At 41.6% G+C, this 126,067-nt stretch overlaps 6 protein-coding genes and 1 long non-coding RNA gene across 19 annotated transcripts; 3 read left to right on the forward strand and 4 right to left on the reverse strand.

Annotated features, from left to right (window-relative positions):
* Positions 1-427: 427 nt before the first annotated feature.
* cdan1 (codanin 1) lies at positions 428-12,689 on the reverse strand. 2 transcript variants are annotated; one of them, XM_040137923.1, is made up of 28 exons: positions 12,533-12,689; positions 11,321-12,039; positions 11,032-11,232; positions 10,418-10,608; positions 9,958-10,074; positions 9,774-9,852; positions 9,495-9,615; positions 9,091-9,200; positions 8,809-8,898; positions 8,587-8,662; positions 8,167-8,372; positions 7,645-7,777; positions 7,287-7,430; positions 6,895-7,061; positions 6,269-6,350; positions 5,990-6,079; positions 5,845-5,899; positions 5,468-5,604; positions 5,249-5,352; positions 4,658-4,807; positions 4,408-4,471; positions 4,137-4,215; positions 3,105-3,331; positions 2,669-2,776; positions 2,498-2,561; positions 2,085-2,266; positions 1,552-1,659; positions 428-1,422 (listed from the first exon to the last, which is right to left on the reverse strand). In XM_040137923.1, the coding sequence occupies exons 1-28, from the start codon at positions 12,608-12,610 to the stop codon at positions 1,300-1,302; spliced, it is 4,005 nt and encodes a 1,334-aa protein (XP_039993857.1). In that variant the 5' UTR covers positions 12,611-12,689; the 3' UTR covers positions 428-1,299. The 2 variants fall into 2 exon arrangements, with proteins under 2 accessions (XP_039993857.1, XP_039993856.1); XM_040137922.1 differs by having other exon boundaries at positions 9,774-9,858.
* A 51-nt stretch (positions 12,690-12,740) lies between these two features.
* LOC120795776 lies at positions 12,741-13,632 on the forward strand. Its single transcript, XR_005708278.1, has 2 exons — positions 12,741-13,091; positions 13,533-13,632. It is a non-coding gene; the product is annotated as an uncharacterized LOC120795776 (long non-coding RNA).
* A 335-nt stretch (positions 13,633-13,967) lies between these two features.
* ttbk2a (tau tubulin kinase 2a) lies at positions 13,968-36,570 on the reverse strand. Of its 2 annotated transcripts, XM_040138039.1 has the most exons (16): positions 36,322-36,570; positions 30,152-30,298; positions 28,167-28,314; positions 26,667-26,740; positions 25,010-25,150; positions 24,480-24,584; positions 23,569-23,634; positions 23,304-23,396; positions 23,069-23,194; positions 22,622-22,779; positions 22,241-22,448; positions 21,876-22,099; positions 21,215-21,767; positions 20,003-20,341; positions 18,270-19,222; positions 13,968-18,065 (listed from the first exon to the last, which is right to left on the reverse strand). In XM_040138039.1, the coding sequence occupies exons 2-16, from the start codon at positions 30,218-30,220 to the stop codon at positions 17,618-17,620; spliced, it is 3,705 nt and encodes a 1,234-aa protein (XP_039993973.1). In that variant the 5' UTR covers positions 30,221-30,298; positions 36,322-36,570; the 3' UTR covers positions 13,968-17,617. The 2 variants fall into 2 exon arrangements, with proteins under 2 accessions (XP_039993973.1, XP_039993974.1); XM_040138040.1 differs by lacking the exon at positions 20,003-20,341.
* A 3,957-nt stretch (positions 36,571-40,527) lies between these two features.
* Positions 40,528-49,741, forward strand: tmem62 (transmembrane protein 62). The gene is made up of 14 exons (XM_040137627.1): positions 40,528-40,643; positions 40,772-41,011; positions 41,423-41,534; positions 41,717-41,854; positions 42,354-42,399; positions 42,884-43,025; positions 43,440-43,564; positions 43,792-43,914; positions 44,052-44,207; positions 44,844-45,003; positions 45,279-45,477; positions 45,680-45,775; positions 46,098-46,216; positions 47,030-49,741. Exons 1-14 carry the CDS (start codon positions 40,626-40,628, stop codon positions 47,348-47,350), a joined length of 1,995 nt encoding a protein of 664 aa, XP_039993561.1. The 5' UTR covers positions 40,528-40,625; the 3' UTR covers positions 47,351-49,741.
* An 88-nt stretch (positions 49,742-49,829) lies between these two features.
* Positions 49,830-54,393, reverse strand: ptgr2 (prostaglandin reductase 2). 4 transcript variants are annotated; one of them, XM_040137629.1, is made up of 9 exons: positions 54,040-54,391; positions 53,850-53,900; positions 53,598-53,716; positions 53,063-53,254; positions 52,665-52,835; positions 52,083-52,292; positions 51,627-51,836; positions 51,461-51,500; positions 49,830-51,352 (listed from the first exon to the last, which is right to left on the reverse strand). In XM_040137629.1, the coding sequence occupies exons 2-9, from the start codon at positions 53,884-53,886 to the stop codon at positions 51,288-51,290; spliced, it is 1,044 nt and encodes a 347-aa protein (XP_039993563.1). In that variant the 5' UTR covers positions 53,887-53,900; positions 54,040-54,391; the 3' UTR covers positions 49,830-51,287. The 4 variants fall into 4 exon arrangements, 3 of the variants coding, with proteins under 3 accessions (XP_039993563.1, XP_039993562.1, XP_039993564.1); XM_040137628.1 differs by having other exon boundaries at positions 53,850-54,390; XM_040137630.1 differs by lacking the exons at positions 53,598-53,716; positions 53,850-53,900.
* mideasb (mitotic deacetylase associated SANT domain protein b) lies at positions 54,387-84,324 on the forward strand. 8 transcript variants are annotated; one of them, XM_040137620.1, is made up of 13 exons: positions 54,387-54,838; positions 60,929-62,783; positions 64,992-65,264; positions 65,952-66,300; positions 66,620-66,686; positions 69,093-69,235; positions 69,873-69,976; positions 73,464-73,539; positions 74,605-74,693; positions 75,590-75,733; positions 76,324-76,443; positions 79,170-79,369; positions 80,714-84,324. In XM_040137620.1, the coding sequence occupies exons 2-13, from the start codon at positions 61,200-61,202 to the stop codon at positions 80,949-80,951; spliced, it is 3,387 nt and encodes a 1,128-aa protein (XP_039993554.1). In that variant the 5' UTR covers positions 54,387-54,838; positions 60,929-61,199; the 3' UTR covers positions 80,952-84,324. The 8 variants fall into 8 exon arrangements, with proteins under 8 accessions (XP_039993554.1, XP_039993558.1, XP_039993552.1 ...); XM_040137624.1 differs by having other exon boundaries at positions 54,431-54,465; XM_040137618.1 differs by lacking the exon at positions 54,387-54,838 and adding an exon at positions 58,233-58,296.
* Positions 84,325-91,591: 7,267 nt separating this feature from the next.
* crip1 (cysteine-rich protein 1) lies at positions 91,592-97,905 on the reverse strand. The gene is made up of 5 exons (XM_040137588.1): positions 97,720-97,905; positions 93,958-94,052; positions 92,566-92,623; positions 92,054-92,098; positions 91,592-91,883 (listed from the first exon to the last, which is right to left on the reverse strand). Exons 1-4 carry the CDS (start codon positions 97,757-97,759, stop codon positions 92,058-92,060), a joined length of 234 nt encoding a protein of 77 aa, XP_039993522.1. The 5' UTR covers positions 97,760-97,905; the 3' UTR covers positions 91,592-91,883; positions 92,054-92,057.
* Positions 97,906-126,067: the final 28,162 nt, after the last annotated feature.

Consider the following 126,067-nt stretch of genomic DNA (forward strand, 5'->3'; position numbering starts at 1 on the left):
TAATTAAGTACAATTCTGAGGTATATGTACTTGAGTATTCCATTTTATGCTTCTGTACACTTTTACTCCTTTACCTTTCAGAGGAAAATATTTTACTTTTCACTAGTTGCTAGTTGCTTTTCAAGCAGCTTGAACTTGCTTACTCACTGATGCATCAATATTAACATTCTAATATATAATAATATATCAATCACAGGAACCAAGTACTTTTACTTTAGATGCTTTAATTACATTTTGCTGATAATGCAAATGTACTTTTTTGTACTTTCTTAAGTAAAATTTTAAATGCAGGACTTTCACTTGTAGTAGAGTATTTTTTGATCATTGTATTGGTACATCTAGTTAAGTAAAGGATGTGAGTCTTTCTTCCACCACTGATGACAACCCATGACAAACACTTAAACCAGAATAGGTCTTTATTATTATTTTATTACATTTTCAACTTTATGGCAACATAAAAATATTTCAATTTGAAAGCAGCAGAGAATACAGCGCTCATTTAACATGAACAAAAAAATCACAAATGCAGTCTTGCATTCATGAAATAAGCATGCAATTCACTAGTAGTGGCGGTCAAAGGCAGTGTGTGAAAGTGCTATACTAAAATAAAAGACAAAAGATGTTCTCCGGTGGGTCTAGAAACTAACAAAAAAAAATTAAATTTTTCAGTCAATTTTTTAGAAAAAGTCTAACATCATGCTGGTTGACCTTCGTGTGTCAAAATTAGAAATATACAGTATTTGTTGTACATTTTAATGAGCCAATGCCTTTATGGGACAGCAATGTTACTTAGTTTACATTTTCTGCTGCAAAAACGTACAAATTCCCATCTTGGGCACCCTTCTCCTGTGTTTGCTAATACACTGCTATGGTCTGGACTGTTTGAAATGCTTGATCTACTGGTATTTCCCTTTGGATACAATCGTATCTCCAGGTTTGCTTGCAGAAAGGTTCCATGGATCTAAGGAAAGAGTTGGCGTGGTCCCTAGCTACTACCACCGACTGGCAGGGCTTTCTGGCTCTCACCAGCACCTTAGCAAAAGAGCAGAGGGATTCATGAAAGCCTGCTGTCACTTAAACAGGTAAAGAACAAATGTCTGAAGCTTGCAAAGTCTGTGCAGAAGCTGACTGTGGAGCAGCTCTGATGGGCTGTGCAGAAGTAGCAAACGTAAAAATGATACACATTCAGAAGTCACCCAGAACTGTCTCTCCATTCAAAAAGACACTGAAAGATTTGACTTAAAACACTGTGGCGATCACACAAAAGATGCTTTGGGACATTTGGTAGTATTACTGTTGTCACGTAGTGCCCTCTACTGTCTGTTGGGAGACCTGCAGCATGTCCATGTGACTTTGTAACTCAGCCAGAGGCAAGGAGGGTTTAATACTCTGTGACTGCAGCTGAAATTTCTCTATCAGCTCCTGAAATGAGACAGAAATGAGAGAATAAAGTGAGCATGAAAGAGCGGAAAAGAGTCAAAGAAGGTCGAATCACAAGTAAAAGAAATACTTTCTAAGGAATGCATCATGATAAAAGCAGTGAACCCTCACCGCTGGCAAGGCCAAGTTTGTTAGCTTCTTCCAATGAGATATGACCTCTTCCTCGCTCAAGATTCCTCTGTCAACCAGCTTTCTAACCAGGAACAGGTAGTTGTTCCACTAAAACGACAAAGGAATTCTTTACAACACATTAAAGACCACAGAGTCAGTCGTCGAAAAGGTCAGATTCAACAACAAATGTCACCATAACTCTGTCGGATCACTAGAGTGCCAAATATCTGTGAAAAAGCCTTCAGAGTTTCATATGTAATTATTTTGTACACAGAAATTGCAATCATTACCTCTGCCAAGGAGGGTATGTTTTCACCTGTGTCTGTCTGTTAGTTTGTTAGTTTATTTGTCAGCAGGATTAAGTCTTTTACTCAGTTTGAAATTAGTGAAAGGTAATTTGCACATCTGTATGTATGCACATACAGCATGTGGTCAGGTACGTGAGAGGAATACCCTATAAAGATACAGATATAAAGGTAGAGGTAGTTGTAGTAGCATCATTAATAGTTCTATATCAGCAGTAGTTAACGTACCTCAGTGTCGCTGGCCTTCAGCACAGCAGTGACCATAAGGGGGGCGAACAGCAGGTGGAGGGGGGCAGAGGAGCAGCAGTCTCTCTCCCACAGCTCAGCAAGCTGCTCCAGCAGCGATCTGACAGGGGGCTCACCACCTCCGCTGCACCCCGACAGAGACAGTACCGGCAGCTCAGCAGACACTGAGCGGAAACAGACAACGGGCGCTCAGATCTGTTTCAATACAGTACATTGGCTAGACTAAGTTGCTTCCATTTCAGCAGCACAGGGCAAAATAAATAACAAATAAGATTGATTGTGAAGCTGTGGCACTTAAGGAAATGAACCAGTTTACACTTTAACAATTAACACATGTCATAAAGAGATTGTTTTCCTGTAATTAAGAGTTTATCATTCAAAGCCTGGACTCTTACCCATTTTGCAGGCCAGTAAGACAGTAGAGTTCAGAAGCATCTGCTCTGACACCACAGTTGAAAACTAAGTGAAGAGATAAGAGGAACAAAAGTATGTATGAAGTGAGTATGAACAAAAATCAGTAAATCCAGCACAAGTGTTGTTTTCTTGCACTTGTGTGTCTCATGTACTTTTCTGCAGGTCAGTGTGTCTCCCACTCTCTGTAGCAGTGTTTTGAGCTGAGAGTCGGTTGGCAGCTCCTCATCAGTCCTGGGGCCTACTGCGATGCTCAACAGCTCCTACATAAAAAAAAAAACAAAAACAAAAACAGTAACAGACAGAAATCTTTCACTTTTACTTAAATGAGAAGTAAGGTTGGAGTTCATATTTCACATAACCTATCAAGATAATTGAAAATCCAACACCAAACCTCATTAAGAAAAAATGAATTTTAACCAAATAGTCTGTTTTTGCTGAATACGAACTTAAACTGGGAAATTCCTTGCAATTGCCCTTCAGTTGTAGCAACTACAACATATCATCAAATGAAATAGTGATAAACAAAAATCACAACAATTACCCCAATACCTTAGTAAAATGCTAAAATATCCTGTAACGCAAACCTACCTTCATCTCAATGAGAATGTCTGATGGCAGCGGAGCCCTGTGTTTGCAATGTGGAGGGCAGGAGAACACTCGCTCACTTCCTTGTTTTCTCTTGGGAGTAGTCGACTGCTCCTGGGTGACCAAATCAACAACATGCCGCTCCACCTCCCCCAAGGCTGCAGCCACCGGGCTACCCAGAGCCTTCATCACACGATCATATCTGCTCTTCCACTCTCGCCTTATGAGCGCTGACGGTGAGAAGACAGAATGGAAATTTTCCATGGATGGGGAAACTTAAGTCACAGCACTGGCTTCTTTCTTTTTTCATCTACAATGGAAATATGTTCTTTAACATGACTCAGGCAGCACTAAGAGCTTTACGTTTCAGCTCTTTTAAAGATCATACCAGTATATTTGCATGTTTCACTAAATATCATGTATCCTTAAATAGTTTTAGTGAGAAGTAAAACAGAAGTCACTATTTAATCCCTCTAGTACAATAAGCCTGCAAAAATCTTTTTTTTTTCCTTTGGTCACTTTCTTATCAAATTCAGTGTTCCTGCTATCAGTCACGGCAGGCCAGGGCAATCACTGGCCTCATGTTCCCTTACATAGAAAAGACTCCGAATCAAATTTGGGGAACAGAGAGCACTGGCATCCGATTTTGCACATTGGTATAAGCAGATATCCTAAGTCGATGTATTGGAATCAGGAGAAAAAAAATTGGACCCGTGCCTCCCTGCAGTTAAGTTGCGTGACATACAGTACATGATTCATCACACTGGTTATTACAGTATATCTAACTTCAAATTATAAACTACATTTTGGAAAAGAAATAACAAGCAAACATGGACTCTATACAATTCTCAAGGACGTTTCATTTTTCTAATATCGGACTGAAAGGAATGAGATAAACATGGCAGACTGAAGTAGAAGGTAAGCAAAAACACTCTGTGTTGGAAAATAGTTGGAATCAATGTAAAGTGTACATCATAGGTATTTAACAGGGTAAAAAAAATGCAAAGACACAGGTATGGTGCTTTAACTAGCTACCTGTAATGTTGGCCGAGAGCCAGCTACAGGCTTTTTCTGTTGCAAGACGTATGGTGATGTTTTCAGATGTGGTCAGGACCTGCAGAGAGATAGTGAGTCGTAAACATGGGAGCAGCCCACAGGTTCCTACTGTGTTTTCTTTTTCCTGTTATAGATAAAAATAGACTCGAAAAAAAAGGTTTGGTTTGCTCTGTAACTTAATATGTGAGAATTGTTTTTTCGGCAGGACATCATGTCATCAGTTTGCCTTGGGGATTTTCACAGGACTTACAGCAGGGGAGGTCTCCTCAGGAAGCAGCATTCTTATGGCTTCAGGACTCTTCTCACAACAAAATCTGAAAATCACATAAGACAGAGATTGCCGTGAAGAAAAGATTACCCACCAGAAGTGAAATACCTACGATGTGTTACCTAAAAATAAACAATCTTTTTCCAACCATCAAATGGCCTTTCAAGTCTACAAATCTATGGACTTGGACAAAGACAGTTATGCTCGCTGCTTGTAAAAGAGGGTTTTGTACCTCGTGGCTCTTGCCAGGGCCTCCAATCCCGCATCACACAGCTGAGCACAGATGGAGTCATTCAGTTTTGAAGGATTTGAGTTTGGCAGCTCCAATCCATCTCTTAGCATCTTCTCTCCTCTCTCCACCAACTCATTCACTAATGTAGCCCTGAAGAAAATCCCAAAATAAACGTTAACAGACAAGTACACATGTGCGTGACAAAAATCAAATACATAATCTACAGTTCAGTTTTTAGTGATGCTGAAAATAAGAATTTTGGTACTCATGTCAATAAAATACATCTACACCGGGTGGTGGATTCACATCAGCCCCCACCTAAATGCTGATAAATTTGGACTGTATATAGGTCACTAGCCTCTTAGGTAGGAAACCAACCAAAGTTGCAGGCTGATTACCGGCTACTCTGAAAGTCCTTTTCAATTCTAAAAACTAATTGGGTGGAAGGCTGGTCAAAGTAAAATAAAAATAAAAAAACTGTAAAAGATGCAGCTGATTTACAAATGTATGACTTGGAAAATTTCTAAGTCTGCTTATGTAAAGTGCTCAGGCCCAACAACAACCCCCCGCCTCCAGATCTGTGATACTAACTTCATATGCTTGACGCCATTGGATCCAATTCTCTCAGCTACAAACTCCACAGTGCGACGCAACGATGGAGGCTGGTTGTGAAAGAAGGCTTGCTCGAGGTCCACCTGTCACATTTGAGTGATTGGTTTAAATACGCTCACACAGGCAATCCATTGATGTCATCTCAAATTTCTTTTTACAACCTCTCCAGTTGTAGAAAGAAATTTTTTTACAACCCACCTGTAGTTTCTGCTGCGACCTGTTGGCACTTGGCGTATCCCTGAGCTCAGCAGAAGTGGGAGTAATCTTGCGGATAATTCCTCCACTTTTGGCTGTGCTTCCAGACACAAAGGCAGCTAGGAGCTTACGAAACTCACCTGGACCGATAGAAAAAAGCAAGGAACATCAATCCACAGCTTAAACAAGTGCATGTTACTTCGTGGCCCATTTGTTGTGAACATATATAGACCAAATGCCATCTAAGCTCTCCAGCTCCCAATTAACAGCATTTTACCTCTTCTACAGAGAACACTGTAACACCACTGCTACAAATATACATGTAAAAAAATGTAAAAATGTGCCCGTAATCCTCAAAAGATTAAGAAATTTCCACTCACCAAGAAATGGACAACATGTATAGAGAAGCTGCTGATCCACAAGGGAAATGCAGTCCTGAAAATAACAAGAGAATCTTCAGTATGATTGAAACAACAGCAGTGAGCATTTTATACACAAACATCCATAAAAAAATATTTTACTTACAAGTCCTGCACCACTTGTGTTGCTGTCCTCCAGTTTAGTGACCTCAGTGAACTGACTGGTGAAGAAAATGTCCTCAGGAATCACTGGGATCTACACAAGTTAAACACAACCAGTTCAAGTACATGTATCTGTTGTGTAAAAGTAAAAAAAAGTAATATGATTCTGAGAAAAATGCAAAAGTGAGCTCTGTAGGTTTTTAAACTGCAACCAATCATATTCTACTACTCACTTTATGCTATAATAGATAAAAACAAATAATATCTACAAGTTTTGTCTCACCTGGAAAAGCCATCCTAATACAGACACCATTAGTAGCTTGTTCAGGTAACACATGTCTTCGCATCTGCCCAGCAGCATTCTCCTACAAGCGCACAAAAGTCATATTTAACCTAACTTTCCAAGAATCGCAACTGGAGGTCAAACATCAACGAAAGCACAGAAGAAAGTGTCTGTTTGCTGTTTTGTAAATACTTGTTTAGGGTTTTTTTCTTTATCAGTCTCAGAAATGTTTTCAGATTCAAATTTATTTTCTGCAAAAATACCACTAAGAACCATTAATAGCGAATGTTGTGATACATTACGTGAGTCTATTTGAGCAATAGTTTATATTTTTTATTGATACTTAACAGGTAAATAAACAAACACTATTGAAGCAAAGACTACGCATGGAAACATATTATTTTAAAAAAAATATTTAGTATTTAAAAATTATTAGTTGCACTTTAGAAATTATTTTCCAATTTACTGTGGCAATCTTATGTACTGGATTTCTTATGAGTTTATTAGACATTTTACAATGGCGCTGACTATGACTTGGCCAATCAAAGCTGCAAATATTTAACTAATAATTTTTTCCAACAAATGTTGAAGGTGTTCATGCGGACGATTCAAAGATGGAGACAGACCTGTACAGGAGAAGCAGTGTGCCTAACGCAGTCCTGTAGCAGAGCAGCAGAGGACTGATAAAGTCCAACATGGAGAGGAACTCCACAAGCCAGGGGACAGTCAGAATGGTGCGCCTCCTTTTCATGCTGTTACTCAACACGGCACACACATCTAGCACCGGAACACTCTGAGGGGCCGAGAGGAGAAGGTTTTTTTAATAAAGTTAAAGGCCTGGCAGAAAATATGCCAGGTCTCGACTACAAAGAGGAACATTTTAGAGTTTCCTTAATGAGATAAAACTCACTCATCTAGACGACAATAATCCTTTAGCTTGGCATGTACCTGGTCTATCTGAAACAGGCCTCGATGAATTCCCTCATTACGTCCTAAATATTCACTGTTTTTTCCTCACCTTGCTGCGCAGGGCTATAGCTGCCTCCTGAATCTCTCTGGATGGTCTCTCGGATGTTTGGTAAGGTAGGAAAGAAATAAATCCAAGAAACTTAGCCAGAAGACGAGCGAGGAGCAGCACTGAGGTGAACCGCTGCTTCTCATCCTGTTCGGGACGAACAGCATGTCAGTCAGATTATGCTTTTCAAAATCTGGCATGTTTGTAATTATACAGACTGTCCATGCTGAAATCTACTGCCTACTGTTTGAAATAAAAAAAATTAAAAAAAAATAAACTCGTTATAAAAGTAGCTTGATCCAAACTGACATGGCACTTGAAACAATCAATTATATCTCTCTCTCTGATTCTGATGTTATACCTGCTGCTCCATGTCCCCATCTCCCTCCTCCTCTCCCTCCCCAGTGGAAGCAGGGGGGCTCAGGATGAACACCTCATCCAGCTGGAGGAGCTGCTGACACAGGCTGTCCTGCAGGTGCTGGTTCAGCTGGCAGCTGGTACACAGTATGTAAGACATGTTAGATCACGGAACAAAAGTCAAGGAAAATTGTTTAATTTGGATCAAAAAGGACATCGGCCAAATGAAAACGACTAGCTCAGAAAGTCAACTTACTGCCTTACTGCTGAAAATTAAGCCCATAATGAGTTTACACCTCCATGCAATTTTTGACCATTGCTTATATGAATATATATGATAAATGTGGGGTAAATGACATATTTTAAAATAATTAAAACTTTCTTGAAACTTGAGGTTGGACCCAAACCAGCCTGTCCGGTTTATTAGCTCTGAATCAAATTCAATCTGTCCTGAGAAAATGTTATATTATAATGATATAGTTCAGCAGAGTAACTGCTGGCATTTGCTTGGACGTATTTATCTCACCAGCTAGCTGTCTGTAGGAAGTCTCTGAAGAACTCCTGGTACCCAGGGAAGGATGGAGGAGGACAGGGACTGACAACTCCATGAGGCTGTATGAGACGCTCCTCAAGACGCTTCAGACGCCCCAAGCTGTCAGCTCCCAGCATACCTAGCAGGTCAGTGTCAGGGGTATCCCCAGGAGAGCTGTTCACACGGGGGCCTTTACACATCTAAGAAGATATTTTTATGGATTTGGGACCTTCCAGTTATACAAAGTACAGTATGTTGAGGGGAAGGGAAGATAAAGAAGAAAACTGCTGGGGTGTTTGTATTCTTATATATTATTTTTATCAGGGTGTATGTTATCACTTTAGACATTTGATGTAGATAAAATTACTTTAAAAAGATCCATCATGTAAATGTGGATGAGGTGCCACAGTCTACCTGAACAAGCTGCTTCAGGAACAGACGGGCAAAATGGGAATGATTTCCTGCTGAGGTCAGTTGACTCATCATTCCTCTAAAAAAAAAAAAAAGACGATGGGACAATGAAAGGCATGGAGCAAAAGCAGATCAGATAAATGGATTACATAGAAACAATTTCTGCATTGTTAAATTACACCTGGTCCATAAGCTAATAAGAAAAAAAAAATTCCTTGGACTTGCCTTATCCTACTCCCTAAAGCAGCATCAAAGTTCCATCCTTGTTCACTGTGAAAGTCCTCCCATTCTCTCAGCACCTCATAAAAAATATCTCTGAAAAACAAGCAAAAATATCAAATGCAAAAGTGTAACTGATGGTGTCTAACTCAGCAGTTACTTAAAGTGCTTAAAGTGCCAGTTGATAACCATAAAAAATCCAAGTCTGGTAGTATTACCCCATCTGCTACACACTTAATCTGTCATAAAAGCAGTTTTTACTGGACATAAGAAGTAACTGTGATATACCTTTGTTTTTTAAAGGTGTGGAAGGCCTTGTCACTACCAAAATTGGACCTGTTGTCCGTAGCAGGACGAAACGGGACTGAGTGGACGAAAGTGGAAACTGATGGAGAAAGCTGGAGCAGAAAAGGAAGAACACAAAAAAAACCATCAACCTAACAAATAGTACAGAACAGCTTTAAGTTGTGTGAAATTTTTAAAGACAGATTATGAACACCTTTAGTGTGGAGCAAACAAGGATTCTAATAACATAAGCCAACTGCATGTTCAATGTATTTATTAAACCATGATAAAACTATCTATTAAAAAGATATAAATAGCGTCTTAAAAAAACACCATGGAGTACTGGGACCAAGATAAGAATTTATACAATAACACTTAGACTAGTCAAAAAAGTACAAGTGGTTTACCTTTGCTGTGCTTCTGTCCTGGGCTTGAGTGAGACGTTCCCTGAGATCTGGAGAGAAAGACGACACCCTCTCGTTCTCTGCCAGCAGACGCAATGTACACTTGTCCAAATGAGCTACCAACCTTACAGGTGACAAAAGAAGATGCTTATGAATCAACTCAGAGATCAACTGCAGGAGCAATGTCACTTAGTTAGGGAAAGACTGTGAACTGATATAGTCCTGTTAGTGAACAGGAGAGAACTGAGGAAAACTGTGACACGAGAAAATTAGCAGACTCACTGAAACTGATTCTCCAGAACCTTTACTGCAAAATATACACAGTTGTGTACTTGTCTTAGGTAACATCTCTCCAGAACATCTGAAAATACGAAAAAAGAGGATCAATTTCAATTCAAACAAAAGTTGAAAAACCACATTATTTTGAAGTTATGGGACTAAAGTGAAATAAAAATTAATTACACACCTGAATTTACAGCACACAAGCTTCCCTGTTCATCATCATCATGAGTGTGAGGGGACCGAGACGTTAGCAACTGCATCACAAAGAAAAGCTCCAGGAAAATGTTTGGCACTAGGTTTTCTGTAAGAAATGAAAACACAAACACAGTCATTTCCATCATCTTTGGAGTTTTAATAGATTTAAAATCACCTAAAATTATTTTATTTGCAGGTATTTATATGGCGTTACATTTTTTTTTAAATACATGGTGTATTCATTTCCAAAGAATGTTAATTCTAAAATGATTTCTTGTCATGTTTTAGGTCTGACTTCTTAATAATTAATTTTGTGTCATTTATTTTTGCTTTACTGTCTGTAAATGTCTAATTGTCTTAAGATTTGAAAATTAAATGTAAAAGTACTCTTTTTGTTATCTTCCAGTTACTTTTGATTAGCACAATTACAACACCTTGTGGCCATTTACCAGAAATGCAGGTACAATACAGCTCTACCAGGAGATCCAGTTCCAAGGAGAAGGTGACTTTGGATGGTTCAGGACAAGGTGTCTGCAGGTCAGGTGTGACTTTAGATCCCGTCCTAAGCCCTGACTTGGTGGGGGTGCAAGGGTCCAGAGAGGATGGCACAGGAGAGCCCGCCTGCTGGGCACGCTTTGTCCTAAAAACAAGAAATTCCTGATCATGAAAGAGCAGAGACAAACTAAAGCGAAGACTAAGTGATGCTGCAGTCGGACCAAAACATCAAAAGTTGTTAACAATAATGATGGTAAAATAAAGAAATGAGACATTGTGATATATATATATATATGTAGAAATCTGTAAAGCTTAGCAATATCACAATGAGTTTATAGATTATTAATTACAAAGTCTAGTTTACATTTCCACAACTCCCTGTAGAATACAGTAAGGCACTACCACATTTATAATGCAGAATGGAAAACAGTACAAGGCGTTTAGAACTGACCAGGTGAAAAGAAGAAACAAACGTATCTGTGTCACTCTTTCCTCCACTACTTCATACTAGAGTAAGAGACCAACTTTTGTGTCAGAGAGAGTAGAGTCATTCTGCATGGACACTTACTTCTCCCTCTTAAGTAGTTCCCTCTCTTCCTGCAAGCTCAGAGGACTGCCCACTGCCATCGACCCGTGGAGCGCCTCTGCCCCCGACGGGGGGCTAGAGGGCTTCCTGAATGGGGTGGAGGTGAAGCAGGTCTTTGGTTTGGAGTGTGGGCGCTCTGCACTGACCGGTGTTGGGTTTATTCTTCTAGATGGTTTGGATGCCCTGAAGGAAAATGTAAACTGTTAGACAAATCCGAAAAATTGATGGTGGAGTCAGAGTAGACTTTTGACTGAGAGTTGCGAGAACTCACACTGGTGAAACCGGTGATGAACCAACAGGAGGGAAATCCTCCAAGTTGTTGAAGTTGAGCTGCCCTACAGATGGAGGTGAAACCTGCTCGCTTATCCTACTGTACCCTCCTCCTCCTCCTCCTCCTCTACCGGACCTCCTACCCCCACTGTCACACCGTCCATTCTCATCACTGTGATGTCCTCCACGACCTCCTCCGTGTCTTCCTTGTCCAGCCATGCCACCACCGCTCCTCTTGCGACCCTTCTGTGACTGGAGGTTGGGGCTGTTCTGGGGGTCCGGGGGTGAAACCATGTAGTCCCCCAGACTGATCCTCTGGCCAGGCCGGCGCTCGGAGCCTGAGGGCCTGTTGGCGGGGCTCCATATTGTACTAAAGGAGGGGCTGCTGAAGGCGCTGACCCCGCTCAGACAGTGGGACTCTGACGGACCAGCAGCATCCTGCTCAGTTCCGGGGGAAACAGATGTGGCCGGAGAAAACAGCTGGACCCGACTGGCACTCCGTGAACCAGCTCCACTGCCAGCAGACCTGCAACTCCTCCTGTCAGTGAAGCCTTGGGACTGTGCAGCAGGCCTGGGACGGCTGGGGGTCTTGGCCGGTGTGGCAGGGCCATTGGTTAGTGCTTGACTGCTCTGCTCTCTCAAGAAGTTTAAAAGAAAAGGGACAAATTCTTGTTTGTGAACTGTCACCCCGAGTTTACCGAATGACAGCTTGTCGCAGTCCTGTTGAAAAAAGAAACATAACTGTTGGAAAACGGATTGCTACAAATGAGGCGTTTAAGAAGCTGAAATAGCACAAACGATCAACGCAGTGTAATCCATGATGAGGCAAAGATGGAGAGTAGCTAGGTCAATAAATGTTTTTCTGGACAGCTTCAGGACATTTCTACAGAAAATAACCAGTTGACCTTGCTAACAACGCGCTGGCTAACATCTGCTAAACTGCACAGCCATCTTCGGACGGTAACAATAATAACAGACGCAAGCAACAGTGGTGAATTATGATCGGTTTTAACGCGAAACGTTCTCTTGACTGGAAGGAAGCCTTTGGTCTGGAGTCCATACCATCCAGGGTGCATTAGCTCGCTAGCCCAGCAGCTAAAAGTTTTGTTTACACTCACTCGTGAGCCATGTCATCTCCCAAAAACACGCCATACAAAGGGCAAGCGCGCATCGCGTGTCTCGCCCATTCGGCTCGGAATTACTTCAGACTTACCTCCAGATTTTTCAGCCAGTCTACGACCGTATTAATATCCGCTTTCTTCGACAGAAGAGATTCCAAAAGAGCCGCCATCCTGCCCGGGAGCTGCGCGGCTGCGGGACTGAAAAGGAGGGGGGCGGGGTCAGCGTCTGCGTAGGCACGTAGTGCGAGTGACGTGCACCGACCACGTGCGCGGCTGGCAGCAGGCGGCAGCCCTCCCGCGTCGCCCTGCTACCTACACCCACGAGCGCCACTGGCAAGGTCGCTCGTTTCCTAGCGGGGGGGGGGGCGCTGCCTCTTCAGCACTTACAGAAAAATACTCCATTGTTGTCTGAAGCCTGATAACTGCTCCCTTCCCCTCTCCTCCCGCCTGAAGCTGTCGAACCGCTCTGCGAGGCGCAGCAGAGGGGATGCCGAGGTTGTGCTCTCGGGGGGTTGCTTCGTCCTCGCAGGTGGGGCCGAGAGCAGTCACATTAACCTCCCCCAAAGAATAATCAGCCCTCCACCTCTCTCGACTGTGTGTGATCCAGGTCAAAGCTGTCTCGTGATTTCGAAATAGACATTTTGGTGACAGGTACTTTGCACTGTGGATCAGAGTAGTGTTAACTGAATCAAAGAATGAAGTGTTTCTATGGAAAAGCTGCATGAATGTTAAATGTGAAAAAGAAGTTTAAAAAAAAAAATGCATTTATGAAACATTTGAGAAAGATCAAACTGGTGAAGATAAAAAAAAATCGGTTTGTTGCCAAATCTGACAATAAATTCGGAACATGAGAGAGGGCCTGTGAAATTGTCTTCTGGGTCCGATCTGGCCCTGGGGCCAGTAGTTTGAGACCCCTGATTTAGAGAAATATTTAAGTCATTTAGCTTACACCATACAATTAAGCAGTAAAACCTTTCCAAACTTTGACTTTGATCTCTTCGCTCCAAAAGGTATGAATAATTTCATGATACTGTTGGGTAATTTCAACATGCATAGATAAAAAATCTGTTGTTTGGATTATCTCATTGCAAGGATTAACCTGAAGAAGTCACCTTTAAAACGGCCGAGAGAGTCTGAAACACATGGAAATTGTACTGCCAAAGATCATATGAAGTCTCTTTAGCTTTTAATTAAAAAAAAAAAAGTTTATTTTTTGTTTTATGTTTTGCAGTATTTTGGATGTATCTGATGTATTTATTTTAAATCGGATATTTAATTTCCCCAACTTTTGGTAAATCTGTAATGTCTCATTGATACAAATTGGTTTTGTTAATAAATATAAAAAAAAAAAAACCTGGAAGTCCAGTGCATTATTAAATACACACACAATTGCATATAATTATAATTTTTGTGTCCTCATCTGGTGCCCAACACAGTTCAGGATTAAAAACAGGAACCTTTCACACCATTCTGTCTGCATGCGGAATGAGTATTTTATTTATAACCAGTTTATAAAAATAAAATACAAAATAATTTTAAAACAAAAAAGAAAAAAAAAACACTGTACAAGGCATTGATATGATACAAATGATAGAATAAACATAAATAATTACAGTTATATACAATGCAAAACTCCCACTTGTTACATTCTTTCCTTGAGACTGTACAGTTACATTTCAAAACCAAGACATACATTACAACACAAAAAATATCAACCATTAAAAAATCCCAACAACTGAAGTCAAAATGATGGATGGGCAAATTAGCAAATGTCACAATAAATAATTTCTGTCAAGTATTTATAAGTTATAAACAAGTAATCCGATGTTATGACATGAGAAGTGTACCAGTGCACACCAAAGCTTTCGTCCTACCTTTCAAAATAAAAGAAAACAGCTGGGTTTGTTCTCATTGGCCTATGGGTATCCGTAACCACAAATACCGGCAAGCTACAATAAATATGACACCTTCGACAGCAGGCCACTTTAAAAAGTGGCCAAGAAAATCTCATCTGAAAGGTAACACTAGTAGTACAACTACACACCACATATGTGCAATAATAATAATAAAAAAAGCATGAGAAGAAATCTGATTATCTGTAAAACCAGCAGCACTGTTTAGTGTCTGTTCTTCCCTTTCAGTGAAGCTTGTTAGCATATAAGTTATGGTTTTCCAATAATGATTTTATTTAAATAATTATTTGAATATTTTACAGGTATATATTAAAAGTCTGCACAACATCGTTCTGAACTTTGACAGCTTGAAATATCTTGAAATCTGTTAGCCTGAAATAAGGAGTTGAAAGAGGCTTGAATTCAAAGATTGGCTGCTGGCGACATGTAGAAATTGCACGCCCCTGTTTGAGAGCATACATTTATCACACGAACAAGCCCACCGTGAACACCGCAACCCGAAATGCTTCCATTTCCACCGGTCAATCGATAAATGGCCCACGCACTCTCACGGAAAAGCGGGGGGCTCTCCAGTAGAAGCGGCGCTTTGTAAGCACAAGAGTCTGACAGCACTGACTTCGGTGGTGACACACCGAGCACGCTGACGGGGCATGGCAGCACGTGCAGTTTACAGACAGGAGATAAGTGGCAGGAAGGCTTGGCTTGGCCCTAATGGTGGAATGATCTCCAAAACAGACAAGGCTCAGTCATCCCTCGCTGTGCACAGAGGGGCAGAGAAGAGACATTAAGGCAGCTGACTGACTGAACGCTGTCTGCCTTCAGGATGAGTCATCATAGCTGCTCTGTGAGGCTAGCGTAGGTACTTGCGAGATCTGCGTGAGTCAAACCAAACCGCACATTTTATATCTACAAAGCAACGTGCCCATTCGACCTCTATACACTCCCGTAGTTATAATATCTCAAATCAAACCACATCTGCAAAAATTTGTCAAAATATTTGGCAATGGGATTTTCCTCTTGGTTCATACGTGCAGCCATGTCTTATAGAGGCTGCCATTAATCTTTCAACTTGTACGTTTTTCCTACGATACAAATGCTCGAAACACAGCGAAGTCTGTTCTCCTCTCTTTTTTTCTGGTAATCCATTTGTGCATCATGTCCTAAGCTAGTTGCACTGATAAAAATACAGCATCATTATCCAGCAACACAATCATCCCAAGTCAGTGTAGGAAGCGCAGAAAACTAGTGTCATACATCAGGTGGGAGGAGGAAAATGAGAAAAATTAAACAATTTAAATTTGCTCACCCAACAGGTAATGGATACCCTGTTGGGTTAAAAATCTTCACAAGATGAATGCCCTGCAATGGGAAGGGCAATGCAGCTTTTTACTCAGTAGTTGATTCCGATTTTTTTTTTTTCTTTTCTGCCTTTTCTCTGTCGAGCATGCAAAGAGTAGCAGTGGAGGGAAGCTGGAGTTATTTTACAGTATCTTACAAGCAGAGGAGTGGGAAGAGGTTGCGGAGGAGAGTTTCAGTGAGGAACCCTGACTAAATTAAACACAAACAAATACTCTGAGTCCTTTGCCTTGTGCACAAACGCACCGTATGTCATTATATAAAAAGACATTCTCCGGCGCAGGAGGAACAAAACAGAAAAAAGAAAACATTCTCCATCATTTTGGTGTGAGAAATATATGTACATATGGCCTCCATTTTCAGTAACATTTGACAAAATGTTGTTTGAGGTCTGAAATTCACATTTGTTCAAAGTTTTATCTCAAACGCTGACCTGGTACATACAGGCCAGCTAAAGCGGGTTTCAATCGAAATATTTCCTTTAGTCATTACAAATAACAGCTACTCTTTCCCCAAGTAAACTGCTGCTCAAATCGTGTTCGATTTACAAACAATTGTGTTGCTACCTTTTCTACATAAAAAGAATACTGGTGAAAAGGGTCGTCTTCTAACCGGTGGCACAAGTCTGTTTTTTGGCTCTTTTTTTTTTTTTTTTCTAATTACAGACACACCAGTGTGAATCCTCAAGCTGCCCAAAGTGCCAAGGCACATGCTGAGACAAAGATCCGCATCCGAACATTACTCATCGGTAGTGTACCTTGTGTTCAATAAACTTGCTACTGCTACCACAACTACTACTACTGGAAACACGTGTTCCACGAATGCCTTCAGCTCTAAAAGGAGTTCCACTATTCTAACCTGTAATTCCTTCAAATTCCCTCATAGCAACACAGTAGGCACAAAGAGGTGTGTGTCCTCACGCACTTTACATGATTGATTGTATAGCGGATCACTACGGAGTAATCCCTTCGATTAAACGTTTAAAACTAATCCGAGTGACAGAAAACCACACATCCACGATCACACACAAGAGGGTAGGAGTCATAAGCATAGCTAAGCATCAAAATAAATATCTCAATAAATACAACTATACACAAATTCTGGCTTTATGCATTCACACATAGCATAAATTAAATATTATACCCTTCCTGAAGTCAGATAACTGAGTCAACCCCAGGCCAATATTTCATTGAACTGTGATATTCCATCAGTGCATCAATACTGGGGATAAATAAGTTACTATATATTATGGTGCAGGATGGTTTAAAATTGAATAAGCAGAAAACGGATTTATTTACGTGCCCACAGGCTAAACTAACTATCGATTTATGTATTATAGAACGTCCTGCATTGGGAAAGAACTGTTTAATTTTGCAGCTTCACTATTTTGCTCTACAACATTTCTAACAAATATAAAATGAGGACCCTGACATGTTGATATAGTTTGTCTGATAAATGATCATAAAGGGGCACTCCAACAATTTTACATATGAAGTTCAGTTTACTCATATTGAGGAGCCAGGGGAATGTAAGGAGAAGCATTTTTGGAGCTTATCAGACTAAAAGTCAGGCCACCTCAGCCTCTGCTGCACAGATTTTGACCATTCTTTCTCAAATCTAACTCTAGCAGGTCCCACAACCTTTTGGAAATTCATTACTAAAATCGCTGGAGCACCCTTTTAAAGCCGGGCACATAAATGAATGACAAACCCTGTGTGCAAATCGAAGAAATGAAGAGAATAGCGGGAAGCGACGAGACAATGGCAAGGTTAAGACTGACAGCAAAAAACAGGGAAACAAGATTTTTTTTTTTTCTAATCATAGAGGAAGACTCAGGTGACTGGTGTCTACTCTATCATAGTATGAGTCTTCCCATCCTCTGCTGTGGCAGCGCAACCTGGTGGGCAACTATCTGCTCAGCTTGCTGGAGCACTTGCCCTCTCTGCTGCAGCCTTTTCCCCTGGACAGGTGGAAGGGGCCGGTGCGTGCCTGCCGGCTGCAGCAGGTCTCCTGGTGGTGGGGGTAGAAGCGGCGGGGAGGCGGCGAGCCGGAGAAGCTGGGAGGCGAGCGGCTGCGGCCAAGGCAGCCCCCTCCCCCGGCGCCACGGTGCTCGTGGCGGGAGGGCGAGGAGCTGACGGAGCGCTGCAGGGAGGAGGAGCTGCGTGGCGAGGCGCTGGAGCTGCGGTGGTGGTGCGGCGAGCTCGTCAGGCTGCAGATGCCCATCCTGGAGCCGGCGTGCTGGGCTGAGGAGCGGTGTTGGAGGGGGGAGCCACGGGAGCCATGCACCAGCTGAGCAAGGCATGTCAGGAGGTCCGAGTCACTGGTACTGCCAGCTCGGATGCGGTAACGCCTCAGCCTAAGTGGGTACAAAAAGCAGGGCAGAGTCGGAATTACATGTCCAGTCATATATTTTAAAACAAACCAGGAAACAGTGGGATAAATAATATTTCTTGTCGAGAGTTAGATGAGACTTCATGCACCTTCTTTCATGATGTTCATAATAAATACTTTGAGAACAATAATGGGTGGGTTCATTATTGGAGGCAGATGAGCAAATTACCTGCCCTCCACTGTGGGGCGGCAAGGTGGCTTTCCAGGGGGCGGGCGCGGTAGGAATTGGGCAGCCAGCTGCTCAGCAGAAGAGGCTGAATGAACAGGGCGAGGGATCCTACTCTTGCGCGACAGAGGGCTGGAGGAGGAGGAGAGGGATGGAGCATCGTCTCCCTGGCGGTCAGAACGGGAGCCCATAAGAGAGTCCTCGTCCTGGGAGCGGTCAGAGGTGGAGGACAGCGGGTCCCTTGCAAGGGAGGCCATTGTGGGGCCACGCCTATCAGAGAGGGACGGCGAGGCAGTGGGAGAGGGGACCGGGCCCTGGTGGTTGGCTTTCTTCTGCAGGAGTTTCTCCTTGGCAGAACCAGGAGGGGGGAGCTCCAGCAGGCTGGAGGGCTCCAGGACTGGGATGCGACTTTGCCTGCGGCTTGGGTCCCTGCGGGGGGCAGCCAGGGAGGAGGAGCCTGGGCTGCTAGTCTGATCTTGGGCCGGGTTCACCTTTCCACTCTCCTCACCTCTTAGCTGAGGCTCTGTGGCGCAGGGAATAGGGCCAGAATAATTTTCAGGGTCTTTCAGCTTGGGGAAAGCGCCATTACTTAAATCCCTTTGGCCAGCAATGTGAGGCGAGAAGTGGCCATTGGCAAAAACAGGACTGCGAGGGGAGCGAGGAGAGCAGGGCGAGCGCGGAGGAGGCGAGCGAGGAGAACGGGGGGAGAGCGGGGAAGACACACGGCTTGGCACAGGGCTTTGAACTTTGGTGTGACTGTCTCCATTGGCCAGCATCTCTGCCAGGGGGTCTGGATGGGTCGGCATATGGTCCCGGGGGGAGGTGATGTCCACTGTGCGCTCCTGGACCTGGTGAGTTTCAGTCTCAGCTTCAACACGCCTCTCCAGCAGGAGGCACTGTGGAGCACTGTCCGATCCTGACTGGGAGGACAGCCCAGAGGGACGCTGAGCTGTCAACTGAAGGGGAGGGGGAGGTGAGGACATGGGAGGGAAGAGAAAGACACGTACGTGTTATTTAAAAAATAACCACACTAAAACATTGGAATAATAATCTAATTGTAAAAAGGCCTGTTGCTGATAGACTACAACATGTTGAGTTGTGCTGTAGTTCTGTAGCAAGAGCCTGATGCAGATGTGTGAAAAGAGAAGAATTTTACAATATGGGGTAAATAAATGATGATTAGTTTGGCAATAGCATGCAATACCATAGCTACCATTATCAGACCGAAACACACAAGTGCTATGGCAGTGTCAGTCAAGCTGTGAGTACTAAACCGGCAAGTAGGACAGGAAACGTTCACGCAACTTCGCAGGGGGCTTCAGCGAAGAGAGAGTGAGGAACAAATACAGGGAGAGAGAGAGAAAGAGAAAGATAGAGAGGACAAAGACGATCTGAAACAAAAGAGATCATGCAACCTGTAGTCATGACTCGACATTCCAAACACACATGCCACAAACAGACAAACACACACCCCTATTCAGATCACAAGAACACATGTCCAGACACAAGGACACATCTGACCCATGCTCTGCCTGGCCTGCACAATACCCTTCATGGTCTCTGGAGAGAGCTGCCTGACAACGACACAATAAGCAAACCAACTGAACAAAGAAGCCAAAACAAGCAACTTAAACAAAAAAGAAAATGAAAGAACAAAAATGTTGACAGCCAGTGTGGTGCTACTGACGTAGAGGAAGCTGAATGGAGGTCTGTTTGTAGCGTGATGGGCTCATCACCTGCTGAAGCTGGGCACGTGTGATGCGAATGACAGAGGGAAACTTGGCGTTGGCAGCACCCGCCGGGATGGCAGGAAGCTTCCTACGACTGGGCGAGCGGGTGCCGGGGGCAGGGTTTGGTGGTAGAGGAAGGGAGGCATGGCAGGAGGAGGAAGAAGAGGGGCGCTCCTGCTGCTGCTGGTCGGCAGACTGGCTGCGCCTCATGCCCGGTGGGTGGCGCAGGTGCAGCGGGTCCGACAAGGTGGTCAGGAGGGTGTGAGGGCTGGGAGAGCGCAGTGGGATGGGGCTGGATGTCCGGACCGCGACTTCCTCAGGCAGGGACGGAGGAGAGGTGGGGAGCTAAGAGAGGGGAAGGAGAGAAGTGGGAGGTAGAGAGAGGAGGGGTTGTGAGATTGGTGAGGGAGTGAAAAGATGGAGGAAATACGGTGGGAATTACTGTGAGGCGGGTCTAGCAGGTTGAACCAGTGGGGAGCACGACGCAGAGCTTTGTTTTACAGGTAAAGTGACGGGAGGATCATAGAGATAAGTCTGTGGATGATTTTAGGCTAACAAAAGAAGGAGGAGGCGAGGAAGGTAGTTCTTGGGAAGGCAGTGTACATTTTCCTCTTGGAAGTAGTAGTTCTGGTTGTAGGAGAGAGTGACGGGACAGTTATTCCTCTCGTAGTGAAAAAAGCACATCTGCAATTTCAGTAAAAGCAGTTTATGTTGAACCCGTAGATTGAGCAGGATTTTGGAACTCGACTCAGTGGGCTAGTGGAAGGTAATGAAAAGCAAAGGAGCAAAAAAGTAATTTAAACTGAGCAAACCAAAGTATGTTTTGGAAAGAAATCATTACATTTGTAAAGTAAAGAAAACCAACCAAAAACACTGCAAATGTCTCCAAATAAGATAAAATTGTGCACGACATCAAAAGCAAATCAAAGCGCATTTCAAAGCCATAAGCTCTCCTTTTCCTCATGCTGCTGTGTCACAAATATCTTCTAGTGACAGATATACACAAGTGAAGAAGCAAACAAACATAAAGCAGGAACATTTAGCTTCAAACTACAGCAAGGTGCAGCTGGCAGAACTCTGATTGTTGTATGATATTAGCATTAAAGTTCTATAGCCAGAACTCTGACTCTGTGCAGCTTTTTAACTTTGTAAAATGCTGAATACAGTCAGTATCATGTATGCCATGTTGTGAGATGGCCTTCAAATAAAAGGGCTTACCTGAGTGAGAACTCCCTCAGCCAGAGCTTCAGCTGGGCTGGTTGGAGTGACGGGAGGCAGAGCCCCTACGGGGCCTACACTAAGCTCCAACTTGTCCACTTTTGCACTTCCCTTGGAGGAAGACATGCTTTCTTGTTTAGCTTTGCCAGAGCTAGGGCCTGGGTTGCCCTTTTCCCATCTGGGAGACTTTTCCGCAGGCTGGAGCACCTCCGGCTCCTCTTCCTCTTCTGAGGGGCTGGTGGTAGCCTTGGCTCCTGGGGAGCCACTCGGCCGCTCCACCATTACCCACTCCCTTGAGTCAATGTCCTGCCTCCCAGAGCTCAAATTGAGGGCCACAAAGCCCCCGCTGCTGGCTGCCCCCTCTCCCTGCTCCAGAGATCCAGGGGATGCTGGCTTAGGTGAACCACCACCAGACAGGAACTCCTCATCATAGTGCCAGACCCTATCGGGACGCTCCCCGGCAGGTACAGTTTGACCCTGAGTTACTGGGATGATTGCAGCTCCGTTAGCCTCCTTCTCCTGATGTGGGGAGCCAGGCTGCTGCTTCGCTGAGCTGAACAGAGACAAGAAAGATACAAACAATCAAGGAAATTTTTGAAAAAAAAAAAAAAGTTCAAAAACTGATTTTAATATAGATAGAGTGGTTACTTGATAGACCTACCAGGCCTCCAGGAAGCGGTCTGGACTGGGCTTGGACTCTAGGGCAAGCCTCCTCTCCAGCTCAAAGCTGTGGATGTTGCGGAGCTTCCTCAGCAGAGGGCCGTCACGGTCTGAACCCATCACCTCAGACTGCAGTTTGACTGGGGAACCCAGACTTGGCCCAGCGTAGGGGCTCTGGTTTCCTTGGTTGCCCTGGTTGTTGCTGTGCTCCTCCTCCATCGCCACCTGTGGGAGCCAGTATGTTTTTGTAACATATTTACCAAAGAAATAGTTGACTTTCCCCCGAGGTACCGACTCCCTTGACAGCACCCAAGGTTATGAAACCCCCATTTTACATGTTAGTTTGTGTGTTCACATGTAGTCTACCTTCCAGACAGCCGTCCTGATGCGGTTACGATTGCGGTCCAGCTCCTCCCAGACATCAGCCTCCTGGTTGCGTTGCGGATGGAGGGGAGAGCCAGGCAGGCGCTCAGGAACAGGGTTGTTCTCCACGTCGCTGAGCTGCTCATCCTGCAAAACCTCGTCCGTGTTTTCCCTCAGCAGGTCGCCCGGTATCAGGGAGGCATTCGCCATGCTGGGACAACAAAAAGTACGCACATTATTTCATATTTGAGGCTATAAAAAAGGTGGAGTTAGGTAATTTAATTAAGAAAATATAAAACCTATAAAAAAAAAAAATTTCTCAAGCGCTATGATGTTTAATAAAAAAAAAAAATTAAAAATCACTCCTGAATTAACTTAACATACCCCATATGTGCCGGGGTGAGGCGGGTGTGGTGTTGTGGTGTTGTGGCACTGGCACTGATTGTCAAGGTGCCATCTGTGCCAGTCCGCTCCCAGTCATAGGGGTCATTCTCCACTACATTGTAGGTTTTCATGCTGTTGTCAAACACTGACATCAGCAACTGTAACAAGACAACAATACACAATTATCCTTTTTGTGATTATTTTTTTAAACACTTGTTGTACCTCAAGACAGGCACATCTTGGGGTGCTCTCTTGTGTGTATCCGATTTACCAGACCTTTACCAGACCTTTCTAGGTCATGTACTGCACACTTCGCTTTGTTTTAAAATATAAAACAAAGCGAAGTGTGTAATATAACATTACATTATCAGTTGCTGAAACCAGCACTTCTATGTAGTCAGAAAAACCTCCACTCTTTATTAAGCCCAAATTAGTCCCCTGTGCCACCTGGTAGTCAGGCTTGGTGAAGTAGTCCAGGCTGGAGATGTGGTCCAAAAACACATTGAACTCTGCCGGCAGATGTTTGAGCATCAGACGATGGTCGTAAGTCTCCTTCAGCTTCCCGACATGTTCCTGGGAAAGAACAAACACACACACACACCTGTCACATCTCATCACTCAAAGCTACCTGGACAGGGCAGGTTAGTTTCAAGAAAGGACAACAATTACTGGTTGTCCTTACTTTGTCCTTGATCTTCCTCCATGGCAACTGACCGACCAGAAACTCCACCAGCATGTAGAAGAGGGACCAAAGGTCATCATGACGACCCATCTCCTGCAGAATTACACCAAGTTTGAGTTAACGTGAAACGATAATATGTGATCATTGACAAGTCATGGCAAAAAAAAGAGAAAGTTGTGGCGTATAGCACACAAATAGACACTTGTGGGGCAGCGTCACAGATTACATAAGAGCTCTAACACGGGGTGCTAGCACAGATACTGACCTTGTTCTTGTGTGCATTGACAGATGCATAGCGGACTGTTCCCCTGAACCCTGCCACTGGACGGGGCTGACAAACAAAGACAGATACAGCCATCAAATGCTAACACAGAAATAATCTAACATGTGTATGCTTAAATCGAAACCAGATCTGCAGAACTTCAGCAGAATTTCAGTCACAAATAAACACAAAAATACGAAGAAGCTGCTTATTTATTTTTTTTACCTTTCTTAATCTAACTTTTAACCCTAACCCTTGACTGGTATTTTTAACAATATTAGATTACGTTAAACCGACAACAGTTTTTTTTTATTGGCCACTAAAGTGCAGTGCGACAAGCTGTAAACGCAACTTTGCCATGTTATCATCTTGTAAAATTTGTTACAGCTAACAATTATTTATCTGCACATCCAGCAAACATGGAGCAGCATTAGCATTCATTTAGAGTCTGCTTTTTGGTCACCCAAAAAAAACCTAGGCCCAATATTCTCTCTCTTTGTAGCTCTAGTTTGGTCTCTACCAATACCTCAGAAATATATCTGGCTCTTTAGATGCTTAATGCGCCATTATGTTCAAGAGCTAGTCACTAACTTTGTCGGTCTGCCATTCGGCGGTGGGCATGTGTCGTACGGTAAGTTTTTTTTCAAGAGCTTTCATGCTGAAAATAGTTGGCTGCTGCAGATGAGTGAACCAAAACAGTAAAGTTGCAGGCCATAAAAACAAAACAGTAAGCTGAAAGACTCTAAAGAACTCCGTAGAGCTGAGGGGAACTGCAGAGTTGGGAGATCATTCTCTGTGCTTTCATCAACACAAGGGACATCTTTCATGTCAGACACTTCAGTTGTTATTATAAAAATATTCATAACTGCAGCTTTAAACTCATTATATATTCAGTAACAGAGGACGGCACTTACAGGTCGGACCTCCTGGCAAGAGTTGGTGAACTGGCGAGCTAAACCAAAGTCCAGCATGTAGCAGGTGCGACAGGTACTGGGAAAACGACCCATGGCGAAATTGGACTGAAGCGGAGAAGGAGGGAGGTAAGGAGGCAAATTTCAAAAGAAAACTAAAATTGAGAAGGTGTGAAATGGAACTGCAATAATATTTAATGCGTATTTACATTCATGGAAATTCAAAGGAATAAATGTTTTCCTATGATAGAATGTAATTTAATACAGCAGCTAAGAAGACAGACGATATTTACATTAACTCATACTGAGCCAATTTACTGTAAGTGTAACAATTAAAAAAGCAAAATACTAAATCAGCAACAATACAAGCAGCCAATAATGAAAAGTGCAAGGGTCCAAAACACTTCCCAGACAACATAAATAAAAATATTCCCCGGTGCCTAGAATATATTAAAGGAACTAAAGTGCTAGGTAATGACATAAGAGCCAAGCAGAAAAATATGCTCTGCTGCAGCCAGCGTCCCGTGACTCACCGGTTTGATGTCACGATGCAGGAAGCCGACAGAGTGGATGCTCTCTATGGCTTCCAGGATCTGGCGACCGAGACGCAGGGTGGTGCTGATGCTGAATGTACCCCGGGTCATACTCCTCCTCAGGTCAGCCAGGTTACGACCCTGAGAGACCACGTACACGCTCAAAATCTCTGACTTATATAGTCTAGTTTTCTTTTGTTTCAACACAGAATATGTAGAAAAAACATTCATCCAAAAAAATTAGAATAAAATCACTAATAAAAGGTTTTACTGACTGAAATGTTAGACAGTGGTGACGGCCAAATGTGTTGAGTGGACACAAAGCCAGCCAACAGTGAGAAAAAATACAAATACAGCTGCACTGATCATCTACAATGAAACGTATGGTGCGGTCGGGAGTCGATGCAGTACACCATGCCTGTGGGTATGGGTGTATAAATCACAGCAGACCGCACTTTCAAAACACTTAAAGCCTATCTATCATCAAGTGCAGGGAATGAATTTGTGAATTTGTTGGGATGACTTGGGTATTCCAGCCTCGTGGGCTGCATAGAATAATTGAAACTAATTTGATGCCTCTGTAGCTCACAGCAGGCGACATCGTATGTGAACGGCCTGCCGTAGTGCTGCCTGAATGTCTACACTGAGAGTATAGTTGCCATAATTGCTTCTTTCGGCTTGATGCTCTGTTCTATGCTCTGTTTCATATATTTGGAGACTTACAAGTGAACCTTACCCTTACACACCTGGCTTAGTGAAATGTATGTCAGTAGCTAAATTATTCATGTTATTTATTTAATGTTAACATGGTTTCTTGTAACCAGCTTCTACACAGGCATGCTGTCCCCCGCTGTCCCCAGTGCAAAGTCAAGTCAAGTTCAGAGCGATGACTCAAGATGATTTGACACAGGACTGCATTAAAGTGACAATTACAGCATAATTGGAAATACTAAACCATAGTTTAACAGTATAACAACTACAACTAAGGACGCATTTAGTTGCTTATGAACTAAACCTTTCATTTGTAAGAGGAATAATGTATTATTACATCATCTAATTGCATAATCTCACTTTAATCTGTTGCAAGACTATATAACTTTTAAATGATGTAATAATACATAATTTTACTAATACATTTAATAATGATAATTTAATGATACATTATTTGTATCTTCTATTTTTCTTCTATTTTACTCTTTCAAAATCCTATCTATATGTGTACTTTTATACCCGTGTTTCTTTATGCAGTCTAAATGCCTTTAATGTCTTATGTAAAGCACTTTGAATTACCTTGTTGTTTAAAGTCGCTATACCAAAAAACTTGTCTTGTTGATTAGTTTGCTGATTAATAATTTAGTTTATAATGATTTTAATTTTTGTGGCCATCAACATTTTTCAGAGCCCTAACTTTTAAATTGCTTGATTATCTTTTTTTTTTAATGGCTAACTGTCTAAACATTCATTCTATTCAATTTCCCATCATATAAAAAAGAGAAAAGTAGGAAATTCTCATTTGAGAAGCTGATATCGGAAAACTATTAATGATTTTTGACTAATCAATTATTCCGCTAAATAGTTTGAGCACAAGTTTGATGTGTCACACTGCGCTTGGAAAATCAGCTAAAAGTTAGTGTCTATGAGCCGCGTTTAGACCAACCTGAAGCTCCATCACCACGTAGTTAAAGCGGTCATTGCGACCACATCCCACAAAGCGACACACGTGGTCTTTACCTAGGAAACAGAAGAGGAAAAGACAGCATGAAAAGAAAAGATGAGGGCACTTCAGAGTCACCTTACGTCAGCTGCATCGTTTGATCGTAAGATGCAAGCTGCTGTATGAGCACATATGAGGAAACGTCATCATATTCATGTGGGTTCATGTTTCGCTGCCCTTCCCTCTCCAAGCACTAAAGCTCTCAGCCTTCCCATCACCAGGTTCCCTGTACGACCACCCTGCTGATTTATAGGCCATAGCGCACAACACCGTGTCTACACACGTGCATGAATGCCATGTGTGTTTGTGCATGTGTGTGCGAGTGACTGTGTGTGCATGCCCTGGTCTGGAAGGACATTGCTGCAATGGCAGCTTGACTGTGGCCACACCCCAAAGCCCTTCAGCACATAGTGAGCGCAAACAGTTACACTAACAAAACCTCCATGTAAAAAACACTGCTTTTTAAAATTCCTATTTTTACCAACCTCTTATACGATAAATCAAAATAATTCAACTAAAGGTTCCAAATCGCAAACAAAACAAGCTATTATTAGTTCGATATGACCCATTAGTCTTCTTTAGGTGCCATGGGATGATGTTTGCTCTTCACAGCTGGGCGGGTCAGCAGGGTATGGGGGGGGGCTGGAGTTCAGCCCATCTCAAGTTACATGCTGGTTCCTTTAGAAAGCAACAGAACCATGATGCCCCAGGCCGCAGCCATTAGACAGCAAACATGATCCCAGCCCATCAATTTTCCCCTCAGGAGGTTAGAAAGAAAAAAGGCACAGTGGTTAAAAGGTAGAAGGAAGAGGGGAGGGAAAACAACAACAGAGAAAGGAGTAAAACTACCCCCCCCTCCAAGGAGCTCTCTTGTGTTGATTGTGTTTATCTGCTGTGAGAGATTGGGAGCGTCCCTGCACACAAATATACGCTTCCTCTCATACGAGCACTCTGTCACCTCTGTTACTGTCATCTGAAACTTTTACATTAAAAGGTACCAAGATGTAAACCCCCATTACGACACAAGATGTGAAATGCAGAATGATTTATCTGCTGTTCCTGCCGAACGACCGTGTGTTTTGCACTGCAGACACTGAAGCAAACTGTGCTGAACCCTGGGCCAAATTGTGTTTTCAGATGAGTCAGAAGAGCTATATCTGGTCTCAGAGAGAAATTATTCTACCCTGCTATTGATGTGCACCGGCTATCCCTGCATTTTCTATAATCGCAACATTGCCTGGACTAGCCTGCTTCCTCTCATAATTTTCATTCTTATTAATCTAAGAGAAATTATTGACAGAAATGTTTCACTGGTTTTCCTTCCAAGAATGCTAATGATACATGGAGTATCCTCTTTTGGGGCAACTCAATAGCTCACCGTGCCACGGAGTATCAATCACTTCCAGAAATGTAATCAAATCCACTGAATCCATCTCGACTCACCCTGGAGCTTCTTGAGCACGGCGACCTCCATCTTCAGCACCTGTTTGGGCTGCTGGGCCGACTCCACCTTCAGCGCCACGCTGACCCGGGTCAGCAGGTCCAACGCCTCGTAGATCTCGCCAAACCCCCCACCCCCGATCTTCTTCACCTAGAACAAGATGATGAAATACCTCATATTTAAAAAAAATACATTTACAGACTGTATGTGTACATGGACAGTGAGACATACATAAAACGTGGGAAGATTGACAAGTGAAAATTGTTTGCTCCCTCCTCTGGGAGGTCAGGGGGTCAAGGTCAGCAACAAATCCGCTTCCATTGCGTTGGTGGGGACTCTTCAGCCAAGGAGCAAGCTTTTCGCAATGAAACCTGGCACTGTCTTTCAGTTTGGTATTAAGAAATGTATTTTCTCCCTTAGCTTTACAGTACAGTTTTGGTGAGGTTTGATAGCAGCACCAACATACAGTGAAATCACTCAGACCCCCTTCATTTAAGCACTGCCACCATGGCAATGTGGGCACAAAGGAGAAAACGCAAATTAAAACTGCGATATCAACATGATATTGATTTCAGCACTGTGCCTATGAATATGTAATGCTCTGTAACCACTCTGCCCACGGGATACTAGCACAATGCAGGAGTGTCACAGACTCCTAGAACTATTAAAAGGTTATACAAATGTGAACATGCAATGTACGCATTGGCATATTATATTCTTGTCTTTTCAGTCATTCGAAAAAGAACACTTTATTAAAAAGGGGACTCAGGTACAACGCACCGCTGTGTCACGTATACTGCTGATATAAAACTAAGTGTCTACAGCCATGCTAGTGGCTCTTTGTGGCTGTACTTGGGCAGAGCAGGTCTTTGAGCTAAATCCTACCATCGGCGTGCTAACGTGCTCACAATGACAACACGCTGCTGTTAAGCAGGCGTAACGTTTACCGTGCTCCTCAAAACCTCAAAGGCATCGTCCTACCTTCAGAGCATTCTGTCAGTAAAATGGTGCAACAAGTCCAAACTCATCGCGAGGGTCTAAGGATCAGAACTAGTCAATCTGCGTTCATTTAAATAGACCGTCCCCGGGCAGCAAGTGGACGGGGAAGTTGAATGGGATCAATGAGTTCCTGCATGTGTGAAATCTGGAAAAACTCTTGTACTTTCCGATTAGGATTGGGGATAATACTGAAATATTGAAAAAGGCTACTTTAACAAGATTTTTTTTACAAGATTCTGGTACAGAGGCATGTTGGAATATTTTTCACGTTCTACGATAGTGTATTTTATTTTGTGATATATAATAAAACGGTCAGTATTTATGAAACTTCCTTTTCTGGTTGCCTGCAGGAATTTATGTGTGCGAGGTAATTAGCTCACTTGTTTTTAACCAAGCTCTGCTCTTTATTTCACTCTTTCTAATTTCCCCCAACAGTTCTACCTACTCATTGTCAACGCTCAGTACTATTTGAGCTTTAATTTCCCCTAAGCTCCCATGTGTCCTTCACTGTCCTCCATGCACACACAGTGAGTCTTGTGTCGCACGAAGAGCTAAAGTCGTGGGATTAGCTGCAGCATTCTTATGTAACTCGGCTCCTTGGAAGACGGGAAGTGGCGCCAGGCTGCCAGTTAGGAATAACAGCTTCACATGGCACTCAGGCTGGCACAGCAGTGAGAGACATGGGACCTCAGGGAACACTGCAACTGCTGCCTATAGCACACTGCACTGCCACAAATAACTATACAGGCTATTTTTGGATCTCCCATGCCGCAGCAGTGCTACCTGGACAGAGAGACACGACCCCAAACTGTCCAAGCCACAGGTGACATACTTTAGAGGAGAAGACGAGGACTCACAGGCAGGGCAGGGCATTGTTCGATGAACAAAGAGTTTTTTTGTTTGCGGGACAGCGGGGTGAGCTAGGGACAGGCAGTGACGGGGCTCGACAAACACACTGCCCATTGTCGGTGAATAAAACGTCACTTACCACTTTCCATCGTTCCTTGACCAGGGAGAGCACACTTAGGATGTCAGCCTGCTCCGCTCCCCCGCTCATCCCGTCTGTGGACCAGGGACGCTGTCCTCACTTCTTCCCCCTCGACCAGCAGCCTTAGACTGGGCCGGGCATTTGGGCCTTAATGGAGACCCAGACAGAAGTCCAAGAGAGACAAAAAAAAAAAAAAACTGTCAGAAACTGATGGGAAAATGAAGTTGAATTCTGGTTATTTTGGAAAATCTGCACAAAATGACAACTTCACCAGCCTGAGCTAAGGTTCTTGGCTGTTTCAGGAGGTTTCATAGTGTCGAATATGCTAGAGGCCTTTTTTTTTTGGGCCTGGTTGAATTGCATGTGAAAGTCTGAAAGTCTCCCCAGTTGAGAGACAAAGATAAACCCCTGGCTTAATGTCTGGAGCTTTCTGATACTCGACCATCACTGCAGCTGCCACACCTGCTGCCAGCAGCTGTCTTTCTAAACAAATACACCCCACCAACTCACAGGCAAGAGCCCTGCATCTTAAATTACAAAAGGCTTCATCTTGGTATCATTTTTCCCAGCCGTTTATCTTTTGTATACGAAAGCCAAGTAGCAGACATTGTAAATTAAGCACTATAAGTCTCATCATATATAATGAGACTGTTTAATCTGCCTAATTTTGCATTAGAATGACTCACTCTTCAGCTCTGGTTGTGTAATGCGGCAGTCAAAAAAATAAAGCATAATTTTGACCAACTGTACCATAAGTTCTGTATAAATACATTGATGTTCATTACATTAAACTGCATAAACTTTTATTCTTAATTCAAGGCAACATAAATACGTATCACAATAACTCCATATCATCACAATATCATCATATGATCTCTTAAGTGAGACTACATTGGAATCCCAGATGTTTGCACAACCCAAAGTTAATATTCACAGATGTAAATGGTTTTTAGGTATGCTAGTGATCTGGCACTAGCTTCTGTCCTACCACTTCACAAATACAGTCCCGGACCACCTTCTTAAATGTATAAGATGCCTAAAGATAAATTGGTACCCCTTACGAAAGGTTTGCAAGTTGGTCTACTAATGGCTTTATTAATGGTGAATAAATCATTTAATAATGCTTTATATATCAGTTATAGGCCATTGATTAGAATTAATTAGTTGGGATGCCAGCTTGTGAAAAATCCCTCTGGCTTTTGTTTTTATCCTTTCACTTTGGTAATAATAAATTATTATTACATACAGTTTAAATCACTTGGCGGCTACACACTTTCAACGAAGGCTGCAGTCTGCAGTTTAGGGCTGCAACTTATTATCACTTTTATCATCGAAAAATCTGCCGATATTTTCAATGGAGTGATTAACCGCTTGGCCTATATAATGCCCCACAACAGTGAAAAATGCCCATCATGATTTCCCAGACCCAAGTTGACATATTTCAATTGCTCATTCTGTCCAAACAACTGTTCTAATACAAAGACATTCAGTTTACTACCAGTGACTAAGTCTAAGAAAATACCTGCCGATTTGAGAAACTGACACCAGTGGATTTTTGGCATTTTTGCTTAAAACCAGGCTTAAACAAGTAATCAATTATCAAATCTGTTGACGATTAACTTTCTTTCGATCCACTAATTCATTAATCACGATATCACTTCAGCTATACGTATTGATCATTTGTTAATTTTGTGAATTCTGGTCCAGATTCTCCGCAGGCTTTTCCAGAAGGTGAATGAATTAAACAACTAAAAAGAAAAGTGTCCCCACTGGAGGATAAACACTTGCCAGATGAATTTTTGCTCAACGGAAACCCAAAAAGTATTCTTATGTAGGGCATATAACTGATTAATAAAGCATTACTAAATGATTTATTAACCATTAATAAAAGCCATTTGTTACAACATTCAAACCCTTGACGAAAACAGACTTATTAGATAGTGGTACTGATAAATCTATTGCCATGTAGCACAAAAATCCTTTAAATAAATAAAAAAAAGGCTGTCTGTACAACAAGGATCAATTGGAGGTTTCCCTCTAAAAGCTGTATCTATGCTCCAGCGTTATACAACATCCGTGTCATAGATAAGCATTCCTCCGGGGAACACACGCTGGCAACTTCCTCTAGACGGGCTTCAAACACTCAAAGCAAACCCGACTTCGAGTCGTCATTCTGCACGCGGCGCGCAGGCACCTACGGTTATGCAACGAGCCTTCATAACACTATTTTGTTACAGGGCATGATCCCGACGTCGAGAGGGCAATCAATCCCATCATGTACCAGGATGAGGTTGGGAGATGGAAGAGGGCAGAGCGTGGTTAGACTAGATAACAGCGAAATGATGAGCATGAAATGTGACCCGGGCTGAAGACTGAAGAAGAGTAAGGTGGCCTCGGTGCAGCAGCACTGCTCCAAACAAACAGATGACACGGCTAGACGAGATGATTCAGAATAATAAATCTCTCCTTAAGGCATACTATTACTATAATGGACTTTCAACTGCATTCAGTTTGTATGTAGTTACTATTTATTACCATTGCCTATTCTAATTTATTCCTGAAGGACTGACATTAACATGATTATATTGTTTATCAATTTATTATTAACATTTCATTACAGTTTCACTTATCTGTTTCATTGATCTACCGAGTGAGTTTTATCTCCCTGAATTAGGAAACATTTAGTAATGTTGTGCTACTGTACAGTATATACACACCGAATAAAATGTTAATATAGATTTTGTATTAAGCTGTAGACATTAATCCTTTTTATTAACTCATATTTAGCATTATTGGAGATAAACACAAAAAAAAACACCCTAAAATAGTTTAGAGCTGAACCAATTGGTTTATTAATCAATTAGTCGATCGACAGAAAATTAATCAGAAAGTATTTTGATAATGGTCTGAGTCATTTGTGAACAGTTGCTGTTTTCAGCTTCTCAGACGTGCATTTGATGCTGTTTCTTTGTCATATCTGATAGCAAACTGAATGTCTTTGCATTCTGGGCTCTTGGTCCAACTTGTGGACGTCAACTTGTGCCCTGGGAAAATCTAACAGGCGTTCTGCAGAGTTTTCTGACATTTAATGGACTAAATGATCAGTCGAGAAAGCAGTGGGCAGATTAATCGATAACAGATAAAAACATTAAGCCCTGGTTTATATTTTCATTAATAACACATAATAAGAACATATTCTATATGCCAGGTCACTTTATTGAACTGTTTCATAGGTGTGCCATGTGAGTTTTGTTCCCTATTTTTCCCTTTATTTTCTTCCCTGTAAAACTTTTTGTAACTTTTTAAATCACTATATACATACAGTGAAATAATATTATTATCGTGCAGTTTCAGATCATGAGGCATTCAGTGTTTCATTAGCCAGTATAGCATTATAATAGATAAAGAGAAAAAAATCACAAAATCAGTAATTTCCTTTAGAATCTAATGAAGATTGCTTACAAGTGAACAAGACTAAGAGTCTACAGCCATACTAGAAAACTCTGTTAGGCTACTTAGGTACTGCAGCGCTATGAGCTAAATTAAACGTCAAATGCCAACTGATGTTTAGTAGGTATAATGTTTACCATGGCCACAGTTTAGTGCATTAGTATGATGTAATTTGCTAATGACCAGTAAACACAAAGTGCAGATGAGGCTGATGGGAGTGTTTAGTTTTGCAGGTGTTTGGCATATAAACCAAAGTACGGGGCAATTTACAGCTACATTTCTAACCTTATGGTGGTGCCAGATAAAAAGTCAGGGGATCACCAAAGTCATTAGGTTTAATCCTCTGGGGTCAGCGAGCGTCTGCACAAAATGTCACAGCAATCCATCAAATAGTCGTCGAGTCATTTCAATCTGGACCAAAGCCGTGGACCGACCGACACCGCCATCCCCAGAGCCACAAAAATCCCGGACAAGTTACACGTCTGCATCTTTCTTTTCTGCTCACTTCAAAATGGAAACACAAACTGTAAGGAGACAGGCGGATCCGAAGTTGGACTGAATCATGCTTTTGACCTTGCTTTGTGCCAACACCTCTCCATAAATCTACCGGCCAAAGCTGAACCTCTAATAGTCTCTTTTTGCCGACAATCTCTGTCAATGTCAGGCCCTAAAACCTGTATTTATTTTCCTCATGTGTTGGATCTTAGGGTCTGCAAATCTTCGGAGGCGCGGGGAAAGCAAGCCAGAGCTGTCTTTTGGAAACCTCAGTTGAATTTTTGATAAAAATCCTTACTGGTGAGGATGCAAAAACACAGAGCCCGCCATCAAAACCCACAGAAGAAACATGCCGTACAAAAGGCTTTTAACCTTGGGGGATAAGCAACTCACTGCGAACACCGTGATTAAATAACCTCAGCTTTGAATCCTGTGTCAGAGCTTCAAGGTCACCCATTTCTCTGCTGTTTTCCCTCAACGAAAACAGTTTTCCTGTCACATCTGACCCAGCACGCATGAGACACCCTTTATGAGCACAGTAGGACAAGTAAGTCATTTGTTCAGGATTAATCCGAGGGAGAGACTACTGCTGTTTGCCACGTTCAACTCCTACGGCCCAGGAGGGTAAAGCATAATGCTTCTGACAGAAAACTGGAGGATACAGAAGAGAGGATGGGTGTTTGGGGAGGCGTGGGTTCCCTAATCTAACTTATACTTTCAGCTCAAAGAGTGTGGAAGTGTCTGAGTCACCTTCTGGTCCCCGAAAAACAGCCCCGAGTGGGTCAGTATATCAGGGCAGACGCCGGGCTGCTGCCTACCAGTCGCACTGCACGTGACGACCTTTGGCCACCTCTCCAACACACACAGACTCAAAACACAACATACCGCATGCGCGCGCACACACACACCTATGCACAAGCAAGGCCGCCTCACACTGTGACTAATCTCACACCTCACAGAGAGGCACGGCTGTTCTTCCTCCTCCTCCCGTTCCTCCTCCTCCTCCTCTTCCTCCATGCAAATCACCATCAACGAAGAAAGGAAGCGAAAACCAGCCTCTGGACAAAAAAAAAAAAAAATGAAACCGGTCTATGAAACGCCAGCTCGTGTCCCGTCATGAATCACGCTTCCTGACCCCGGCATCTCCATGGCGACGATGGTGCAGTGCCATTTTTGTTTGCTGACTGCAGCCTGTCGTCGCCTCTGCCCTTTCGGTTCGGCTGGAAGCTGCGAGGCTACGGCTACATAAGGCATCATGAAATGTCAACGAGTGGTCCTACCACAGAGGACTCCTCTTGCGCCTCGTCCTGAAGCTAAATTCTGGAGAAGCTTTGACAGTAAATATTGACAAAAAAAAGCAGATAAGCTCCGACCCTAAACGCCATCGACGCGTGGATGTGCCATAACACTTGGCTCCGAGTGAGGATAACTGGACTGAAAATCTAAAATCTGCTTGATTTTCTGTCTAATCCGAGCGAGGCCTGGTTCAGTAGCAGGGCAGGGAGACTTGTCGGGCCGCTGCTGGACGAAATGAGTGTCTGGTCTGACAGCCGGAGAGGAGCCAGCATGGGGAGGCCCTCCACACTCTGGTTCCTTTCAAGTCACAGCATGGATGCAGGCGATCCAGGCTGAAGAAACAGCGAGGGATGAGACCCAGAAGTGTGTGTTCATGTGGCAGAATAGCTCCACTGAAGCCTCTGCTGTCAGGGATTCATTCACCCTGAAGAGCAGTGACTACTTTCAATTAACAGTTTCTCAAAGCCTTCAGTTTAGGAGCGATTTGTGCAAAACAGAGTTTGACAAATGTAAAAAAATAAATAAAATTTAAAAAAAAACAAAACCTACCACAAATACCTCTGCTAGGCTACGGTTGTTTGCAATGGGATGGGACAGGTAGCGAGCTGCAGCAAACATTAATCGTATCCACCAGCTATCCTTCCCTGCAGTGGACTGACTGGCTTTGCTGTGGAAGCTGTTGCATAGCGAGCTGGTTGCCACAGCAGATTTACTCGGGCGCGTCCACGCACATTGGCCGTCCACAGGCCACGCGAGCTCGTCCTGCCTGGCGTGGAGGAGGTTGCACTGTTGGCTCCGACAACATGCGGGATAACAAACTCCACGCACGCAGCTGCACGCAAAGAAAGGAGGGGAGGTGGGGGGTTGTTTAGGGTGGATAACCGGAGGGGCTAAGCGTGAGGCACGGCCTCCGGATTCTGGATCCTTACCTCGGGTCTTTGCTGCCAACGCTTGATCCGAAGAAGAGCCGGGTGTGGTTACAAAAAATCCTCTACGTTCGGAGGCGGCGGGGACGACGTGGAGCGGAATCCCATAGCGAGAGAACCGTCCATGGGAGGAGGCGGAGGCGGTCGCTGGCGCTGGTTTGGAGATAAACAAGCGGAGGGAGGGGAAATATGTCTGAGTGTGGTCGTCCCTTTTCTCCTTCTGCCTGTCACCTCGGCATCTCCGACGGTCGCTGCGGATCCGTGACGCCACGACTCCGCGATGATCAGCAGCCTTTCCTGCGCGCGCGGCCCCGATTCAATCGCCCCTCGCAACAGCTCGGGCGCGCGCACCGGGGTCTTTAAAGCTCGTTCGCGGTTTGTCGGCGGGTGCGCGCCGCAGACCGCGCTGCCAGATTTGACTGGCGAAGAGTAGACCAATCCGAAGAACCCGTCCATTCCTCCCAAAAGTAGCTCAAATGTCATTTTCTTGTAGGAGAGTTTTTTTTCTCTTCTTTTTTTTTGTCCATCGTAAATGAATTAAACGTTAAAAGAACTCACTTATATTAACAGATAACACAACCTTTACAAGAAACAGAAAACATAGTATAGGGACGAATTCAGCGAGTTACGCTGTTGAGTCCCTTTTTAAACCTATATTGGTTTATATTTTTGGAAAATTAACAACGCCGAATACGCTATTAGCAGTCCCTGTTTTCTATTTACCATTGGAGGTACTGACAACTGGCAATGAAATACTTTGATACCGAAGAAAAATTAAAAACGATGATGATTCTCAGGCGAGTTCTGCAGTTAAAAGTGGGGTGTCTTTTTTTCTATGATTTCTAAGTGGGTTTATGGAAGTTAATTTGCAAGGACACCGGAGATAACAGTGTCCTCGGAAACTATTAGCCACACTGAATCTAAAATATGTGTATCACACCTGTGTGTTAAGATTTGGCTGAGTTATGATGATTTTACACACAAATTGTTGCAATCGGGCTGGATTGCCACCGCCACTGCAACTACAACAATAACAAACTTCCTGTTGTTTTTAGATCACCTGCGTGCACCTGTCCCGCTGTCACCTCACACAGCCTAACATTTCATATGGGGAAACCGCAAGGAAGAAGAAACCCAAATTATAACAACAGGCACAAATACACATTTTTTACCCATCTGGCAGCACCGCCTGCATACTGCAAACAGTGACCAAATCAGTGTTTGTGTTTGTTTGTTTGTTGTTGTTGTTGTTGTTTTATCTGTAACATTTTGTCAAATATTATAATACATTCACGTTGCACAATGACAAACCTAAATGTTTTAAATATCAAATTAAGATAAAGTCACCTGTGTAGTTGTAGTTTATTAGATGGTGATGATGATGTGAGGAGGATTTAGGAGACTCCGCTGACACCGTCTTGATTGCATATAAAGGTTTATTACAAAGAAGTACAGCGTCAAGTCAAGCATCTGCAGATCTGCTCGTGAGAGGGTGTGAAGCCAATGGACCACTCTCCCACTCAGCCTTGACCACCGACTCTTAAATAGGGCAGTTGTTTTCCTAAAAAACTGTCACTGACATATGGCTTCAGTCACAGAGCATTAACTTCCTTTTCAGAACTATGAGGCACCCTCTGAGGACCTTTGACCCAGGGCCTCCATGTAAACACAGCTCTACATACGTAAACATACACCTCATGGTCTCCGAGGACACAGCTGTTTAGTTAGGAACACGGCCACAAAAAAAATAAAGAAATGAATAAAAAGGCCACTACTCGCAAAGACCACTGTGAGGCGGCATTAAGACAAAGATGGCGTATGCAACTGACACTGACGGTAAACACAGCGATGAAAACGACTAGTTACCACGCTTTTCTTCGAACCACCATCGTTGCCTGCTGTTCTTTAGTCGTAAAAGAAGCAATTAGATCCTTTACTTAAGTAAAAGTAGCAACACCACAATATAAACTTCTGATATTTTCGATTTTCCCTAAGTAGAAGTACAGTATTGTCAGCAACAATGTACTTAAATCAGAAGTATTATTAGATTATTGGACGATTTTGGAAGATTATTAATTACTTTATATGCTGCTGGATAGTTTTATCTATAATAGTGCATCACACTTCATAAGTGTGCACTTCGGCATCATCAAATATTTTGTATGTGAAATCATAAACTGTCCAATAAACGCAGTGGAGTAAAATGCAAAAAAATTTGCATCTGAAATGTTAATGGAGTAAAAGCATAAAGTACAAAAAAATAAAAACAATCTAACACAAGTCGTTCAAAAGACAAGTACTCAGGCCGAAAAACTTACAGTACATCTGTAAATGTGCTTTCCACCACTGGTGTTCTGCACCAACCGCAAACAGCAGCCCTGAAAACACTGTTGTCTCCAAAAAGGATGGTGCAAAAGTGTAGCCTAGTTTATTTATGGGTATTTAAGTTTAAGGTTGGATGCAGTTGGGTAAGTCCTAAGCTAGTAACACATATGACTACCAAATTTCCCCCACTTTCCCATTAACAGCCAGTGGTGAAAGAAGTATTTAGGCCTTTTACTTAAGTAAAGCAGTAGCAATACACCCCACTATAAAATGACTCAAATACCAAAAACAGCCCTGCATTCATAATTTTACTGAAGTAGAAGTAAGAAAAATATTGGCAGCAAGATACATTACACGTATTAAAAGCAGAAGTACTAACTGCTTGACAGAATGTCCCATGTCAGAGTGTTATATAACCGGATTATTATTTCCGATGCATTAACATGTAAGCAACATTTTACTGTTTTAGATGGTTGAAGTGAAGCTATTTCATGTACTTTATACTGTTGGGTAGTTTAATCTGCCAGCAATGGATCATATTTTATAAGCTGGTCGTTAGGTTTTGTATGTACAGTCTTGACCTTCAAAGCAACTACAGCTGTAAAATAAATAATGGAGTAAAAAGCAAAACATTTGCCTCTGGAATGGAGTGGCGGAGATGTATAAATAGCATAAAACGGAGGTACTCACGTAAAGTACAAGAACCAGAAAACTGCACCCGAGGAAAGTACTGGAGTGCCGAGTTACATTTAACCACCGTTGACACCATTATTGATGGTAAATATTACATGTGTGAATGATACATTTGAATGATTAAGCAAGAAAATGTGCTTATTCCCTATTTAGAGAGTAAAATGTACTGTTGTTATTATATTAAGTGGCTGAGTTATGTTGAAAACTGCAAAGTTGAGAAAATACAACCTCTATAAAGATGTAAGTATCCCTTTGATCAGTTGTTCCTCTACAAAGATGTACACGATTTATGTAGTGTATTGATTATTTATCTATTTGTTTTTGTCACTGGAGGCTGTCAGATATTATATACAGTAGCTAGCTACATAACTATTGTTATATAGCACCATCTGCAGAGAAAATAAAGGATTACAGTTACTCTACTGTTAATTCTATTTTAATCTATCCAAACTCAATCCAGCACTTTACTCTACAGTACACAATGTTATACTTGCACTATGCCTGTGCGGTGTACATTCAGCACATATCGGAGCTAGAGTGTCGCCCTAAACATGGAGAAAGCAGAAATTAATTTCTGTGCACGACGTATCTGGAACAAACTCCCAGAAAACCTGAGGTCTGCTCCAACTTGCAGTTCTTACTGTTATTAAATTCCATTTGGAATTAATCATTCATATCTCCCACTGCGCTGTAACTGAGCTGCAATTTTTATTTCTGTCTGTTTTATCCAACTTCAGCCCACTGTAATCTTTTATTAATCTTATTCCTTTAAAATCCAGCGTATATGTGCATATATATTTTCATATTGCAATACTTTCCTCCATTAACCTCAAAGAATTTACAGTAAATATATAATTTTTAAAAAAAACACCTAATGATGATGGTTATATTAATAATAATAAGAGGCGCTGATTCAACTTGATGGTCGTTCATTCCATTAGTTTTAGCTGGATGTTCCTAATAACCTGCCAGCTGAGTGGACCTGGCAAATAAAGCTGAACCTGGTTATTCCCGAAACGTCCCCCCCCCCCCCCCCCCCGATGGCAGGTGCAGTGGGTTTGCGGTCGAACGCGGTGCTGGCAAAACAATGTGGGAGTGAGAGCTCTTCCCTCGCACACTATCCCTTCGCGGGACGGTGACGTCCCCCCTTCCCAACGGTCAGTGTGCTGTTGGTAGCTGGTGGGGAGCTAGCCGCGAGCTAACCTGCCCAGCTGCCTCCTCCGCCTCTGAAGGCAGCCGAGCGGATCCGCGAATGAGCCCCGCGCCTCCATGCATCTCCCGTGGCCGCGATGGCAGCGACAGAAACGGTCTGAGTCTTAGCTCTTAGCCCTTAGCCATGTAGCCAAATGGTGCACTCTATTTGTAGTCAATGTCAGTGTGATTCGTGCCCTTAGCTATTTCACACCAGTACCTAGCTTTTTTCTGTCCGGGACAGACGGCGGCAGCTAGCCCCCTCTCTTGCCACTACAGGAGGATGCTGAAGCTGTTCGGTGCACTGGTTATCCTCGGACTGGCCCTGGCGTGCATCACCTCCTGGGTGCTGGACAGCTATGACACGGCTTGGCACCCGAAACGGAGCGTTCGGCACCCGCCTGCCGCTGACGGAGATAAATCCAAGGGGAGTTCTCCACCATTTCCCGGCGGCCAGTTGAACAATATATTCTTGTTTTTACAGGTGGGCTATTAATCTGACCTGCTAGCTAGCTTTGTTTGGTCTTGCAAGCCATTTACCACAAGCGAAACGATGCTGTCTAAACCAGTATTTCATTTTTTTTTAAATTGTATAGTCCAACATTTGACGTGAGTAGAGTATCTACCTTTGGCGTTGCAGTGTTGGTATAGAAAGCTAGCTATGGTGGTTGAACTCTCTGAATGATTGACTGAAAGGGGTCATTGACAACAGAAGTGTGTCATTGTCAGGTAAAAAGATGGTTCAGCAACACAGTAAGTTGTAGTAGGACTTTGCACTTTTTGTGTTTACCAGCTCTCATCCTACTGTGTTAAAGAAGGTTAGCACAATCCAAGCATAAGGCCAGTTTTAATCTTTTTACTTATCTCGGATTCTGGTTTTTATGTCTGGTTCAAGGTGTCTGACATTCACATTAGCCGATTTCATGACCCAAGGCGCATTCCTGATTTTGAAAAGTTCTGCACTGACACCATTGAAGTGATCAAGCCGGCTCTAGTGCTCGCAACAGGTACAGTAATCCCCCCCCCCTATAACCCTTAACAAGCTTAAGTTACTTGGGAAGTCTGTGCTGTAGTGAGACTCATTGGGTGTGGCCCCTCATGTCAATGCAGTCCAAAAAGACGACTTGGGACTTCAGTGTCCCGTGGGCTCCGTTCCATGTGTCTCACATTTTCCTTTTCTGCTCCCCAGGGGATCTGACCGATGCTAAAACAGAGAGTAAGGTGGGTTCCCTCCAGCATGAGGTGGAGTGGCAGGCCTACCACAACATACTGAAGAGGTCGCGTGTGATGGAGCGCACTCGGTGGATAGACATCCGGGGGAATCACGGTGATTACCACACAGCACTTTGTTATCATAACATCCTCTTATAACTCTTCAGTTCAAACGAAGAATCTTAGGGTAGGACTAGGGAGTGTACTATTAAGATTTTCTGAAGAATCCATTAACTGTGGTACATTTTAGCATCAAACAGGAAGTCAGACTACTCCCTCCACTTCACAGCTTTCTTCTCTGTTATTGGATCGCAAGCTGTTAGATGTGAAACAAGATATCCCTACTTAGTAACTGTCAAAAAAGAAAGATAGTTATTGGATCTGCAATCTCTCTGAGAGCTATTCTGCTGTTATCGATTGCAGTTGTTGATGTGTGTCCTGTCACTTTAATCAAATTCTGTTCGATATCTTCCTGTATCACAAGGAAATCTGATGCCATGATTTAAAAATGCGTCGTCCTATGGGGAATTTGTTCATGGGACGTTCTGGTCGCTGTGACCTTTTGTAAGCTCGTGTGCTGCTCAGTCTCACCATCATTTCATTTCTTCTGACAGATGCCTTCAACATTATTTCATTGGACAGTGTCAACAATTATTACCGGTCAGTATGAAAAAGTCAGTAACACAGTAAATGCCTGGTTTACATCCAGTCGGAGCTAACTCCCGCATGTCTCATAGTAGCAAGCTGACTGTGAAATAGAATATGTTGTGAATTTAATGTCTTTGAAACATGAGTAGTTGCGGTCCTATTTATTGACAATATTCCAAGCTGTCTGAGCTTCCTGAGGACCAAAATAGACGCAGAATCTACATGAATAGACTGACTCTCTTGTCTTTTTACACAAATTATGTTTATGTGGCGTCGCTGCTTCTGTTGATGCTGATTGATCTTTTATCTCCCTAATATTCTTAATGTTGTGGTCATCCGCTGGGAGACAAAGTCTGTCTCCTACGCGAGCCTAATAAATTTATTTAAAGTGCATTAAATCATGTCAGGGCTGTACTAGGAGCGGAGCTGCCGGCTCCATCCCAGTCTACAGTACAGTATCTTGCTGCTCACGCTGGCTTTTCTCGATTATCTCTAGGAAATATTCGGCTAATCAGAAAGTAGGCTCTTTCCACTATGTTCACAAAACTCCCTTTGGAAACTACTCCTTTGTCTGCGCGGATGCCACTCTGACTCCAGGACCCAAGAGACCGTACAATTTCTTTGGTATTCTCAACCAGGTATGCCTGTCTAACACCTTCTCTTGACGGAACATAAACATTTGCTTAATTTGTGACACAAAAATAGTCCAAACACTGGTTCTTGTATACACTTGAATTTATTAAACATAAGAGGAGTCCTGTAGGATTTAATGGCACCTTTCAACCATAAGGAAATGTGGCTAGTGAATAAGCAAATCGTAAACAGAAAAGAAAAATCAGTTTATTTAAGAAATAAGTAAATAGAAGGTTGTACTAACACATACAGTTTACAGTTACAGTACTGCAACATCTAGTATACTCACACTTGACACTATTAAAGGGTAAAGAATGTTGTGAATGTAAATTTCAATAAACAAAGGATTTGAACACAGTAGATTTTGAATTTAATGGGACATGTGGTTAATGTATGGATTTTTTCTCAATATATGACAGACACAAATGGACTTGCTGGACACGTTCAGAGTTGAGAGTCTGAAAAGCAACCAGTCGATCTGGTTTGGCCACTACACCACCTCCACTGTCGTCTCCCCTTCTCCAGGAGTTCGGGACATGATGAGGTAAGATAACCCAAGATGTTAAACCAGTTTTTAGCAAACGGGTGGGGAACTACATATTTTTCTACGTAAACATTGTGCAAACATTCAACAGCCTGCTCCGTTTTAACCTCAAGCTAGACTTTGATCACCCAATCGTAGAAAGGAACATTAAAAATACCTTTTAAGCAGTCACTGGCATACTATGAAAATATTATTATGGCTTTTACATTTTGACATCTTGTGTTTAGATCTGCAGTTGCCTATCTCTGTGGCCACCTGCACACACTGGGTGGCCTGATGCCTGTCCTCCACAGCCGACACCCCCAAGGCACCCTGGAGCTGGAGCTGGGTGACTGGATGGACAATCGCAGGTACAACATGATCACTATGTTTTGTTTTGTTTTTTCCCCACTCTTTCTCTTGTTATTACTTGGATTTTATTTCTTTTCTCCACATATAGAAATATACACAGCTGCTCAGTACATTTTTTTATCACACCTGTCTCCAGGTACAGGGTTCTGGCCTTTGACCATGACCTGCTGAGTTTCTCTGACCTGAGGTTTGAGCAGTGGCCGGCAGTGCTCATCACCAACCCCAAGGATGCACAGTACCTGCATCCAGGAGTGGAGCCGCTGGGTCGGATACGGAGATCGACGCACATCAGGTGTCTGTTCTGTGTGTGTGTGTGTGTGTGTGTGTGTGTGTGTGTGTGTGTGTGTGTTGACTGTTACTAGAACCATAAACCGTTCACTGACTCCGCTATACATGGTTGTACAACATTTGGCTTCTCTGACACACGTTTTTACAGAGCATTGGCCCCTGATAAGATAACCTGCCTACAATGTTATTTATTCTTGGTTTTGTAGTCTGTTTGATTTGCTAGTAGCAGTACTGCACATCACAAAACCTGGTAACAGATTTCATGGTCATTTTTTGGAAAGTTAGGTCATAGGTTAGTTAGTTTTAGTTACTCAGATCTGGATACAGGAATCTTTTAAATGACTTGTTTACATTAGGTAACAAGGCATCTATAAATATTTTGGCCATTTCTCGCAAACTAGTACACTTCCTTGAATAGTATGTAGACTTTAAGTGTCTGTTATTTCATTTATTATGATGCAAATCTGTATGTAAATTAAGGATTTTGAAACATTATAGATTATTTAAAATAAATGTGTATTGTGCAACCTTGGCAGAAGTTGGCAACAATAGTTTCTTAACTGAGAAACAAGTAAGCACGGCGACACTGCTTTTAACTAATTTTCAAAATTAAAACATTCATTTTCGTGGTTCAAAACAGGATCTTGGCCTTCTCTGAGGCTCCTATCATAGCGGTGCACGTGAGCGTAGATGGGGAACCTCTGGGGAAAGGCTACTCTGCCGGTGGTCCTCTGTATGTTCTGCTATGGGATCCATCCAGCTACCTCACTGGACTGCACACAATCAGAGTTAAAGTGGAGGTCAGCACAGCATTCATCTATCTTCCACTTAAAGTGAAAAGTGTTCAGAGGCTTATAAATATTTCATAGGTCTTGATTAAATTTGGAAGTTTTGTTTGCCTGAATTGAATTATGATTCAGTAGTAGCTGTATTAGATATGTTGTATGGGCACTGTGGCTTTGAAACACGGAATAATAGCAGATTTTATTCTGCTCTGACCTACTGTATATTTATGGAATTAACAATTTGTTCCTCTCTCATCTTTTTGTGTGTGTCCCGTTGTCCTGTGAGTCAGGACTCGGCAGGCCGGTCGACAGTCCGGGAGCAGCACTTCACTCTGGAGGACGACCTGACTCCCAGCTTCGGGTTTGTGCAGTCCTTCATCCTCCTCACAGACCACTACATCCTGGGCCGAGTGGCCTTTGCGTTCATGATGCTGCTGAACGTCGGTGTGCTGCTGGCCTTTAGGTTCCTGCGTGTTCCCTCTGGCAGAGGTGAGCTGTCACCGAGCACCCTTCAAACAGATACGTCATCATAATGTCATTTAAATCACCGGCGGAGGAAGTGCAATTACAGTGATATTACAGTCTGCAGAGTCTGCAGAGCTTCTGTGGACAGAAGCAAGGTTCACAATAAGCCTATGCAGATTACGATGTGTACAATTTTACAGTTTTGGTTTTTCTTTATCCTCCACAGGGTTGAAGTCTCAAGCGTGTATGTCGCTCCATCTGGTCAGTAAAATGGACACTTTCTACTACTCCCTGCTACTGTTCAACCTGTGTACAGCCTTAGGTGGGTCAACTGCTTTGTCTTATACCTTTGCTAAACATGCTTCGACTTCCAAAATTGCATTGCAGCAGCAAAACTATATAATATCTTTGAATCAAAGACTCAAATCTACTACAAGATATAATTCTTTGTGGTTGTCACTTTTGAAGTCTGCATGTTGCAGCACAGTGAAGAAAAACTTTAAAGAATGTAAAAAAATAACTTATCTCTGTAAAAATGCTGGTTTGCTTCACAGGATTACCCCGTAATCCTGAGTATGTTCTTGTATAACATAACTCATCCATGGCCATAATTGCCTGTGCTGTTTCCCCATCTCTGCCTACAGGTCCGTGGTTCATAGGAGAACTGATAGATGGCCATAGTGGTGCCTGCTTCGCCTTTGGGGTTTTCATCGACGGACACTTCCTGGAGGGCAGTCTCACTTATGTTGTTGGAGTTGTTCAAGTAAGAAATTACTTTGATTCAACACATCTACCTCAGAGCTCAAACAGTTAGTCAATTGACAGAAAACCAGTGATTACTTTGATAATCAATTGATTGTCTTTCTAGCAAAAATGCCAAAAATCTCAGGTTCCAGCTTCTCAATTATGAGGATTTGTTGCTTTTTTTTATGCAAACAAATGTAAACTCAGTATCATTATGGTTGTGGGCTGTTAATTGGACAAAACAAGCAATTTAAGGACAGCACCTTGGGCTTTAGGAAAGTGTTATGGGCATTTTTTTCTGACATTGTATAGACCAAACTATTAATTGAGATGCAGCCCTAATCTGCTGTACATCACAGTGATGTCTGTACGTATGCAATCAAGCTTATTGTAAGTCATAGATTCAACTACAGCCTGTAAATTCACATCTTCATAATTCACCTTTTTTCTCTCAATTGCTACATTCTGCTTATACCTTTTATAATGACATTTTTAACTTTGTTTTTGTTTTGGCAGATTGTCATATTAATCATATTTATAATTACATTTTTTGGCTTAATAGTTTCCACTGAATCTACTAGTGCTGTTGTACTTCTTCACATCTTTACCTTAAACCAGTGGGGGTCACAGGTAGATGTTTTTTTATTTTAAGGGATCACAAGGCAAACAGGGTGCGAACCAATGGCTTATACTTCCATTAATAAATTTGTACTCAGCATGTCCTGTAACCCTGTCACCTTGCTGCATTCATATCCACAGCTATTATCAAGGCTTCATCTTATTTTGAGGACTGAGAACTGCACTAATCACATTTAACTGAACTAATTTCCAGCTGCTGTTCTTCAACATGCCCCTCACTTCTTACCTATGCTGGAGCCTCCACCACCGTTGCCGTGGCAACACCTTCCGATCCCACTTCCTGCGGCCGGGCTGCCGCTGGCGGACTCTGGCGGTTCACCTCTTCATGCTGCTGCTGCTCACATGGCAGGCCCACTCCTGCTACTTTCTCCTGGAGACCTACGGCCCCATGGCCTTTTTCCTGTCTCCTGTCCGCACGTGGGCATTGGGGCTCAGTCTGCTATTGGTCTACCGCGCCTGGACAGGCCCTGCCCCTCTCATTCGTGACAACAGCAAGAGCGTCTCTCCCTCTTGACAGTAATTGCACTGTACCATCACCATTTCCCTTGAGCTTGACTCACAGATATATTTTGCCGTCTTTATTGACCCTGAAAGCCTCAATTTTCCCCACACAGCAGCCCTTTCCTTTCTTTCTCTCCTTCCACAGCCACTTCACAGTACATCACTCATCATCCTGTTTATAGATAATATTGTTTACTTAATATGCATGTTATTGTAAGGCACCGGTGAGCACATTTCTGGCCATATTCATAGCAATGTGTACAGTGATTAAAAAACAAAAACAAAAAAAAACAACACCTCGGATAAGGGTTAAATAGCCTATTTGAGCTATGAGAGGACTAGTCCAATGTATGCTGCAGTTGACAGTAAACTGTATGAGAGCTGTATTCTGCTGTGGTTTAAGATGAGTCATTTACTTGAGCTTTAGCACTTTTTGGAAGTGTTGCCTTGGCCAAATGCCACTTCACCACTGCCAAAGGACGAATAAGAAAGATTTCACCTTTTTATTCTTCCCGCTGCAAACCATTTTCATTCTCTAATGAAGGCTGGATGTGCCAAACCGATCCCGGAGTTTACCTTCCTACACATAAATCATGTGGATAATAAAGGTGTACACCTCATTTTATATACAGAAAGCTTTTCCTAACTTCACATAGTTACTTTGGTGGAGATGACATACAGTAGTGCAATCTTGACTATCATATTTTCAAGTTTATTCTACACATAATTACAGGAAATCAAAGGAAAGAAATTATAAATCAATCACTGTAGTTGGTCTGTGTACAATTAGTTAATGATTAAAAAACTTCTAAATATTCATATTGGAATATTCATATCAAAAACAATGCCACTTTTCACCAAAACACAGAAGCTGGCCTGACTCTTCATGCTCCTTCAAACATGACCACAGAAAGCAGCTGTTTGTTTCTCAGGAATGTGAGCTCTTGAACCGTAGGCTGGTCCCAGTAGAATTTCAGGACAATGTTTTTATATTCCATAGTAGCTCAGTGAACTAAAAACCATGTTTGAAAATCCAGATGTGTGGTTGCTATAAAACAAAAAAAACAAAATGAATGTGTTATAGATGGTGATGAAATGAGATGAACCAGCAATATGCTGTTTTTTTTATTTATTCATTGAGTGTATTGTGTGATTTCTTTATTTTTTTCCCTCGTTATAAAACTGCACTGGAAAACGGGCATTCTTCACCTCCCTCACAGTGAGTATGGTTAGGAAGATATAAGAGCTCTTCCCTGCACTGGAAGTTAATCTGACAGCTTTGTGTGTGAAAACATGTTTGTCTATATTGTTTAGAATGTTAATCCCTTTTTTTGTGAAGGTGTGAGAGCGGTAAACTGTATCTGTTGCACTCTAATTCAGTCCTTTCTAGCCAGTAGTAGCAGGTGCCCGGATTCCACGAGAACAAACTCATCTAAAACAGTACATACATAGGGTGAAGACCACATTTATCAAGTCTTTTAATAGGAGCAATGTTCCAGCAGTGTTACACCATAGTATTTTTTTCTTTGACCCATTCCCCGTGTGAGTGCAGAATAATTGCACAGTGCTGTTATAAGACATGGAGTTAAATATTAGAACACTTGCCAGACACTGAGAAAAAAATTATATGCAGTCATGATGTTAATGGTGCAATAACTTTTTTCCTCTCTTCATAGACAGTTCTTTTTCTTTTGTACAGGAGCACTACCGAGTGTACAATTCCAGCATAAAGACTGATATTTGAAATGTACGGACTTTTGTTATTTGAGTATTCTTCTCTAACAAAGCTCAATACCTCTCACAAGCTATGTAATCTGTCCACAAGGAGGCAGTAGTGAATGGATTTAGAGGGTAATGATTGACAACTGTGCTGCATTTCACTTCCACCTCCAAATTTGAATGGGGCTGTGACTTATTTACATATATATATATATATTTATTTTTTTTTGCAGAAAATCACCAAAAGTTCCAAAGTTTATTGATATTCACTAATTCTTGGTTTACTATAAATTTGGTTGTGATTGTTCTGTACATCGAATTGACTGTTCACAAGAAAAACAGACATCGATTCCACCACCACTACATACCTGGGAAGAAATATACTCTAAGTGATGTACTGGGGTTCACTTGACTTATCCTGCATCCCATCCTATGTTCAGATACTAATGTATATGAATGAAGATGACGACTTTACACCTGCCACACATTTTTTTTGTGACAACTTAGAGCCAACCACAATTTTATTTTAATGGTTTATAATGCTGTGGAATAAAAATGTTCATTACAGTAAATCATATACTTTGTCTACAGGTCATTGTTACATAATTTTACACAGGAGTGAACATGAATATGGAGCCCCCACACTGACAAAATGCAGTTAAAAAAAAAAAAAAAGATGAGTCTACAAGATGACTGATTACACCAATCAATGTATACTGTTAGTTAAAACGAAGTTGAAAAAATAAAATGTGCATAACGTTACTGCTGTATCCTCATTGTATAAATTTTACTCTTTGTAGCTGAAGCACTTTAGCTGGCAAACTAATGCAAAAAATATATAAATAAATAAATAATAGCTAGCGAATGCTACTTAAAAATCATTAGTTTAATTATGAGAAAAGAGACATCAAATCACACCTACACTTTCTCAAGGATGACACAATAAAGTCCAATGGCTTGTTTCCATTTCAGTGGGTTTGATATGTAGGTTAACTAAAAACACTGGTGGATTTAAAAAAAAAAAAAAAAAAAAACACACTGGGCAACAGCCTTTTTCAGCAAGCTACAGCTAACCTTTTTAAAATAAAATTAAACCAGTTAGTGCATGTAATGCTAATCATCTAATCTGAGTATATGCTGAATTGTGCTGTGGCATCACTATATAAACTCTTGTATTGTTATTAGCCAAAGTGCTTCAAGCTGGCAAGCTAATGCAAAAAAAAAAAAAAAGTTAGCTAGCTAATGCTACTTAAAAATCCTTAGCTTAACACTATGAGAGACATTAAATCACATCTACCCAAGGTCAAGGATGACACAGCAAAGAGCAAAGGCTTTTTCCATTGTGCCCTTTGGTTAAGGCAAGAGAAATGCATTTGAAGATGAAGATAATGCCATTAGCGCATCTGTGAACGTCAGACGTGTGTTAGCGAAACTAACTCGTTAATGTTTGCTTGCCAGCAAAAACACTTAAGCTACAGTTACAAGAGTTTACACAGTAATGCTACAGCAATACTAAAGTAAAGTATACGGATGATGGATTACAAACAAAGGCTTGTGTAATTTTATGAGGAAACTTAGCTTCAGCTAAGTAGCAAACTGAGAAGGCTGGTGCTCTTCTATGCTACAGATTTCTTTAGTTAGTTATTTTACCTCCGATCAGTTTTTTTTCCCCAACTGATTGGACGTTAAAGGAAAAGCTTTATATTCATTTTTAATAAAAATAATTTTAATTATTTAAAAGTATTTTGTATTTGACTTGATTGATAACCTTTTACTGCCTTTTGTCAGTTTCGGGGCTCCACACAAGAACACATCTGCTGAAGTCTTATTATGGTACTGGTATGGTATGGGAAATTATCTCTCTATACTGGGAGATTTCAAAACCATGACACACTGTTGCAATTTAAAATGTGTAATAGGTAGGTTAATATCATAAGTAACACATACTGCAATATTATACTCCTACGTTTATTTAAGTATGATACTAATTTCCAGAAATCTAAATGACTAAGTATTAAAATTCAAAATATATCTGACTTTCAAGCACTCACTCTTTAATTTTTCTCAAGAACACTGTTTTAAGGGCACATTGTGTGATTTTTCATTCGTGATTCATAATTGTAATCAACTGGCATAAGCTAATTAATCCAATAGCTTACTAGAGTTTATTAAATTAGTGTTAATGGTAGCGTCGTGAGAGCAGTTGCTACTGGAAACCAGCGTGATTTTCTTCACTCTGATATCTTTATAATTTGCTTGCCAGTGTTTCCCCCTTTCATCATAGAGCAAAATGCATCTGGAAGAAAATTTAAAAAATGATTAAACTCCGGTCAAGTCAAGTAATAACAAAAAAAACAAAAAAGTCATAAAATAGGAAAAAATGCCAGAATTAAAACTCAACTACCTCCAATATTTTTGATGCCATTCACCACAGTTTCCAGCACCTGCAGATTGGAAGACAAATTGGAAAAAAATGATGCAAAAAGACAGACAAGGAAGAGGCATGCATTCTGCAAACGAACAAGGACACCCAAACAGTCAACCACACATTATCACCATTTCCTCCTTACCTTGATTTGGCCCGATTTAACACACTGGCTGAGCTCATAGAGGGCTGTGTCTGCTTTGCTCATGTAGTTAAGCAGCATAAATCGCTCACGGGTGATGCACTTTCTTTGCAGGGTTTCCTGTGTCTCCCCACTTAAAGGTGGAGGATACGGCACGTCCTTGTTGTACTGAGAGATCTGCCCACACAAGATCACATGGCCGCCGTTGTTCATCTGGACGTAAAGAACGAGGTTGAGGTCAATGTGTCAGATTGAGAATATATAAAACACAGAACACTCAGTGTTGAAGATTAGGAGTAAACACTTCAGAATAGACAGCTACCACTTTTAATTTTGCAAACTGGAAACAACTAGGAGAATAAAAGCCAACTAATACCTCAGAATCCACATAAACAACAAATGAAAGAAAAACATCCACTAGACGATGCTTTGCAAAAAGAGAGACAACCCAAGCAGTACCTGTGCTATTACAGTATCACTGGTGACACCTCCTACGTTGTCAAAGTAAACATCTACACCATCAGGGCAGCACTCCTTGAGCCTTGTCGGTACATCATCTTGGCCATAGTTGATGGCAGCAGAGAAGCCCAGATCTTCCACTAAAACTTTGCACTTCTCCTCAGTTCCACAGATCCCAACAACCCTCACGCAACCGTCCAGCCTGCCGATCTGAAAAAGTAAAGCAGGGTGCTGTCACTTCCTTTCTTCTGCAACCTAAACTGTGTTTATGTTGCTACCTTTGGTTAGATTAAAGATGTTACCCTGAGTATGGTTTTTGAAATACACAGCAACAGCTCCCACCAACCATCCTTCCTTAATCTTTCTTACATTTAAACCTATTTGGACAGAGATAATTTCAAGAATTATTTTAGCTCACTCAAGTTATTAACTTGCATTTTAATAAATTACAAGTTAAATCTACGAGAGTGGTAATCAGTTTTGTTTTTGCATATTTTGTCAGCATTTCAAATAGATGCACCTGCATACTGTATAAAACAGTCAAGCCTTCCTGGATCCAAATCTGGAGTTTGCTGTATTTACCTGTCCAGCTATGGAGCCACAGGCCCCCGCCGCACCGCTCACTACCATGGTCTGATTGGCCCCTTTGGTCACATGACCCTTCTCCCTTACACCCAGCAGTGCAGTGAGGCCTGTCATGCCAACTGCACCCAAAAAGTAGGACAAGTGCCCATCAACCAACTGTGGATCAACCTGCAATAGAAAGAAGGTAGGATTCACAACCGATAAAACCCGTCTTTCCTGTCACTTGCAAGGGACAAACCAAGTAGAAATCAGACCCTTAAACCTTACGTAACACATTCTAATTTTTCACACACAAATCACAAACTTGTTTTCCTCTCTGCAAGAGGAAATTATGCCCCAGTCTACCTGTCGCTGGGGATAATATGCCACTGCTGAAACGCAGTAATACGCCACACCTTCTGTAAGCCACTTCCTTTCATAACAGCATGGGTCTGCCAAGGCCAGTTGAATGAAGTGACCACATCTCCCTCAGCGCAAGTGCTGCAGTTGCTGGACTCAACCATGCCCACACCTCCACCGTCCACACACTCAGACAGCTGCCATGGGGCCAGGTAATCAGCACCGGTGTCTTCGTTCATCCTGCATCGCTGTGAAGCCGAGACAGAAAAAGTAAGAGTCAGGGAGACGGGGAAGCTTTTCCTGTGGCTTTATGATTGAGTCTTTGACACTGGCTGCTTTAACTTTGCTATAGCTAACACACATGAACTAGTTGACTGTGTGATGTACTGTAACTCTGGTTGTCTCATTGCAGTCTCATTGCAGTGATTAGAAGATGCCAGAAAACTGGAAAAACAAACAAACTCTAAACGCATATTATGACCTGAAACCTTTTGTTTTGTATCATTCATTTGTACTACACAGTCTAGAATCTAAATATAAACAGAAGATATATGAAGTCATGTGGTTTGTCCATCCTGACTGTATCAGTACCATGTAAGGGTCGACTGAAAGGTAAAGCGTCCGAACAAGGGCCTCCCCGTCTTTCAGGGCAGGTGCTAAAGTCGTCTCCTCCAGACGGAAATTTTCAGGAACAGGCGCCCCGTTTCTACCTTTATGTAAATAAGTAGTTTGAGTAGTAGACGTTAGCCACACGGATGCAATAATGTTGCAACACAGGAGATAAGAAAATGGGCCATATTCTGTTGTGAAAAAATGAAAGGCCAACTTTGTTAACTTGCCAACCTGGTCGTGAGTTGAGAACGACTCTCTGCACCTGCATTTTCGAAAAGTAACCTTGAATTCAAAGAGGTGCCTCTTTTGATAACCAGACCAGGCAAACACGACAGGTTTTCTCTACGTAAAGTGTTAAAAAAAAGTGCAGCTACAGTGTTACTACATGAATAGCCACACGTTAAACTACCCGACTACTTACAAAACCTGCTCCAAATACTGCGTTTACATTAGCAAACCGGTATTTGTCTGTGAGCCTGGGGAAAGTCCGCCGACAGAATGTAGATATTCTCGTTTGTGCAAAGCAAGAGGTCCCCCTGTTTAAAACTTCCGTCTTCGCTGAAATCCCGTTTGGCAGTTGGGCCGATCTTTTTCGACTTAGTATCAGTTACAATCTCACATTTGACCCCGTATTTACTTTTAAAACATATGTGATGAAACACTCGGCTAGTAAGAGCCCCGTGTAACGCCCGCTGTCTCTAAATGCGAATGTGAGGTAGTTACACGAAAGTGCGACATTATTTCCGCAACGTTCCGGTGTAGCGGGTGTTTCTTATCTTGCCAATCATAGGTGGTCTTTTCTTGGGCGCCGTTGAGTCGTCAAGATAGCTGCAGTAAATCAGAAACGGTACGCGCCCTCAGCAACCGATTTTAGTATTCTGGTTCATCAACACTGCAGCCATTGAACATATTCAGCGGCGAATTTAACTACATTTGCCAGTACAGTCGACGTCGACAATGCAATCGGTCCGTTTCTGGCCAGAGATTTGTAAACGCGTGGTGCAGTGTCGATTGTTGCTAGCTAAAAGTGTTTCAAAGTGGAACTGGGAAGTTACTCCTTGTGGAGGAATCTGAAAGAATCAGAAGTTTATGGGGTTTCATTATTAAGTCGTTGCCGTTACATTAGCTTACCGTCAACTTTAGCTGCAGCAGGGCACCGTCAAAAAAAAAAAAAAACAGGGAAATGAAGGCTTGTGTGCCATGGAGGTACAGAGTTTAATGTAAGTACCGCAAGGCTATTTGCTTATGCATGCCAGCTCATGAATAGGTGTTTTGTTAATGGGGACATTTCTAGTTTAGTGCACCGTAATTAGCCTTGTTAGTATGTGGCAAGTAGCCGTGGTCTATGTAGCTAGTTTCACCTGACCTGACCCCCTCCCCTCCCAGAGGAGAGCCACCCAGTATGCCATTCATTGTATGTCAGCAGTCGGTGTACTGAAGTACTGTACTTTACTTGAGGATTTTACTTTTCCGGTGCCTTTACCTCACTACATCACAGAAGAAATATTGTACTTTTTTACTCAACTACATTTATCTGACCGCTGCGGTCACTTTGCAGAGGAGAATGTTAAAAACCTATAATGAGCCTAAAATCATACCAGGGATGTATATGCAGTAAATTAAGCAACTGACGACAGAATATAAAATGAGTAAAATTAGCTCTACAATATTTAAATGCTGCTAGCATGGTAATGCATTAAGAATAACAAGAGTCCAGTAGTATAACATATACAGATGTAAGACTGACAGCCCTTAATGTGTTCTTTTACTTTTTATACCTTAAGTACATTTTGCCTATAATGCTTTTGTACTTTGACTTAATTAGGGTTATGATTGAAGGATTTAAGGGTATTTTAAAATTGCGCTGTTGCTACTTTTACTTCAGTAAAATGTCTGAATTATTCTTCTACCACTGTATATCACCCGTGGTTAAAGTTTGTATTATGTAGTGAATTTTTATATAGCAGATATATATATATATATAGCACAACATATACAGCAGCATCAGCACTGGTCAAGTGTTGTTTTACTGTTAAAGTATCTCAATAGTGACAATGACATTTTCCCTTAAGATTGTCAAAAACGATCTGTTGTGCACTGGATTTTGTAGGAAGACTTGTAACAATGCTATTCAGAATGAGCGGGGTGAATAGAGGATATTGGCTTTGAGGGCTTCAACTATCGATTATTTTCATCATCAATTAATCTGCCAATGTATTTCTCAATTAAGGGTCTAGACAATAAGATGTCAGAAAATAGAGAAAAAATGCCAGCCACAACTTCTCAGCACCCCAGGAAGCTCACAGCATAGAATGTTTGCCATTTTTGCTTGAAAAATTACACGAGTGATTAATTAATAATCTAATTAGTTGCTCACTAATTTTCCGTCAACTGACAAAATGATAAATGGACTCTTTGTTGTAGCACTACTGGTATGACCTTCGAAAACCCAGCAAAAAGGCTGTTTTACATACACACACACACACACACACACACACATACTCAAACAACACACACACTCCCACCCCAATTCCCAGCGCAGTGACAATGTCATCAAAGGCCGCCATGTCAGTCTGACTCGACTTCTTGTCAACTGCATCTGTAAATTTTTTCAGGCTTTGCACGTTATTTTAAGGGACAGAGAGAAGAGAGAGAGAGTCTGAGAGATAGACCCCATCCCTGCACAGTCTGACTGGCACATGCTTGGTCATGTCCAGTGACATGATATTGCCTCATCATTTACTAATAGTTAGGCTGTTTGACTTCCCATTATAAAAGGCCCTTTTGGCAGCAGACATTTTGACTTGTCATTGTAGGAGAAGCGCAGGTGTTACTAATAACAATGGGTCGGTTCCACTAAAGAGTCCCCGTGACGGTGAGCCACCATGCACAATACCAGGACCCTGGAAGTGAAGCAGCTAAACGGAATTCAGCCATCATTAATTGTGTTATCTACACCTTATGTGACATTTCTAAATGTCTTCTGTGAAAAATGCCCATGCAGTCTAGTGATGATTGCCTACATGTACAGTAATTGCTGATTAATTTGGTTTGTTTCAGTTCTAGAATAAATTATCAGTATTGAGTAATCTGGACTAACTAACTAACTAACTAATATAATTATGTCAGGACTGCTTTACACAGGTGGTTACTTGCCTCATGATGACCAGGGTCACTTTTTTTTTTTTAATCTAGGCTATAGTTTTATTTGTTTGACATTACATCATTAAGCAGGGCATAGATCACCTTGCATCATATGGGCCTGGTTAAGCAGTTACAAGGCATTATTTCATCCGGAAACTCATCAACACAAGCACAAACTGATACTGAACAACTGGCACAGATTTTACAGTATCACACATGGCTGTCTCCAGTGGCAGCTTACAGGGCAAGCTGAACAACTTCTTCTGTTTATCTCGAAATAGCAGACTTTCGTGGCAGACTGTTTCATTTGTCATAGCAGGAAAAGCACAGGTGTAATTAATAACATTAAAGATAACCCAACCCAAAGATAATCCCTTTAAGCCGGCTTTCTCAAGACCCTGGATGTGGCACACCTGAATGAGATACAGCTATTATTAATATAATTTGTTATACCTGTGCTTTTCCTGCTGAAAGAGGGAGATGTCAAAATATCCCCCCTGAAATAAATGTCAATTTGGCCAGTTAAATACAAAATACTACTGTTTGTAACTATCACTAATGAGAGTCTCCCTACCTGTAGTTGAACAATATGATGTTTTATGATGATTGTTTAAACCCTTTTTCAAGCAAAAATGACATATTCTTTGGTTCAATGTGAGGATTTGCTCCTTTTCTCTGTTCTTGCATCATTTTAAGTTGAGAATCTTTGAAACTTAAGAATATCACTTGGGCATATTTCACTATTTTCACACATTTTACAAATTCAGTGATAAATGGAGAAAGTAATTCGCAGAGTAATGAAACAATTGTTTGCTACAGCCCAAATGTATTCTGTGTTTTTGTCACTTATCATGTAAAAATACCAAACTGACTGCCTCCTCACAAAATGGGAAGGGTCTTCCTTTTCTCTGTTTCTCTGTCTCGATATAAATTGAATACTTTTATGGATTTTAGCTGCTGTTAGGACTGAATAAGTAAACATTTTAAATCAAATCAGGACCTGTTGATGTGTAATGAATATGTAGTGGTATGGTACCGGTTTAGACATTTATTTCGAAACACAGAATTCATGCTAAAAATATCACCAGCAGCCCAAATAAAAACAAAACTGTGTTTTCAGATATTTCTTCCCACACCCCAAGGAGCCTTTCTGCAGCTTCCATAAATAAGACCCCGTTTGATGTATCATGTGCATACATCATTCATTCCTGCGATTCAAGACCTAGGTCCTCATTAAAAAGGAGGGGAAAGAGACGTGTGAATTTGAAAGGAAAGTGAACGTAAAACGGAATGTGTAACCGGGTGCGCCCTTCCCCTCCATCCCCGCGGTCCTCCCATGTGTGTTGGAATTTCCCGCATGGACTGAAAAGGATCTTGCTCCGTAAATTACAGCGCCTTGCGTGTCAGAGGAAGGCCTTTTATGGGCATGGAAGTGGGTGTGGCCAGCGAGCTTTTGGCGGTGGAGGGGGGGGGGTCACAAGACTAGCAGAGACACGGAGAGGCTGGTTGTACAGCAAAAGGCCCCATTGTCAGTGTGAGTTTTTGTCTTTTTTTTTTTTTTTACGGTGTACGTGCAATCATAGTGCAATCATGTGCAAAAGACAGTGGCGGCCGTGCGCCCGCGTTTGTGCAGATTAGCGCTCAGCTTCCAACCGGGAAGGATCCTGTTTACGCACCGACGTCGACCCCCTTTTCCTCTTGACTTTGTAGCGGGGCGGGTTGGTGGGTGGAGGGAGGCTTTGGGGGGGGGGGGAGTTGAAGAGGGGGGGAAAAAAGTACCAGTGAGTGAGGTCAGCAGCATAGCATGAGTCAACGTTGGGGATGTATGCAGTCATCATCGCAGGTCAGTATTGTGCGGGCCCTGCTACCGCTGCCGGCCGCACAGAGCCGCGAGTGTGCGATCCTGCGGACTGAGCTGCCATTAGTAGCAGCCCTCATGACAAACAGTGAGTATCGGGACGGACGGGGCTGGAGCCGCGATGTCGATGACTGTGGCGGCATTGTTGTTGTTGCTGTTGGGGTCGACAGTGCATGTTATTGTGGCCGCGGCTTGCTGACAAAGTTTTGTGTACCTCGCCGAGACAGACGGGGCGCGCACTGCAGTTGATCGAACCCCCCCCCCCCCCCCGTGAGGGCTCATCGCTCCGTCTGTAGGATGTTTTTAATGTCAAAATCGGACCGGATTGACTGCCCCGAGGGTGCACCGAAGGAGACGTGCGACGTATGAACGTTGTTGACAAGTTGGATCGACCCGTCGTGTTTGTTTATCAGCCACGCCGCCACACTTCAGTCGGAGAGTCTGCATTGTGGGCTCGGTTTGTTGCAACGGGACATGGCATTAGTGACTGGATAATCCGTTTTCTGCAACAAAGGGTTTCTCGTAAATAGCGCTGAGCTGGCTGGCCGCAGAAAGTGATGTGAGGGGAGGGGGCGTCCAGGAAGGGTCCTGTCGTGGAAGGACTCAGCATGTTTTTTCATTCTATCCTCTTTATTTTGTCGTGTCTTGCACGGCGCAGGCCGCGAATGTCTGCTGCTGTGCGAGCCATGCCACACGGGCCGATTTAAATTAGGAAAGGGCGATGGATTAGGGCGGCTAATGGTGCTTGTAATTTATTTTAAGCCAATTTAACGTGTTACTCTGTTTATTGGGCTAAACCCCAAGCTTGTGTAATGTTGCGCTTGTGATGCGTCACTATAATCCCTCACCTCGGATGGAGTGTGTGCCTGTGAAATGCACAGAGACTGCTCACACAGCATGGTCGCCCTGCAATCAGCAGTTTTGTGTTTGCTCCAGAGCAGGGTCACTCTGCAAGAAAAATGTGGTTTCCCTCTGTGCACCTTTTCATGTAGGATGTTTCATAGGATATGACAATATCACTACAAGCATGTGTACCATCACATGGCATTGCTGATGCACACACAGAGTTTGTTAGTCACACAGCGTGGCCATTCAGTTCCCCCAGTCAGTGGTGCCCCTGAGCCTGTGCAGGATCTGAACAGCTGCAGCTGTCTATTTTAAGGAGCCTGTGTTTTACTAGGCCACCAGAGTAAAGGGTGACAATCGTCAGTCACTTCCTAGGTTGTCAGAGGTGGCCTTTGCCAAGCCCATGTCGTAGAGATTCTAGTATTAATTTATGTCATCATCTTGACAAATTGTTTTGTGTAACATGATGAGTCCTGCAGCGTGAGTGCTTCGATTTTTGTGATTCTCACAGCAGTAAAAAAGTCTTAATAGTTTTCTGTTTTGGTTGTTGCATGCTGCACAAGAGTGGCAAGATTTTCATTTTATACAGATGGATCAAGGATTTAAGTTTTAAGAGAAACATTCGCGATCCGTATACATCTTAAAATTTGGCAGACTGGGCTGTATCAAAAAAATGCTCCAAAACCTGGCCATCAAATAATATTTTTGATAATCACATCGGGTTACCATGGCAGTAGTCAAGATCTCCTTACAAACTATCAAAGCCTTCAAGGCCATTTCGACTTTTTACCTTGCATAGATCTTTTCATCATGACTCATGATTGCTCACTTTCAGTTGCCATTCCTTTTTGAGTCTGTAGTGATGGTTCAAAGGGCATAGGTTCCCCTTTTTTCACCTCTGATGAGTCACATAGTTGTAAAAAGAGGTTTCTGTCTCACGCTTAACCTGCCGTCTGTTCAGGTTGTTTGGCGGGAAAGAGAGCTTCCTTTCTGTTACAGGTCAGTTGAGCTATGAGGGGTTTTAAAAAGATGATAAAGTTACAAATTAGCCTCAATGATAAACATTTTTTCAGTCTTTGTTTTTGCTTCAGTACTGATGTCATGGCCCATCATCAAACGTGGTGCAGTAATATCCCGGAATCACATTTCCAGGAGCTATTGATTTAGCTATCTCTATTAACTACCTTCCTAAGGAATGGTATAGGCAGATCCTGTAGTATACATGTTCGCTAGCATGCAGGACCTTATCCCTGTGTCATGTGAGCTTGGCGAATAATGACACAGTTTAGACCTTCCCCTCCTCTATTCTCACACCCGATACCTTTCAGTGGAGGTCTATTGTTGAAAAGCAAACAGCAGGTTTTTACATGGCTGAGGCAGGGATGATAATGAGAGCCCCCTGTCGGGACCCCTTTAGTCTGATGGCTCAATGCTTGACCTCTCTCTCATTTTCTCTATACAGGGTGTTGCCCATGAATGCGATAGACACACGGACTTCTTCGGATCTACTTACCCCAGGCCAGCGACCTCTGAATGGGTCACGAAGAACTTCAGAGGGGAAGAGAAGATTATCTTAGTTGACCTGGCTCCTGCTCACACTGATGTCAATGTAGTTTTACAGCTTTATTTTACTGTGGGTATCCTTTGATTTTTGGATTGATATATTCAAGTGACACCCGGTGGAGTATTAGTGGTCGGTTTGGTTGAAAATATTCACCTGGCTCGGCTTATTCATGCCCGTCATGAGTGTACCAGCCCAGCAGAAACCCAGCACCAAAAGAACAGGCAAACGCATAACATTTTTCAACGATCAAAGCATAGTGATGAAGGAGACTTCTCAGCACCCTGAAGGGTCCTATTATGCCCCAGGTGGCACTGCCTCAGACCCCGGACAGAGCGAGGCTGCAAGTACCGTAACCTCTAATCCAGAGGGCCCTCACATGTACCTCAACTCTGTCATCTTCAGCCCAGATAAAGGTGACCAGAGCAGGGGTCATTATCAGCAGACTGTTCCTATGAAGTGGGCCCACCAGGAGCCTAGTCAGCAGCAGCCATCAATGTCCCAGCAACAGAGAGCTGCGTCTTGGACCGCCATGACTAACTGGGGACAAAACTTTACAAATTACATTGGAGGAGTTAACGTAACAGACTCAAGGACCCAGAATGCATTTGTGAAGTCGATGCATGAGAATTCTGGCTTACAGCCACATCAGCAGCCCCCTAACAGAGCTGCTGACAAGCAGCCTCTAGGGGCCAACCCTTCAGTAGAAGCCTACAGGGATGCAGTTAAGGCTCGGGGCATGGAGTGGGAGCCGCAGCAACAGCAGTCCCAAGCCTTTCAGGAAACCTTAAAACCCGGGGCACTGAACACCCAGCAGCACAGCACATCCCACCCAGGAGGAAGCTCAGTTTTGCAGCCCTTCCAGTTGGCCTTTGGTCAGCCCAAGCAGCACCTGCAAGCCTACTACCAGACCTTTCAAGGCAACAGGACAACCCTACCTAACCCACCTAACTACTCAACGCAGGCAAAACCTCCGCACCAGTTACAGCAGCTGCAGAAGCAAGAGCAAATACAACGCCAGCAACAACATCACATAATCCAGCAGCAAATTCAACAGCAGCACCATCAACAAATGCAGCAGCAACAAATCATTCAGCATCAACAGCATGTGCAGCAACAGCTACAGCAGCAGCAACAAATACAGCACGAGCAGCAGCAACAAAAGATACAGCAACAGCAACAACAGCAGCAAATACAACAACAACAGCAGCAGCAACAACAGCTCCATATTCAACAGCAAATGCAACATCAGCAGTTGCAAAAACAAAACCCTCATGTGCTTGACTATTACCCTGGTCCACAAAATGCACACCCTCACCCACATCCACAGCCTGTGGTGGTACACTCCCAGGAGTCCTCTGCTTCAGCTCCCCTAAAGATCCAGGAGCCAGTCATCCAGGACATCACCCCAGAACCCCAGCAGTCGTCAGATCCCCTGCAGCCCCCTCTCCAGTCTGAGCCCCTGTCCCAGTCACAGCCCCAGACACAGCTCCAATCCCAAACACAGCTTCGCAGATCACGACGGCTCTCCAAGGAAGGAGGGGCACCATCTGACAACCCCTTTCTCGCAGTTTCTTCGGATCAGGCAGCCCCGGGGCTGCAGGGTTCCCAGAACGGGACCCGTGATATCCAGGCAGCCCCAACGGGTGTCATTCAGAGCACGCGCAGGAAACGCAGGGTGTCCCAGGAGGTCAACCTGGAGACCCTTGCTCAGAAGGCCTCCGAAATGGAGTCTCTACCATCACATGTTGTCAAGGTAAATGCTCATTTTAATTTGGAAACTATCATATGGTTCAGACATTCTTCTTTCATTATTTTTCTTTCTTTTTATGTTTCTGTTTTTCCTTTTTTGTGTCTTTCTGTTTTCCTTGCTCTTTTGCTCACTCATCTGTTTCTCAGCTGTTCCCTCTCAAGCAGAAGAACCACAGAAATAACCTTAAATAGAAAAGGACTGAATGTTCTTAATCCCGATCATTGCATAGCAGTTTATATCTAAACTCGCCGCTGAAAGCTGGAAGCCTTAATTGCGAATATCTCGGTGAGAGCTAGAAATCTATTTTTCTAGTGTTATCCCAGGGTATAATTGCAATGGGACTTCAGCTCCCTGAACAAGATCGGGAACTGGAAAAAACAGTCTAATGCAACTGCCAAGAAAACTCTGCCAAAACTTGTGTTGTTCTGATCAACGTGTTGCTGGAAGAGATGCTGGGTGTAATCAACGCCCAATGAAGTGTACACCACAGAACTGAGCTGCTCAGCCCTTACAAAATGTTTCAAACGAACCACTTAATGAAATACCCTAACCATGCCATGTGAAGTCATACACTTATCTGTGTTTATCTGCTGAATGTCTTGATTGTGCAACAAGTCCTTTTTCCAAACAGCACTGAGTCAGTATGTTTGTAGTTCAGCACGGCTGTGCCCTGGATTTGCCTCACGCGTAGCTGATCATACAGACAGTGTGTTGGGTTACATGCCTGTACACCTCCCCCCATCCCATCAAAGGAGAGAAACTCCAGCCTGGCCTCGTCTGCCCTCCCCCCCCTCAGGGAGGGGTGCAGGGTTGCCCTGCCTGCAGTGCTCAGCAGAATGTCTCTCCACCACTCTGGTGTAGGGACTGGAGTTTTCCACCAGTAATAATGAGCACGGTTCCAGCGTAGCCACACTGCTGCATGCCTCTCTGCCCATGAAGATGCAGTGTGCAGCGACAGAATGCATCTGTCTTCAACTGGCCTCTGATGTGGTGCTTTACATGGCTCTGAAGCCGTTCCAGAGGTGATCGTTGCTCTAAAGCACACAGACTGCTGATGCCCACTCATTATGGTTTCTCAAAGAAAAAATGTGAAGAATGCTTTTGGGGATGGTTTCTTTGACATGCGTGGAAGGTTTGTCACTTAGGTGCTGCACCTAGCAGTGCAATATCAAGCCAAGACATGGTAATAATTCAATTTTTTTTTTTTTTTTTTTGAAATGCTTTTAACAGTAGTTCATTTTCTATGTTTGGGTTCTGTAGGAATGCAGCTCAGGCTTGTTTAATGTTGTATTGACCTATTTGTTAACGCTCCATTTTGACTATTGACGTAATTTTCATTACATATTGAGTTTTTGTCTCAGCTGAGTAACAGGGTTGCAGGGTTCCCAATTTATGGTATCGATTTTAATTCAGCAACCTGCCCAAGTGAATTAATAGCCACCCAAGTAAATTTTATTGTGATAGGGTGTGCTAAGCTGCCATTACTTAAAGTTGTTAGGGAGTGACAGTCTTTACACTTGTTGTTCAGTGCTCTCTATCAGCTACACCAGATGATTTTATTAGTTATGGCATTGGAAAATTTAATGAACTTGTGAGCTGCAGTTTCAGTGTTGCTTTGACGACTCTATAGCAAGCCAACAGCAGGATGAAGCTGTCTTTGATTTTTGCTTCAGTTCAGTCTTTAACTATCAAAGGAACCTAGTAGTCACCCCCTTGAGGAGTTGGTTGTTTTTTTTACCTCCACAAGGATGTAATATTTCCCTTTTAGTGTAGGGCTGCAACTAACCCTTAGTTTTATTATCGATTAATCTGACTGTTATTTTCTGAATAAATCGTTTTGCCAATAAACACCAGAAAATAGTGAAAAATGCCCATTATGATTTCCTTAAGGCTAAGTTAAGTCATAAAGCCTAAAAAAACTGGCAATTATTTACCTTTAAGGAGATGGAACTAGTGAATTTATCGACTATTATTATTATTATTATTATTATTTATCTATTTTTTCCTTTACTCACTCATCAAATTGCTACCAATATACTTTCTGCGGATCAACTAATTGATTAATTGGCTTAATGTTTCAGCTCTAATTTAGTGTCTACCAGCATTTGCAGTGTGCTAGCAATGCATCCGCATATGCTTTTGATGTTGTAGACGAAAGACGAATCCATCTGTAAACAGCATTGTAACACTTTCTTCCACCATCTTTATCAGGAGCCCCACAGGCCATGGAGTCCCACTGAACCAGAGGGTCTGAACGCCAAGCGACCTCGAGACGACAACCTTCTTCCACTCGTCATCCCCGTGTCTGTTCCGGTCCGGAGGCAGGAACCCTCCTCCCCTGACAGAGACGAAGCAGCCCTGGCCTCCGGCTGGCCCCCCAGGCCTTCAAACCCCCAAGACCTTGGCCGTGCAGATCACAAACCCTCGGTCATTGTCACCCGGAGACGTTCACTCAGGAACTCCTTGTCAGAGAGCTCAGAGCAGGTCGGTATACTTTTGTTCTTGGCTGCTCTCTGTTGTGGGTTTTTTGTTTTGTTTTGTTTTGTTTTTTTGCGGTGCCAGCAGGGTTTGGTACATCTTTTCTAACTGGTACATTTTCATACATTTACAGATCTTATTCACCAAAATATTAGAGTGAAGTTACAAAGAATATGGGGTAATATTTTAGCATCCCACTGTCCTCTTCAGTATTTTTTCTGCCTGTCTAAACTCCAGCTATTAAATCCTTGCATTTATGCCACATCGCCCCACCAACACACTCTCCCTTCCCCCCACCCTGCTCAGTGTCTCCCCTGCCCCCATTTTAGTTGTCCACACTTTTCTCCCTTTCCTTCTTTCATTTGGGGGGGATTTGGTGAACTGGTTGCCCTGTCCCAGATCAGGCAGATTATCAGGGTTTAGCACTGCCGTAGCGTACATTATGTTCCATACAGTTGAGGGTCGGGGTGCCTTGTTCTGTCTGTAGGATTTTTCAGGATGAACATATAAAAAGCAAACTATGTTATGGGGCATAACTGTCGTTGAGCTTTGTGTGTGTGTGTGTGTGTGTGTGTGTGTGTGTGTGTGTGTGTGTGTGTTTTCGTTCTTACATAAAATTAAAAATGATGTAACACATTGCAAACAGAGCCTCCTGTGATAAATTTACTTCTTAAAATTATTTTTCCTCACCAGAATGGCAGCACAGAGGGGGAGAAAGAAGACGATGGCAAAAAGTCCAAACGGCGTCCCCGGCCTGAACCCCTTTTCATCCCGCCACCTAAACCTGGCTTATTCATTGCTCCACCGGTGTACTCTAGCATCACACCTTACCAGAGCCACCTACGCTCCCCTGTACGCCTGGCCGAAAACCCCCTCACCATGCCCCCCTACACGCCTCCGCCAATCCTCAGCCCTGTTCGTGAAGGCTCAGGCCTGTACTTCTCCACTTTTCTGTCTTCTGCTGCAGCGGCTGCAGCCAGCGGACAGGGCCTGCCACCTCCTGCAACGCCCAAGTCAGCCACACGCAGCCTGTTGCGTTCTAGTAAGTAAAACAATAGAGAGAAGTTCATAAGTTCCTCACTGAATTAGCCACAGAACATCAAAACTGTGTAAATTCAAACATGAAGTAATAAACATCTGGCAGTAATGTATGATTCATATGTGAACTGTGATAGTTGCTGTATGAATATTTGAATTAGGCCTGACTGATTGACCTTTCTGCATTTAACATTCTTGATTTTTAACCCACAAGATATTTTTTCTTAATTCTTGTACTGTATATCAAGATATAACTCTAGTGATTATGATAAACATCTTCTTTATAATGTCACTGAGTGGTTTTCATGTTACTGCCCCTTTAGACAGCTGCGACATCACACCACCAGTTCTGTCTGCTATGAGCGAGGCCACTCCAGTCAGCATTGAGCCGTGAGTATTTCCCCTCTTCATCCCCAAATCATTATCTTCCATTATGGAAAGCGTGGGTTTGGTGATTGTGTGTCATTTTCAGAGGAACTGTGTACTCTGAAGCATGCATCAACATAGCTGGAGTAGTAGATCTGCAATCAATTATTCAAACCATAACACAGGACTGAATCATGAAATGTCTTGAAAGCGAGCCCAGACTTCTTGAAATTCTAAACCCACCCTTTAAAGTGGGCCCCCCCCTTTGCCATTGTTACCACTGGAATCTTTTGCCCTGTCATCTAAAGCCAACGTTAGTGTCAGCGTTCACCTTCTGATCTAACAAAGATCTAACGAATCCTAATGTCTCTCTTAGTAAAATGCATCTAGTCTTAACAAGTCAATACTAAATGCCAAATGAAAGCCTTAAAGTTGTTCGGAAACTAATGGCATTAAATACACCAGAGGCCTGTACCTCTGCTCTTTAGTGCATGTTATAACATGGTTGGAAACTTATTAGAATGGGCACATGTCTGGAATTTAACAAAATACCATAATAGTAGAGTTTCAATGCTTAAGAATTCAGTCCTGGTTTATTTGGGAACACCCATAGATTAATACTAAAGCAAACATTAGTTGAGCAGCTACTTTGTCAGAATTACAACTGGTGAAGAGCAACTGGCCTATCTGTGTCCAGTGCAGCCAAACAGACTCACATTGTTTTTACTCTCTGGAGTCCAGGTTGATTGTAGACTTTCTATGTATGAATTTTTTTTTCTCTGTTTTATCACATTTTAAACTGCCCTTATCCCACATGCATGGTATGTGGAGTAAGGGCATCACAAAATATATTAGAAATGACTCTAACCTATAAAATATACTGCGAATCCTGTGGCTGCTTCACAATAAAAGCCACCTTGTGTTATACAAGTTGGAACACTTTTAATGGGAAGCAGTTGCAGTAGGGAGTGTTCCATTTGCATTAGCAGTAATTTTAAAACAACCCTGATGCACTGTGAAGAAAGTAAACATTAAGACTGATATCAGTGAGGTAAAATTACGCTGGATTACATGCATACAATGTTTCCTGTGAATCTCTCGTATTTAGGTCGCATCCAGTGCTAGAGTGGCAGACTTTTCCTCTGACATTAAAAGCTACTATGCAAAAATGTAATTAGTGAATGGAAATACGTTGAAAGGCTATTGCTCAAAAAATAAAATCCATTAATAGTATCAAAAATGGGCACTCATTAAATGAAAATCTGAAGGATCATAACTTTAAACTTATCCTCAGATATATATAGATATATAATGCACAGAATTGACGGTGCATGTAAACAACTTAAACCAAATAAGACCTTCAGTAGAAAATGGCCAACAGCCAAGTTCCTCCATAAGTGTTAACACAGCCATTGATAGCTTGGATTATTTAAAATGAAAATTTTATGAAAATTAGAGCAGCAGAGAAGGGGAGCTTCAAGGGCACTGAGACCAGGTGTTTAACCCTTAAACTATCAGTCAAGGATTCAGTCTTTTTTGTAGTTTTTTTTTTAAAATTTTTTTTTAAATATTTGTTAAGACAGTGACGTGCAGTTTATGAGGTTGCATTGTGCAAGCTGTTGCCTGACTGGTGCAAGGCGCTAATCAGTTAGTCAGGGACGAGAGGCTTCCCATAAATCATGGTTTCAGCTGGGTCTGGTGTACTCCCAAACACACAAGAGGCATCACAGTTCAACTTTTAGCAGCCCACCTTCCCAGGGGGAGGCTGCCAGAATACACACACTCACTCAGCTGGAAATACTGCAGGCCCACTGGAAATGCAGGGGAGGGAGGAGACACGCTTGAACAGGATTGACTGTGTGAGCGCTGCATGATTTTCAAAACTACATCACTGTCATATCTGGTTTCAGCCCCTTGAGAAATGAACTGTATCTTTGATTTAGATGCATTAGTTGGATTATGAGTCTTTCTTCTTGCTTGGCCATGACCTTTGTCCCACACCAGAATAAGGATCCATTCACTTTCAATTCAGTCAATTGAAGAAATGAATTCTGTTTGAAATACAAATGTTGAAAGACATTTTCATTTATTCATTATGCTGAGAGCACAAGAGAGCTGTGTAACAAGCTTGAATTCAAAACTGTGCAAGAATTGCAGCACTCAGAGCCCAAGTGCCTAAACAGATCACACTGTGGCTATTTAAAGATCATGGCAGAAAGAAAAGCTAGGAAATGAAAATATGATCTCAGAAATAAAACAAGAGCTTTACTCCTAAAAAAACAACAACTTGATATTGCTATATGATGTCTTGACTGGAATATTTAAGAGTGAATAAATGCCTCATAACTGAAGAGGCACTTGATGAATTTTGATCAAATTCAAACTGAATCATCTCCAGCCTTGTCGATCATTTTGATGTCTTGTTCCCAGACGGATAAATATTGGGTCGCGGTACCAGGCGGAGGTGCCAGAGCAGAGGCAGCGGTCAGCTGTCGAGCTGGATCGCCATTGCGCGGACCTGGTCTGGGCTCCAATGAATGAGGTGGAGGAAAAGCCGGACTTCCATGAGAAAGGTAAGAAAAGTACCTGATACAGTATTTCACAATTGTTACATCACCTAAAACCAAGTTCTGTTCTGAAGTATTTTGATTTATATTCTATGATAAGCAGGAGTTTCTTGTGTATGAATCACCAGTTTTGTTTTGTCTTAAAACTTTCCAGTTTTTATTCAGTCTGAGACTAAAGCCTGTCATTTCCTTGTTTGCAAAATAGAGAAGTAATTCTCTCTTGTTATCCCTTTAGAGTTTTCAGCAATTCATGATCAAGCTTTTGCAATGTTGGGATGTCTCAAGCAGATTATTTCTTAATTTCTCATTTTCAGTGAGAATGTGCAAGCAGGTTTAACTCTGCAGATATACCACTGTATATGATACTATATAATATGTTAAAATATACTAATATAAAGGATATACAGTATGTCATTGTGGGAAAGGTTGTTTTGGACTAATTCTGATCCTCAATAATAAAAACAAAAACACAAAATTGCACAATTTATACAGTTGAATATTATTTTAATAGATTATGTTTGAATTGCATGTCTTTGATTTTCATTCTTTTACTTAAAAACTTACAAAATATTGTCAGCACTGTATGCAAAATAATAACAAAATGTGGTTTTTCCCTGTCATAAGCAGTCTCTGTCTCTTTCAGTGGAAGACCTCATGCACCTGGCCTGCTCCAGTGTTTTGTGTGGAGGAGGCACCAACCAGGAGTTAGCCCACCATTGTCTGTACGAATGCAAAGGGGACATAATGGTGAGTGTGGCAGAACAATCTTTATTGATTTGCCGGGCAGGGATTTACATTATTAAAAAGAAAAATGAATGGGAGCTGCGTTCTGCACTAAGTGGACTTTGTGATTAGATTTATCCAGGTCTCCTTCTAACCCACACATGCACATTAACCTGTTTTCATCTTAAAGATTCACTGTACTCACAAAAACAGCAAAATCTGCATTCCTATTAAAATATATAGTGTCACACAGAATATTTAAAAAGATTTCAGATACTTACTATTTTAAAAAATGACTCCTACTTTTATAGTGAGAATAAATTAATTATATAATAAGTTATATTGCAATATTTTTTAGACTGTTTCATGTTGGGTTTGTCTTTCTTCTTTAGAAGCGGTAAATCCTTTTGAAATTGAATGTTTAATCATTCTTTCAAAAGTATTGGCATCCCTGTCTTGAATGAAAGAAAATGTGAGGCCTCGTGCACATTCAAGTTGGCTTTCTGCACAAACCTTAAGTGTTGTGCACACAAGAAAAGTGGTTTCCATAATCAGGGTAAGGGGTTAGAGAAATCTGCTAACACAGCTCGATATCTGTTGGCAAAACCTGATTTCTTGATTTCCTGGTCTTGTGAACCTTAAACCTTGTTCTGTCAGGGTTTTTTTACATGTGTGCAAGTGCATGACAAAGGCCTTGTATTCAAAATCAAAAACAAAACAAAAAAAATCAATCCAAAGTCCAACCAAAACAAAAATATGTCAAGGTGTTGCTTCTTATCTCACTAATACACTGAAAATATGCAAGCCGCAATTCAAAAATATGATAGGTTGGGGAGAGATGCAGTGCACATGCACGTGTCCTTTGACTGCCTTCCTTAACCTGCTACCTCAAAATAACCTTGTGTCTTGTCTGCCTGTAAAAGTAGTGAATGCAGTGAGATGCCTCATCTGAGCTCTCAGTGATTACTCAACGGAAGTGACTGATCTGTAGAATTCCACTTTGCTCTGTACTGAAACTGGTGGCCGGAAATGACTGATATAGTAAAAACGGTTTGGTTATTTAGCCAGAGGCAGAGTGATGCCACTGAGTGTGTAGAGCAAAAGAGCTCCACATGCTGTCAGAGAGGTGTGAAGCACAGGCTTGACTGTGTGAACGTTTACTGGATTAATTGATTAGTCGACTGACAGAAAATCAACTACTATCAGCAACTATTTTGATAATGGATTAATTAATTAATTGATTATGTGAAGTGATTTATTTATTTATTTATTTTTTCAAGCAAAAAAGCCCTAAATTCTGTAGTTCAAGCTTCTCAGTTGTGATGATTTGCTGCTTGTCTTTGCCCAATGTCATAATAAACTGAATACCTTTCACTTGTGGCATGATTGTCAAACAAAACAAGACATTTGAAGATTAAGCTTTAGGAAACTGAAAGGTATTTCTTGCTGTTTTCTGTCATTTTATAGACCAAAAGATTGATGTATTTATTAGGTGCAGCCCTAGTTGAGTGGTTTAGTGTAGCCATGTTCCACCTTTTTTGGTCCTGAGATATTCTCAAAAAGCAGAAAGCAAAGGTCTGAGCTTCATTCAACATTATGAAGGGCAAAGATTTCTGCCTTCAGGATGCAAGGTCAAATGTACAGCAATGTACACTATATCGGCCATGTTGTAACTTTATTAGGTTTGCATGCCATGCGGTCAGGTCTACTCACATTTCTTAGCTGCAGTTGAAATCTACTTGCAAAAACATCTAAACAACAGACAAAACATCTAAATCATAAATTTGCTTGCGGAAGGTCAGGAAAAAGTCATAAACATTTGAGCCCGCAATCACTCATAGTCACCAAGATTGGTCAGACGGATGCCTTACCTGTACTGCAGCAACGATGCATCCTGTCTCTCATACCTACTGCATCACTGCCAGACCACTAATTACATCAGAGCTCATCATCAGGGCTAGTTCAGTTTGCAGAGCATATATCCAAGGATGTAATCCTTCAAGAATGACCAGAACTCAGCTTTGACCTCAACAAAACAAAAAACAAAAACATTTAACAAAAAAAGGGAACAATATACTCTATGCTGGTTGTGGTAATGAATCAAATAGCAGTCACTCTTAAATGTTGCAAGGCAGCAGCTCAAGAGGCTCTTTCCTGGTCACATCAACCCAATTGAAATACCAACAATACAACAATACAGTCAGATATGGAATTATTTCAGAGGATTACACAGAAAACAGTCATGGGAGGGTCGGAACAATGGCTACAGATGAATGCTGGGATATTAAAAGGAAAAATGAAGCCTTAACATCTCAGAAATAGCCTTGGTGCTTGTGACGAGCTTTTACCTTAATAGTTGAAAAGTTAATTTGAGTAATTTAAATGGTAATAATAATATTAATAATGATCAAGGCTGCAACTAACAATTATTTTCATACTTGATTATGATATAATTCATAATCAAACTATTATTCAATGTGTGTATAAAACATTTTTTAAAAATGTCCATCAAAATGATCTAGACCTCAAGGAGAAGTCTTCAGATGTTTTTTTTTGTTGTCCCACCAAAAGTCCAAAACCCAAAGATATTCAATTTAATATGATGTTAAGATGAGATAAAGCAGCAAATTCTCACGGTTGACAAGCTGAAGCTATCAAGCGTTTTGCATTTTGGCTTAAAAAATGGCTTGAACAGTTAATCGATTTATCAAAATTGTTGCTTGTGCATTTCCTGTTGACCGACCAACCAATTAATCCACTAATCATTGAAGCTCTTACATTAATATTAATGTTAAGATACAGTTTCCGTGGCATCTAATCTCACTGAATATTTAATTTGAAAAAATTAAGTCGCACTTTAAACCACTTTTTTATCACAGACTATTTTTGTCTTGCGTAAAGAAGACTGATAGTGGATCTAACTACGGATGGGTTAGTCAACACTGATCAACACAAAGTCTTTTAATTTCATAGAGAAAACAAATGTTTACATTTTGCATTACACTGTCGACCGTACACTGGATGCACAAGCTTGGAGTTGACTTGATGCCTGCTTCAGAGCAGTCAGAGTGCTTTGTGGTACTACACTGTTGGAGATTTCATGCCCTAGCGACCAGCACTGGTCCAGCGTTGTCAAGGAAACTACGAGGGTTGGGGGTGCTGTCAAAGCGCCCACTCTCTGCAGCGGTCCGGCTCAAACTGCTGTCTTTCAGTAAGCCTGCTCATAAAGACGGTTTCTTCTCAAAGACCACAAAGTTAATTTTTATTTGACAATACTAGAGAGCGTATCATCATAACGTGATGCACTCAGATACTTGATACTAGCAGGAAAACGAGAACAATGGTTATCTCACTCACTGGTTACCTATACAAATCATGGTTGGCTCAGTGTGGTTTTATAGGTTTACAAAGCACCATTGGCCTGCTGTGTAAAGGCTAATAACAGTCACTGATGTGCAGCTAATGTGCCAAGTTTTTTCACTTTCAAGTAATGTTATAATGTCGTTTTCAGGCTGCTCTGTCGCTCCTGATGCTGAAGAATCCAATTTTCCCCAAGTCTCATCATTTGTCAAACTACCACTACTCAGGTAAGTCATTTAAAATGAGTATTTATTAATATTTCAATCGAATTTTAGCATGTTTCTTTACCTATAATAATAATAAATGGATGTGATTTACTTAGAAATGAGACAATGAGTCAATTAGTCATTACAGAGGAAGTCCACTATTTTGATAATTGTTTATAATCTTTTCATTCATTCACTCGATGTGAAGACTTGCTGTCTTTCTAAGTCTGGTGTAATATTAAGTTGATAAATTTGGGGTTTTAGACTGTTGTTTGGACAAAACATGCTATTTGAATTGTAACGGCCAATTTTCAGTATTTTTTGACCTTTTATAGACCAAAGAGAGAAAATAGCCGGCAGATTAATTGACAATGATTGTAATCGTTAACTGCAGCCCTACATTTAACATGATTCTGTGACAAGTAAAGTATGAGTCACAGAAAGCTGACTGAATTTATCAGCTGTCATATTCGTAATTTTCTGACATCCTTTATTGCCCTATCTGATAAGCCCTAGCCATCTGGTGCTCAAAGAAGTTTAAAACACATGCTCCCAATTATTTCAAAATCGTAATTTTAACCAAGATGAATTCTGAATTTGTGTATGTTGGTTCTTGTGTTTGTGCCCTTATTTCATAATCATGGATGTGTTGAGCATTTTCCCTGCCCCATTTCTGTCTTATTACCAGTAAACAGTGATGGACTTTCTAAGCCCCTGCCTCTAAGCAACGGCAGCTGCAGTAGCGAGAGTGTGGTGCTGGAGGTGCTGGTGGGGGTAGTGGGTGGCTGGGGAGGATTGTCATGGTCAACGTGATGAGGGAAGGAGGGGAATAGGGAGGGGGTGTACAGCATGTGGTTAATCCCAAGCAGAAGACAGAAGAGCCATTGTTTATCAAGTGATTTGAGTGAATGTGTGTGTGTGGCTTTAAGGGTGGGGGGTGGGACTGAACTTGCCTAGGTCTTCACACACCCAGAATAAAGCAAGATACTAGATATGTGATTAAGTGTTTTTAAACTGGCTACTAACACGCCACAACTCTTTCTTCATCGGCCTCTCTGTTGAAATGTCTTCCTCTCCCTCCCTCAGGATCAGACAGCTGGACAGCAGCTGAGAGACGCCAGTTCAACAAAGGCATCACTGCATACAAGAAGGACTTCTTTATGGTGCAGAAACAGGTATTCGTGTGGTTCCAAACCAAATGAGAGCATAATCCAAACTCTCAGTTCTAGTCATGGTACGACTAAGGCCACCTGGCAGCTGTACAGTAAACAAAACTTCCCAAATAAAAAATGTTCACATGATAATGTCCTTTCCTCCCTTTGGCAGGGCAGGGAAAGGGAAATATAGTCACTCTGGAACAATGTTTCCTCCTTGTTTAATCATGTGTAGTGTTGCAGTCAATTATTTCTTTCCACAGCAGCGCAAAACTATTTAGTTTTCTTGTCTGAACCATTTCACCAAATTACATCATGTTTAGAGTTTCAAAGTGGTCATTGGCCAAACCTCCAAATAAAGGCTTTTAAATTCAATTTGTCAATATGCTTTAGGCCTTTGTGGTTTGAAAAATTGCAATTAGAAGTTTTCTGAACAGTTAGAGGATTAATTGATTGATCAACAAAAGAAAGCTCAGCACCTGTTTTGATAACTTTGTTATGGTCATTTTTTGAATCAGAAGTGCCAAAACATTTTGTGATTTCTCAAATTAGCAAAAGAATTAGCTCCTTTTCTTTTTTTTTTTTATGTATGTGTTAGTAAAGTCAGTGGACTGATGATCGTATAAAACAGGGAATTTGAAGATTAGATAAATTAGCCTGCAGATTAATCGATAATTGATAAAACTGCAGCCCTAGCTGCAATGAAGCTTCTCAGATCAAATCAAAAATGGAAGAAAAAAAAATTCAAAATTCCTGCTCCAGCCTTTTTGCTTTTCTACAGCAGAGGACTGCGCTTGTTACTACTTAGCATACTTGCCCTGAAAAATGACTATATGTGCTCAATAACATGCATTGACATTTTAACAACTTTTAAAATTACAACTCCATTGACAGTGCATGTGTATGTGGTTTTACAGGTGACCACTAAGACCGTGGCGCAGTGTGTGGAGTTTTACTACACGTACAAGAAACAAGTCAAGATCGGCCGCAACGGGACGCTGACCTATGGGGAGGGAGAGCCTTTGGAGAGTAGGACCACTGAGGAGGAGATGGACCACAAGGTCAGTTAAATGTCTTTATAATACATGTACTGCAGTGACAGATTTGTTCTGTTGCCGATATATAGACCTAAAGATGGTTAATTTAGGAAATTAAGCTGCCACAGAGGCAATTGAGGCCCTGACATGAAGCAGGCCCAAGCTATTACACATAGCAATTTCATAGAAACAACCATATTTTACTGAAAGCTAAAACAAGTCACAAGTTAATCTGTTTAGAAATCAGCAGAATGAATGTGATTGTTTGACCGCAGGGAGATATGATTAGATATGAAAAAGCAGAGTTTTATTTAGGTATGAAACTGCAGAGTGTCATTTCAGAAATAACATATCAGAAAATCTTCTGTGACCAGCTGAGCCTTGAAACGAACAGCGTGGGAAAGGTTGCAGCTCACTCCAAGATTGTATTATCTTAGTCAATGTAAAATTAGATGCGGAGATTTCTTTCTGTCATGGAAACATGTTCGAGAAAGTTGCAGTGTGAAAGGTAACGTGTGTAACACTCCACTATGGAGTTTGCTAAATGAGCACCTAGCTGGGAGTTTCTCTCCCAGAGGCTTTTGTCTTGAAACTCTACTTCCTTGGGCGGGCAGGGCTCTCACAGACTGGAGCCACAGCGGGAGGAGGACAGCAGGAAGTGGGAAGGGTCAGCTGACAGGAAACAGGATGTCGGCCCCACCAGGGTAACACACACGCTGCAGTCAACTGAGAACGTGAGTGTGAAATTGATTATCAGCTCTGCATAGGGAATGAACCAGTGACTGAACAAAAATAAATAAATAAAACAAGTCGATGAAAAGATGAATGACAGAACAGGTTTGTTTTGTGTCCTCCCCCATAAAGTTTCTATTTATCGACCTTTACCCAATGAGATGATGATTTCAAAAACAAAAAAGCTTTAAAAAAAAACTGATTTATCTATTTTTTGAAGTGAGGGTTTTTTGTCATTAAAACAAATGCGTCTTTTACAATAATGTTATGTTAAATCTGGTGCCTGTTTTTATAATATTTGATAGTGAACAGACATTGAATAACAGGAGTCGGGACTTTTGTTTAATTCCTGTTTGCTCACATGCTGTATGTAAAGAGTTTGGCTGGATACCCTCTCATTCATCCATAAATTAGCATGTAAATTAAAACTGTGGGGAGTCTGCTGGTGGGATTATGATTGTAAGAGAGTTTTTAACCTCTTCTGCCCCGATTGCACAAAAATGACATGAGAAGAACCACCTCAGCAACTTAGAATTGCCTCTTTCACAGTGTTTCCTAGTTTAATAAACTGATTTTTTTTTTCTTTGCACATAAAAGATGAATATTGAGATAGTAAACTTATTACTGATCTTAGAAGGCGGAACAAGATGTGCTGCTTTAGCCCTTTACATTAATCTGATGAAGCTCCTGTCAGACTTTTGCCACCTTGGAGGTGTTACAGAAATGTGTCTACTGGGACGACTGCCGTTGAGAGGTTTATGTAAAAGCGACCAGGGTCCTTACTCAGACATGAGACTGACATGTTAAACTGCAATCAGATTAACATAAAGTTGTGCATTTCTGAAAGGAGCTATACTCACACACACTCCACTCTCAGGCTCTTGGAAGCAAATGGAGCAAGTTAATCTGCATATTAACATTTTTCATCTCATTTGTCTGTTTGTCTTTCGAGCTCCTCATCATGACATTCAGTGTCAGCAGTAATTCTCACACCAACAGATTATTTGGTCCCTAGTCTGTTTCTGCAGTAGCGGTTTTGCAAGAGGCTTTTGACTAGTTTTTCCTCCATGGCAGCAGAATATGTTTCACAAGCTATGAGAAACTCCCACAGCGTTAACTGCGTTTCCCAAACACTTTAAAGGCTGAATAACTAACAGACTCAGCGGAACTGGTGAGCCCATCAATATCGTGGCTACAAACAATCAATAAGGCAACACACTCTTTAGGTTTCAGTACACAGTTTGAAAGAATATATGCTGATGTGGAAATGTAAATATCTAGTCCTTGATTCTAACAGACTCTACTTTTTCAAACCAAATTTCAAGAAAATAATTTTAAAAATGTCTTTGAAATGGACTAATACGTTATTGTTATTTAAAAATACAACAAAGCCATAAGCCACAGTGTACTAGATCAGCACTGGACAGATGGATAGATAGAGGGTACACCATTACTCAAAATTCGTGTCATTGTTGAATGTGGTGTTTTGTTGAAACCATCTTATATAAGTTAATTAATACTGCAGTGGTTATGTTCTAATGACCGTCCTATATGTTGTCTCATATTTATTGAAACGTGTCAGTGTCCATGTCAGCTTTTTGTAATACTTATTATTTTTTTCCTCTTTGAACATTAAAAAAAACAACTGTTATGATAACACTTTATTTTACGCCCCCCCCATTCAACATTTATAAGCAGTATACAAATGCAATAAATGCTGTGTAACACATTATAATGTAGTTGTAAACAGATCTGTGTTTACTAATGTATTTGTTAACAACTCTAGCTCCTCCTGTGGGCACCGATAAGTGGAGGCTGTTGTATAAACAAAAATGAGTAATATAGTAAAACACAGTTGTAATAATACAAAATATGTTTTCATAGAAGTTATAATTGTTGACATAACTAAGCACGCGTTAGTAAGTGTCCTTACAGTTGCATACAACTACATATAGTGTGTGTGTATAGTGTGTGTGTAATTTATTACATGTTTGTATACTTAAACGTCCCCTATTAAGCATTTATAGGCAGTAAAATGTTAACATTATTATGAAAAACATGATATTTACGGGAGGAGATTAACAATCATATATACAGACACATTTACAGCTACACATTGTCAGATAAACATGAGTTTAAAGTTAAAAAAAAGCCTGTGCAGGAGAGGTAGGTTATACAGAGACCTCTCCTAAACCCTCACAGCAAGATAAATAAAGTAAAAACAAAAATTATTTTGGAACAGACCTCCAAATGATCCCAGTTAGAAACCTCAGTTGGCCTCATCAGACTCCCCGTGTCTGTCCTTTTGAACGTTGCCGACTTGTCCTGGATGATGGGTGTTGGATTTGCTTCCCCCTGCTGGATGCTTAGAGGCGCTCACTTGGCTCATGTCAACCTCTCTGGGTTGTGTAACTCCATTATGTCTGTCAGCAAACAATGACTCAACAAGAAACACTTACCCTTGTTATTTCCATTGCATTTCCCTCATTAGTACACATAAATTGTTGGAAAAAGTGCCAGGCTGCATATATTGCTGTTTTCTTAAACAGCATGTCCATTTGTTTGTTTACTGGCACATGTTTGCACACCATCGTAACAATACCCTACATGAAAGGTGATCATAAAGTAGGTTCAGGCTCATTATTTTCTTTCCTAATTGCTCTCAGTGACTGTGTTTAAATTGGAGCTTTCATGTTAACTACACCTCTCTCTTTTATTGTGTTTGCAGCCTGGGACCGTTCTGATCATGAAAGGCCAGGAGGACATGGGGAGGGACCAGCCGCTGTCCCGGGTCATCCACCCCCCTCAACCACCTCCCCCCAGCTCCAAATCGCGCTACGATGGCAACGCACGCCGGACGAGCCCGTCAACGGGCAACAAAGGCTCGGCCGCTCAGGAGGGAGAGTTCCCCTGCAAGAAATGTGGCAGGTCGGTGATGAGAAATGTCACATCAGTCACCGCTGTTGTGATGGAGATGCGGGTATAGCTCTGTTTACTCATGCGAAGCTGACAGCAGCAGCCACTAGAGTTACATGAGCAGCCTCAGACTGAACCTGCGAGATATAAAATGCAGAAATTTCTGCAGGACATATTGCTACTGCTGTTGCCCACTCGGGATATGTGTTGGTAAATAGGGGCATGTGTGCCGGGGTGTCTGTTTGAAAGAATCAAAATGTCCTGTCATGCTTTGATTAAATAACAGCTCGTTCTCTGGCAACACCGGGCCTGTTATTGCCAGCCGTGTCCTAGCAACTGAAACACAGAGTAGATCCGGCACATCGCCCCTCTTGTCAGAGCAACTCTACCCAGTGACATGACAATATCTACACTCTCTCTTTAAATGTTTACCCTGCTCAAAGTGTACTCATCATAGAGTATCCGCCAACACAGAGTTTGATCAATTATGCCACAGGAAATCTGACTAGGTTTATCGGCCGTCTCCAGACATCGAAATGTTTACATATTGTATAAGTATGGAAAAGTCAGTTCCAGTGCACAAGGCTGCACATTTTTAGCAGCTACAGACCCACTGCTGTGTCACATGCCGTGATATTTATTGTAGAACTGAATTGATAAGTTCATAACTCGGTCGACAGAAATTTTACCATCGATTTTTATCATCATTTGAGTCACTTTTCAAGCAAAATGGCAAACATTTTCCGACTGCTAGTCTCTTAAATGTAAGTACTCTTAGCTTTCCTCTTATTTATATAACTGTAAATTGAACATCTCAAGGTTGTGGACTGTTGCTTAGGCAAAGTGAGCAATTTGAGCATATCATCCTGGAAACTGTTATTGCCATAACAAAAAAAAGCAGCAGATTAATCAATAATGAAAATAACTGCTTGCAGCCCCAGTGCCGTGTTGTGAATCTTTAGTTGAAGAGTGATATGGCCCAATAGACTGTAAATACGCAGCCCTTATGTCCATGCATCATACTGAACCCTGACCACAGTGTTTATGGAGAGACAAAGCAAGTAGCCACTTTGTAAAAGTACTGAATTTAGAAACAGGAAGTGTGTAAGAACCCTTTAGATGTAGTGTTTAACAATCTATACAGTAAAAAAGTATTTCACAAATCTGGGCAATTATCATGGTGACAATTTATCTTTCGTTGAGATGATTGTTAGGTAAACAGTAATATCTGCCAGGAATGTGTGCTTGCACGTATTTGATTGGCCACCGCAGCGTCTTCCCTTTCTTTTTTACACTGCTCTTAGTAATGACCTGTAGCTAAAGACCTCCCTGACCTCCTCTGTCCCCTTCCTGCAGGATTTTCTACAAGGTGAAGAGCCGCAGCGCCCACATGAAGAGCCACGCCGAGCAGGAGAAGAAGGCTGCGGCGCTGCGTCAGAAGGAGGCCGAGGAGCGAGCGGCGGCCAAAGCGGCGGCCGAGGCCGCTGCCATCCTGGCTGCTCGGCAGCAGAACGGGACACGACAGGTGGGCGGGGACAGCACCAACGACGACTCGTCAGAAAGGGAGGACGAGGACGATGAGGACTGGCAGTAAGAGGAAGGCGGCACACTCTGACTGTAGGGTGGCTTGTTCTGTGGGAGAGGAGGATGAACATTTTTTTTTTTAAAAAAGAAAAGAACAATCCCTCCTGTGAACTGTCTGTACATTTTGCGGAACAAGAAGACTTCCATTGCTTGGCACATTCAGGGACAGATTTACTCCCGCGTATGTGTTTGAGTGTGAATGTGTGGACTGAGTGAGAGTGCGTGTACGTTTGTGTGTCTCACCAACGCCCCTTTACTCTGCTTGAGAAGCTTTTCAGGAGTTACCTCTCTTGGTCACAGGGCTCGGTCAAATCAAAGCCATGCCGCTCCTCTCGGCGCTGTCCTGCTCTCCACGCCAGGCCGCGGCCTTCCTCAGCACTTTGAGTCTCGCCCCGCTTCGTCTGTCAGGCGTGGAACTTGTTGGACCCCTTTTTTTCTCTCTCTCGATGAGCCACAGCACGCGCTTGCTTAAGCTGCATCCCGACTCTCTGGCATCTGATGAAGTTTTGACGATATCGACTCTGAAATCTGACAGCAGGAGGCGGCGAGGCGAACGGACGGAGGGTCGCGCTGTTAGTTTTTCTGCTTTATGACGGACAGATGGATGGGTGGCATGTGTAAACTGTCGCCCCTCTGTTTCGCCGCTCTTCTGCACTCGAGGCTGCCAAAAGCATGATGTGCACCCAATGCTCTCCCTCTCTCTGTGAGCGTTGTTCATTTGGGCTTTAGTTCTGTGAATCTCCCCTTCAGCCCTCGTCACTTTTTATAGTTCACAGTTTGTTCCTCACTGTTGATGCCTTGGATGTTTTTGATGCTTTTTATCTTGAAATGACAATCAATTTTACACTGTTGCTGTTTTTTTTATATATTATATATGCAGGTAGATGTTACTTTTTCTGCCTGTGTAGCTATATATGGTTACTGTTGTTTTTGTGAATATTCTTGTTGATGATTATTAATATTATTAATATTATTATTATATCCTGGTTTTGGCTGCAATTTAATTGAGCGCTTTTTTCTGTACTTGTCCATAGCTTCTTTTTTTTTTCTCTTTTTTTTTTTTTTAAGTTAATTTAAACAAAAAACAAAAATAATGCTACTTGCTGCCTGTCTATAACTGTGAGATTTTTTTTTTTTTTTTCGGAAGCCAGACATGAAGAAAAGGCAGAAACATATGTGCAATAGAACAAGTTGACCCCCTGTTACCAGAGCGTCCAAGCCTCTCCCTCCCCCCTCCTCTCTGTGTCATGCTTACGCCCGGTGGCTCTGGATGCCTCGCTGTCAACCCCTGTAAACTGATAGCTGGCACTGACTCTGCAGGTCTCTATAGATACACATAACAAAGCCTGAAAGGACAACAAACAGCACAAACTAATTCAAGACACATTTTGGAAACAGATGACCATGTTTATGACATGATTACTACCCTGAAATTTTAGCCAGAGTTGAACTTTTTTTTTTTTTAATATAATAATAAATAATTTACTGATACGAACTTGCATTAACAGAAGCAGAAACATTGTTCACTGCAAACCAAATTCAACTCAAATTTTGAAGGTTTTTACAGGAGGCTTTGAACTTACATTTTCTCCAATTACTCCTCTTAGACTGATACTTTCTTTTTTTTTTTTTTTTTAGAACCATATATCAACATGTATACCATATGCTCTCAACTCAGACATTTCTCCCATTAAACAGTTCCCACAGACTGTTTAATAATTTTAAAAAGAAAATTACTGGTACAAACAGGCACTAAGAGAAACTTTACTGTAAATCATTCATGACCTAGATTTTGCAGTTTTTCACCAGAGATTTTGAAAGTTGACTGGTTTTAGAACCAGATGTCAGCCTCTATCACATGCTGCACTTCCTACCCAGCAGCATTCTTAACTGCAAACCATATTTACTTAGACTTAGCAGTTTTTAACAGGAAGTTTTGAATACCGACATAAGTATTACATTTTCTTTATTTTTTAAAACCGCATATCAAATACATTCTACCCCTGACATTTCAGCCCCAGTTTACTTTTGACACTTCCCACAAACTGTTAATGATAGTAAATAATTTACTGACAAAATGACTTAAAGGTATTAAGAGAAGTGGCAGCATTCTTAACTGCAAACCATACTTAACTCAGATTTTGGAGGTTTTTACAAGACGTGCCGGGAGTCTTATATATATATTTTTTGTTTTTAAAACCAGATACTTGCTTACTTTTTTAGACTTTTCATGGGCTAAATTTCGTCAGGAAATTATTTACTGTAACCAACAAACAGGCATTACGCGACGGAGAATAGTTTTTTGCAAACCATACTTAGGTAAAATGTGACAGGATTTATAAGGGGTTCTGAGTGCGTCATGAGACTTGCATTTTGTCCTTGCTTTTAGAACCGGATATCAACATCTGTAACATGCTCACTAGAGTTGACTTTTTACCCATGCCACAAGATGTACATTTTTTCAGCAAATTATTTAATGTCATCAGTGTCATGGGACATTAAGAGACAGAATCATTCTTTTCCACAAGCCCTTCTTAACTCAGATTTTGCTGGTTTTTACAGGGGATTCTTAATCCCATTATGAGATTTATATTTTCACAGTAAAGCCACCGTTTGCCAATATTTGGTGTCTCTACATTGAAACATTTTATGCCGGAACGATTAAAACGATTAATTCTCTCTTTTGCATGCACGGAACAGTCTGTGTCCGAAGCGGCCTCTAGATCGTCGTGACACTAACACACTCCGTTGAAACCTTGACTGTGCGGGTCAGCAGTTACTGAAGGGCCGCATGACACAGCTTATGTTTGCAGAGGGGAAACTATTGAATAATTTAATGCAAAAATGTGCAAATATAGTAACGTTTAAATGTAGATTTGACAGTCTGTGAAAGTATGGTGGCGGTTAGGAAAGAATTTATAATATATTATAATTTATAATTTTATCCAAACTTCTTGGCTGTTGAGATCGGCTCAATAGTTTCATCAGTCTAACCCCTACAATGTGTATCTATGGTCGCCTTTTTTCTGTTTACCTTGTCGCTGATAGCAGGCACTGAATTGGATTATGGAAACAGCATGTCTTGATCCAGCGCTCTCTACATATCTCTATGTTGAGCCCTTCGGCTCCGAGCCAGCTTCTGTTGCCGTAGTAACAAATGGGTTAAAGGGTTATTTTCCTTTTAAAGGACAAACCACAGTGGGGAGTTGGGGGAGAAACGCCTCCAGTTACCAGTTACTCCACAAGTTAAACCTGGGTCTATGCACGGAGTGTTTGTGTGTGTACGTTTGTGTCTGTATGTGTGTGTGCGTGAGTGGTCATACTGTTAAAAGTGCGGTGTATGAGTCTATAGTTTAACTGTATGCAAGTCTATGGGAAAAAAACAAACAAGTTTTGCAGACTGTTCACATGTTTGGTATGTTAATTTATATTTCCTTTTTATTTGGGCTTGTCTTGAGGTTCGCACAGGGGGAAGTTGTCACGATAAAGGTTTTCAAGCCGTTTAAAAGCAAAATTACGGATGAAGTCGAGGCCACGACACAAACACAGCTGTAAACTTTCCTCATTTCATCCAGTTGGTTAAACGAATTTTGGGGGTAAAAAGGTTTATTTAGCTAAAGATTAGAAAATATATATGAATGAAATTCTATGTTTGCATACTTTCTATGCTATTTTCATATGGGGTTCACACTAATGATGAAAACGGAAAGGAATCTCAAGTGCTTTTTACTACAGTGTAACTTATTTGTTTCAATTTGATTTTTACCACCTGTGTTTTTAGTAATGATTCATGAAGCACTGTATATTAAAGTTTTAAAATATTCAGCAAGCTTTTGAATGTGTCGTATTTATTTTTTTTTTCCCTTCTGTGATCTAACACCATACCAAACGCTTTCAGAACGATGACGGGTGCTGTTGTCGATACCATTTAAGAGCGGAGCTAGTTTAGGTTGCACAAGGGGGCAGCATTGTTGCAGCAATTTATGCACTGGAGTACCTGTAAAGAGCAGAGTGGGGCGCTGAACCAGCTGAGAACCAAGCCTTGCTGTGACTGATTGACAGCTTCCTATTCTGTGGTGATTTGTTTGGTGGACACCCCGACTGATTTTGGTTTTCATATATTGGGTTTTGATGGGGTTAAAGGCGTCGAGCCAAATTTATTTATATATAGCACAGGATTGTCTCAGGCGTCTTTACAATCTCTACAACATACTGTGAGTCTCTTAATGATCAGTCATCCAAATTAACTCATCAGATATTACGGAGATTTTGCCAAAAAGTTGGAGCCCTTAAATCATCATGCCATGAAGAAGAAAAAATCTCGCCTGGTTCCCTAAGCTTATGGTAGTGTACCTGAATGGAATGTGATGTTGGTTTCGGCTTCACACAAGGCTCTACATTGTAGTTGTTTTTCATATGTCAATATGTTCATAAGATTATTCCGTGTAGTGCTTCTGTTCGTTTTTTACTCAGGCCTCTTCTCGTACTCCCTGGTGTGTTTTTACCTCCTCGCCGCACAAAAAACAGCAGTTACAGGGTTGAGAATGTGAAAAGCTCGGGCTTGTATAGCAGCCATTTATTAGTGTATGTGTAGGATGGTTAGGATCTGACAAAGAGGATAAAAAGATGAGGGGGAACTGCCAACTCCCACCAGCACCGGGGCGAGCAGCAGAGCAATCTGGGAAAGGCAAACAAGAACAGCATGCAGCTCAGATGTGTCCTTGTGTATTCTTTTTGCCTGTTCCAATGCGTGGGAGTTGGAGGAAGAGGACAAATAGGAGGGACGGGAATCGAGGAAGGGAGGAAAAGGACTCCTGAGTGCAAGAACACAACTTTATCTGGATCTGACTACCTTACAGCTGGACAAAATTAGAGATCAGAGCGCGGCCTCGGACGACTGCAGCGGGAAGCACTGAATCACAAAACTGCACGAAAGCTCATTCGCATCCTCCTCTCCGTGTCGTTCGACTCTGAAAACTTGCGCTCATCCTTTGCATTTGAGAACACGCTCCCGAGAAATTCCTCCAACTTAACCACAACGTACCGTGTAAGCGCGCTGCTCTTGCATGAGCATCCATCGCGTACAGGCACAGAGACGACCGCAGGTTATTTATCACATCCCTAACACACACACTCCTCTCGAGCCACTGACAGCAAGGCAAAGGAGAGCCCGGTATGCAGCCAGGTGCTCTCCCTCTGTGTGTGTGGGAGATAGAGAGAGGAAATGAAGGTGTGTGTGTGTGTGGGGGGGGTTGTCCTTGGTCTCAAACACTCATCATCTCCATCATTATGCTCTAGCCCAGTATAATAGTTTATGTGCCCGGCCATCAGAGCTGAGCCAGAAGATGTGTGAGATTTCTGTGAAATACGGCAGTGAAAATCTGTCAGATGTCTCCAGCTACACTGCGGCTGCAGCTAAGGAAGCTTTTCAGTTAACTGACTGAACGTTTAGTCTATAAAATGTCAGAAAATACTGAGCAATGCTTCTGACAATTCCAATTCAACCAGGGCGATGCTGATGATATTTTTCGTTGTGTCCAATCAGCAGTTCAAAAATGCAATTTCTTCTATTTAAAATGTTAAAAACAGGAAAAAGCATCAGCTTTTCACATTTCTTAAGCTGAAAACCAGTCCATCTTTCTAGAGTGAAATGTCTCAACAGCTTTGAAATGGATTGCCATGAATGTTTCATGTTTCCTCCGGGAAACATGAATATCTGTACAAAATTTCATGGCAATCAATCCAATAGTTGCTGAGACATTTCTGTCCGGACTAACATTGCAATCCAGGGAGCCACACAGCTAGCACGGCTGAAAACGAGTAATGTATAAAACAATCTGTCTTTTTTTTTTTTTTTTTAACATCAAGCCAGGAGAGACTTTCATGCACGAACACAATTTTTAACCTGAAACCACAGTGAGGACCGTGGCCACCCGCTGTCTTTGGTCGCGGACCTTTCTCCTGAGGTCACCAGCAGAAGCGTGAGGCGGGACAGTAACCAAGACGAGGTAACATCAGGGTTTCAGTCACTTACTTAACTGTATCTTGTGTGGACGGCAAAATTATTCCCACTTGGCTTCTGCAACCCGATCGATTAAAACATTGTTTATGTCAGAGGTGATTTTGCAAATAGAGAATAATTTGTTCCAAATACAAAGTTTATTTTAGACTCTTTCAAAGCGAACGTTGCTACTTATCCATTCAACCACTGATATAAGAGTCATTGTTTACAACAATATTAACAGAGTAAAACCACTGATGATCTAATGATCCACAAGTTGTTTCAGTGCTACGTCAAATTGAGAAATATCGCAATTATGTGAGTTCCTTATAGACACAGGGGGAGGAGGGTGCAAAGTGTGTAACAACAGACTAAACTAACACTGGTGTCCCCAGTTCAATTGCATTCTAACAGGGAGGAACGTGTTATTGAAGCTGCTAGAAGCCTAATTAGAGGAGAGGAATGTTTGGCAGACTCTTAGCCTTTGGCTCCAACTGGGGGAAAAAACATGACTGATGCACCAAAAATGTTTTTTTGATTTTTGTTTTTTTTTTGTTTGTTTGTTTGTTTTTTCGGAGATCCAGGCCAAGGCTCAGAGGCCTGGCCACCTCATTATCTACCCCAGCACAGACACTTCCTCCTGGGCTTGGAGTGGCTGAAGAATCCCCTCTGTGTGTGTGTGTGTTTTTACAGGCGAGCTGGCTGCCATACAAATGTTCGTGGCAGCAGCTCCTCTTCTCAGCACACACACTGGATCCTTATTAGCAATTACAACGCCAGAGGGCCTAGTTATACACATCTGCCGAGACAGGGCGCTGCAGTGGAAACAGATACAACCAGGAGCTCTAATCAACTGCAGAACATTCTGGGTAAATGAGATGGGAGGCAGGGTACGAGGAGGTAGGGGGTAATGTAAAGAGCGAAGGAGGATAGAGGGGATTTATGGAGAGAAGAGAGGGGTCGAAGGAAAGGAATTGAGGAGTGAAAGAGGGAGGGATTGTGAACTAAGGGAGTATCTGAGACAGCTACGCATATTTGGTTACAGAAATGAGGACCAGATTCTGCTCAGTAACCACCACAGTTCACATCCTGCAACGCCCGAATGGTCATCGACCACGGATGAAACTCCCCTGGAGCCTCTGGATTGAAACGTTCAGCCAGACTCCAACAGGAGGCTGGGAGATGTTTCGCAGGGCTGCAGGCACTCCCTGAGTTACTATTTCTCAAGACAAGAGGTCGCACATGGCACGTTTTACAGATTTCACCGATTTCACCGGTTTCACCAGTTTCACCGGTTTCACCGGTTTCTTTGTCCGGCCTGAGCGGGGAAACTGATGCCCACTGTCCACAGTTAGTTCACCTTTTCTGTAAAATTAATATAGTTACACTTTTTGATAGATAACCCGAGTCCTAATGACACTTTTAAAAACTGGGCCTTTAAAGGAACAGTCCAACATTTTTGGGTATTTACATTTCGTTGCATTTATTCTTTGTCATTACTTTTATTCATTCTTTTTTGTCTGAATTTGTACTACTGAGACAGCTAATTATTTTATTGCTTTGCTGGATGTATGATTTTGCCGAGCCACTCCTGACTCTCTCTCACACAACAACAATCAGTCTTGGAATTTATTATGTCTCCCCTCACATTTGTAGATGTGCGTTATCTACTTATAACGGCAACTAATCTGGACTATTTACAACCTAAGGGTCACACCCTTACTGTCCATGGGACTGGTCCAGAGAGTTTATTTATTAAACTGACTTGAAGAATCGTGCCCAGCCGGGACTGGATGTACGCATGAGTAATGAAAGTCATGAAGGACTCCTACACTTATTTTCCAGCCCTTAATTGGTTTATGGGTCTAATTTTACAGCTTCGTGACCGAGGGCCTCAGATTGATGCTGACACAGCAGGTCTTCGCTGGCAAATTACGCCGGCTTCCCTCTGCTCCTGCTTGACAGGAGAAAAAAAAAACAAAAAAATTGGTAACACTTCACTTTAAGTGCAGCGTGAGTCAGCGTAAGTGCTTTATAAATGTGCTCACTGCACGCATGATGCTTTCATTATGATCACGTCAGGAAATTCTTATCAGTTCAAGACATTAGGCTTCAAGATCATGAATAAAGTATGTGCTGTGTGACTGTTTGGAGCCAGAAAAATATTTGGTGTCTGCTTCTCTTTCGCTGAGTGTATTTGTTGCATTTTGACAGGTATTTCTGATGCGTTTACATCGTGCTTACTACAATACCGGTCGCCATCTTAAGTACCAGACCGTCTTGTCAGGTTGGCCATCAAACCGTGACCTCCACTAATATTGCGAGTTTCCCCACAAACATCTGGATGCATCACCATGACTACAGAGACGCAGTATTTCCTGTGCAAAAAAAAAAAAAACGCAGTGAGAGAAAAAGGATATTTGCGTACCAAAATAAGAGCTAGAATTATCAGAGGAGGAATCTAGACACGCTCCACTGTAGAGGATGTACTTAGACGCAGCTGCGGAGTGTATATATAGGTATAGTTTTTACTATGATGGAAATATTTTGCAGGTATTTGGTGCTAAATCAAAATACTATCCATACTACAACTGGTATCCATGCGATAGTTGTAAAGACATTTCACTAAAAACACAAATGTAAACCCCATTCTAGAGAAAAAGTAATTAAGATTCTTCCTCTGTGAACCAAAAATGTCTGTATAGAATTGAGTTTTTTCGGTCTGGGCTCAAAGTGGTGGACTGACCAACGTCGGCATATAATGATAATTATACCACCTAGCTCTATGACAGCACAATATTTAGAGAATGTATGAACAAGCTATTTGTTTTTGCATTTCGAAACCAGTTTTGAGAAAAAAACTGAAATACGCCTCAGCGCCAAACATCTTCTGCGTGTTTTCACCAGTTGCCTCAGCGTCTGTGGCCTTGGTCGAGATTTTCCCGTGACAGTGAGCATCTTTGTTGCAGAAAAAAAAAGGGTGAGAGCCAAGACGGACGGGCACACTGGCTGTCTGTTGGGGCTTGTTTGTGTCTGTTGCCATAGCAATTGTCCGCCTGCGATGGCAGAGGCACGGCGGAGGTGGCGGCTGCTGCGTGATTCATGAAGAGTGAGGGCGGCCAAGCAGAGCAAAAAAACTTGGCAGAGAAGAACCAGAGAGGAAGCATCTGGTGGATCTGCAAAGCCTCAGCTGCTCCAGCTGCCACCCACAATGCACCAGCATGAGCGGGCCTCAGATTAAAAATCATCTAAACCTGTGCATTGTAAGAATATATTCACTCATGACGCATAACTCCCGCTATAAGATGGTTCAAATAACAGCATCCACCAATCGAAACATGACTTAAACTGAGAATGAAAGCCAATGCTTGAGTTTGGAAAACAGTCGCTTGCAAAACGATCTCACATTTTACTTGGGCCGCTCATCTGTTGTTGTGTTTAGAAGTACTGACGTGATTTATTCTGCGGTTTAATTTGCACTGATGGATTCTATTGTTCAGTTTCATGCTGGAAATAAGTGTTTTCGCTTTAAATTATCATCCCTTGGATTGGTTTGTCCTAAGTGATCCGTAAATAAATCGTCTTTCACAAAGAAAACAAAACAAGAACCAACTAAAAACATCAGGGGTCTCCAGCTGGTCGAGTGGTCTGAGAAGTTTACCTTGTAAACACAACCTATTCTCTTTTTTGCACGTTTTCCCCCCTTCACTCTCATTTTCTTTCCTGTCTCTTTAAACTGTCACACTTGAAATAAGGGCAAAAAAGCCATAAAACGAAAATCTTAAAAGCAACGAGTACATTTCTATGTTGGCTTTAAAGTTAAAACTCGACGTGGGAAGAACAGCTACTTAATGGGTCATGAGGTGAGATTGTTGTGTCATCTACTGTTCCCAAAGGCTAGAGTGAATTTTCAATCCACGTTTTTTAGCCAAAATCCTGAAAGTGTTTGGAAAAATGGAAACTTGGAACGTCTATATCTATATTTACCTGACGACTAAAAGTCCAAAAGCTCCAAGAACAGTTACTAAATGGATCTTCAAGTAGGATTATTTTGTCAACTATTAATTTTGTGAACCCTAATATTAGCTGGTTTTTACAACATTGTTCTAGTGATTTTCTTGCAAAATCATTAGTAACAATCAGTGGTGCTTAAAATGCATGGCTACTGGGACTCCATCTGCTGAGGAGGATCATGTGATGTGACTGAAAGCTCCAGAACTTGGACCTTAATTTGAGATTGTTTTACCATAACCATAATAATAACTACTATTGTGGGCTGGTTAAGGTCAGATGAAAATCTTGTGACTTTTATTGTCCTCTCAGTTATGAAAGTTTCATGTCTATTGAGGTCTTATTATATCACTGCAAAAAAAATACATGATGGCGAGTATATAAATACAGTTTTCTCTTTATGTTGAGAAGTACCAGTGAGGGAAACCTATGGTAACCACTCAGTAGATCATCATTATTAAGAACATTTAAACTTCTTTAATAAAGTGTAATCAGCAGTCTAAAAAAATCAGTATTATTTTAGCAGACAAAATGCTTAACATTCCTGTGTGTTATGGATTTTAAAAGATTAGGGAACGTGGATTCAACTACACAGAGTGACAAAACTCACTGAGACTAAAAAGAAAATCAAAATGACACCAATTTTAAAAAGTGTTTAATCAGAATGTCCACCTTAAGAACAGCAAAAGACTAGAGGACGACCACTTCATTACTACATCATGGGAATATACAATCATCTTCAAAAAAACAGAGACCAAAAAAACAAAAAAACAAAAAGGAAACCCATGAAATAAAAACACACGCTCTCAAAATGTTTCTTCTAAATCAGAGCACAGTTTGGTTGCTGGTTTTTATTGGGACTCGTGAGCATGCTGGCTTCTGCGACCTACTTTCCCAGCACCACTTTTACTGCGAGGCCTGAACCTGAACCTGACAACGAAGCAGAGAAAAAAAACGCGTCAGACTGCAAAGTGCAAGGGCAGAGTCGCTAATGGTTAAGGTCCATGTTTGTCTTAACAAATGCCATGAAAACGTGCGACAGGGACGAATGTGAGCAAATGATTTGATGGTTGGATGAATTGTATATGTGTGCACGGTACCTGTCTATTTATATGAGTGGCTCTCGGTTCCACCGCGCCCAAATCCTGAGAGGAAAGAGACAGAGAAGAATTAACATTTACATTAGGAATTAGGATTCAAGAAGGAAATGCAAGCCGTTGGATAAAGTCTCATGGCCTAACTTTGGAGAAAACTTTCACGAGAGAAAATCTGGCAAGGAATTCCAACTATTTTCCGCTAGAGTTTAAAGAGAGGCCACCGATTATGTAACGACAGGTTCATACAGTGTCTGATCCTACCAGGTGACAGTGGGTTTGATTGGACCATTTACAGCCTCGGCATTACCACATATAAAAACCTTATCCGTCACACTGGGGCGTTTCCTGAAAAGATTAGGTCTTACGACCAAAGGTGACCGAGCCTTCATGGATCCCGGGGTCGCTCTGCCATGTGCTGGCTTGTGGTTTTTATAGTATTTCAAAGTTTAGACGTTTTGACGTCAGCGTCGGGGGGGCCAGAGGGTGCTCGTTCACTGTGAGGAGAAGACGCTCACCTTTGGGTCCAAACAGTGCACCGTAGCAGGGGTTGTTACAGTATGGCTTGCCATCATGCTGCAAGGGGCAGAGTGGAACATACACTCGGTTATAAAAGAAATGTCGAAACATGTAGAAATATTAAAGTGATACATACTAAGTGTTCAAGTTCTATAAAAGGAGATTCTTTAGCTCTTTGAAGGAAATTGCATTCTAATTGTACGATTTTCCTTATGCCACTTTGTTTTGTTTTTGCTAATACTACACCATATAACCAAACAACATTTTTTTTAGCCCTAATTACCCCCCATAAAAAAATCATATATATATTAATGTCATACATATTCTTACTGTAAATGGGCTGGGTTACAATAGCCAGTTCTATTTTGGATCTGATTTCAAGTTGGTAAGAGCTAAGAGTCTAACAAATCTCTTTTCATCCCTTTATGAGAAAATGAATTTAATTAAATTACTACATATATGTATACATATACATAGACAAGTCACACAAACACACACCCACACATACATACATACATGTATATATATGTATGTATGTATGTATGTATATATATATATATATATATATACACACACACATACATACATACATACATATATATACACACACACACACACACACATATATATATGTATACATACACACACACACACAAACATATATATATGTGTGTGTATATACACACATACATATACATACATATATACATATATTTGGTAACACTTTCTCATAAGGCACCATAATTAAAAACAACTTTTGGGTTGCCATGTTGTGGAAAATTCTCCTGCAATGTGACACCTTTGTCTTATTAGCTATTTAATTCATTAGGGAGACCTCTCCAGTGAGACCTCTCCTGCAGGGCGTCTGGACCAAAATCCATTTATAGACAGTTTATTATATATATGTATGTGTATGTGTGTGTGTGTGTGTGTGTGTGTGTATTAAACTACAGACTTGATAAAATATTGTAAAAACCTTTATTAATGATCTATTAACATTTAAAGATGACTGACTAACTTTTGCTAATAGCTTATTATAGACTGAGAAACCCATAATCCTTTATTAAGGACCTGACAGACCTAATGCCTTGGAGGTGTCTCCCTAATGGACTTAAGTGCAAAGTGTCATGGTGGACGAGGTGGATTTTCCACAACATGGCAAACCAGACTGATCTGTGAAGCATTAGTAAATGGGTTATTAACATTAATAAAGCCACTAGTTGCAGTTTAAGTTAGTTATTAATTTTGTCATTTAGACATGTTGAAAAAAATGAACCCGAATGATGTAGATTGGGCTGCAGGTTCAGTATTGGACTCCTAATTTATAAAACCCCTGTTGTACATGATTGAAAGTTGCAGGATATACTCATGCCTTGTATAAAAGTTCTCACCTCCGCGTGTGAGCCTGCTGACAGCGTCTTGTTGCACTTCTCGCACTTCAGACAGGGCCTGTGCCAGTCCTTTCCCAGCGACGTCACCCTCTCAGCTGCCAAACACATCATAGGCAAGGCAAAAATTAGTAATCCCATCCCCAAACGTCCACCACAAAGCGAGCTACTGTCGTCTGCGGGGGAGACGCAAGTGGCGCGGGGTCAACGCATGGTCTAGAGGCCAGTGAATGGGTCTCAGACCAAAGTACGACCTCACAGGGCTGCGAATTTTGACCCAGGATCAGTTTTAGACCAGCAAGATGAACTCTTTGCAGATAAGTTTGGGAACATTGTTTGGGTGTGGTGCTTGGGGGGACAAAAAGGACTGAGTGTCCCTGAAGAGTCCGTCCTCCTTCAGCCTCATAAACTCTGATTAAGTCTGTCTTTATCTGCAGGGCTGATCTGCGCAAACATCCATCAGGGGGTCTGTAAAAGAGGGGAAGGGCCCGAAGCTTTATTGGAGGGGATGGACAGGGTTTTAGTTGTCTTTTGAGACTCATCACACGATTACGAGAGAGACTAAGAATCTGCATGAGAAGACAGAAAAAAAAAAGCTGCTTAGGGTCACACAAGGACAGGGACAAGGAACCGGAAATGCCGAAATTGTAGAAGTCATGAACTGACGCAACCTCCACAAACATATGTGGTAACTAAGGAGCACAGCACGTGATTGACACCTGCAGATTTTCTAGAAACAGGGAAGAACGTCGGGAAGAGCAGCAAAAGTAAGTAACTCCGGGTTCAGGTGATGCCACAAGCCTCAAAACCTTCCCACAATATTTGGATATGACATATTTCCTCCCTAAAAATAGCCCGATGTGGCATGAGATTAGGCAACAGGCAGCGGAAACAGAGAAAGTGCTCCAGGGTGGGGTCAGCCTCTCAGGCCAGCTCAATGAAAACATATCAGCAAAATGTGGTGGAACTTGGAACGCAAGTCTGACCCAAAGTAATCACCGTACTTAGCTTCAAAAACAAACCAGTGGACAAACCAGTGGACTGAGCAAACAGTGGACTCTTGCCCGTCCAAGCAATTACGGAGGGGATTCTCACAGTTAAAGCGGAGCTCAGAGTCCAGCCCGATCGTTCGCGGGGACGGCCGTGTGTGTTGTTTTTCTGATAAAGCTTAATTTTGTGCGAGGGCTATTTATTCTTGCTGATAACGTGAAGAAATGGAGTGTGACAGACGGAAGAACAATCCAATCTACTCTCTGCATCAACTCACACTGACTGCAGCATTATTGAGGCAGTCCACTGTACAAAAACACACACACACACACATCTGAATGGAAAAAAACAAAACAAAAAAACACACTCACACAATGAGGTGAGACCGTTTAACTATTCCCTTCATTCCATCCCTAAAAAAGAATCATGGAGATTGTGTAACACTTTGTCCTGCTAAAAAAAGAGGCTAAGAATGCAGTGTCGAGCGTTGAGAGTTATGAGAATGACCTCAAATAGATTTAACACTCTTTACATAAACTCAATATTTAAGTCTTATGGTTTATGAACTAGAGGATTTGAGATATTAAAGCCATTAATCGTGATGTTGACTCAATAATTCAAAAAAAAAAAAGAAAATCCTGGAAGCGCCTGTTTGTTGTTTTCTCCGTCAGTTTTGAAGACACTGCATCCACATGCACAACCTCCGCATGAACACAGCATCACATAACCTACGCTGCACACGTTAGTTTCTTCGCCTCCAACACTTTTTTTTTTTTAAGTCAGTGATCCTGCACAGCGGCCCGCAAAGTCTCCAGCAAGCAGCGGTAGCCTGACTGTTTCCATCTGAGAGCTCAGTAACATCAAGACATACGAGCAGCAAAATTAGATGGACAGAGAGAGAGAGAGGCGGGGGGGGACGAGGGCGAGCGGAGCAGTGAGGTGTGATGGAGATAATCACAAAGTGTGAGACAGTGAGCTACTTTTAGAAACAGAGGCGGCGTGGTGGAGGTTTCAGGCTACTTTTCCCTCAGCTATACTTTAGCATTTTTTTCTCCACTCTGGCATGGAAAAAGGGAGATCGGTCGGCCTCTCTGGCCGAAAACAAATTGGTTTGCTTGTTTTGGCCAGAGGGGGAAGGTCTATCTATGAAAAGGGAGAATGGAAAAGATGGCTCCCCAGTCTCAAAGTCAGCTCATCTGACTGACAGTCCAAAGACTTGGCTTCGTATTTTGTATTGGCATCGGCCCCCGCGCGTCCCTCTGGAGAAGATTTACTCTGCTGCACTGCTGAGCCGGAGACCTTGGTAAATGGATTAAGACACAAATAAAATGGAGGCCCTCCCTTTCCTCCCCGGATGGAGCGATTGGTCCCTGCTATGATAGTATCCTCATGGGACAGACCTACTGGATCGCAAGATTTCAGCAGAGAGGAAACCTGCCTCATGTAGCTCGTCAGTCATCCGGGAGGACGGTTCGACTCCTGCAGGCAGCGCAGCCCTTAACCTCCTAGGCGTCTCGGTCACAAGAAAGCCTGCAGAGTGCAGCGACCTGTTGAGGCTACCAGGCACTGATCTCCATAAGTCATGCATACGGGCAGATATAGAACAAAAACAACAAAAAAATACACGTGAACAGCTAGGACGCTACAGTGACAGCTAGAGAAAGTGAGCAAGTAAGCAAATAAAATATGGATAAAACCCCATTGATGTGAGGTAGCTAAGTACATTTACTCAAGCACCGTGCTTTGCTTCAGCATCGTATTCCACCACGTTTCCGAGTCGAATATTGCGCCTTACTTTCATTTCGCAGTTTTCACATTTTCTCTGATCAAAACTTCACACGCACAACTTCACTTCAGTTTATTGAATATGATGCATTACAGATGATGTACCATGTGAACCAAAAGCCCATAAAGCTGTTCAAAGTTGCTCCACCTCAGCGTACTACGACATTAAAGTACAGCCTACGTGTTAATGCATCTATAGTAATCAGGAGTGGAAGAAGCAGTCAGGTCACTTACTGTGTTAAAAGTAGCAGTACAACAATGTAAAAATACTCCGTTACATGTAAAAGCCCCTCATTCAAAGTCAAATTAGAGATGTGTATTTTGCAAAATGTACTTTATGTTTCAAAAGTTAAAGTGCCCATTGTGCAGAGGAGCCCCTGCCAGTCTCATATTACTCTCAGGGGTGAAGGTAGATTTACTCAGTTACTGTAAGTAAAGCACGATTTTGAAGTACTTGTACTTCAGTATTTCTATTTTTCTGCTCCTCTCGACCCCTATCCACCACATTTCAGAGGTAAATAATGTACCTGTCTATGATTCATAATGGCGAATATGTAATAATATAACACTGACAGCAGCCATCCTGCACAGTCAGCACTTTTACTTTTGCCACTTTATTTACGTTTTGTTGATAAGACTTGTGCTCTTGTACTTCGGTGACATTTTTGCATGCTTCATTCTTCACCTTAACTCCCCCCAAAACACTCGGCTGAACCACGAATCCCGTTCTTCAAATCTTGGCAGGCTATTCAACGCCTTGTTCTCCTAATGTACAGCTCGGAGATGCCTGCCCGCGGTCAATGCGCGTGTCTCCATGTCACTCCGTGGGGTTCAATTCAGCTTCCTGTTTTCTCATTGTACGTGAAAAAAAAAAAAAAAAAGCAACCCGCATGTTTTTCATCAACCAGGAAATGCTCGCGCGCGAGAGGCGACGTTTCTCTAGAGCGAGGATAACCTGGAGGAAAATCAAAATGGAGCCGTCAGTCTTACCGAAGTAAACTTCCTTCTGGCACTTGGGGCACTTGGGCATCGTGCTGGAGCCGGTGTTGGTCTGCCGGAGGGAGAGGGAGCGGAGGTATCCTGAAGATGAAGTGCGTCTGCAGCTGTGCTGACCGGCCTACCTGCTCGCTCGGACTGACCACACCTCGCTCTGAAGTGCAGATGTGCGCCCCGTCCCGTATTTATAGTGTCGAGGAAATAGTTCAACTGAAACTTTTCTGTTTTTTTTTTTTTTTTTTTTTTTTCTAGCAGGGGGAGAGGCCTGTGTTGAGTCTGTGTGAGCGGACGTGCAGAAAACATCACATGGGATGTAACATTTCTATTACTCCAGTGATAGATACAGTTTTAATTGGCCCTACAATACAATATCCTAAGATATGATTTATTTATACATACAATTGTATGTATCTATATCTTACTCGGAAAAGTTTTCATTTATTTTATTTATTCTCTTTATTGATTTATTTATTTTTTGTTCTCTTAAGCTTTATGTTCTATTATTATTTTATTTTATTTTATTTTTACAGCCATTGGAGTTGGATCAGGTACAGCTGTGTTTTCCCAATCTGGGGGTCAAAAATTAGATGTGAGGGGGTCACAAAATGATTAACATTTCAGAAAAGTAAAAAAAAAAAAAAAAAACATATACAGTTGGGTACATAAGTATTTGGACAGTTTCACAATTTTGGCCTCCGTACATCATCACAGCGGATTTGAAACGGAGCCGTCAAGATGTGATTGAAGAGTAAACTTTCCGCTTTGATTCAAGGGGGTTCAACAAAAATATCACATTAACTGTTTCAGAGTTACAAGCATTTTTATACACAGTCCCTCATTTTCAGAGGCTCAAAAGTAATTGGACAAACCAACCTAATTATAAATATGAGGATTATTTTTAATACTGGAAGCCATGGACATCACCAAATGTTGAGTTTCCTCCCTTGAGATGCTTTGCCAGGCCTTTACTGCAGCCGCCTTCAGTTGCGGCTCTTTTGTGGGTCTTTCTGCCCTCGGTTTTGTCTTCAGGAACTGAAACGCATGCTCGGTTGGGTTGAGGTCAGGTGACTGACTTGGCCATTGAAGAATATTCTATATTCTTTGCCTTGAGAAGCTCTTGGGTTGCTTTCACAGTGTTTCTCGGGTCCTTTTCCATCTGTACTGTGAAGCACCGTCCTATCAGTTTTGCAGCATTTGGCTGAATCTGAGCAGATAGTGTAGACCTATACGCTTCCGGATTCATCCTGAAGTTTCACTGGCAGCCAACATGACCATCGGTTGTTTTTCATTCAGAGACATTTCTCCTATCTTTGCTATTTTCTTGTGAAATACCAGATATGCTTCACCATTCAGACTTATAAAACGCACCAAAAAAAGGAAAAAGAAAAAAACAAACAAACAAACAACATATGAAGGTAAAAATCAGTCTTTGCTTATAGTGCACATAGCATATAACAGGGGTCTCTAAGGGGTCACAGGTTACGTTTTGCTCGATTTTGAAAGGTCACAAGTTAAAAAGTTTGAGAACCACTAAGGTACAAGATAAAGGTACAAGATGAGTTGAGCACTTAAGCACTCAGGATCGTAAAGTAATTTTAATGCTGAATTACTCTGCAATAAAATAAGAAATCCAATCCCTTTTTTTTTTCTTCGCATTTATAAGTCATATGTCATCGATGTGACTAAAGTGCAGAGTCTGCATGCCAACACCTCGACCTGATGAGTGTCTGTTAATCGCTGGGACGCATGTCCTACTACAGTCTGCTAACTAATCCTGCGGAATGTCTCCCTTGAACAGACAATGAATTATTGACGCATTGTACAAAAGCCTTTCATTTGTTCCTTCACTCAGGTCCAGTTTCCTTTTGGCAACGTAATTTCACACCTTCTCAGAGTTCAACAGAAAAAGAGCTGCTGCAGAACTCATTAGCGCTGTCATATGAGATCGCGGGGTCAAAAAAGGTCAGAATTTTACTTTTTGTTGTGTGGGTGATAAGAGGGATGTTTGCTGTAGGTCACACTGGCATCCTTTGTAAGATAGATGGTTCCTCTCGAGGGGCTTGTGCTTGAATTTTAACATTAAGTATAAATGTTCAAGCTTCGTTTTATTGCCACCTTTAAATTATGGAAATGACAGTGCTCCTACACTGGAAATTGTTACCCTTACTAAAATGATAACCAAGATTATAGCCACCGTGAATTCCCCGACAAAACTGTTCAAACTTGTGAAAGTCAAGTTGGAAAGCTGCCAAGTTTGATCCTGTGTCACGTGCGTGACAGGAGTAAGGGGATCTTCCTGCCGCTCTGTTATAATCTAATTGATATGTGACTCCACCAGTCTAATAAGTGCTTAATGGCGAGATAACCAACCAAAAAAATACATATATATGTATACATAGCTTAAAGGTGCAAATAGACAGCTAAGGATAAGTGGCGGAAAAGCTCAAAGGCTAAAAGTAGTGGATCAATGGTTTGAACGATAGCTAAGTAATGACAGAACAGCTTAAATCGTTAGGTAAAAGTAACAAATAAGCAATTTAAATAGCTAAATCATTGATAAACAGTTAGTAAATAGTTAGCAATCTTGGAGATGTTGCATTTGTTAGCTAAAAGTAATAAAAGGTACTTGTTTTTTTGTTTTGTTTTTTTAATTTGGATCTGTTCCTATCCGAAAACGATACCCACTGTTATATAGTTAATATTTTTAAATAATCTTCTGGTTAAAACCATTTGAAATGGACATATTTGGAACATGGCAGGTGTTGCTGGACTGCTGCTCAGCTGACGTGATACCGTGTCCGATGCTGGCTTGTGATTGCACCATGATGTCTCTTTGGCCTGGTCTCTGTTTTGACTTTGAGCTCAGAGAGTCCTGGATGTAATCATTACAACGCGAGCAGATCACACCCGACTCCCGGGGCAACTGGGCTGTAGGGTCAGAAACTTTTTGTGGTGTGTATGTCTGTGTGTGTACAATATGTGCGTGTTTGTGTGGGGTTTGTTATGCTCTTTGCTTACTTTTATGTGGTGCCTTCACATGCTGCACATCCTGACCCACCTTCAGAGTGAAGTGTGTTTGTTTCACGGAGTTGCGCGGTAGTTGTGCGAAAGATAGATTTCTGAAAGATAGCAAACCCCCTTTTCAGGATACTGTCAAGGCAGCCAAACAAAATATGATGTTGTCAGGGCTACTGTAACACAGACCTTTGGTACTTTTCTTTTTCGCTTGGTTTGGGGCATTTTCAGGTTGACTGAGCCAATCAAGATGACATTTTGATAGAGGGAAATTTCCATTTTTCTAGTCTCTATTAACCATTGACAGAGCTTGGATGAAGGTTAAATCACTATAAATACACACAATTTAGCCCATATCCAGGCAGGAAACACAGAGGGATTACATGTTTACTTTCCTGGCACCAGCAAACAGTGTCTTGTATGGAGGAAGAAATGTTGGTTAACAGCAGTAGCCAACATGCCCAAGCAAAGAGAAATCTGCTCTTTTTAAATCCTTATTAGCCACGCGTGACTGATCCAATTCTCCGCTCTGGAAATATTCGGCACCTTGTGGGAAAAATTTAAAGACTCAAATGACCAAGATTCCGCATCAAAATCCTTTACAGCTCCGGTTTACCTGCAGGGTTTTGTGATTGGGGTGTATCTCCAAAGTCCTTGGGATGCTCTGTAATTTTCTTCAGGGGATGGTTTTCATTTAAATCAGGGATGCCTTGCAGAAGCTCTGCCCCTCTGCAGACTAATCAGAGAGCTAATCTCTCCCAGCCACCCAGGTAGCTGAGGGTCACGCCTCAGCGGCCCGCACTGCCCCGGGGTCGACTGGGCTCTGGTCCAGCCTCTGAGGTTGAGGGAGCCCCTTATGTGTATCTGTTACTGCTTTGTAATTACAGCTCTCAACGATCAGCCCTCCTCCCTCAAATTAGACAAGACTAACATGGAGCTTTCATGCTCTACACCCCTAATCAAATACAGTCGATACGCAGTAACTGCTACCACATGAAAACATTCATGTGCAGCAAGTGCATAGTCGAACAGCAGGGACGTGCGCAGTATCAGGACACTCTACAAACACTTGTTGAGCCATACAGGCACATGGGAGCTTCAGTTGAGGCTTTTGTGCAGTTGGAGCTGCGTGTGTGGACCGCCAAACAATGACTGCTGCTCCTTTGAGGACACTGAGGTCATGTCCTTGGTGTTATTCTGGGAATTTAAGGGGTTTTAGTGACATTGTGTGTGTGTGTGTGTGGGGGGGGGGGTTACATTCTACAATTAAACATTTTATAGGGTGATTTTGTATCGTTAAATGTGACTAATTTTAGGCCAGTAAATAAATAGAGGATTCAGTCTTTTTTCAACAGAATTGATTCCAGGCAATGTAGAGAGTGGTTGAAACAGTATTTAGACCTCTCCAGGAAATAAAATCAGTGCGTAACAGTGTCTTTCAGGTCACTGTTTTGGTTTTCCGGACTGCAGCTTTACTGTTTTGTTTCAGTCTCAGCGTTCACATCACCATCGCCATTTTTAGACGCAGCATTTGAGAAATATCTCACAATGCCTGCATTCTGGGCCCATGGCTACTGTTTTGCATTTCCTTTGTATTGCATTTTATCTTCAAAACCATCAGAAAACAACTTTGGGAAAACTACCTACAGAGCTGCACATTCAAATCTTATAAAGCAGTCGGTCTGAAACCTTATTAATTTTACGACTGAAAACATAGGTTCGATGTGGCATCCAATATTTGGACTGAAAAAATGTGTCATGTTTTCCTCTGAGATAATAGTCACACTACTATTTCCATTCACATCGTTAAAACACATGGCGACCAGTTGGACTGAGTCTGTTCAAATCTGGGTCTGTTGCTGACAGTCAGGATATATAATCACTGAGCACTTTTTAAGCAACACCATACTAGGTAGGTCCTCCCTTTGACCTTTGACCTGTTAATTCATATGATCCAAACAGGCTTGACCAAATGTGCCACTAGATGTGACCCCTTGGCTCAAACACAGAGGTGCTACTGTAACAGTAGCTACTATGAGCTACTGTTAAATCAAAAAAAAAAAAAAAAAAAGGTTTTACTTTTGGGAGCCCCTAAATATTGTAGCATGAAATCACAGCCTGCTACATGCAGAATTGCTGCAGGAAAATCTGCACTCTAATTTGATGTTTAAATTTCATGTGCATTAATCAGGAAATTAAAAGGGAAAGTAGATAGACTTCTCAATTTGATGGAAGATTAATGGAGGAAGCTCCGAAATTACTTGCAAAGCTTCAGAATGAAGACAAATTTCCTGTCATGGAACTGAAAATAATCCCTGATTCTGCTCGTTTTAATTGCCCAAATATTTTCTGGGTTTTACTGAATTTATAGGAGCAGCACTTGTTATCAAACACAGTGACGGATCACGGTCCATGCAGAGCACAGCGCAAGCAAACATGGTCTGTTTTTAGGGAAATCAGGGAGTGAAGTGAAACAAACCGTTGCAGGGTGTCGGCCATCACTCTGCCAGATCTGTCAGATGGAAACCCAGAGGAGGGAGACGAGGCTGGGAAGAACATGAGCCCAGGAAGCATCACAGCCTGTTGGAGGAGGACACTGTGTCTGATCAGTGAAGCACATGCAGTCAGGGCGGCTGAGTCATAAAGGGAAGTGCTTCAGTTTCAAATGCTTAGAAACTTACAAAATTCTGATGCACGCATATACCTTACATTCAGACACAAAACACATGGAAGAATGTAAATTCAAAGGCTATGATATCTGCAGCAGATATACAGCCAAACTGAGAGTAACCAAGCACATTTACTCACAAACTGCTTAAAGTGAATATAATCAATCTTTTTATATTAACAGTGGCTCACATGATTCCAAAATGCAAAAAGGCAACGCTTGAAGTGACAAACGCCGCAGTTCCTCTCAGCTCTATGGAGCATTTTAGCTTCTTTCAGCTCGTAGTTTTGGTTTTACGGACTGCAACTTTACTCTTCTGTTTCACTCTCACTGCTCTCGATAACCCTGTTTCCAGCTGTGGCGACTAGCAACTAGTTAGCTGTACTAGCTAGTGAACTTAATAGCCAGATATTTCCCTCAGGTGTTGGTGAAGACTAAAACAGAGTCAAAGGGAGAGTGATTATTGGAGGTAAATTTGCCAGGTGACCAGAAACATGATTATTATGATAGACTTTTTGATTTGTGTGTTTTTACTACTACATATGATTTCACATACAATACAAAAAGATTAACTCAGAGTACTGCTAATATGGAAGTTCAGGTTTCATCGTTGACCTTGGGAACAGCAGATGACAAACCAATCAATGTCTGTTTAGTAGCTGTTCTTTGACACACGATGAAGTTTGAGTTTTAACTTTTACGTCGGCATAGACAAGAAATTCATAAAAGTGCTCAGAAAAAAATCTAAAAAGGCTCAAAAGCTCCAGAACAGCTACTAAAGGGACCTTGAGTTGAAACCGTTTTGTCAGTTGCTAATATTGCCTTTTTCCTTCTTTTCTTCCTTCTGTCCTCTCTTCCTTTCTTTTTTTTTTCTTCCCTACTTCCATCACCATTTTTGCTTCTTATTGCCCCCTTCTTTACCCCATTTCTTCTACATTTCTTTATTTCTTTCCTCCTCTCCCCCTGTATTTCTGCAACTGATGTGAAAGCATGAACATCACCAAAACGGGAAACACAAGGTTTTTACAGTGAAACTAAACTCTGTTCTTCTTCACAATAATTTGTTTTACTTTGGATACTTTGGACATTTTCCTTCCCTACTTGCTTACTTTTACAATTAAAATCTAAGAACTTTTACTTGTAAAGAAGCCTTTTCAAATGTGGAAATACTAATTATACCAAAAATTAACATAGCAATAACAACATCACGATTCCGGCTTCTTCCACCACGATTTCTTCTTCCACCAGGGTCACACAGATTCACACACTGTTTCTCTCTTTTCAAGTTTTTCCAGGGTCATCGTCTGCGCTCTTCACCTCTGCTCGCCTTTGCTGCTCCCATTACCTCATGCTCCACAAAAGCTTCCTGTGATCGGAGTCAAACGGGGAAACACTGGAGCATCTGCGCTTTGTTGGGGTTGCTGGGGGGCGATTAATCGACACTGGATTGATTATTTATCCCCACATCAGAGGTAAAAGTCCAGCACTGCTGGCAACTGTGTTGTCAATGAGGTATGTAGTGATAGTTTTGTAATCAGAGGAGAAACGCTCTTCCAGAAAGACTTGATGATCCCTACCGAGGTGATGTACACTATGTGTTGTGTTTCGACCTCAAATGAGATCTTGTAAAGGGGACATCTAACAGGGAATGATTCTGTTAAAGTGCAATGAAGGGAGCTTTTTTTCCCATGTCCTTGCCTGTTCAGAGGATATGACATACACATTACTCATTGCGTATGTAATATTGATGAAGTCCATACCACAACACTGTACACTTTCGTGAAGATTTTCCCCAGTTGCCCTGAACATCACCGCCACTCAGTTCACTGACACGTTTTTGGAGTCATCTATCCTGCATCACGTCATCTTTTAGGCGTTGTCGTCTTTCATCATATACTTAGCTCCTTCGAACATGCTTACCCACCAATGCTGGAGCTAATAGGATGTGCAAACAAACTGCACAATCTCCTGCTGATAAGATCTGTTGGAGCAGTATGTTGTGCCATTTGAACTATTGTAAGGTCTGGCTACAAAACCTGCGGCTTATTCCGAATGCTGCTGCTCCAGTGCTGCAGTGCAGCTCTCTTATCTTTGCACTGGCTTCCTGTGTGTCAAAGATGCTGATTTTAAAATACAACTGTTGGTTCATTAAGCACTGAATGTTTTAAAGACATTTCTGATCTTTTTCAAACAACAGCGGGGTGCAGTGAAGTTCGTTACCTTGCTGAGGAGGGCTTTAGATGTAGAACAGCGGCAATAAGAAATATTAGGTTTGCAGTAGCATTAACTTCTTACAGTTCCCATAACGTGTAAAGAGGGCAAACAGTGAACAGTGAGAATGTTATCAATGAGATGAGATTACGCTGGAATTCATGTTACATTGTTTCCTGTTAATCCTTCATACATGTGAAGGCAGCGCAACAATGGCGGACTAGGACACTAACCTATTAAGGTATACTAAATTAGTATATAGAGAGGTAATTATGGACTGTAAATACATTGGATGGGTATTGCTGAAAAAGTGCAGACCATAACTATTCGAACAGGGTTCGAGTTCGTTAACGTCTTGCATATTACAGTTTTAATGCTTTTTTATGTCTTATGTAAAGCTCTTTGAATTGCCTTTTTGTTGAAAGGTGCTAGAGAGATAGACTTGCCCTTACAAGCCTTGCCTTGAACACAATTCTAAAGAGAGAGAAGAGCATGTCACGTATTTGAACCAACAACCCTCCGGTCATGATTTTGCGCCCAGGTCTTGCGTACTTTGAATCTCTTTTTCATCCCATGATTGCAAAGTATCATCTAAATACTCCAGCTCCTCTATGCAAGAAGTTAGAGGCTTCAGACAAGTTCAAGACATGCTTGACTGGGATGTATTTCAGTCGTGGCTCAGTCAAAACAAATACACTCACATATATGCACACACACACACTTACGTGATGCATGTACAAACACTGTTTGCTGGGTTAAGTACAGGTAAAGGATTTGAATCTTCACTGGAAATGTCAGGAAAGGAAAGCCCAAATTGGGCATCATCGAGAGGAAATCATGGCTGCAGACGTTTTTGATAAAAAGGGGCCAATGAAAACCAATCAGACTGTATGAACCCACTGCGCCCTAGTAAACCATTGTCATTAAGGCCCGTTTAATGCAGCGATCTGGCAGACGCTCAAATATTTGGAAGGAAAAGAAAGGTCAAACAAATAAACACTGTGGTAAGCTGCAATTTCCTTGGCAACTGGTAATTGTTTGTTGGGCAGGTTTTGTCCGCTGCTATAGCAACACTCAGTTCCTCAATAACAGGAAATGAACCGGCTGCATGTTTCTGAGGATACTATGTGATCATTTCCTTTTAAAGACATGAAAGAAAATTCAATCTCGAGTCACTTACTTGTAACTTACTTACTTATGATGTAAAGAACATTCATTTACCAGTAAATATGGCAACACTTTATCATTCACAAGCGGTAAATTAACATTTAATCAATGCTTTATAACACTGTGCACTATAATGAAGGTGCAAGCAGATAAGTGTTCAGATAAGTGTAACTTCTTCATAGGAGAAGTAATTGTTGACAAATACAGTACATTAATAAACATTTTAAAATGTCCATACGCTTAAAACTAAATTATAGTGTGTTATAAACCATTTATCATATGTTTATATACTATTTATGAATGCTAAATAGGGGGATTTAAAGTAAAGCCTACCCAGGTTAAAATTAAACATCCTCTGTTTTTCCCAACTGTGTGGAGGCCAGTGCTGGATGCTACTACAGCTATGTAGGCTAACGTGAGCGGCTCTGTTACGCTCTTTACTAGGCTTGGGGAAGTCCCGCAACCCCAGCTAACATTACCTGAGATAGCGTTAAATTCACCAGATGCACTGGTTAGTTTTTATCCTAAAAGTCTCCTATGCTGATCGTCAACTGGTAGGGATTCTGACCCTTCGCCTGGGACCTGTTAGCTTTGGCGTGATTTAGCCTTTTCGCACGGTATCATGTACGTTGCCTTCAAGTACATATTTAATAAACCTCTCAGAGAACTCTTGTTTTAAAACAAGTCGGCTGGAAACATTAAAAAGTCAGCCGAATGAGGCGTTTTCAACAAACTCATGGAGCAAATGATAGCTTAATTAGCTAGCTAGCTAGAGCTGAGGACTTCTGATTGCAACATTTGTCATTTCAGAAGGCAAACCTGAAGGTTGCCGGTTAGGAACGAGAAGCTAGTTTTTGTCGACCTCCGTCTAAAATTAAGGACCCGTCATTTAAAACATTACTAAGAATTTCAAGTGGTAAATCCGCAAACTTTATCTGTGTGAACTGTATATGTGCCATTCGAAACTGGAAAGCTTGACAGGCATAGCAACAGTAAGAGGGACAGGCCTTGGTGAACAGAGAGTTTTTAAACACCAAATCGAAATAAAAGTCTAGACTCTGAATGAAATTCAAGTAAAAATGCAAATTAGTTAGACTTAGGAAGTGTTGTGTATCATAAATTTATGAATTAAAAGTTGGATGTGTGCACAAATAAAACAAGTAGCCTGCTGCTACATCAGATAATATACTTTACCCTCGAGTGCTCGTATATCATCGACATCTGGTTTTGCCGCTGCTGTAAGCCTTACAGTTTCCCCCTGAGCCTGAGTTCTGTGCCTTAAGATTTGTTGCACATAAATGCCTGTTTGTTGCACTGTAACCTCCTTCACATAATTTGTTTTCTGACTGAGAGGGAAACACCATATTTCACTCTTAACCATACAAGTCCGTTTTCCGGACTGCAGCAGCTCCGTGTTCAGGTCTCTGTCGCACAGTCTGATACTGTGCCTGTTGACAGAAAGTGCCTGGTGATAAGGCGCCTTTATGCTCCTTGTCAACACAGTCGTGTCAACCTGGGATAGTTTGTGAAGCGTCCGTTGTGACAATGCAGCGATGACAGATCTCCACCTGTCAAGAGACACGTCACCTGGTTATCACTCAGTCTGAGGTATTTCAGCGACAACTCTAAACCCGTTTTGTTTTTTTTTCTCTCATTTCAGACGCACAGTTTTACACTATTGCCTCATATATACTGTCAAAATCTACTTTGCTGGAACTCATTAATGCATTGGTTACCAGCAGAAAGGCATTGCTGGATCAAATTAAGGGGTGTTTTATTCTAAAAAGCATGACTCCAGTTTTCCAAAATCCGAGGTGGGATTTTTAATAAAACCACAGCAGAGATCAGTTGAGGCTAATTAGGACCCATATGTTTTAATGGATTTTAGTGGAATTCTTCTTGTTGCAGCACTGATTGTAAGTGCTAACGTAGCTTGCTGTCTGCTGAATGTGTAAATAGGCAATTGTTTGCTAACATGTTCACTGATAATATGTCGGTGAAGTGAAGCTTGATGTAATGCCCCCATTTAACCTAAAAACCAATTACCTCTGTTTAAAGTTGCCTGATTGGAATATGTGTCATAAAATAAAAACAGTGAGTAACAAGATGATAATCTCATTTCTTTTTTTTTATTGCCACTGCTTGAACACCAGCCTGCCATGTAGTAATTTTCCACTGCCTACTTATGATTGCAATTCAGTGCTATGGTTTTCCACATACACCAAAGAATAAGAAAATAGACAACAGAAATATGTCCAACACTCTTGGTTAAATATTTATACACAGCTTCTAATAGTTTCCTCATCCATCTCAATAAGAATAATAAGTGATCAAAACACACAGTCCCCCCTTTGTTACAAAACTTCTACTGCCTACAGTCACCAAATCAAGTTTCTCTTCTCTGCACTCCTAAAGGCGTCTCCCATTCACTGAAACCAGAACGGCCTTCTTCCAAAAACCTCTGTCCTCATCGTAGATCAAACCACTTCTCACTGAAAGGCGTCAAATATCTCTTGACCGCGGCCCTATAATTTAGCACCTGTTGACAGTCTCTCACTTGTCCATGACTTCCCCTGTGGTACCTCCAAAACTCTCAGTGTGTTAAGATTTCCGCTCATTAGAGCCTAATTTTGGCTGCGGGGCCGACTCACGCTGCTTCATTGCGGCACGACTGGGCCCATTAAAGGTGAGACAAGGTGCACAGAGATTTTTTTTATTCTTTTTTGGAACACAAATGGCAACACGTTAACAACAAACATGGGATTTGCAGTTGCTAGATCGGGACTCATTTGTCAGTTTTTAGGAACTCAGCAGGTCATGTCTCATTGTAGACTTGGCACAACGTCAGAACAATCACAAGTCTAAAAGCATCTCCCACTGAGCAGCTACAAGCCTGCTTTCTTTTCTATTTCTTGGCCTTTTTAAAGTTTACAGTAGATGGCCACATGGTTCACAGCATCACCCTGCTTGACTTGGACGAAAGATGGCTCATAAATCTGCCTTGTGCAATACTTTGCGATAATTCCTACATCCAAGATCTGTTACGGTGCCAAATTGGCCTTCCTGGACGTCAGGAACAGACTCTGTGCAAAATAGTCCAATTTTTTTGATGCTTCTGCCATGGGGACTATAACCCCCGAGTAATATTTGTAAGAGTACACCCAGCTTCTGTTTAAATGGCTGCAGTCTTCAAAGTTCTGCTGATTTTGTTGTAGGTTTTGATAAAAACTCGTGTCAGCAGTGTTTTCTGTCAACTGTGAAAGATCTTTGCTGTACTGGCTCTCTGTCTTTAAAGGAATAGTTTTTGGGAAATTATTTGCTAAATTATATGCCTACTGTGATGGACTGAAGGTTCTCGAACACAACCCTGCTACTGACACAGCCCCTTCTTCCTCTCTGGCCTTGGTACCTCACCTGCAAGTACTCCTCTAATTAGTGCAGTCTGCAATAGGAAAGAAAAAGCACATGCATAGGCAGTCAGCTCAAGTAATGCTGGACAGACGAGTGGCCAGAGAGAGGTATGTTGTGGTTTTATTTAAGTTTGAAATATTTTAGCCTCAAGTTTTTTTTTTTTAAATCTGCAGGATTTAAGCAAGTGTTATCGTGTGGACGTGGCATGTAGCTTGGGAAAGAATTTGTATCTTGTTTTAAATGATTACCACCCTTGTCTTTATTGTTTTTGTAATATCTGACCTGATCCTATAACCTTTTCTAAGCAATATTCATTCAAATGAGGTAAATGATCTAAATGCCTTTAAGCCCCCTATTGGACCCCCCCCCCCCCCCCCGCTGCTGTGTGTGTGTGTGTGTGTGTGTGTGTGTGTGTGTGTGTGTTTGGGGGGGGTCGGTTGGGTGTTTGTGCACCACTGTGTTATGGTGATTTTGGCCCCCATTTCTGCTGGCCCTAGAAAACCATAAGGTTTAACAGCGCCTCGATTGTTCCTTAATTAACATGCTGTATCGTTTAGGTCTAATTCGTACGCAAAAAACAAGAAGTTGTGATTTATTATTTTTTGGAGACGTATCCACTACGGGCCCCTGTTTTTTCATTTGTTTGTGTATAGATTAATGCAGTTAATGCACAGACTCGAGAGTGGTATCAATCTTCTCATCTAATGGCGGGGGCATAGATTACAACTGTTGAAGCGGATTATGAATATGATGTGGGCATGATGATTGGGCTGCGTTGGACCACGTGTGTTCTAGTCTCAACTGTCAGTTGGTGTTGACATAATTAAATCTGTGTGTGTGTGTGTGTGTGTGTGTGTGTGTGTGTGTGTGTGTGTGTGTGTGATTACACAAAGATTTTGTCTTCAGATCCAGCTGCTACCAGTTGTTCTCATAGACACGTTTCATATATGCGCTTGACAGCAGCGAGCAATGACGCTGTGTCGCCTGAGGGAGACATACCTGTACATCAACAGCTTTTACCTGAAGTTAGCTTTGTTTTTAGTTCTCTCACCTCAAATTCCCTCTCCATGTGGCTCCGTCCGGGATCTCAGCCAAACTCTACACTTGTTCCCAACTATTTTTAGAGCCATGGTGAAACCAGCACTTCCGGGTTCTGTTCCAGAGGTAAAAACCTCCATTCAAAATTCCAATGACATAACCCTGCCAATGACTTAAAAATACAGCCTTGGAACAGAGCCTTTCACAGACAACAGTATGCAGTGGGGCTCGCTGCATATGTTTAGGTTCATAAAAAACTAATATTATTGTTTGTTTGTTGTTGTTATTGTTGTTATTATTATTGTTATTATTGTTTGTTTATGCTTTTTAGCAGCCTTTCATGAACAAAATTTCCCACAACTCCTAGATGTTCATGGGCTAAAATGTAATTGCTTGACAGAAGAGAGTCCATGAGTGAGTTGAGGAGTCACGGTTGGTTCAGACAATATGTGTCGGTAATAACAGAAGGGCACGAACGGTGTAGATGTTTTTAGACAGCAGAGATTTGTATTTTATTTTACCAACTCGGTGCGTACAAAGTAAATTTTGTGTAATTTTTTTTTTTTTTTTTTTTTTTCTTTCCAGACCTGACATCAAGAATTTGGCTATATGCTAACTATGCCAGCTGCTGATTGCTGTCCATGTTCGTTTTTGGTAACACCCAATAATTGGCACTGTCCCACTATTTGTGGGGTTGTCTGCCATCCGAACTCCAGCCATTAATTACCAGTCATTCAGTGTGATGTCTCGTGCATTTACTCAGTCCTAAGGTTTATGCTCCTTCCTGACTTTCGAATCTGTGCAAGCTGGTGAAAATTAAACAATCTTTTTTTTTTTGGATTGCCCAGTCGTTTTCTGTTTCAGCTATGCGTCAGGTCTATCCCAGGCCTAAGTGGATAAAAAAATGTTTCCCAAAATGTCTAAATAGTTGAGTTAGTCAAGGGCAGTTGAAACGGGAGAAAGTAATCACTTTAGAATCAAATTAGTCTCTAATGGTTTACTTGACAGTAAGGAAGAATAACACACACTGGTTCAGAACTGGTTAGCAGGTCTCCAGAGCAGGTCTGGAAATTGCTCCTACAGAAATCCACCAATCCAAGCAGCTTGCCTCATCCACTGCTCCTTACGGGCAATTTTCATCACACGGCTGTTTTCTTTTTTGATTCTTTTTAAAAGCTTCATGGTTGTTTTCAGTCTCAGTTCAGACTGCACTTAAATCTTGAACACTCTAGGCAATCAGCGACTGCCTTTGAATGGTTATTTTTATCCCATAAATCCCACTTCAGATCAATCACCAGACTAATGATTCATGAAGTGCATGAAATAACATGCTTGTGCTCTCCTTCTTAAAAAGAGGCAGTGATACCAGTGACCAGTGATGGACAAATTTTAGACAAAGTTCAATTCAAGGTCAATCAGTAATTGATGTAGTTTGGATGATTAAAAAAGATGGTGTTATGATTTACTAACTTCATATTGTTGCATGGATACAGTTTAAATCACAGGGATAGGAGAATATTTAGTAAGATGGATGTATTTATAACATTCGAGAGAAAGTCAAGGTCATGAATCTTTTTGTTTTTGATTCGGATAATCAGAACAAAATTGAAGCAGAATGAATTTATTCACAATCTAATGAACCAGCTGTGTATTGAGAAACACTCAAAATTTCACCCTGAAAGAATACTTATTAGATTTTAATTTTTATGTTTGATGTATCTCTCTCACTTTCCCACGTCTTTTTTGGAAAGTGGGAAAACACGACTAAATGCTGGTATTTGGGAAAATAACCACTGTACAGTATGCTTCCTGCCACTGGAGAGTTCACTGAGTGAATGGGGGGGAAAAAAAAAAAAAACAGATTACGATATTTATTTTCATAGCACTGATGATATTTATGTCTCAGTGCTGCAGGAAAACCAAATCAGCCTTTCCTTTGGACAGAATCTGTGAATGCCAGTGACCATCAAATTGCAGTCAGAAAGCTATTAATCATCCAGTGTGCATGTCTGTCTCTCTATTTCCATAAAGTTGTTTCAGCAACTGAGACATATTATACTGCAGACAGCTGCCAAGTGTTGGAGGTATGGAACTGCCCAAATGCAAGGTAAAGTTTGCATTAAATAAACAGATGACCTTCAGATTTGTTTCTTTGTCCCCTGTGTACCTAATTTGATTTGGGGGGGGGTTATGCGACAAATCACAATGAAATACAATTTTAGAGTTAATAGAAACTTGAAACTTGACTGCGTATATTGTTTGCTGTTGCTGCTTACAGCTTTATTTCCAGTATTGAGCGTGGTCTTATATTTATGATTGCTATTTCCCTCAGCCCATTTTTATAAAAAAAAAAAAAAGTAGTAGCAGGCTGGTGAATCAATGGAGCAATATAACGTAATTGTATATAATTATGTGAAGTTTTACAACAAAAACCATCAGGCAGTATGACTACTTTGTCATCAAGGCCCAGATCTGCAGCTTCTACCCTGACGGTACATAAACCAGCGGGGCTCGCCTACAGAAAGCCATTCCCTCCTGTGACTCCACTTCATTCGGCTCCATCTGGATAAAGAGCCCTGTGTCCAAACTGGTGCTGCAGATTTTGTAATTGCCATGTGTGATGTGGTCCGCTTCTGGCAGCTCAGCGAGGCTCAAGTGTGAGCTACATCACGGCAAGGGACCTGGATGCTGCACTGAGCAGAGCACCAGATACTGAGATGTGTTTTGAAGTGGGTGTAGATAGATATAAATGGATTCTGACAAAACTTAACATGTAAATGTTCCCACTGTGTTTTTTAAATTTATTTTATTCACACTTACATCTGGGAGCCCTTTATCCTTACTGTTCTCAATTTGAGCTGCTGCACTGGAGGGACTGATGATACAATGCCTTGCTTAAAGGTGTAATATGAGAATTTTTGCTATAGCTACTTAGCCAAAGTTAGCATGGCGTCTGTCTTCGCACCCAAATTTGCTGTGGTAAAATGTTGTAAAACGGCTTATGTGCTAGTCACATCTACGTGTATAGATAGCCAGGGCTAGCTGGTTAGTATGCTAACTTGAGTAGAAGAAAAGAAGTGATAGTTATAGGAGCAAAACAAGAGTTAACATTGATTATGCTTTCCACCGCTGCTTTTCCACTTCTTGACTGGAAAGTAAACAGCTGTTTATGCTAATGTTTGCTATGTGGCGGTAGCAAAAACTTACATATATGGCACCCTTTCAAGGGAACATTTTTGATTTATTGTTGAGGAAGAGGTGTGTTACTTTCCTGTCCAGAGTTTTTAAGTGAGAACTGGACTTACTGGCTGCTAACTCACTTGTAAATTACAGGTTTCGTTCCTGTCACAACATGCGGCAAAATGGCTTATAAAACGCACAAATATTGGAACGTGATAACATGACGATTCACCGTTTGCTAAGCCATTGCTCCCATTAAGTTGTACACCTTCAAACGTGGATGTTGTAGAAGCATTTGGTTTCAATCCGATACCAAATAATACCCGGGCCAGGATCACACACATTAATACAGATATTGATACTACTTATTGTTGAAAGCAGCTAACTACTATCAAGTAAAGGAGAGAAATATGGCCGGCCCTATAAACTGAGTCAGTGATGGTTACACCATTGGTCAGCCGAATGCCGTGTAACTAGCTGCTGATATTACACCTTTTGGCCGTTGCATTTCAAAATGAATTGATGCAATAGAAAGCATTCACGCCATCAGACTTCTCATTTTCTAGCTGGCGACCATCAATTTTATTTTTATTTTTTTTTGCTGAATTGATGGTCGCCAGCTAATGTAAAAATTACAGCTCCGCAAGTTGGTTGAAAACACAATCTCCATCCGACCTTTTGTTTCCAGCTAACTCCTTCGAAAATCGAGATGCCTCTAGATGGGATCTTAAGTATGCACCCACTGGCTAATGCTAAAAGACTGAGGTTAAAGCAGCAAAAGGTCAGCATCCTCACCAGTTGCTCATCCATGTAGAACACTTAGAACACTTTTATAAATAAGGAAACAGCATTGCTCTTGTATTGCAGTATAGCGTTAGTTAGTCCTTTTGGAATAAGTTTGATAATCCATTCCTTACCCCTTTTGCCCTTGTAACTTTGGTTTTGGTAGGGCTAAAAATAAAGACACCACCCTCTAAACTCAATATACCCCAAGTTTTATTTTACTACAGCAACGCACTTCAGCAGGTGGAGAAATCCAAAGCTTTGCAGCCTTGAAAATGTCATGCTACTTCCCAGCTATAACACACACACACACACACAGTAACACAGCATATAAAACATGGAAATCTATAACATGACAATTGTAAGGGGAACTGATCAGCTACGCTCATCATGCACACTTTTTATTATTTTTTCAGGGCAAACCACTTTCTTTCCTGTTGGATGTAACCATAAAAATCTTGAGGTTTTCCTTTGATAAATTTCTTCTTGGACGAAATCAAATAAAAAAATTTGAGCCACATTTCTGGCAACACTACCAAGCTTGTCCAACCACAGACCAGTGAATAATCAAGCCCTAATAACATGTTATTTCTAAAAAGTATGACTCTTCAGACATGTTTGGATCTGGAGCAGGATGCATGTGTCTGCTCTGTCCTTTCTACACTCCCTCAAGCACTATGAACTTTATAGTTATTTTTAAATTCTAATTTCCGCTTGAAGATATGATTCAACATTAGAGGCTCTCCAAATCATACAAAGTGAGAGATGTTAGGAATAACCTGGAATGCTACTCATCTGAGAAACCCAGGTCTCCTTGGCTACCGCCTCCCCCATAACACAAACAGGCCTCGATTCCCTCGCCAGGCAAATAAAAGGCAAACACAGAGAAAAATGTTTTCCCAAGCGATAGGCTCTGGAGGGTCCCTGTGGTGGGCTTTCACTATGTGGGAACACTCTGCGACCACAGAAGAAGTCTGTGAAATAATATCAGAGCAACAGCTGTGGTCTTACCAGGCCAAGTATACAGAACTTAGATCCAGTGAGTGTCCGCTTTTTAGAGATTTGCTCTGGTTTATGTTCCATCCGATGTCTCAAGTTTGCAATTAGACCGGCATAGCGTGCAGATTTAAAACAGCAGACTTCTTAATTAAAATACAAGCAAAACAGCAGGAAAGTTACTTTTCCACACTTTTGTGCAAGGAAATATGGTCTAAATTTATTCTGCAGGTATTGTGCTTAATTTTCCATTTTTCAAAATAGAATAAAACAGTTTATATTTGTGAAAACAGCATCTAAGCTTCAGTTCTCTGGTCGGAAATTTCCCATTTTATAGAGCCATAGTCACTAGCCTCTGTAAGCCAATGCAATCTCTCATTCAGCATTTCTTTCATCAGTCTTTCTGGAAAAAAAAATTAGGGCGTGTTCCTGGAGTTTTACTTTCCATATTCTGCATCCACTACAGTTGGTGCTGTTAGAAATTCAAAGTCTTCAACTTTTTAGCCAAGTTGAACCAAAATTACTTTGTGTGCACAGAAAAACAGCTCCCAAACTTTACAAGCAGGTGCGGGTACTTATGGATATTGATGGAATCAAGCTACAATGACATGTAACACTCACCATCGCTCTGCCTTTTAAAAACCTCTACGGCGTTCAGTCCTCTGTCCTACTGTTACCCTTCGACTTACAAATGAACTTGTCTCTACTATTGAGCTGTGACCTTTTTAGCCCATAAAGGTCTAGGGCATTATGGGAAATGCTGTTCATTAAAGTCACTAAAACCAAAACTATTAAAACTCTATTTTAAACAACTCCCACTTTCCAAGTGGCAGCTAGTTAGCCTAGCTTGCTAACGTTAACACTGATTCCCACTTAACTTCAATTTTGGTTCATGTTATTTCAACACCTGCTGAGTCACTGGCGGCTCTGACACTCAGGGCTGCGTTCATCTCACAGTATAGGCAGGATTCCCATTTACAAACATTGGGGTAGAAAACAGGTTTCCACAATGCTATAGCTTATATACGGACGTTTTCACTATTTAGAAATAAAGCCACTCGCTGGAAACCTGTGAAATTACTGTTGACTTTGTATACAACACACATCCTTGCATTGCATTTCTTCTGTTTACTATGTTTTTAATGTTAATAGAAGTGATCCATTCGTTACATTTGCCATTCATGCAGCTGTAGGCACAAAACAACTTTTCCTGTTGATCTCCACATAAACTGCGGCTGCTATCGTGGCAGAAAAACAATTTCTTCTGTTTTGGTAATGACAGTTTTAACCGAATAGGTGCACAAGTCAAAACCAACACCACAGAGATACAGCATGTGCTGACTTAGTAAAAATGAATTTTAATTTCAGTTTGACCTTGCTTGACATTGCTACTTGCGTATCATGAGACGTGAGTCTAGCTTGAGCACTCGTCAACCCTTGTAACATTTTCTTGTCCTCTGTTATTGTCTCTCTACTTGTCATCTCCTCTCATTGACATTCCAGACATCGCTCATCCTCCTCCACGAGTGACTACAAACTCCTCGCAGCGCTTTAGCTCCGTGCCCCTCCCTTGCCGGTTTTTCCATCTCAGTATGGCAGCGCGCACACTGCTTCCATTGTACATAGATTTTTCTACCCGATACTCAACAATGAGGGGAGCCGCTGTGACCTCAGCGGGTGTGGCCTTCGGACGCAGACAAACACCTGGTATTAGGTCATTGCTTTTATGTGTGGGCTCAGTTAAAGATAAGAATTAGATGGAGCTATTCACGACTGCTGCTGCATTCATAGACATTCAGTTATGCGTACTTCAGGATTACTTAATGGACTTTTCGTCGTTTGTGGATCAGAGGCCAAAAAGTTTATTGCATTTATTAGTAGTAAGTAGCATCTAGTGTATTTTTTTTAGAGCTTTGTTGCCATAAAAAATTATCTTGATGAAAACACTGAGACTTAACCAGAACATTAAAGTCAGTTATTTCCTCCCAGTTGCTCAGCCCCTTCTCTTCTCAATTGACTTTTCATACAAGGATGACGCACTGATGACGGATCTGAGTGCTGCCGCCCACCTACAACCCTTGGACTGAATCCCACCAGAACTTTCTGTCCTGTCTCTCCTCTGCTAAAGCACCATCTCAGCTTTCCAACTGGCTTTACAGAATTAGAAAAAAGACTAAATGCTGACTGGACTGCCAACTTTCCTTTGAACAACATGGCAACAGGGGCCACTAAATTTTCCATATTAATTCTGGGGTTTTTTTTATTTATTTTTTTATTTTTTATTCTTATCACATTCATCTTTGGCCTGATGGTGAATAACTCTCCCATAAATTATGTAGATATGCATTCTGATTTCAGTATTCACAGGGGAAACTTGCAGTCAAGAGCAGAAAAACAGGAAATTGTGACAAGAGGGAAAAGACTTAAGCCAGATATGATGAGTAGGAACCTACTGTTCCACGTGATCAGTTTAACAGCTGTTTCCTTGTCGTCTGAAGGGTGTGGCCGAGCATTAATTAACCGATCTGACGTCAGTAAACACAAAATCACATTTTAGAAGTGAAAATAGGCAGTTCACATGGCTTTAGTGCTTCTCTTTGCTTCAGTTATTTCAGAAAGGGCAGGCAGCAAGGTCAATAGGGGGAGTGTTTCATGATCTTCAGCCAAGAATGGCATGTAACTTCAGCCAGAGCTTCAAAAGCATCCTTCTTATATCAGGACAAACTCCTTTTTTCTAATGTTTTTATAATCTCATTTTTAGTTTTATCTGCCATTTTTCCCTGACCAGATAAATGACACCAGAAAGTCCTTCAGATTTGCAGCCAAAGGGACCGTCTTTGTATACCTTGTTAACTCATCTGTGATGTGTTTTGTCTACATCAACCAGGACAGAGCCAAAACAAAGCTTATCCTTACTGTCTTTGCCACTAGCCTCGAATTACCCCTGCCATGTTGTATCACAGTTACTGTAGGTGTGAGAGAACCTGGAAAGGCAGCTGGTCTCTTTTTTAGTTACCCATATCGGAGCAAAGTAGAGCTCCCTTTACAGAAAGCATGATAAAAATCCCTGCACTGTGGGCCGGGCAGGCCCCGAGGGACCAGTGGGAGAGAGGAATACAGAGGATTCAGAGCGTAGGAGACAAGAGGGAGGGGTGGAAGGTCTTGGCTTCAGTCCCGGACGGTGGCCGCTTGCCATGGTTTCATGTCTCTCCGCTGCTGCTCTTGTTGTGAAACAGCAGACAGCCCACCTGTGCTTAGTGATTGTTCATGTGGGGCAGCTATAGAAAGAGTTTGGGCCGTTGGGGTCACAAAGAGGTTCTGGGGTTCAGCTTTTACGCCTTTTTTTTTTTTTTTTTTTTTTTCTTTTAAATTGTTGCAACATTATATCCTCATCGCATCTTAAAGGCAGGTCCATTTGGTTGTGTTCAGGCGGGCCTGAGCTGTCACAGCCACGGGGAGGATTTTATGAGCAGAAAGAGGGAGAGGCTGACTGGCTGTGCTGTGATTAAACTCGCATCTGCTTCGCTCTGATAAGATCACAGACTCTCTATACAGATATCTGCCATAAGACAAGTTAAAAAAAAAAAAAAAAAGGTGTGTTTTTGTAGTGTGTTTTGAGACGACATCTGTGGGTTTGGAAAACCATCAGGGACAGTGGAAGGATGTGGATACAGATGGCATTATCACTGTGATTGAGGAGGACAATGCTTATAAAGCCCCTGACGCCTTTTTACTAATGCACAGGATCTGATGTAACTGTACTGTTAAAACCAGATTGAGTCCTTATGCAAAAACCAGGCACATGTCTGACTTGAGTGATTAAGTGGGCATCTCCCATCAGATATTTTGCTTTATTAGACTCTTGGCTGGATTGAGGGTCTATTGGAAAAATCATTGCCATAACTCCAATGCAAATTTCTTATTACCCAGTCTATATAATCACTGCAGATTAATAAGCGTTCTGAAATCTAATTACCAAAAGGCGCCTCCAATAATTCAGTCTGCTGAACTGACAGGGAAACAAAGCAGTGATTCCCAGGCAGTCTGTCAACCCACCTGACTGGGGCTGCAGTTAATCTAACATGGGTGGGATCCAGAGTACAGAGAGCTCTGTACAGCTGCTTTACAGCATCACGATCAGACTGACACCTGATTTCTAAGAATGAGGTGTTTATGAAAATATGTTCACGTGCCACACCCTGTGCCTTGTGGCGTAGTCGCAAAGTTTACAGATTGCTGACAGACTAAATATCAGCTCCTTATTATAAGAGACGTGATCTTAGGTAAACACGTGAGAGAGCTGTCTGTGCTCCTTTGTCCTTTGGCAGGATTGTGCATTTTGAAAAAGGTGACGTTAGCTATGTCTATGCACCAGTCAGGGCTCAGCAATAGCTGAATCAAAATCCGATGACAGTTGACGTGAATCATGTTGCCAGGCTGCCGTCAGTCAAATCCGATCAAACCACACCCACACAGTCCTGAGTTGTTGTGTGTAATGCCGCATTTGTGCCATCTCAAAGTTATCCTAATTATGAATTTCAGACTGTAAATATTGTTCTAGTCAACATCCACGTTGTAATTACGACCCGTCCAAAAATGAATGAACAAATCTTTTCTGCTGATACTGCTGATACTTTACTGGGTCTGCAGTGGGACGTACTGCCACCAGCAAAGAGCCACATGGTCGCACTCTAAAGTCCCTTTTTCATGTCACCAAACTAACTGCCAGCCATATAAACGGAAGCATTACACCCTTAAATAGTGTTTTAAAAACTGACTACACTGAGTACGCTCGCTGCTGAAGACCGCTCAGTACTACAAATCCCTACAAACCTGTATGCATGACTCAGCTGCTGCTGATACCAGTTCTCATGCGGACACATTGCCCTCGATGCTTCCTGTACATACCGAATTGCAGCCCGTATACTGAAGAACGCGTATGGGCTGCAAAGACGGTAGACTCTGTGCTTGTTAGCCGGTTATCCTCTTAACCTGTGGATATTAATCCAGATTGCTGTTGCCTGCGATCTTGTTAGTGTTAATAATTTGTTTCGCATTTCGATTTAAATACTTTAATCACCTCCAGGTTATATATTTCTGCTCCGGAGATGATATAACACAAATAGCTGAGTTGGTAGATTTTTGTTTATTTACTGTAAAAAAACATATGTAGCGTCAATACTGTTATCACAGTATGTTAAGTAAAAACACTTTGATTTTTCAAAATTGATCAGCTTTATGTAGCCTATAAAGCTACATGTTTTGGGAGTATCATGATGCACCATGTTTTACTTCCGGTGGATACCAGTATATCCTGTTAGTGTGTCCTGGAAAGTGCACAAGGCCCAATACTTGAAAACTTGACACACATACATTTAAAGGTCCATAACCAGGGAATACCGAGGCAACGTAATACTCGAAACCTCCTGGTACTAATTACGACTGAGAAACTCTAGAAGTGCAAGGTATTTTAATCCTCATGCGACTGACTCTGTTAGCATACAACCATATTTATCGCTTGTAATTCATAAACATGAGGATCTTTCCTATTTCTACCATCCATCCCATATGACATAAACTTTGAATAAATAATACCTGAGGATGTGTTTTTTGTTTTTTTTTCCTTCCAAACTCAACCTTTTTAATTGCTGCATATTTAGTCCTGAATATTTAAGGATATCTGGAGAGAGATTTAAGATTTGAAATGTTTTCAAGGGCTTTGAGGTAGCACCTCAACTTTGGCAAGGGACCTATAAATTTTCCTTGGTAGTTCGCACTGTATCTCAGCATCTCATATCGTCACACAAAAAAAAACTTGAAAGCAAACCCCCTTTTGGTCATGAAGCTGCTGCTTCATGCTTGCAGGTTCAGACTGCCAGGGAAAGTGACAGAGACATCCCCAGAGACTTGTCCTGGTTCCATTGAAAATGAGCCCTACACTGCCTCTCTTCCAACACTGCTGTTTTGGTCACTTTACTGAAGCAATCGGACATCTGTTAGATGGGTTGAGTCCATGTAACGTTCACAACATCAGTATGTAAGATCTATTTGAGGAATAACTGTAGATGGTGGAAATGATGTGATGTGAGACAAAGTTAACCCAAAGTGCTCCCCTCAATGGAGAGGGAAAGGCCCAAAGGAAAAGAGAGACACAGGCAGGAAGTGGTATCACCTCATTGCAAAAGCAGTTATGAAAAACATTACGTAAAGAGCAGATATTCCCATACCTGACACCGCTGATGCAGAATCACTTTATTCGCTGAGTGTCATAGAGGACTGTATCTCAAGCTAGACCTGTTCTGCTATGGAGCTAAAGCATGCTCCAGATGCCGTTTCTCTACCTTTTTTAACTCTAGCCCCCAATGAAACGATGTCTACTTTTAACGTGGACTTGATTTGGGAGCAGTTCCCTTTTTAAAAGGGGTTTTTGTTTTTCCTTCTGAGATTTTTTTTTATTTTATTTTCTTTAAAAAAAAAAAAAAATTTAATTTGCACAAATAAGTCTTATGTTGGTGGCTAGCGAGCACGGTGCTGCTCTTAGCAAAAATGCAAACGACTTGCTAACATGCCCATAATGACAATATGCTAAAATTTAGCAGTAGTTTACTATGACCACCGCCTTAGCTTTGCAAGTAAGCATGCTGAGGTTTGTTAATTAGCACTAATCAAGGTATACCTAAGGCAGATGGGAATGTCATTAGTAAAGGCCCAGATAACCAACTAAAGCATTAGACATACTGGAAATTTGTCTCATTAATTCGTTGCCACAGAAAGTCAGGGCATTACCAAAGTTTATTACAGGTTATACTGTGGGTAACATAAATGCCTGTACAAATTTTCTTGGCAATCCATCCAATATCAGAATGTGGTGGAGCCGCGGCACTTAGCGTGGCTAAGTCAGAAAAGATAAAAATTATATGTAACATAAGTGTTTTTTACTTCTTTAGCAGCCCTCGTGGCGTCTCAACTCCTAGCTTACTATGCTTACGTTTTGTGTCCACAACAACATGGCTTCGCACCAGCACCATGAAGAAAGAGACCCAAAATCCCACTTCAGCTACTTGCTAGCCTTTAGCTTCTTTAACTCATCTTAATCAGTCTCTCTATAAAGTTCTTACATTTTCCCGTTGGTTTCTTTCCATATTCTCACCCAGATGTGTACTTAATGCTAAAAAGCATAATAAATGATCAATACCTTTTCATCTTAACGGAAGACCAACAAGTTTTGTTAGCATTCTTTAGCCGTTGGCAGGTTGAAGTTACGGAATGCTAACAAAATAATCAGTGTTTTATCTATTTTAAAAATAACTGTGCTCAAATTCTCTGTCTAGTTGGGTAGTAGATGCTCATGTAGCTCTGAACATGGACAGAACAAAAATGTTTTTCAGGTTTTTAGGGGGACAAATGGGAAAAGTATGAGAGCTAACTCTGCAGAAAGAAGGGTAGCTAAGAGACGGGGTGGGACTCGACTGGTCCAAAGCGATGTATAAATACAACAATCTGCAAGAATTCTGATTATCGATTAATCATTTTGAATCAATAATTCTTTTTCCAGTTCCTCAAATGTTAATATTTGCCAGTTTCCTCACTGTGTTACAACAGTAAACTGAATTGTCTTTTGATTTTGTTCGACCAGCAGTCAAAAACCCAGACATTTGAAGATGTCACCTTGGAATCTGGGACTTTTTTTTTTTTTTTTTTTTTTTTTTAACATTAATATAGACCAAGATATAATCAGCAGATGAATCAATAATGAAAATAATTATTTTCAGCCCTAAATACAGTAGATCTAAAATTGACAAAGGACAGAAATGACAAACAATATCGGAGACAATCTTTTCACATTCAGTTATAGAAACTACAAACTAAGCGGACCTGACTGAAGCTGTGAACTCTTGTTAATCCAGTGGCCAACACATCCTACAGGTGGTGACAAACTGTATTCCCTGTTAAGTCCTGTGTCTAATTTTATCTGCAACAGATGGTTTCATTGGGCAGTCTCCATCGCAAGGCCACAGTCAGTTTGAGGTTGTGTGTGTGTGTGTGTGTGTGTGTATGTGTGTGTGGGTCTGTTGTCACCAATCTGAAAACAATAAAGAGTTCAGATGTGGGCGGCCCAGTGGCTCCAGATAAAATGACATCTGTTTGGTATCCAGGCAAACACATACAGTATAGTTTCCCAGGCGTGGTCCAGTACAACACTACAAAACATTTCCATGGTGTTACTGAAAGTGACTAGATGTGGGAAATGTGGCGGTTCATATTTTGATTTTTGTGACTACACTGTGTGCACAATTATTAGGCAATTGAATATTTTGACCATATCATCATTTTATCCATAATTTCCAACTCCAAGCTGTATAAACTTGAATGCTTACTGGATTTAATGCATATCAGGTGATATGTATTTGTGTAAGGAGGGAGGGTGTGGCCTAAGGAGATCAAGGTGTGCATAATTTATTAGGCAGATTCTTCTCCTCAGGAAAAAAAATGGGACAAAAAAAGAGATTGAACTGACTCTGAGAAGTCAAAACTTGTAAAAAGTCTTTCAGAGGGATGCAGCTCTCTTGAAATATCTAAGATATTGGGGCGTGATCACAGAACCATCAAACGTTTTGTTGCAAATAGTCAACAGGGTCGCAAGAAACGTGTCGAGAAGAAAAGACACAAATTAACCGCCAAAGATTTGGGAACAATCGAACATGAAGCTACCAGGAACCCGTTATCCTCCAGTGCTGCCATATTCCACAACTGCAACCTACCTGGAGTGTCAAGAAGTAAGAGGTGCTCAGTTCTCAGAGACATGGCCAAGGTAAGAGAGGCTGAAACCCGACCAACTCTGAACAAGACACATAAGTTGAAACGTCAAGAATGGGCCAAGAAATATCTGAAGACAGATTTTTCAAGGGTTTTGTGGACTGATGAGATGAGAGTGACTCTTGATGGACCAGATGGATGGGCCCGTGGTTGGATCAGTAACGGACAGGGAGCTCCACTTCGACTCGCGCCAGCAAGGTGGAGGTGGGGTACTGGTATGGGCAGGTTTTATTAAAGATGAGCTAGTTGGACCATTTTTCAGGTTTCAGGTTGAAGACACTTTTTTTCAAGCAGTGGTACAGGAAAAAGTCTGCATCTTTCAAGAAGACTTTGATTTTTAAGCAAGACAACGCTCCATCACATGCATCAAAGTACTCCACTGCGTGGCTGGCCAGTAAAGGCCTTAAAGATGAAAAACTAATGACATGGCCCCCTTCTTCACCTGACTTAAACCCTATTGAGAACCTCTGGGCCCTTCTTAAGCAGCAAATTTACAGTGAAGGTAAACAGTACACCTCTCTGAGCAGTGTCTGGGAAGCTGTGGTTGCGGCTGCACAAAAAGTTGATTCTGACCAGATCAAGAAACTGACTGACTCTGGGAACGGAAGGCTTGTGACTGTTATCGAAAAGAAGGGTGGAGGTTGGTTTTTTTTTTTTTTTTTTTTTGAAATTTCAGAAATGTTTTTTATTATTCTCACTTTAACAGGTGAAAATACACAAGTGAGATGGGAAAAACTTTGTTTTTCATTTAGTTGCATAATAATTCTGCACACTAATACTTGTTTAATAATGGTGTACATATAGATTTTCTCTTAAAGACAAAACTTCACTTTTACTACTTAAATGTTTAGGTCCGAGGGTTTGTTAACATTTTGGATTGAACAAGAGCACTGTAGTTGTACAATAACAAAATTAATCCTCCAAAAATACAACCTGCCTAATAATTGTGCACGCAGTGTAAAATGACTGTGTGCAACCGTGCAGCCTGCATGAGCGTGTATGGGCGTGCGACGCTCTGCCATGCCTGTGCGGAATGAAACTTTTAAAAAAGTGATG

Source organism: Xiphias gladius, chromosome 10, assembly GCF_016859285.1.
Source record: "Xiphias gladius isolate SHS-SW01 ecotype Sanya breed wild chromosome 10, ASM1685928v1, whole genome shotgun sequence".
Classification (NCBI taxonomy): domain Eukaryota; kingdom Metazoa; phylum Chordata; class Actinopteri; order Istiophoriformes; family Xiphiidae; genus Xiphias; species Xiphias gladius.

Coding starts and splice junctions, on each gene's coding strand:
- tmem62 (XM_040137627.1), top strand. Junction 43,026..43,439: donor TCTTTGGTATTCTCAACCAG/GTATGCCTGTCT, acceptor AATATATGACAG/ACACAAATGGACTTGCTGGA. Junction 43,915..44,051: donor GACTGGATGGACAATCGCAG/GTACAACATGAT, acceptor ACCTGTCTCCAG/GTACAGGGTTCTGGCCTTTG.
- ttbk2a (XM_040138039.1), bottom strand. CDS start 30,220: ATGAGCGGGGGAGCGGAGCAGGCTGACATCCTAAGTGTGCTCTCCCTG. Junction 24,585..25,009: donor TGCATCGTGACATCAAACCG/GTGAGTCACGGG, acceptor TCTCCGCTTCAG/TCCAATTTCGCCATGGGTCG. Junction 23,397..23,568: donor TCAATGCACACAAGAACAAG/GTCAGTATCTGT, acceptor GTAATTCTGCAG/GAGATGGGTCGTCATGATGA.
- ptgr2 (XM_040137629.1), bottom strand. CDS start 53,886: ATGCAGGTGCAGAGAGTCGTTCTCAACTCACGACCAG. Junction 53,255..53,597: donor TTTCAGTCGACCCTTACATG/GTACTGATACAG, acceptor TCGGCTTCACAG/CGATGCAGGATGAACGAAGA. Junction 52,293..52,664: donor GTGGCTCCATAGCTGGACAG/GTAAATACAGCA, acceptor TTACTTTTTCAG/ATCGGCAGGCTGGACGGTTG.
- crip1 (XM_040137588.1), bottom strand. CDS start 97,759: ATGCCCAAGTGCCCCAAGTGCCAGAAGGAAGTTTACTTCG. Junction 94,053..97,719: donor CCAGAAGGAAGTTTACTTCG/GTAAGACTGACG, acceptor TGTGTTTGGCAG/CTGAGAGGGTGACGTCGCTG. Junction 92,099..92,565: donor TGCACTGTTTGGACCCAAAG/GTGAGCGTCTTC, acceptor CTTTCCTCTCAG/GATTTGGGCGCGGTGGAACC.
- cdan1 (XM_040137922.1), bottom strand. CDS start 12,610: ATGGCGGCTCTTTTGGAATCTCTTCTGTCGAAGAAAGCGGATATTAAT. Junction 8,663..8,808: donor GCTTTAGGGAGTAGGATAAG/GCAAGTCCAAGG, acceptor TTTTTTTTTTAG/AGGAATGATGAGTCAACTGA. Junction 2,267..2,497: donor CTTACTGGCCTGCAAAATGG/GTAAGAGTCCAG, acceptor GTTTCCGCTCAG/TGTCTGCTGAGCTGCCGGTA.
- mideasb (XM_040137620.1), top strand. CDS start 61,200: ATGCCCGTCATGAGTGTACCAGCCCAGCAGAAACCCAGCACCAAAAGA. Junction 75,734..76,323: donor AGGAGGAGATGGACCACAAG/GTCAGTTAAATG, acceptor TTGGGCGGGCAG/GGCTCTCACAGACTGGAGCC. Junction 79,370..80,713: donor CCCTGCAAGAAATGTGGCAG/GTCGGTGATGAG, acceptor CCCTTCCTGCAG/GATTTTCTACAAGGTGAAGA.